Source organism: Malus sylvestris, chromosome 3 (assembly GCF_916048215.2).
Source record: "Malus sylvestris chromosome 3, drMalSylv7.2, whole genome shotgun sequence".
NCBI classification, from domain to species: Eukaryota; Viridiplantae; Streptophyta; class Magnoliopsida; order Rosales; family Rosaceae; genus Malus; species Malus sylvestris.
In genome coordinates, this window is record NC_062262.1 from 3,007,832 (window position 1) to 3,131,331 (window position 123,500).

Consider the following 123,500-nt stretch of genomic DNA (forward strand, 5'->3'; position numbering starts at 1 on the left):
AACATACTTTATAGAGCTTTTGAATTCGTAAGGCCTAAATTTGGACTCAAGTTGGAGAAAAAAATAAAGGAAGGGCAAGGATATCTTCTGTTAGAGCCATCGCTGACTAAAAGGTCTCTCACTTGTTCGTTGTATATTTCGATCATCTGAACTGCAACTTCATATCTTACTATGTCTTGCCTCGCCTTCGATATTTGAAATAAGTCACGAAGGGCTCTATAGTTTACACCCCATGTCTCTTCTGTTGTTAAATCAGGGCCACTCTGCATAAGATAAGCAAGAAGTGCATGTTGTGTGTATTAGTAGTTTTTCAAACAATCTAATATCTACATGTACGAATTCTCATATCTATTTGCAAAACTAGAGTAAATTGGCATTACCATTGTGTATGTCTTCCCCGAACCAGTCTGTCCATACGCGAAGATGCATGCATTATAACCGTCTAAAACCGACCTGATCAGTGGTTGAGTGTCACCATATATTTGCTCTGCACAGAACAGTGAAGAGAGATCATGAATAATTTCTTACGCAAAAATATTAAGGTGTACAAACTGTAAAAAGAAGGTTTCATTTTCGTTCATGGCTAATCGTAGTGTAGTAGCACATCTTCGTTTTATTTCAATAAACTGTTACTCAAATTTCGAATTCAATTTCTGATAGCGGTTTGAAAAACTTTGCGATGATAGAATACCTTGTGTGACATTTGTTCTGAAGACTTTGTTAAATGTAAAAACCCTTCTTGCATCTTTGCCCTGTTTAAGGGGATTGACAATCATGATGGTTCCATTCTCTCCGATATAATCCACAGTGGACTGGCCGTTCAATTGCCCCGGTAAAAAGGGTCTGATTCTGCAATAGACTCTAATTGATCCTGCAAGAATAAAATCTTCTAAATAAGCTCCATATCCTAACATGCTGGATAATACATTAAGCTGGGATGAAATAAACACCTTTGAGGTCTTGCACTTGATTGTAAAGAACTCGGTTCTCTTCGATAACTTGTTGATAGGAAGAGGATGCCACTTCAAGGCCTTTGATGTGATGTGCTGAGACCAAAAAAAATGAAAGTATGAGGTTAATGAATCCATTTTGTAGTTGCAGAAATATTCTCGAGGCAGATCAAATCTTTAGAATATTACCAAGCCTTCTAAGTTCTTCCTCCCAGTTTGAATGAATTTGTTTGACTTTGTATTTCGTCACTTGGAAAGATGATTGGAGCTCCTAAAGATATCCAAGACAGACCAAAGCAAACGGTTTCGTAAGAAGAAAATCTATGTCTTGCATTCTGCCGAAAAGGAAGAGGGAAGAAAACCTATGTGCTTGATCTATTAATGCTCCTGCTAAATTTTCGTAATTCTTGCAGGAAACGGAAGATAGGATACTCACCTCAAGCTGTTTCTGTTGAGTCCTAATTAGTTCTTCATGGACAGACGAATGACTGCTATCACACTGAACAGCCTCGCTACCTTTCCCACCACAAATGCAGAAGTTGGATAGATCATTTGACACCGAACCATTTCTTTGACCTAGATATTGTGTAATAGCTTCTACAAATTCCGATTTTGATAGACCACCCAAGTCTCCTCTCAGTAGTTTCTTTAGAAAGAGGCCAAGCTGCAGAAAATTTGTAAATAAGGGATATAAGATTATTTCCACGCGATGCCGAATGGCATCCTGCTTAAGTCGAAAAACTGATCCAGTAGAAGTACTTCTACACAATGCTAGTAGAAACACCGTGGGACGAAGACTTTTAACATACCTGAGTGCCTTGTGAAACAAGCAGCGCTGAGAAATCCTTAACTACCTTACTCAGTAAAGTATCGATTACCTGTACATATTTAGTCACTTAACTGAATCAGAACCCTTAAGACAATAGAATTGATTCGGCAAGTATAGTTATGAAAATAGAATCATATTTACATTAAGGATCTTACCTACCGTTGCATTCAAGGGCAAGTCTTCGACCATATTAGTCTCTCGAAGGTAAGCTTGTATAAGTCCAAGTCCAAAGCGATCGAAAAGGAAAGCGAGAGCATTGGCAGTTCTGGATTCTTCGGTTGAGACCTCACTAGAAAGATGAAGAAACTCCAGTAGTTGTTCAAACTGTGATGACTCCGACTCGTCTATTGACTCATCAGCACTTTCACTACCTAAGGAGGATAGTGACCCTTTTGGGAAGGATGTGATCCTCACAGTCCCTCCATATCTCCAAACTCCAATTCCACCGGCTTGCTTCCATTCGTAAAATCCTTTGAGACAAAGAATGCAGTCTACAACTTTACTCGACGAGCCTCCCTGCAAATCCAAATCCCTCAGAATGCAGTAACAAGATGCATGTTTTATTCCAAAATGCTACGTAACTATGATAGCATCCAACCCTTTTCCACTTTATCAAAAAGGAAACCAAACCTTTTCGAGATCAGACGCTTCGAATGTCAAGAGCTTCATGTCCTTAACAGCCTCAAGGAAATTCCTCATGTTCTCAAAATACTGAATTGCAGACTGTGCTGCCCCCTCCGTTGACTGAACCGCAATGATGGGATTTTCCACCACCTATAATTTGAAATCCAGCGAAGAATGTTACCCAATTAGAAACGCGAAAACTCAAACCAAACCCGCCACAAGTTTTTGAAAATAATCACAGCTTTGAATTATATATGATGACCATAGATGTAGCACATTTCCTTGTAAAGAAACTAACTGGTAAGTCATGCATATACCATAACACCTCGTTTGCACTGATTTCTCTCCCGCTAACAACTAATTATTTAACCCACTAATGCTATCACCCTACTAAAAAGAAGTGAATATAATATTTGTAATTATCACCTTAAGAACAGCACCAGGATTGACTTTGTTGAGGACGTTGCAGAGAATAAGGCCATTGCGGAGAGCAAGGCGGAACTCTTCTTCAGAGGGCTCTTTGGAAAGTGTTCCGGAAGCGCCATAGTCCATCTTCCTCAACCATTCTGCTGCTTGGTATCTCCTTGAAGCTAAAGTACACAAACACAATTAATCACCATTATTAGAATTTAAACCACAAATACACAATAACATTTCAAATTTAGATTAGGAAATTTTTTTTTCTTTCACTAGGTTAAGACTTTGAAGAATCAAATTTTATCCAAGTGAAATTTGGCTTTTATTTATTTTGTTTGGAATTATTTTTGGTAATTTGTAAGTTTCTAAACAAATTGCATGTGTAGTCAACTATGGTGCATGGACACAGTGGTATCCCTTTATATCTCCGTGTCATGCCGTAATTCCATGTCGTGTTGTATTCATTGTTGTCATACAACAATTTTTTTCGTTAATTTGACGTATTCTTGTGTCGTTTCGTATTCATTTGTCTGTGTCCATGCATCGTAGGTAGTCAGTAGAAATTTTTTGATTGTACCCATCACCCTCTTCCAACACACTCAAAAATTTCTCAACTAGGTCTATGTAGTCTACTATATTCTAATGTAGATTAATAGCAGTACATTACAGTATATCGTCACACTAAGAAATTTCTAGCAACTTTCCAACTTCGTTAAAGCCACCTCCAATTCACCTCAAACCAAAATTTTTGTCCAAGATTCATTGCCCATATGTTATTTTCTTGGTGCTAACTGCTAAGGAGGGTCTATGAGCCTTGTAAGCTCTAGCGATATTCTCCTCAGTCATTTTTCAATCCTGAATTTCAGATTTTTAACAAGTTGACACTATAGCTATCACTAGTTGCAGTTGTACTGTTATTTCCACCAACCCCGCCAAAAATAGTGATGCTTGTAGAGATGGCCTTAATCGTCACAATCAAAGAGTATTTTGTAAATTAATTTATGCTAATCTAAATCCTTCTTTCGGCAGATTATTATGTATATCATGCAAAGATGGGTAATTTGAACGCACCCAATATTTGGTAGGTCCAAATCATTCATCATAATTCATATGCGATCGATATGTGAAATCATTACCATCGAAATACTTTATATTTGCTCTTTCTTTTACTTTTTCTATTTTATCACATACTTTATATTTGTTCTCAGAGTTTACAAATAAATAAAATATATATATACGAAAACATTTATCACATGTAAAACTGACATCCTATATACCGATCAATCAAAGATCCAACGATTCAAACATTGTAACATATTTTTATAAACATCTTATTTTCTTATCTAATCTAGCTACCTACCCATGAGTCAATTATCAAACCCAAACCTCTCCACCCAAAACATAGATGTATTGAGACAAATTATTTATTTATTTTAATTAAAGAGCTAAGACAAATTTAAAACTAGAAAGATAAGAAGTTTATAAGAAAATAATAATAATAATAAATATTTAGAACTAAAGCTTTGGAAGAAAAGTCTTCTATTTTTTTTTGGCTAAAATGTAATTAAAGAACAATACCTGCTTCTTCAGCTTTCCTTTGAGCCAATTCATAGTCATTGATGAACTCCTCAGTGTTTGGAAATGGAGGAGCTTCATTGTTGGAGACTAAACCCTTCAGCCCTCTCATGTTCTTGCTAGGTGATGTGAAGATTATTGAATTAAAATTGCTTTCTTGTGGCATTTTTGAGTTCTCCAAGAAATTATATACTACTTATTCTTTATTCTGCAACCACTGCACAATTCAATAAAATAACAAAAATAAACATAGTTGAACCGGACAAAAATCTCATTCAGCTGCACAGTCTGCACAGCAATTTTTAGAGTTTAAACACTACTCTGCTGAATTTGATATTTAAAACCTTTTTTGTTAATAGACATTTGGGGAGGAGATTCAAACAGAGAACCTTGATTGCAGTCTAAGCGTTCTTAACCATTTCAACTACAAGCACATTATGTGATTATGAGAAGAGGAGTGCAAAAATCACTTTCTTTGAAAAAAAACGTACATTCTTGCAAACAACGACGGAGTGAAAGAGACAGTTTGATGGCATATATAGTTTAGTGAAAAGATTGTAACACATGCAGAAAAATGAAATTCAGAAACATTGATCATGATCTGAGTGGGTGCAATGTGTTTGTGAGGCTCTTACCTGTAAAGGGTCTTGAGCATCTGGAAGTTAAACCAACCCAAGAAATTAAAATGGTATTTAGTGAGTTAGATCAGTAGTTGAAGTTGAGCTCAGCTTTGCATTGAACTTTTCAGATCTGATCTGAGCCAGACATGGAAGGTGAAAGCTTGCTTCTCGTGTGCATTGTGAAATGAGCATTCAAAATTGAGGTGTAGCTCATTGAATGCTTTCCTATGTGAGAGGAGAGAGTGAGAGAGTCCAGTTAAGTGAAATATTAAAAGACTCTGCAAATTGAAACGTTGTTGTCTCATGGGGTTAGCTTAGCAAAAATATAAAAACAGGTCAAAGTTTGAGGGTGAGTTTGACTTGGATCTTGTCCCTCCACGTGGCTGGGGTGAACCCAAATCAGATTATGGGAAAGCGTAGTCCCATGCACTACTATCTGTTAGTAGTATTTATGGTCACTTAGACCATCTCCAACCCTGACCTAAAACCTAAAAATATTTAGCCCAAAAAATTTAGGTTTTAGCCCAGAAACAGCTTTTCTACTCCAACCCTTTTGGCCTAAAATTTGAGCCCCAGATTATCAAAAAATGAATTAAGGCTATTTTTTTTAAATTAACTTTTTTTTAAAAAAAAAATTATGTAGACTATCCTAAATTAATTTTATGAACATTTTAACCTAAAAATATTTAAATTCCGATAAATTTTGAAAAATCACTAAATCAATACATGAAAATCATGATAAACCACATAAACTTAAAAAAAAAAAAAGACAATTAATAAACCACATAAATTTTAAGATTATTCTAGCCATTGGATTTAAATTTGGACCGTTAGATCTTTTTTTTTACCGTTAGATTTGATTATATTCGATTTAAACCGTTGGATTCAATAAATATATAAATATAAAACAAAAAAAAATTGAATGTGGACCGTTGGATTAACCAACGGTCCAATTACCACCACCACCCGATGAAGAAAAGTAGTCGTTGGCTACAGGACAAGACCCACTTTTCACTCTCATCCGTGGGTCCCAGCAGCTTTTGTGGGCTAAATTTGTGACCTATATTTGCCTTCATTTTAAGTTTTAGGTTTTAGGTTTGGTTTAGGTTTTGGGTTGGAGTGGATTTGGGGGGAAAAAAAAGGGGAAAATTTAGGTTATAGGTCAGGGTTGAAGATGGTCTTATAAGTTAAATGGCTCAAATTTGTTTTTATGAAAAGTAATGCTAGATAGACCAAATCAGATTTTTTGTAAGCGACAATGTTAGTACTCAACTGGAGGAGAGATTTTTCAATGCCTCAAACACCAAGCAATACGTCATATGTTATTATATAAGTGGAGACAATTTTTTTTAAGCGTCAATCCACTTGTATAATAACATATAACGTATGTGTTCGTCTTCCGGACACACCGAAAATTCTCATCAACAAGTGCTTTCACTTATGGGGTTTAACCCAAATTCTCTTAATATTGTAGTATAAAAAAAATAGGCGGGACCATATGCCACAATAAAACTACTTTTATAAAAGCATTGTTTCTTGGTCGACTTTGGACGAGTACCATAATGTTGCATCTATGCATGGTTTGGCCTCTCTATTATCCTTCACGGTGTTGGCTAAATACATGACCGTTTTTCGTTTTGAATATGATACGGTCGGTCGCTAGTGGTAATCGGGATGCCAATTATATCTATCTTGATCACTCAGCTTGTTGGTTGATTAATCTTGATCTTGCCTCTAATCTGGCCGACTTATCAATATTGGCGTGACTCTCATGGTTTTGACTATGAAACATCCATAATTCGAGTCCTCAATGCCACATAGAGAGTATCCATTCGAAGAGAACTTTGATCTTGTTAATTAAGCAGTTTGACGAGTTATGTTGTCAAGTTTCCGATTTAGCTAGGATCATTGATCAAGTTTTTATTCGAACACTGGGTCCATATCAACAATTAGACAGTACAATATACTAAACTAATTAAGAAGAATGTTTTTCAGTGAGCCCCATTATCTTCTAATTAATCGCCGATAATTGTTCTAAAAGTTTTGAGCTGCAGGACCTGCCAAAGATGCCCATTACTTTCTTTTCACCAGCATCCGAGTGTTTGGTGAGAAAGTAAAGGATGGTTTGGTGAACAATCCCAGCAGATTGATCTGATTTAAATCAGAATAGGTCAATAATTATTTATTTAATTGTTAGTATACTTCTACTCATTTATTCACTTAGATTTAATTATTTTGGTGTATGAGTTTATTCAACGAAAATGTTGCTTTTTTGTGACCGAAAGTTCCCAATTTTGAGTCATGGAAATAGTCTCTTTGCAAAGCAAGAGTAAGATTGTATACGTTAGACGTCCCTTCCAGACCCTCGCAAAGCGGGGGGGGGGGTCTTATTGACTTGGGGTCGCCCTATGAGTTCAATAAGATAAAAACGACATGAAATTTTATCTTCACACTCAAAACTCACCCTCAGCAAATGCCTTCCCTAACAACTAACTATTTAACTTATTAACCTTGTTACGCTACTCAAAACGCATAAAGCATATTAACTGAATGACACATTTTCCCCCATTGATGTAGTTGGCGTCAATCAGGAAAAGCAAGTATCAGCTTTCAATAAATTTCCTCAGCTGGTGGTGGCTGGGTCACGTTCTTGATGGAATAAAGGCACAAATAAATGAAAGTATACGTTAGGGTTTCATTTTTTGAACTGAAGAAGAGGCAAAGTCCAATACATTAGGTCCACTTTCGAACGTTGGATCCCCCACTTTCAAATGATTGCAGAGGGAAAGCATTTCAAACTTTTTTTACATTTTGTACCCCATTTAATCGACCACTTAGTTGAGTGGAAGGGTTTTCTTCAACAAATTATTATGGTCTTAGATAATTACTTTACTTTACTAATTAACTTTTGTTTTAATTGGTTAAAGTTATGTGGGAGCTAGAATGCTTGTCTTATAAGTATGTACTGTGGTCGGTTGCCATTTACCATGTCTCCCTTCTTTCCCTGTTACACATTGCATTTGATGTAAAACTCTTCTAATAGTTCTCTGAGATTCATGGACGTACAACTCAATGCTCATGCATAGCTCGATTAGGACAGAATATTGTCTTATTGATGAAAACTTTGAGTAAAATTTGTGCTTACAAAATCGGCTTGCAATTAATTAAGAAAAGCACGCGGTAATCAATATATAACACTTTTAATAATATCGAAGCTGTGCAGAAACTTGTGAAGATATAATTAGTTGCTCACTATTTTTAAGTGGTGATAACGCTTAAGAACATACTTATTATCAGTGGATAAGTTTAAAATTTGATATTTGTGTATATCAACTATGCATATCTCTAAATTTAAACTCAACAAACGGTGATAAATGGGATAATGAACATCATCTCACTTGAGGGTGGTGAGCAAAAATATTCTCATTGCTTGTGGTTTTTTCGCAATGAGTTTTCTCCAACAGGGTTTTCACCAAGTCTCCTATTAACCCCCAACTAGTAACTCTGTTTCAATCAATTCAGTGAGTTTGATGTTTCTAAAAACAAAACAAAAAATATCGAGATCTTGCTTTCTCCATATTTTCAGAAACTAATGTTCAACTCACTCCTTTATTATATAAGCATGTATGACAAAAGCTTACTTGTCACAGGTTGGTAAAACCCTATTCGTTTACAACAATCCGATGTGTGAAAGTCTCTCTTATTTACATGCCTATTAGTCGCTTCCTCCTAATGGTAGCTAGTTCATCAATAATAGTAACTCATAGATTTCAACTTGCCCTTACAAAAATATAAAAGGGCAGGGCGGCCCGAGAGTTCTCATACTAATCTAATATGTTTATACTTTTTCAACGTTTGACATTGAGATGTATGGCATCACCCTTATGCCCAGGTCTTTTTTTTTTTTTTTTTTTTGGATCAACTTATGCCTGAGCTATAAAGAAAGGGAAATAGGCTGACACCAAGAAATGAGCACTCATTCCATGGACTAGGTTATCTAGCATGAGATTTTTTTTTTTTTTTTGGATCAACTTATGCCTGAGCTATAAAGAAAGGGAAATAGGCTGACACCAAGAAATGAGCACTCATTCCATGGACTAGGTTATCTAGCATGAGAGAAAATGATTATTTGGGTCACCCGTCATTATATCATTCAAGCATGCTACTCTTTTATGCTCGTGGTTTAGAGGCTAGGAAGCTCAACGAGTTTCAACAACACTAGGGAAATAAACGCAAAATAAGGAGTCCGTATAATAACTATTTCGTTTTTAATTTTTTGTGGGTTGAAATAAAGTATATAGGAAAAATAGGACTATGAAAGAAACATGAAAAAGAACGTGAATGGAATGATACACCAAATGGAAACTAAAAACAATTTTAAGCTGTTTTCACTTTCATGTTTTAGTTTTCGTATAATTTCCTTTATTTCTCTATCCTCTCTTCATCAATTCTTTATTTATTTTTTTTGGCCAAACGATAGATTTGTTAGATTAGGAAGTCAACATGTTTCAAACCCATATCGTGATATAAAGGCAACACTCATCTCCACTATGGTGGTAGAGGGCCACTTGCTTCATCATTCTTCATTTCCTCTTTTCCTTCATATGCTTTCTTCACTTCCGAAATACAAGAGTGAAAACTAAAATTTACAAACGAATTGATTATAAAATTGGCCCAAAAGATCTGGAAAAAAAATAAAAAATAAGAGAATTTCTTTCCTTAAAAACTCACTAGCATTTGCCTACACATTTTATGTGTATGAACATATTTTTTTTAGAAAATGAGAAGGAGAGAGGGAGAGAAAGAGAACGTGGGGGGAGTGAGAGGTTTTTGTTTTTTATTTTATTTTATAATATTGAGGATATTTTAACATCACCTGTAAGTGAGGCTTCAATAAAAAATAGTAAAATTTGGACCTGTAAAATTACATTATTGCCCATCATTTTTTTTTGTGTGATAGAAGACTAAGTAGTTTTTCCACCCTCTTTTGGTTGACAAATAAGATTTCATTAATTAATAGAGATTAGCATTTACCTACACACTTTGTGTGTGTATGAACACATTTTTTTAGAAAATGAGAAGGAGAGAGGGAGAGAGAGAGAACACGGGGGAGTGGGAGGTTTTTGTTTTCGGTTTTTTTTTTTTAATATTAGAGATATTTTAACATCACATGTAGATGAGGTTTCAATAAAAAACAGTAAATTTAGACTTGTGAAATTACGTTATTGCCCATCATTTTTTTTTTTGTGATAGAAGATTAATTTGTCTTTTCATCCTTTTTTGGTTGACAAAAAAAGTTTTATTAATTAGTAGAGATTAAGCAATTGCACGCCTGGTGGTGTTGTTGAAGAGAACAGTTTCTGTGAAGTAAAAAAGCACTAAAGTTCCTATAACATGCTAAATCAAAACCATAAGTTTCCATTGTCCATTTCCTTTCTCTTTCTTTACATCACATCAACTTCTTTTTATTTTGGAGGTGACGAAAGTATTCCTTCCTTTTGGGGCGTATGCATATGCATGATCAAATGTGGACTCGATTAGTTTCAGCCAAATCTATGGGCTGAATCGTTTCTCAAGTGGGGTGAATCTGTTGCACCCTAGAAGTTCATACTTGGGAGTTATATCAATGGAAGGATTTCGACTGTAAGCCCTTTTAGCAGCAGTTACACGTACTTGCCACCAGATCAGTTTGGGTCCTTGCTCTGATATAGCCCAAATCAAAAGCAATGGATATAGACACTTTCCTCAATGTATTTTGTATGAGAAAATGATTTTAATAACTCCCCTTATACTATTTGTATATGCATGAGATAAGAGCATCTCTACAGGAGGTATTAATTTTTCTTTAGAAGTGTCCTTTGTTAACTTATTTAACATTTTTATGCTACTTTGAAAATTTGTCACTCCAACCCATTCATCAACCAACTTTTCAAATTTTATCTTTCACGTTAAAATATTAACATCTTAACTTTATCTTAATCTTATCTTGTGGGCTCAACTTTCACTAGTAGTATGGGGAAGGAGTGGACTCTAGAAGTACTACTAATTGAGTTTAGGAACTGAACCATATCACTTTTTTATAGAACGTTTGGCAAAGTGTATTTTGTTTTCAAACTCCTTACCAAGCAATATTTTTGAATAAAATATATTACAGGACCAATTTGCTTACTTGAAGAAGTAGCAACTGACCTATCAACGAAAACACTTACATGAATTTTCAAGACCTTACGGTGTGGTGAAGGTGAAAGCATATAGATCTTATGACGATTTGTGCACTATTTTGCAAAACCGCTTAATAACCATGATAGTTAGCCCACGTTTTCTGAGAGAGAAATAGACAATTTTTTTTATTATTATTTTGAGAATTATTTTCCGTCACGATTAATAATAACTTTATAAGACATTTGAAAACGGTTTCACCATTTATCGAACCACAAATGTATTTTTAATATAATATTAGATCGAAAACTGAAAAATAAATGTGCAAAAATTAGTAGCAAGACCTAAAACATTGCCGAAACGGAACTCCATTTACAAGAATATCAACAAAAAATATTATATGAATTTTCAAAACCTCACAGTGTAGTGAGGGTGAAAGCATATAGATTTTGTACTATTTTGCAAAATTGCCTATAAACCATGCCACGTTTTATGAGAAAAAAAATTAAAATTTTTTATTTTTGCAAATTAATTTTCATCATGATTAAGAATAACTTTATAAGGCATTTGAAAGTAGGTTGCCGTTTATTGAGTTATAAATATATTTTCAATAGAATAATTAGACCAAAAACTGAAAAATAAATACAAAAACAATGTAGCGGGCTCGAAACATTGCCGAAACGTATGCGTCAATATAAATAAGGTAGGGGATGTTGGAAATTTTCGGTCACATCCTGACCGGGCCCCCACCACATCCCGGGCTCGACTCCGCCATAGCACGATATTGTCCGCTTTGGGCCTCGACCTCGCCCTCACAGTTTGTTTTTTGGAAACTCAAACGAGAACTTCCCAACGGGTCACCCATCATGGGATTGTTCTCGCACGAACTCACTTAACTTCGGAGTTCCGATGGAACCCGAAGTCAGTGAGCTCCCAAAAAGCCTCGTACTAGGTAGAGATGAGAATATACATATAAGGCTTACATGATCCTCACCCTTGGGTGATGTGGAATGTTATATTTTCAAATATATTAGAAACATTGTTTGGAATGGTTGTGTTTTAGTGAGCAGTTGTGAGTGAAAAAGGTATATCCATCACCGAATGGGTGTATATGATTCTTAAAGGTTGCAATTGGAGGGTTACAACTGTTGATGAAACATCATCTAGAGTTCTATAAATACAACACGAATTCAACAATCACTAGACATCTTTACTTCTTTCATTCTTGTCTCTAAATTTCAGATTATTTAATAAGTTGTGCAAATCTTAAGAAATAATATCAAGTGAGTTTGAGTCCATAGTATCCTGGAGACAATTTGTTTACAACTCTTTTTGTACTAAGAAAGAGCAACAAATTAGTCTTAAAAAAATACAAATTCAATTCGTGCTTTGGCTCAACGTTCTCATTTTTCTTCTTTGCTACCGCCATCATTAAATTCATATTATTTTTTCTAACAGGGGATCATGCATGCTTCAGTGTATTAAAAAACTTGGACATGCAATGACCAACAGAAACTCGAGTGGATAATTTTGAATTCCTCAGTTCAATTTCTTTGTGGTATGTGGCCTGCAAAATTGTTAAGTAGAATACTGATAAACAGAACTCTAAACGATCACATGAATCCTGAATGTTCAATTAAAAACATTAATTGAGAAAATACGAAGTCCATTCCTGAAGATGCCGATCGAACCCTCTCAGTCAATTTTTTCTTTAACCTGCAAAACCCCGCAATATTGAAAACTACAGAATATAAGCAAAGCATATAATGACATACTACAACATTGAACTTTGATAGAAAAAATCAAACGAATTAAAACATTGACATTGGTTTTGTCAAAAAAAATTGAGAAAACTCTTCCGTTTTACTCTGTATCACGTGGCTTATTGCATTTTTACGATATTGTCCTCATTATGTATTCTTTGTTTTTTCTAGTAGTTATAAATAAAGGCCATTTTGGAGTTTATTTGAATGTTTAACCATAAGGGCTTCTCCCTTAATAATATAGATAAAATAATAATTTTATTTATCTAAAATATTAAAACATTCTTCCACACTTTTCTCCCACTTCTGTCTCTCTTAGATTTTTCACTCACATATGTGCATGCATAGAGCTTGTAGTACATGCATAGCATGTGTGCAATTGCTAGTACACTTGAGGTAGTGTGTATTATTTGTACCCTATCAAGTGATCCGTGCGTGCTGAATTTTTTTCACGTTTAAATAGGTGATCACCGGTGCATGCATAAGTGATCACCGTTGTACACCGGAGGTGATCATCAATGTCCGGCCATCACCAAGCCAAAATAAGATCTGTACATGCAGTAGAATATATAAGATTTAGAAACTTACAACGAAGAAAATGTTTACTAGTCCTTTTCCTTCTTTAGAGTCAATACATTCCCTTCAAAGCAAAAGTTCAGAATCTAATTGCATTAGTGAGCTAAAAGTATATATAGAAGAGAACAAAACAGGTATTGAAAACTCCCTATCAATCTCTTTTTCCAGTGGCCAAAACTCTATCAAATTATGTACTTTATCTTCAAATGGATAGAGGTTAAATGAAAAATGACAAGAACTGTAAAGCTTTTTCTTATTCTCTAACTTTATTCAAGGAAAGCTAACTAATTCTTCTACAATATTTTTTTGGCAACTATTGTATAGGAGTAGGAAACTTCTGATTTTTCTTAGAGTTTGTTTATTTAACACGAAAATGATTTTTGTAGAGAAGTTTTGGAGAACTAAAACTAGGAGTTTCTCTATGAAGATTTCCCCACATAACATAACATTCTCTTTTCTATATTTATTTAAAAAAAATTAAAATGGAAATATCTTTTATGTCCGCAAAAGGTCATCATTTCGCTTATGCTTAAAAAAATATTGGGCCTCAATCTTTACTATTACCAATTAGTTTTACGTTTGATGTTCAACCAAAAGAATAAAAAAGAGAAATATATATCAACGTAAGAGGAAACTCTAACCGAAAGATCCATGAAATAATTAATTTTATTTAAGAGACACCATTTTATGACCTAGTCCGTACCATATTTGAATAATGTGTGAAGCAACACCTATATCTACTTATTAGGTTCGTGTCAAAGATCATTTTTGCATGAAAATCACTCTAGCTAATTCACCAAACGACATTTGTGTTATGATAGCGCGGTCGGTATACTGAACCAGTATTTCTAGTTATATTTCTCTTGAACAACATTAATAATAGGGAAAACTAAAGAAAAGAGTTTGAAAAATTTGAATTTTAACGAAAATGACAAAATAAAGGGTAAAGTGAATAGTATCAGGATTGATTTTTTAGTGTAAAAATGTGATTTTTCATTAAAGTGAATAGTACCAGGAGCTTTTCGTTAAAATTCCCATAATAATAAGGATGATGAAGGTAATGTTGATTGTTTATCATGTTATTTTTGTAAGAGGTAATTGAAAAACAACAAGTTACTAGGATCACAGATAAAACATAAATAATGACAATAAACCAATCAAACAATTAAGGGAAATAAACTTATCTTCCAAAGCAGAGGAAGAAGACGCCATGACTGCTAGGGTTTCAAAGGGTAGTCTTCTACTTCCAGTACTTCAATAATATCTTTCTGCTATATGAATAGAGTTTAGCGTATCTGAGAGATTAAGCGTATGGAAGCAAGGACTTAACCATAATATTTATATCATTAGGGTTTAATCACAGCCATCCTATTATTGGTTGTGAAAGTCAAACCCTATCACTTAAGTGTTTAAGTCCCACCATGATACTATATCTTTGTAGTGAAATCCATCAGATTTCTTTAGGTCAATTGCAAAGGATAAGACTCCATAGTCATTATTTCATTAGGACTATCAGATTATTAAGTTGTTAACAACTCGATAAACAAGTGGCCTATAACATAAGTAATCCAATACATCATTCATTGTCATTCACAACCTTACAATTTTGCTACTCGTTCATAATGAGTGGACTGCCCTACTAACTCAAGTAGCTTACATCATGCTTAAAGTGATTTCACAACACCATATAATTGTGAACATATTTCAAACATCATGCCTCACTTGAACCTAGACTTCACCAATCAATCATTTTAATACCTTACTTAGTTGAAAACCTATGCTAACAGACTCGACTTCATTGTTTATCATGTTATGACAATGATCTAGTCATCAAGATTAATGGTAATTGTTTCAGCTGTTGAACCAACCGTTTGAGTTATGATGGTGTGCATGTTCTATTGTAAAAATAAACCTCTTTGGACATATTATCCAATTTGCAATTTGATCAAATAATTAGGACATGTCACCAATCAAACAATCAACCGAATAACTTACACTTTTTAATAATGAGATTAATGATATACACGCTTTGAAATTATAGAAACAAAGCAATGAAGAGAAAATTGTCTCATAAAATTTGACCCAATCGAAATACATGTAGGGAATCCTTAAGCTTAATTTGTTGCGCACCGTAAAAAAGTGAGGTGAGATACATGCAAGAGCTTCTCTGACGTAATAGACAAAGTGTGGGTCCCGCTTCAGATTCGGTGCCACGATGGACCATTCAGGTCGCGACAGCTCATCTCGAGTTCAGAACTTCAGATCCAAGCGCGCGCACAGTAATGAACCCAAAAATATCAGAGGAAAAAAGGGCGAGGTTGATGGCACAACCGTAATACCCCACCAAACCCAGGACATTTCCGTAATCTAATGACCTCAACATTGTTGCGAGGTCTTGCTCTCAGGCACCCACTATTTAAACCCATTGGGATCGGTCTGGATCATTCTCTCACCCTCTGGAATTTCTTCAAGCAGCTTGCGTTCGTTGGAATCTCTCTTTCTCTGGCTAGAAATCTCGTGGGAGTTCATCAGGTATCGCATTGGCAGATTCCTCCGTTGATTTTCTGCTACTGAATCCAATTTTTTTTCGAATTTTTGTTTGTATTTTGGTTAAATTTTGATTGTTTGATTAGTAGGTTTTGTTTGGTGGATTAAAGTTTGAATCTTTTGATATGCACATTGGATTTCAGAATTCAAATTTCCGGTTAATTACTGTTTTCGATGCTTTCGGCGGGAGATGATTACTTCAATTTCATTTTTTGCATGAAAGGCTTTGTGTTTGTGTGTGTTGGAAGTGTGAAATGTGGAAATGCAATGATTAGGGATTAAAGATTGATTTTTTTTAGCTAGTTTTGTTGCTGTCATTATGATTTCATGCAATCGAATCCGCTTTTTCGATGCCATTGTGGTCCAGAATCCGTTGGTTTCGTGATTATTATTGTTTTGAAGATGAATGGTGCACGGAACCAAAAAGGAGTGTGTAGTCGGCACGATTGTGGTATTGTATTCGTATTCTTGTTATTTTCTTTGAGGTTTGATCAGTAATTGTTAGCTTATCTTATAGCTTTTTAAAGTGTCAGCTACTATGTAGTTGTGATTATATATGCACAATATACGACATTGATCCAATATTATTTAGTTCATAAGTATCTTATTTGTTTGGTGGTTGTAGTGTGTTAAAATTTACAACTTTACTGCATATTAGTATCATCGTCTTAAAGTTTACAACTTTACTTAATATTGCTATTAATCTAGAATGGATGCATTGTATAAACGGTTTAATTTGATACTCCGGGGAGATATAATTTCAGTTCAGAGTACTTAACCCTATACAAGAAAAATAATAGATCCGCTCTGTCGAAATAACTTACCAGCTACCTGTACCTGAATTTAACCCAAGCTTGGCTTAATCAATTTAAGTTTTAGTGCCAGAGTAGGGTTGAATGCTGCTTTGGACTAAGGATCTGATCGAAGTGCAGATATTAATAAGTTAAAGCTACATGTTTTTGATGTTTTATACGATCATGGACTTGGTTCAATCTTTTTATTTCATGACCTTGTAAACCTTTTCCTTACTTTGTTGTATGTAGGTCTATGAACATGGGCTCAAATTCAGTTGTGGATATGATAGAGGCCTCCTCAGGGGTTCATTTTTCTGGATTTCACATGGATGGCTTAGAGCAAAGACAGAAGGTGGAGCTACCGACAACATCAGCACATGAAAACATGCATAAACAGCCCTTTGTTATTGGTAAGTATAAATTTATGGTTTGGTTTTCGTTGTTGTTCCTAAGCAGGCATGGTAGCTACTTTCTTTAATTCTGCTTTCAAATGATCCATAATTTCATACATATTGTCACAGGTGTTGCTGGTGGGGCAGCTTCTGGTAAGACTACAGTTTGTGATATGATTATACAGCAGCTTCATGATCAGCGTGTTGTTCTTGTTAACCAGGTAATATTTCCTTGTTCAAGTGTAGAATTTTGTGATCCATTAGGCTAGTTGTTACTAATTTTTGCATGTTTTTTATTTTTTATTATTTGGTTCTCCTGTATTTCATGTCCGAGAATTTACCACTTTTCCAAGTTAGTATCTTATATATCATCGATGATATTATTACAGGATTCCTTTTATCATAATCTGACCGAGGAGGAACTTAACTGTGTACATGAATACAACTTTGACCATCCTGGTGAGGGCAATATTGCAACTTCAAAATTAAGGGAGTGTAAAATTGTACATAATCAAATATGTATATTAAATATCATGATTTTTAAATGAAACATGTGCAATGTTCAATCTATCAAAGAATTCCATGTTGCTACAGTTTGAGACACCTAAAATGGCAACCAGACAGTAGTAATGTTGTGCTCTTAGTTTTCTGCATAACTCAACAATTTGGTTTTCCGTAGTTTTTCTTTAGTGCTTTGTACATGGTTGGATTATAGAAATTTAAAATTAGATTGTGACCTTTATTATATTCAGTTCTTCCTAACTATTTATTCCAAGTATTTTATCACGCGTGCTGGCTGACTCAGTTTTATGCTGGCTGTCTTCAAATTTTAATTCATATTTTTTGGGTATCATCAGATGCATTTGACACTGAGAAACTATTATCTTCTATGGACAAGTTGAAGCATGGGCAAGCAGTAGATATTCCAAACTATGATTTCAGAAGTTACAAAAACAGCGTGTTTCCTGCTAGACGGGTAGGTTTTGAAATCTGCTGCATCTATTAGACATATTGTCCAACATCTAGTTACCTGTTGTTTTGAGGTCTTATTCTTGCGAAGGGATAGTTTTTGGAATTATGTCAAAACACATATGCACACATTCTTGTTTTCATGTATCTTATGTAATTCTCTTGTATGCACTGAAATTCTTATCTTATCTTATTAACCTTAACAGGTAAATCCTTCAGATGTCATTATCTTGGAAGGCATTCTTGCTTTCCATGATCCTCGTGTCCGAGAGTTGATGAATATGAAGATTTTTGTTGATACAGGTCATTTTTCTTTTTACCTACTTTTTCCTTGGGAATTGATAATTTTTCTTTGCCTTCCGATGATATAGTGCACTGTTGTAGCTTATGTCACCAAAAACAACTCTCATTGTGTGAAAAGTTTTTTTTTGTTTCAAGTTCGGTATATTCATCTAATTTATACGATTTGGCTTTCATGTTAAATTTTTTAACTTGATTGCATGGTTGTATTGCTTTTCATTTAAAATCTTCTCATCGTATGTTGAAATCAATTCTTTGTAATAGTTATAGTTTATGTTTTAGGCTACCGTCATAAGTGGAATGGTATATGTCACGTCATGTTGTTACTAAATTAGGCCACTTCACATTGTAAAGTTTTCAGTGCAGATGCTGATGTTCGGTTGGCTAGGAGGATAAGGCGTGATACGGTTGAGAAGGGAAGGGATATTGGTCAAGTTCTTGATCAGGTTTGCAACTTTCCATTTCATTTCTGTTAGACTTCATGTTGGTTTTTGTACATATAGGTTTTCTTTCATGCTGTGAATTCACAAAAGAGTGTACATGACAATTTTTTCTCAGTGACAATAATTGTGAGAATTAATTTTTTCTCAGTGACAATAATTTTGAGAATTCTCTTCTCATAGAGTGTTAGTACTCGGTACTTGTAGAAAAGAATTCAAGATAAGTGGTGTACTCTTGAATAAACTGGATAATTTTTTCTACCCTATTGTACTCAAATCATTCTTTGAACTATTTTACTCAGGGTGTTAAAGGGTTTCTTCTTTCGTCCCTATTTCCTCTCCTTAACCTTGTTGCCCATGATCACGTGATTTAGGCAACCAATTTAATGCTTACAACCTACTTCTTTTATGGTGCCTTTCTCTGATGGTGCTTATCATTTTATGCAGTACTCAAATTTTGTTAAGCCGGCTTTTGATGACTTTATTCTTCCAACAAAGAAGTATGCTGATATCATTATTCCTCGTGGCGGAGATAATCACATAGCTGTTGATTTGATTGTACAACATATTCGTACTAAGCTTGGTCAACATGACCTTTGTAAAATTTATCCCAATTTGTATGTCATACACTCAACCTTTCAGGTACCCTTCCTAGATATTTATATTCTTTGTATATTTAATTTTTTTTTTTTTTGGCTCACCAATTATTGTTGCTGGATTCATGCAGATACGGGGTATGCATACCCTCATACGTGATTCTCAAACAACAAAGCATGATTTTATTTTCTATTCAGACCGGTTGATTCGTTTGGTGGGTATTTGATTCTTCAAGTCAAGGGGATGATTTGATGGGTTTTAAGATCATTAGTGAAATAGGGCCAATTATTATCTGTTTAAACCACTCATCATAATTGCTGAATCTTGAATAGGTTGTTGAACATGGCCTGGGACATCTACCATTTACCGAAAAGCAGGTGATCACTCCAACTGGTAAGATGATGTTTATTTGCCCAAATTATCATATATAATGTTTCCCCATATTTTATTTTGGTTAATCCTTTGTTTTCTCTGGTCTGGATGCAGGTTCTGTGTATATTGGTGTGGATTTTTGTAAGAGGTTATGCGGTGTGTCTATCATCAGGAGGTACAGATCTGCTCCTTTAAGGCATTTGGTTTTTCTGGATAGAAAAAATATATTCTCCTATGATTCTTTCTAGTTTGGCTTTCTTTGCACATGAACAAACGCTTTCTCTCAAATGCATTCTTGTGAAAACAAATGATGATTATAATTTATAAGTAGAGATATTAAGTAGATCTGAATCGAAACCCAACCTCGTCTTTGTGAACCATATGGTCTTGTAACCATCAAATACAATGTTGTATCTCCTGTTGGGTTTGATTTTATTTAAAAAAAAAAGAATTGCTGTACGTTTTAATGGTGTGATTAACATTCTTCTATTACCAGTGGCGAGAGCATGGAGAATGCTTTGCGAGCATGTTGTAAAGGTATCAAGATTGGAAAGATTCTTATTCACAGAGAAGGAGACAATGGTCAGCAGGTTCACACCTCTTTCTCTCTCTTCTCACTCCCACCCCTCGTGTTGGTCCTACTGCATCCATTTTCATGCCTGCATTTCTGTTACCCCCAATTGTTTTTCTTATTGATTTATTGTCTGAACAGCTAATTTATGAAAAACTACCCAACGACATTTCAGAGAGGCATGTATTACTGTTGGATCCTATCCTAGGCACAGGTTCGTTTTCTTTTTTTTTATGATAATATATAGTTATTGTTTGGACTTGCCGATTCTTCAGAATCAAGTACGCTAACAAAGAAAAGAAATGACTGTCAAAAGTGGATCTTTTTAAAATCGTATTGAATTATTGGCTATTATAAAACTACATACCATTGTCTTCAGGGAACTCGGCTGCTCAAGCTATTTCTCTAATTTTAGAGAAGGGCGTGCCAGAGTCCAACATTATATTTCTCAATCTCATATCTGTAAGTTAACGTCTCTCTCACGTGCTTCAGGTTCCTCTGACTATTAGTTTGATTTTGGACTACCCTCTGACTGTCACTTGTAATTTGTAATGATGTTGCACATCAATTGGCCAGGCACCTCAAGGTGTGCACATGGTCTGCAAACGCTTCCCCAGAATAAAGATTGTGACCTCTGAGATTGAAAGTGGTCTGAACGAAGATTTTCGTGTTGTACCTGGCATGGGTGAGTTTGGGGACCGATATTTTGGAACTGATGATGATGATCAAGTGGTAGGTCCTTCATCAGTGTAGTTCCAATAAAAACTGCTAGTTGGTCCAACCCTTTGATCAACTCGAGTTATTTTCGGCAATGATGGAAATCAGCTCAACTTGGCTTGCCTAGTACTGTGCTGGGTTCTACATTCCAGTGTTGAAAAAGTTTTGACTTCATGAAACCGAATTATCATCCTTCGAATCTTTGATAATTTTATTTTCGAACTATTTGGCATATAGGGTTTTTCTTTCTCAGATGATGCTCTTCTATAAAGTGACGATACCGTTGAAAGGGTTGGACCGCTAGTTGTCGTAGCAGTCAGTGAATGTGTGCCTAGATATTCAAGTTCCCTTTTGAATTTTACTTTGCATTTGTATGGCTTAAAGGGGAAGCGATTTACGGGCAAATGAATGGCCCTCCCCATGATATGTATTATGAACCAGGACATTTACCGACAGTGATAATATATTTTTCGTTGCTTCACAATTTTCTTCTTGTCGTTCCTCATTTTCGTAAGCTCTTGCATACAGTGAGGGTATACCGCGCTCAAAATAACTAGTCACGCGATGAGAATTGTAAAGGTTGGATGTGAGGGAGATGCGGTATACACTCATTTATGTGATTAGTTGTCGGACAAAATTTCATTTCAACTACTGATTTTGAGTGGTTGTTAGCTGTTAATGCATGTGAAATCGATCAAGATGCATAGATTACCGCTGACAATCGGGCGACTGTCCTTCGCATTCCATCTATTAATAGCGAACTGAAAACAGAAAACAGAAATGGATGAGTCACACATGGTTGGTTAGGAGATCCAAATTTTTCCTTTGGTTTGTGTCTCTTCAACTTCTGAGTAATTTGGATGAGGATCGTTAGCCCTTCCACACAAACTTTTGCCTGAGGATATGACTTGCCACTTGGCAAGGAGAGTGATCACTCGTTGCTCTATCCTAGGTTGATAACTTTCCTTAGGCTAACCTTTTGACACGTGTCGGTGAACGCCCAGGTGGATTTCTGATGGCATATTCCGCCGGAGCTTTGTGTATATAGGTTGTTGGGTGTGTAAGTTAGATTTTGCACTTTCGTCCAGTGTTATCTGATACCTGTCCTAAATCCTCAACCATGTCAGCCTTTGTTGGCAAGTATGCTGGTAGTCTCTCTCTCCCCCACCCCTCTCTCTCTCTCTCTCTCTCTCTCTCACTAACGAACTTGTTTAAGACGCTTTTGGGTTGTAAAATACTTTATGAAGAAACACTTTCTAATGCTTTTTTTTTTTTCAGAAGTAGTTACATTTTTTTTTTTTTTTACATGTCTACAAGCTCTACTTAATGGAAAAAGACTTTGTTGTTATTGTTTGTCTATAATATAAGCACTTTTTAATAAAACGTTTGTAAGCATAAGTAGTTTTTACGAAAGCAGTTTCAAATGAGGGAGTTTAATGGACACGAGTCATGACACTAGTGGAAATCATTTGGGTCTTTGACTAAGAAAAATAAGCACTTTTCCAATAAAATGCTTGTGAGCATAAGTACTTCCGACGTAACCAGTTTCAAATAAGCAAGTCTTGTGGACGTGAGTCCTGATAAGCACTGCGTTGGAAACAATTTTGGTCATTCACCATGAAATTTTCGAAAAACCAAACAATTTCCTTAAGAGAACATGTAAGTATATATATAACTCATTGCTGTCATCCTTTAACCTGTAAAAAGTTCGAATGATAATCAACCCCTCTTGATTTTGTGCAGAGGAGCTTATAAAGAATGCCAAGTACATTGCCACCCCAGGCAAGGGCATATTGGCAGCAGATGAGAGCACAGGCACCATCGGCAAGCGTCTATCCAGCATCAATGTCGAGAACATCGAGTCCAACCGCCAAGCTCTCCGAGAACTTCTTTTCACTTCTCCCAACGCCCTCCCTTACCTTTCAGGTGTCATCCTTTTCGAGGAGACCTTGTACCAGAAGAGCTCTGATGGCAAACCCTTCGTCGAAATCCTCCAGGAAAACAATGTCATTCCAGGCATGGTCTAAAATTTCGATAAATAGATACAAATTTTTTTTTGACATCTGTTTTTGGACACACCACTTAAGTTTCCATGTTTTGGTATTTTCATTAACATCAACGTTTACCACTTTGATTCAGGGATCAAGGTTGACAAGGGCACCGTTGAGTTAGCTGGAACAAATGGAGAAACAACAACCCAAGGCTTTGACTCTCTGGGAGCCAGGTGCGCACAGTACTACAAGGCAGGCGCGCGCTTTGCCAAGTGGCGTGCCGTGCTCAAGATAGGCCTCACCGAGCCCTCGGAACTGTCCATCCAGCAGAATGCGCAGGGCTTGGCTCGCTATGCGATCATCTGCCAGGAGAACGGACTGGTACCAATCGTTGAGCCTGAAATTTTGACTGATGGAGATCACGACATTAAGAAATGTGCAGCTGCTACTGAAAAGGTTCTTGCAGCAGTTTACAAGGCACTCAACGAGCAACATGTTCTTCTTGAAGGCACACTCCTTAAGCCCAACATGGTTACTCCAGGCTCAGACAGCCCAAAGGTAAAAAAAGAAAATAATTGATTATTGCCTTTCTTGCGCTCTATCTCACAAAGAAATTCTTACATACAATCATTGTATATATGTCTCGATTATGTATAATGTCTCTCGCAAAGAACTTCCATATAACCGTTGTATATATAACTGTCCTAAAATTGGTAATATGACTGACATGAAAGATGTGGAATGTAAGAGTTTAATGTTTGTACATAATCAACCCAAATTACTGTATGTTAGGTTTAGAATTCACCATTGACTGTTATATTGAATATTGTAGGAATTGTGATTTAGATGGTTTTGTAATACTATATATATGTTAGGTTAAGAATTCACCATTGACTGTTATATTGAATATTTTAGGAATTGTGATTTAGATGGTTTTGTAATACTATATATGACAATTGGTCTATCACATACATGTTATAGTTATTGCTGAAGTAAGATAAAGGTTGTATTTGTAACAAAAACGTTCATTTCTCATACAGCTAGCGGAGCTCGTGCATGTTGGTCGCACCATATAAAAGTAGTTTCATGTAGACGTATTGAGAGAGGAAGATTATATATGACCGACACATACAACATTGTCAACATAGTTATTCTTCATACTGAAGGGGCTTCAATCTTTGCACAGGTTACGCCAGAGGTGATTGCTGAGTACACAGTGACTGCACTGCGCCGGACAGTCCCAGCAGCTGTGCCTGGGATTGTGTTTCTGTCCGGTGGACAAAGTGAGGAACAGGCAACACTCAACTTGGATGCAATGAACAGGTTGGATGTGTTGAAGCCATGGACTCTTTCATTCTCGTTCGGGCGAGCTTTGCAAGCAAGCACACTCAAGACTTGGGGTGGGAAGAAGGAGAATGTTGCAAAAGCTCAGGAGACGTTCTTGACAAGGTGCAAGGCAAACTCAGATGCCACACTTGGAAAGTACTCTGGAGGAAGTGCTGGTGGATTGGCTTCTGAGAGTTTGTTTGTCAAGGGATACAAGTACTAGGCCTTTAACTGGATGGGGTTTTTGGGGAATATATGGTTATCATATGTATAATTGCATGAAGCAACGTAAACTTGTATTTGATTTTGGTCCATGACTCCTGGTAGTTGGTACATATTCTACACTGATCATTCCCATTATAAATGTACTTAACTGACCAAATGTATTCTTGTTCACACTATTATAATATTTAAGCAAATCAAGCGCTCGTTTGAAGTGCTTTAATTTTAAAATGATTAAAAGCTCTTTCGGTGATATGAATCTTGGATTCCCAAAGTATATGAAGTGCTCTTTAAAGAAATATCAGATATGTAATTTTTGCAAAAAATACTTAAAAGTGTTTTTTCAGGATCCAATTAGATTTCTACTATGAAGTGGTTAAAAAAAATTATTTTCGCTAAAAACTTTTTCAATCATTTTAAAAGTACTTTCAAAATACTTTTAATAGAGAGATTATTTACAATCAAACAACATATTTACCTTTAAATTAGTCAATTGAAAATGTCAAAATGTAGTTAGTTTGATGAACGATTTCTTGGTAGCTTAGTATTCGAAAAACAACTTAGCCCGAATCCTAAACCACATTTGTTCATGAATTCAATAGTATCCAAAACAATGTGATGTCAAACTATGAGCAATACAATTGCATTATATTATTGACGAGGACGTTTTACATTCTATAACAGCCATCAGTAGCATCCCAACTAAAACACAGAACAATTTTTTACTTGCTCCTCACTTCTTGATTATTTGCTTGCTTATAAACACAAGGCACATCGCCTTATGTTTGTACATGAGCATAGCCGACTTACCAAGTCGGTTGAGTTGGACTCAGATTCATCCTTGACACAAGCTTGTTCTTGTTCTAGATTTTTCTACAACAGACAAAACAATTTTCTAAACCACCTTACCAACCTAGCCTAAGTGCAGGTTTGGGAGTGAGGTGTTTAAAAAAAAAGCACCTATGAAAAAAAGCTGTGAGGGTTTTAGGTGTTTGGTAAACTGAAAAAAAAGGGCTTATTTTGGAAGCTGCTGTGATAATAAGCTGAAATCAAAGGAAAAAGCTGAAGCTGCTATTTGTAGCTTTGGAAAACTGACTTTTTTTTCAAAGCACACAGAGCTACAGTGATCCTTTAATGAAAAGACCCACTATCAAACTGCTTTTTTTTTCAAAAGCACTTTTACAAAAAAATTTACCAAATACTCTGCTGATTTTTTTCACGTCGGTGGATTTGGCTTGTACTTTTCCAGCCAGTGTCCTTAAGTTTACTTGCTATATTTTGCTAGAGTTTTCTGGCTGAATCCATGCACCGAATTTGGGTCATTTGGGTCATTTGGGTTGCACCGAATTTGCCATGAAAACTCTAGCAAAATATAGCCGCAAGCTTGAAGACTGTGGCTGGAAAAGTACAAGCCAAGTGCACCGACTTAGGTTAGGTCGGTAAAGTAGTCTAGAAAATTGTTTTCTGTTTGTCGTAGAAAAATCTAGAACAACCACAAGCTTGTGACTAGGATGAATCTGAGTCCAACTCAACCGACTTGGTAAGTCGGCTATGCTCATGTACAAACATAAGGTGAAGTGCCTTGTTTTTGTAAGCAAGCAAATAATCAAGAAGTGAGAGCAAGTAGAAGAACAATAAGTGTCCTTAGGGTAACGTTGTGAGTGTTAGCTTCTAAAATTGTGAGTTTTTCTTTTGAGAGTTTGTGTGTTGTATGTTGAATTATACCCAAATGACAAAACAACTTTCGGCTAAATAAAATAAACAAAATGAGGTAGACAACATCATTATATTTGTTGAAAAGATAAAAATGGTCATGATGATGTTTGTAGAAAAGAAAAAAAAAAGGTAAAGGCTAGCAAGTAGCCTTATTATTGGTTTTGTTTTTGGATGCTTTCAAAAGGATGAAGCTTAGCATCCGAATGTGAAAGAGAAGAAGGAGACACCATTTGTTTTAGTAGCCTATCTTTGAGAGAGCAAGTGCAGCCACATAGTAGCAGAAAATAGAGAGCATAGATTGGTTTTTTCAGTAGCTCCATTTTGGAGAGAAGAAGAAAGTGTGCCCTCTCATTGTTTAGTTCTCACTCCATCAAAGTTTTATTGTTGTAATAGTTTTGAGCTTTGTATAGAGAATAAATTAATCACTATATTTTTTTCTCTATTTGTTTATTTGGTGTGTGTGAGCTATTGGTTGTATTGGGCTTTTGGGTTGTGAGCTTGCCAACACTTTGTAAACTCCCATTTGGTTGATAGTGGATTATTGGGTGAGCTCATACTGCTCCGAGGATGTACTCGAGTTAAACTGACTGTTGAGGAACCTCGTTAAAATCTCGGTGTCTTTATTTCTTGTATTTTATTATGTTCAACTATGGTCTGTATCTTGGTGAGGTAATCTGAATCTCGTTTCCGCACTAACGAATGGGCCAAGGCACAACAATTGGTATCAGAGCATCGTTGGAGGCTTTGGTTCGTTGGAGGTCTAGATTTATTCACCATGGAATTTTCAATTGAGCAGTTTAATGAGAGTGGTTGTTTTACTCTTGGCAGATGAGAGTAATGAAGAGTTTCCAGGTTGCAGACAATGAAAAAGAGGAAAACCTGTTGGAGGAGACAAGGGTGTGTCGAGATCCTATCTGAAGCTAAATGGTGAATTTTAGCTTGCACCAGCTGCACATGCATTGGCAGTGGCTGAATCAGAATAGGACCAACGAGGTTGATTCAGGGTGTGCATGTTGGTACGTAAGGCCAATGGACATTGATGATGGGTGCAATAATTTTTGCACTGTATATTCGCCAAGGTGGAGATCGTTGTGTTTGGCTTATATAATTATGAGTTGGCAACCATTTCCTCTCAACCATGTGGAGTGCTACAAAGGAAAAGCAAAAGTAGGTTTGCTTTTGGACTTTGGAAGCATGTTTTGTGGATGTTGGGAGCATGATCCGTAACTTTGGTTTGCTTTCATGCAACCTTTTTCTTTCTTTACATTAAATTACAAAGAAAGCAAGCACAATTACATGAAAGCAAACCAAAGGTTAGTGATCGTGCTCCCAACATCCACAAAACATGCTTCCAAAAGTCCAAAAGCAAACTTACTTTTGATTTTCCTTTGTAGTGTTAACAGAAATGAAGAGTTGCAGAAAGATAATGTACCGAAGAAGAAGAGAGAAAAGGGAATAAGAGAGAGAGAGACAGTAATTGGTTACATTGATACTGAATTGATTTTTACAACTCTGAGAATACAATTTATATAGACCTCATGACTAGCTTGCAGCCTAAGCTATTTAACTAACTAATTTGATAACAACCTAACTAACTATTGCTGAGCTGGAATGATATATTCAACGTCCCCCCTCAATCTCAACTGGGATGTCTAGTTTGAGATTGTACGAGTGCTTGAGAAATGCAGAATAATGAAATCCTTCTTGGTGTACAATCACAAAAATCAAGAACCACAACCCTCTTCGGCAATCGGCCTTCAATGAAGAAAGGGAACAAGAACGGCACTCCGGCAATCGGCCTTACTGGAGTTGCACACAATAACAACAAACAAAACTTTTCAAGAACGTTACTCCGGCTATCGGCCTTTAAGGAGTAACACACAATATCTGAGACAGAACTTTTCACTCCGGCTATCGGCCTTGTGGAGGAAACAAGCTTTATACTCCGGCAATCGGCCTTGAAGGAGCACAAGATACAATATCACAGAAAACCCAATAACAGACAACCTTTTAGACAACATAAAATCCCGGCAATCGGCCTTAGGAAAATACAATCAACAATTCTCAGGACCTCCTGTCCCTACAAGCCTTTCCAATTCCAGTGATTTAGTAAGACAATTCTTTCGAGATTTGACTTGATCTTCATTGTTAAAGATATCAGAATGTACAGTTAGGATAAGACTATAGCGAGTCATATCATAAAGGTTCATGCGTCTGCTGGTGCAGCACTGGGTGACGGTAGAGTAGTTTCTAAAGAAGAGAACTGGATGAAGAGGTACATACAATATTGTCGAACTGAATGTCACCCCCGCTTATCAGAAACTGCATCGAGAGAGCTGCAGAGTAATTACGTGAAAATCAGACAGAACATGAGACAGCTAGCGAATGAAACAGGGAAGGCCGCAACAGTGCCAATCACCGTAAGGCAGCTTGAAGCTATAGTGAGGTTGAGTGAGGCCCTTGCAAAAATGCAACTACGCCACGAAGCTACTGAGAAGCATGTTCGTGAAGCAATAAGACTATTCAATGCAGCCACAATGGACGCGACGGCTATCGGCCTTGACACTTCCGAAATTACCAAGAAAATTCTCACTGAGACATTATCACAAACAGTTGATATGCTGGAAAGAAAACCAGTAATCGAAAACAAAACCTAAGAACTTGAATCTTGAAAACCCAGAAAACGCATTCGAACATCCAAGCTTGTACGAAAACTCGCTTCTTCAAACCAGGAAGCTCCGGGAAACCCAGCTGTGGCTGTGCCGTTGGCGGAGGGCGGTGGGGATTAACACAATAAATCTTGATCTAACAATGGCTATCGGCCTTGAAAAAGTAAGTATACGGCTATCGGCCTTGATACTTACAAGAAAAATCTTCACTAAGACATTAACACAAACAGATGGTGTGCACTGCGAAAACAGAAACAAAGAACCTGATATGCACGAAACCCTCGACCCTTTGAGCAGAAAACACTGAGAATTTGCAACCATCATCAAGCTTCAACTGAACGAGAAGATTTGCACAACGGAAATGAGAACCAAGAATCGGTTGGCTCTTGATACCATGTTAACAGAAATGAAGAGTTGCAGAAAGATAATGTACCGAAGAAGAAGAGAGAAAAGGGAATAAGAGAGAGAGAGACAGTAATTGGTTACATTGATACTGAATTGATTTTTACAACTCTGAGAATACAATTTATATAGACCTCATGACTAGCTTGCAGCCTAAGCTATTTAACTAACTAATTTGATAACAACCTAACTAACTATTGCTGAGCTGGAATGATATATTCAACATGTAGCACTCCTCATGGTTGAGAGGAAATGGTTGCCAACACAACATTGTAATATTTGTGGGTGTAATACAAGTAATTTGCTTATTTGTTTTGTCTCTCCAACACTTAGAGTTGTGTACTCTAATTTTCTCAACAATTGGTATCATAGCTAACTTCAACTTTGGTGGAGCTTCCTTGAGTCGTGAGGAGTTCAATACTCTGCAAGTTTGATCTTATTCGGTGTACAGAAATTATGCCAGTGCAATGCGTGATCTTCAAGTAGTTGAAGGATCAAGAGGCCCAACAACAAAAATTACAACACATAGACAACATGAATGGAGTCTTATTGCAAAGACATCTCACTTACGTGTTGTAATTTTTGTTTTTGTGCCTCTTGACTCCTCCAACTACTTGAAGATCACCCATCATGTTGACAGAATTTTGATCCGCCGAACAAGATCAAACTTGCAAGTAAGACTCTATGCATATCGCCCATGTGTTGTAATTATGTTGTTGAGCTTCTTGATCCTCCAACTACTTGAAGATCACGCATCGTGTTGGCAGAATTTCTGTTCGCCGAATAAGATCAAACTTGCAGAGTACTGAACTCCTTACAACTCATGGAAGCTTCACCAAAGCCGAACTTGGCTCTGATACGAATTATTCAGTATTAGAATACAAATTATAATATTTGGATGTTGAAAGATAAAAACAAGTAAACAAATTACCTATATTACACTCACAAAATATTATAACAAATAAAAACTCAAGAAAAAGTGCACAATTTATAACGTAACACTCACTCACTTTTTAAAAACAAAATCTATAGCACTCATAGTCTTATTTGATTCTGACTCACTTCTGGGTTATTTGCTTCTCTGCTTGCTTCTTACAACAAGACATATCACATATTTATAGCCAATGTTTGCCGACTTTTCTACTGCTTACCGACTTAGCTTGGCATAATAGCCACATATTTTTGGTAATTTCTAGTCCTTCTAGAAAAGGCTACTATAACTTAGATGTTGCTGGACAAACCGACTGTTGGGCGTGAATACTCGACCTTTTCAGTTTATTCTGCATTTGTGCATGACTTTTAATGAGCTTGGTTGGTTTCTTTGACAGGTGAGTCTACTAAGTGCTTCTGGAACCCCTCGATCAGCAGCAGATTTGGATTGGTCCAGTTTGTGAACAGGGAGGACGCCGAGATAGCAGTCAAGAAACTGAATATCTCCGACTCTCGCAATCACTGCCGTACGGTTCAATTCGCCGCACACCGTAGGAAAGAGATATATGTACGCCGAGAGTTTGAGTAGAGTAAGTCGTGTGAAGATGTTGTCCTCATGAATGTAAATGTTTTTCCAGGATCTTGGTCGTCGTATAAAATTAGTTTGTTTAAATATATGACGTGAAGACCTTGTTGCTAATTTTGGTTATTCATAGTTGTTTTCCATTTTTCCATCAAACCTTTCAAAATTGTTTTGCTTGAACTTGATTTTGTTTTTTTTATTGTGCTGGAGTGGTTGAGTTCTTCGGTCATTAAATCGAATGATTTGAAAACAATTAATGAACAAAATATTAACAATGTGTTAAAGGTAAAAAAATTGAATATCACCACTTTTAAATAAACTCAAATCTTTAGAGTTTTACACATAGTTTTTTTTTTTTTGTCTCGTCTTAATGCTTAACGAGGTTCCGAAATAATGTAATAATATAAATGTTGTGATTGGACGTAACTACACCGAAGATGTTTAGATTGAACAAAAGAAATATGTTTAGAATTGTGCTTAGGAAAGAAGTTTAAATGTTGTTGCTCAAAAGTTTCGAGTTTTGATGGAAACATAGTGAAATTATTTCCTGCAGGATATGATGGAACCATATATTTTGAGGGCGAGCACAATATGGGGAAACTATTGCATGACCGTAACACCATGTTGCATACACTTATGATCTTATCATAAAAATAATATTTGACATATCTTATCTTTTGTTATCCATCGTGTTGATCTACGAACTTAGACACGTAACAAGAAGAAAAATCAAGATTAAATGAGGAGAATTTTTTTTTTTTATTACACTTGGTCCACTTAACAGAAAACAGATGTCATGTTATTGAACTAGAGACAAATATGTATGCAGTATTGTCAACTCTCTCACTCAATAAAGAACGAACGTTATGCACATAGAAATAATATCAAACCTCATGTTGTAATGGAGTTTTTTTTGGGTACTACTCAAGGCTGACAAAATGGGTTTATATGAGATAGAAATGAAGATTGGAGATAAGGAATTATTAAAGAGTGAATACTCTCGTTATCTTGGAATAACGAAGAATTAAATAGAAATCTCAACCCTAGGATACAAGCTGGAATGATGAAGTGAAAGAGTGCAACAAGTGTGTTGTGTAATCGTCATATGCTGGTAAAGTTGGGGTTGTCACAATTAAGGATAAAGAGAAAATTAGTTAAGATGGTTTGAACACGTGAATCGACGACCTGCAATGATTCTGGTTAGAAAAATCGATTATGAGACAGAAAGTCAATCTTCAAAAAAAAGATTCTACCCCGCTCAACTTAATAAGATAATACTTTATTGTTGTTTTTACGAGACCCAAGGCCCAGAAAACATAAAAACAGCCCCACTCATCAGCAAGGACAAAACGGCGAGTTTCAGTCCATCTGCTTCAAATCTTTTAACCTGCCACTGTGTCCATCTCTTCGCTCTCCTCCTCCAGAAATGTCGTCGTCTTCTTCAATCTCATCGTCGTTTCGATTATTCACCACCAAAATCCCTAGCTCAATTCTCAAACCTAAAACCCCAAAACCTCTATCCATCTCTTTCCCCAAAAGACCCATCACTTTCCAAGGAATCCCCACTATATCCTCCGCCTCCCCTCCGCCGCCGTTCGCATCCGCATCGAGCTCCACGTCCCTGCAGCCCGTCGAGGACCTCCCTCCGAAGCTCCAGGAAATCGTCAAGCTCTTCCAGTCTGTACAGCTCCCGAAGGCCAAGTACGAGCAGCTCCTGTTCTACGGCAAGAATTTGAAGCCGTTGGATGATCGATACAAGACGAGGCAGAACAAAGTGGAGGGATGCGTCTCGCAGGTGTGGGTCAGGGCGTATCTTGACTCAGAGAAGAATGTGTTTTTCGAGGCTGATTCCGACTCGGTCCTTACCAAGGGACTCGCTGCTTTGCTAGTTAGCGGGTTATCGGGCCGCCCGGTGGATGAGGTTTTGCGGGTTTCGCCTGATTTCGCGGTGCTTCTGGGGCTGCAGCAGAGCCTGACTCCGTCGAGGAATAATGGGTTTTTGAATATGTTGAGGTTGATGCAAAGGAAGGCGAAGGAGTTGCTTGTGGAGGAAGAAAATGGAGGGGAGAGTGAGCGTTTCACGGCGAAAATTGAAGATAGTGTCGAAAGTTTGGAACTTGGAGTGGATTCTGAAGTGGGCGGGGGAAAGAATTCGAATTCGGGTTTGACAGTTGATGGTGGGAATGAGGGTGAGGATATTGGATTGAGTTCTAGAGAAAATGTTAAGCAATTGGAACTGGTAGCGAGTGAAACGAGCGAAAATGTGGCAGATTCAGGTGACTTGGGAAGCAGAGGGAAGAGAATTCAGGAGAAATTGATGCGAGAGTTAAGTCCTGTGGAATTGGAAGTGGAAGACATATCTTATCAACATGCCGGGCACGCTGGGGTTAGAGGAAGTGGTGATGGGGAGACGCATTTCAATGTGAGAGTTGTGTCTAAGGAGTTTGAAGGGAAGAGTTTGGTTAAGAGGCATAGGCTTATATATGGTTTGTTGCAAGAAGAATTGCAAAGTGGATTACATGCATTGTCGATTGTGGCAAAAACACCATCTGAAGTGAGTGGAGGGTGAAGGCACGGCTCTGGGTTTCTCATGTGAAAGAGGTTCATATTTTTTAATTTTTGCTCTTATATACTGCTTCGATGATCTTATAATGATGTTGTTGGTCTGAATTTTCAGAACTGTTGTACACATAGTGCTCATAAGATTTGTTAGAATGTGAACATATGCTTTCTTGAATCTTTATAAGCATAATTGAATTACATATTGGTGAAAACCTTGTGGCGAACTAGCTATTTACGTTAGTTGTCCTTGCAATTCTTTCAAACATTGATTAACTTGGCATAAGACACTGGATATGCTTTTAAAGCAAATAATGAGACCTAACGATATAGCACTTAGGGGGATCAATAATTCTAATGGAAATTGTCGATTTGCAGACTGAATCTCTTTGTGGGTTCTTTACCATAAGGTAGTTTAGATATGTATTGTCGTCCAGTGGAAATTTTAGTACAAAGTATAGAGGTTGTGCTAGTTTTCATCTGCTGGCTACTCTCCAGCCACCAGCTGTCCATTACGTAACATCGTTGATTGTCTAGTACACAGTCGTATTGAACATCCGACAGTGATCTTGCGGCGTTTCTTTAAACTACAAATCAATCTCTTTATATCTAGAAAAGAGATAGTATATTAGGTGATTTCTGATTAGGACACTTTTGACATAGGAACTATATAGAAAAGTACCCCCAACAAATACAAACCTGTAGGTGGATTTTCCAGCTCTTGTCTTGAATCAATCTCTGGTTAACTTTCTGTAACAATTTGGACCGAACATTGCTTTTTGTATGAATTCTTTCTTTTAATTAAGTAAACATATGAAAGTGGTGGTGCAGTGCTGAAGCACCACACCGGACTAATGTGTCAGTATTAAAACAAGGGAGAAGTTATGCCCAAATCTTTGCAGGATCCTAGTTGAATCTCCATACATCTCTTGCTAGTGCTTCTGATTCCTCTGTTTAGTTCCAATTCAGCAGACCTTTTTTTTTTTTTTTTTTCCGTTCTGCAGACGAGGCTATCGTGTTTCCTCTGTTTTTCAGTCCCATTTCTTGTGTACCGTATTTGTTCTAGATGATAAGTTGTGTCCTGTAGGTTTTGTTACTAAGGGACTCGTGATACAGCCAACCGAATGTCCGAACGCAAAAACAGAAAAGAAAAAAACTATTTCGTAAGTTTGTAGAAAAGAATGCTTATGTATCATATTTATATAGCTGATATAACCTTTATACATTTAGGTTTCAATGTAGACATAATTAGACCATAAAAGGAAGATAGCAGGAAATAGTTCTCCTGATCTTCATCTTTTAGATTTGCAACTTCTTGCAACTAAAACACCGGTTGGCGGACCTGTCATCTGTAACTGGCATCTGCTGTGCAACCAGTAAGAAAAATGGATCATACCTAGACTGGCTCTCACTTTAAATGTTCCTCTCATATTATAGGTGACCCGATTGTTCTGCACCTGTGTCCGAAGTGCCACAGCGTGATTGACAGGCAGGTAAACCAAGCTCGATATTAAGCGAACTGATCCCAACCTTCCTTCTCCAGGTCTCTGTGTGAAAGGTGCAAGAGATTGAGTTGCTATGAGCCTGTCAGAAAAGTAAAGCTCCATATCCAGATACTCAAATCTTATATCGATTTTCCGATTAGGGTTGGAGAAATTTGCGAGGAAAGTGAAGTCGCCGTTGAAGTATTCCGGTGAGTCGAAGTAGATGGTGTTGAGGCTTGCATTGGGGATGTCAAATGATGGGGTTTTCGGTTTGACAACTAGGAAGAGTATCAAAGTTGCAATTCCAAAGAAAATAAGAATAAGGCTAAATATGAGACACGCAATAGCACAGCACCATATGAGCGGATTTGTCCGCTGAGGTTGCCGCAGTCTTGTTTGCTTTGTCGGTTTACTTGAGACTAGATTTACTTCATCAGGTGCTGGGGCTCCTCGATTCGCAGCGAACTTTGATATGATGATTTGGGAGATTGGTGTACTTTGCCTTGGGGACCGGGGCGGGCGTCTGGTATGCCGTTGGGGCGGGGGTTGAGGTAGCGGCGAAGGTGGAATTGGAGACGGCGGTGGAGGTGGGAGGGCTAACATCTCTGAAGAACAACCAGAAGCAAAACAGGTGAACTGAACCTAGTAATGAAGGGGGAAGATGAAGATAATTGTTTGTTTAAATAAATGAGGAAACTGATTAAAGCAAGTAAAGGAAAAGAAGGTTTTGGTTGAGGGGTAGGAGTGGTATTTGCAAAAGAGGGTTTTGGTGGAGCTAAAGGTGGGATGTTTGTGTTTGAATGGTTTTGCTTTTGAACTTGCTGATTGCAAGCACTGTTTGAAACAGAAGTGGCCCTGATCTGCAAAGTGCTTTGATTATAAGCACTTTTGATTGGTTTGACCAGTCGAAGTTGTGAATGGTTAGAGGTACTGCCAGCTTGCAGCTCTTATTGAACGCCTAAAAATGTTTTTATCGACAACTAAAAATGCTTCTAACTGTATTTAGTATAAATAGTTAAAGTGCCTTCTACGACATAAAAACATTTTGTGAAAGAGCATATATCAGATGATTTTTCATGACGTCGTTGGATTTTTGATAAAAACTTGTACCGTGTCTCTAATGAAAGCGCTTATAGCGTAAGAACTTGTGAGCACAAGTGTTGGCTACAAAAGCAATCCAAAAAGATGAACAAGATCAAGGGGTTTGGAGCCCGTGATGTAATAATCTTACCATGCTGCTGGTTTTAGCTTATACAAACTTGTAAGTGTTTTGACATGTTTAGCCACTAAGGAAGGCGGAAAGTTAGAACTTGCTATAAAGATAGTGCAGAAAAACACTAGACAAACAAAAAGGTTCAAAAGTAAGCGGGTCATGTGTAATCAGTTAGCTCTAAATCATTGGAACACTGAACTATTTGGGATTCATTTATCTTTTCCTTATTTTTCAAACGTTAGAAACGTTTGTTTTTTTATTTTATTTTATTATTATTATTATTATTTTAATTAGTGGCAGAGATTTCATTAAAGGCTCAAAAAAGTCAGAAAGTTAGAACAACTAGTTACAGAGTGATTCCTCAAACAAGAGATCAATAATAATATCCGGTAGTTCTTCAAACCAGTTACGAAAGTACGAATTACTTAGAGCACCTAATGTGAGAGCAGCTTGAGCAAGCTGGTGTGCGATTTCATTTTTTTTTTAACATTATTATGTGATGAGTGAGGTACATAATTTATCTTATAAGAAAAACAGATTTAGCACTTATTTTTAAAATTTTCTGCACTTCAAACTAAATATTTTCGGATGATAACAGGCTAAAGAAATGAGATGAAATCACTCACAAAAAATGTAGTGTCAAGTACTCAGGACTAGTGTTGCATAAAGATTCATATCCCCCAAAAGCCATGCCAATCATGGAATGCCTTAGGTCAGGCTGGCAGCTGGGTGGAGTGGTACAAAGGAACCCTAGTGCGATCTGCTACTGAAGGTAGGAGATGGGGCCATTCACGTTGTGAATAAGTTATGTAATGAATTTGTTGAATGGTAATGTTAGAGAGATTAAATTTTTAAAATCAAATTTGCAAATTAAAATAGTGTGATTGTTGATGATTGGATTATTATTTAAGTATTGATTAACGTACTTATTTCCTATTGGTGACACATCATTTAGTTTGTAAATTTTGGTCTTCCTAACACTATCATTTGTTGCCACTTAGTACTACGGTCTAGTCGTATTCCTCTTCACTTGTAAGTGAGAGGTCTTAGGTTTGATTTTCGTCAAAGGGGAATTTGAACCCTATTATTGCTAACTCATTGTTAGGCTAATCTTACCTCATTATTTTACTGTAGATAATATCGTTTGTTAACAAAAAAAATAAAAAATAAAAAAAATAAAAACCTACCCTTTGTTGAAAAACCCGAAGTGTCTCTTCAAATTAATGATGGATCAACACCACACCAGATTTCGTGGGTCGAATCGATTAGTACACCCACTAACGTACAACTCTAATCGCAATAATCTAGGAAATTATTTAGGAACATATTAAGAAAAGGAATTCTTAATACCATCAAGGGTAGTGTTATTCACATATTATTTTTTACTATTTTCACTCTTGTTAATTTTTTTTTATTGATCTTCCTCAATTCATTCAATTTGACAGTTGAAAATTAAGATGGGTACATGAGAAGTAAAAATGTGGGTGTATAAATATCATTACCCTACAATCAAATTACAATATTTACCTTACTCTTCTAGCAACAGAACATACATAGACAACTGTAAAGAAAATTTCCTTATCATACTCTTTTGGGGATTCTCTCCTCTCTAAATTCTTCTCTCTATTCCTTTTCTCTTACTTAAACGATCACGATTATATCACATTAACATTTTGTATTAACTTATGAAGAGAGAGAAAGATAAAAAATTTAAAAAATAAAAAAATAATAAAAAAAAAATGAGAAAAATGAGATTTGGAGGGGAGAAAATCTTGCTCCTCTCCTCTCGAGATATAGGATCTAATAATTGGTACTATGACTCGTTTGTGCATGCTACCGCACGTCATCCAAGTAGCAAAAGGTGAGTCCAAGCAGTAGATCAGGTCTGCCTCAACGACTTGGTGCATGCCCGAGGGCGCACACAGTATACAGCAACTCAACAACTGGTTGGGGTCATTATCCAACATTTCAACTAGAATTTGGCCGTACACATGTGAGAGATATTTTATATTGTGGAGGTTGCTTGGCTGTCAAGAAAAATAATCAATCATTCTTGACATGTCATATTGCCTTACGTAATGTGAATCATATATATGTTTATTTTCACAATTTGCAAATATTTAAGGAATATTCCATTTGACATAGTCACATAAGTAAAAAATATGTTCGAAAATTTGTCCCTGGAGACTGGGAATATGGACTTCCTTCACCCTTAAAATAAAAAATTTTAACCATCATGGGATGGTCTAGTGGTTGGGGATGGATTCCAGACCTGTATTCTATATGGCATGTCCTGAGTTCAATTCATGATGCTTGTGAATCGCACGATGGTGGCCAGAGAGAGGCTGAAATGCCTCTGTGAGTCTTCCTGGCGACCACCAACTGGTCCCTATTTTAAGAAGAGAAAATAAATTTTTTTCACTCAAATTTATGATAGTGCCATACTACTTTTATATGGAAACGAAAGACTTCGACTAATATTTGCTATGCTATATATCTATATATATTACTGCTTGTATGTAGAAGGTGGATTGCAGGGTGGGAATGATAAACTTGTAGTCATGCATGTACCAGGTGTGCCTTTTTTTTTTTTTATCCAAAAAAAGGAAACAATGGGATTTCACATTGTAAAAATTTTCTTTTACGAGTATTTTTGAATTATTAAAAGACTATAATGTAAATCGATGATCTCATCATTGAGTATTGTTAGACCCCGATCCAACCTTAACTCATACACACAAGAAAGTATTCATACAAGAATTAAAATCACGTACAATCAATTCCTTCCACAACTTGATGTGATAGGGTGATGCTATTTATGCATTCATTTTTACTTCTCATACATCACTTGTTAATTTATGTCATTTGATCTTCTTCAATTTATTCGATCCGACAACCGGAAATTGAGAGAAATATATAAAAGGTAAAAAGAAATATGTGGATAGCACCACTCTAAGTTTGCAAGCTGAACCGCCTACCAATCTCTCATCTAAAACATACCAGTAGCACCCGAGCTCTACAATTAATTTATTAACCTAAGCCAATGAATCAAAATAAAGTCTGAAAATTCTAGATTATTTTAATCCTCTAAGTTCTAACTAAGTAGTTTTTCTGTGTGGTCGATCGTTGCCTATAAGCTACAAAAAAAACCCTAGTAATTCAAACTGATTTACTCAGTCCTTGGGTGTACTACTCAATCACTGTTAAAAAAGACCCCAGTAAAACTGATTTAAATGCCAGAAAATGGAAAGAAAGAAAAAAAACTTAATTAAGACGATACAGAAACATTTTCTGGGTTGCCTATAATATTACGTAGAGAAAATTAACAAAAGAAGAGTATATATAGAGAGAATTAAGAAGTAAGAATGATAATCTATAATCTTTTATTTGCAAGTAGCTGAGAGACGCCAGCTGATCAGGACTATGCCTGCGAAACCGCGGTAATTGATCTGACTTTGCATTGTATATTTCTGAAAGAAAAAAAAAAACTAGTCTCTTAGATACTTCCATGTAATTGCTAGGACTGAATAGAGGATCCTCTTCGGATCCATTTGTGGGGATCCTAAGAATTCTCACATCATAGCCGTTCATCGTACATCGTACGGTCAATTTTTGTTAGATATACTATTTGTATTTAATTTTAAATAAAAGAAGTCAAATGATTTCTGACTGTATGATACACGATGAATGGCTAAAATGTGGAGATCCTTAGAATCCCCACAAAATGGATCCGGATGTGATCCAATTCCGTGGGGGATTAGTTGTGTGGTCCACACGACATCGAACTTTAACGACCCGAACCTTCTATTTTTCAAGTTGCACCTCATAGATCATCCTTACAAAATATTAGCCAAATCGGAAATGTTTAAGACATCTAATTGGGTTCAAAGAAATTAACGAATACTTTGTTATGTAAGAAACAATGAAATTTTATCTTGATAATTAAATAGGCAAATGGTTTCGGATTGAATTGAATTTTTGCAAAGATAATCTATGAATCGAGACTTACAAAATAGACTATTCGAATCGTTGAAATTCGAGTGGAGTGAGCCCCACACCTAATCCCTATTTTTTGAAAAAAAATTAGGATCCTTTCGCATAGAGGGCCTATATATATATATATATATATATGTTGCCCTATATAATACAAGTCCACAGGAAGGAAGTAATACTGTAGGACTTTTTTTTCTTTTTTTTTTCTTTGTCGAATACTGTAGGACTAATTCGGTCGTTATAAATATGCAGTTCTACTTTCACAGATAAATTCGTTCATAGATTCATAGAGTTTTCCATCCCAACAAGCTTAAAAGTTATTTCGTACTTGCCTTCAAGTCACCAACATGGAGGTAAGCGTTTTAATTTGTTCTAAAACATTCCATTAGTACTACTCTAGCATTTTATCGAAAGGAAATTTTGGAAAAAGTTATAGGGTCAGTTAAGTCCTTTCACACGCAAAATTATAGGGCCAATTGTTTCTGACTAGGTCTCAAGCAGTAATAACTAGACGAAGCGTTTGAATGCAAATAAAACTATGGGGTCAGTTAAATTTTATACACGTAGAACTGTAGAAGAGGCAAAAAGACTTTTTTCTAACTTTCCCAATTAAAACGTTCTCTATAAAAGATCTAAGATTTTAACAATATATGTTTGGCATTAATTTATACAATATGATGCAGCAAAAGATAATAGTGAAGGTGGAAATGCACTGTGACAAATGCAGAACCAAGGCCTTGAAGATTGCAGCAGCTGCATACGGTAATGCATCAATCATTTGAGTTTATTTTGTATCAATTCTTCATTCATATTTATTTAGGGTTGGAAAATTAAGATAATTAACTGATGATCGTTAAAATGAAAGCAGGTGTGAGCAAAGTGTCAATAGAAGGAACAGACAAAGATCATCTGGAGGTGAGAGGTGATGGAGTTGACTCCGTTCGCTTGACTGGGTTGTTAAGGAAGAAGGTTGGCTTCGCCACCATAGTCCAAATTGAACAAGTGAAAGGAGGTAATGCAGATGATGGTGAAAAACCAACTCATACTATTGAATGGACGCCATTAGCAAGCTATTATTGTACTCCGCAATGCCCTCCAATGTACTGTGAAGTGGTTCGTGAATATTCAGAACCAACTTGCTCTATTATGTAATTGTCCTTGATACACACACACACACACACACATATATATATATGTATATGTTAATGTTAAATATATATGTGTGACTGAGATTCAGATTAAGGAGAAAATTTAACTTCAAACATTTGCCGGTTCTATATACAAGTAAGGTTTGCTTTCTTTGAATTATGGCCCTAACTTCATCTCAATGACTCAAGGATTCGGATTAGGTTTATCGTTGGATGAACTGCATTGCTGATATTGACCCTAACTAAAAAATTTCACCAAATATTCTACAAATTATAGAACATTTAGTGATGACATAATTTCCATTATCCAAAGTTTTAGTTTTGAGTAAAAAAATTTCACTTCCTTATATAATGACAACATTCTTCGCCACGGATTGTTGTTGTATTAAAAAAAAAAAACAAATCCCGTGGCTTCTTGTTGTATGGAAAAAAAAAAAACTCAGGAAAACCTATATACGATGGCATGGATTTAGTTTTCCATTAGCTTTGGGACAAATATTTCATTGCAAACACACTATGCATGATATTTTAAGTCAGCCATTTTCACCCCATTTAGGGACCTTCCGGGTCCAGGGGCAGGGAAGGCTCCAAAAGTATTTCAGCCTCCATCTGGCCACCGTTGTTTGATTCAACCACGTCAGGAATTGAACTTAAGACGTGCCGTGTAGCATACGAGTCTGAATTAGTTCCTAACCACTGGGCTACCCATGATGGTTGTTAATTGAAAATGGTTAATAAAATACAGATCACATGCCAATTATATAATTGTGATTTAGAGTCCCTCTCTTTCTTTCTGTTATAGGTTAGACTGGGAGGTAACCCTACCAATTATATAAGGAACTGTCCCTACTTTCACAATGCTAAACCCTATAGTGCCATGTTAGTTCATTATGGTGGTTTGTTTGGCCATCAAGAAAGAATTCATTCAAAATTTGTGATAGTGCAACATTAGTTTATGTTAAAAAAAAAAAATAAGACTTAGACTTTGCTATGCAATCTATCACATTTTCTTTCACAATATATATAACAAAGACAGCTGTAGGTTGAAAATAACAAACTATTGCAGTCGTGCATAGGTGTATATATATATATATATATATATATATATATATATATACATACATACATACTTTTGACGATTAATTTGTTATGAATACTCAAAGACTTTGACTTCGCTTTGCCAATAGAAATGTACAAGACATTAATCATCAATTAAAAAGTATATACACGAGTTAAAACGTACACGTTAACACATGGATCTTTGAACGTTTGTGACAAAGTTTAGATTTGAATTTATCCGTTGCATTGTGATATTGTATTATTAATTTGCTTAATATATTATGAGTCAATTATAAATTTACGTAATGGCCACAACGGAAAATTACTCTACATACCTAAGGCAATGAACAAAGATGAATTGTGAGAATTAAATGTTGCTTTCATAAACATCCGTGAATTACTGTGTATAATTTTGACGATGTACGAATCCTATATCATATTAATGAATATCGTACTCTTTTTAAAAAAAAAAATTGACGATGTATTAATCTAAATAAATTTCTCAGTGTGTTTTCAGTTTAAAATTTACATATGTCTGCATGAATCTAATTAATCCTCTAACAATGTGCTTGTTGGCCAATAGAAATTATTATAAATTAGCTAATGCAGATTGGATGAAACGCTGTAAGTTGACTATATATTAGTATGCGTTCAAATTCTGGATATCAAAATATAATTGTCTCCAGTAATACTAAATTTCGTTATCGTTATGGTGTATAGATCAAATGGATTAATTATAGCTACGTGGGGTGCTTCAGAGTGTAAGGCATGTGGATAACTTTTCAGTGGTCGAATCGTGTTCTTCACAATGTTTTGATTAATTTTCTTGAAGTTCAGTTGCTAGCTAGTACTTTTTTTAAGGGAATTTTAACGAAAATATTCTGGTACTGTTCACTTTAATAAAAAATCACATTTTTACACTAAAAAGTCAAGCATGGTACTATTCATTTTACCATTTATTTTGTCATTATCGTTAAAACTCAAAGTTTTTAAGCATTTTTCATTAGTTTTCTTTTTTTTGAAGGGGTGATAGTGTTCTCATTCCCTTAATCTTATTAAAGTAAAAACAGAAATACAAACAAGGGCAATACAAAGCCAAACCTTCTTGAAGAAAAAACGTAAAACCAAAAATCAACCCCACGTAAATAGAAAACATATAATGAAAATAATCTGAAACAATAATTGGTAGAAGAAGAAAGATCATGAATATAAGCAGAAGTTTCACATGAAAGAACGCTGAACCATCACTACTAGAAAAATAACCATAGACCACCGATCTTATTGGTGCCTATTGGAAACAGTGGACACTGAAATTGGTGGCAAACATCAATTGCTACCATGCAATGACTGAATTAGGGTCCGTGTCCTATATAGAGGAATCTATTGTAACAAACACCACCATCGAAACATCGGTGGCCAAATGAACAGTAGAGATATGATATTTTCATCTCTTTGTTTATTTCTTTATTAAAAATATTATATATTTTGTCAGAGAGAAGGTGCCTTTTAGCATATTACAATCCCAGGAAGTTCCACAATCTTTGCATCCATCTAACAACTTGAACATAGTCATTTCAATTACATAATCAACAGATTTTTCCAGATTCACCTGCATAACGATAACACTAGGAGAGTTAAGAACTGGAAAACTTTTAATTCAACCAAAAATAGAAAACACAAACAATATTTCAACACTTGTGTTTGTTACTCACAAATTTTGACAAAATTTACAGATCCCGTTTCACAATTGACAGAGGGAAGCAATTTTATACCTTCTTAGCCTTGATCCGTGGCTGGCTGTTTAAAATCTCAACCGCCATCTCTGGTTGTCGATCGAGGTTCCCCTGCAAACACAGACATGTAGAGTTGATTGAATAAAAACCCCTAATTTGTCGATCAAGTGAATTTCACTCCTCTGCTTCACTAAATAAAAACCCCTAATATGTCTTTTCAAAGCTGCAAACCCCTAATGATATGTTACACACCTGACCCAGAAAGCGTTTGCAAACTTCCACAACAAAACCCCAAAATTGGAAGATAAACGTTTCCTGCAACCAAAAATGAAATCAAACAAAAGATCCACACGCAAATCAGCAAAAAGTATAGAAAGCATTTAGCAAGAATCGAATTTTACAACAATCAATTAAAATTTTTTATCACCAACCAAACACAAAACAACGTCTCACACTAACCAAAGCACCAAAACCGTTGCGATTCCTCCACAGAAAACAGCGGGAAAAAACAGGCTAACCACCCTTCTAAACGATCGGATCGTGATGAAAACACCAAGACACACACAGAGATACATAGAAATAGAAAGAGAGAAAAAACAGAGAGAAGAAAAAAAGAGGAGAGAGCGAAAACCCCGACAGCCACTCACGTGCGACACACATGACCAAGGGCAAAATTAGCACCAATGCACAAACTTCAACATTGAAAATTGCAAGTTGCCACCGAAAAGAAAAGTAAAAAAAAAATTCAGTTGAAAATCATAATGAATGAAGGGCTAATGAGATGGGAGGTGAGTGGATTGTGGTGTGGTCATGTCAATGAATAATTTTTTTTTCCTTTTATTATTTTTTTTCCTTTTATTATTAAAATAAAGGCTAGCCGACATTCACCTCTCCCAGACCCTGCGTAAAGCGGGAGCCTTGTGCACTGGGTACGATCTTTTTTTTATTATTAAAATAAAATAAATCATTATAAGAAAGTATTTTTATAGTAAAAATTAGCACCAATGCACAGACTTCAACACTGAAAATTGCAAGTTGCCACCGAAAAGAGAGGTAAGAAAAAAAATTCAGTTGAAAATCATAATTTGGTTAACCACACTGTTTTTTGGTGTCTGAGTTTCAATAGCCACGGATAATATATTTTGGTGTATATAAAGTTAGAAAGCCACTGACTTTCTTTAGTGTGTAAAAAAGAGTGTCCTATAGCTAGAATTCTTGTAGTGCATTAGTAATATGCATCATGATTTGCATGAAAGTTAGCTAAGGTATCAGCCAAAAGAGTGTCCTAAGCTATATTACCCATCTTTTATTTTATGTTTTTATTAACTTTTAGGTGTACCAACAGGTATATAAATTTGGAACATTTTTCAATGTTAAGACAGAGTATTTGGAGTTAATGAAGGATCTGATGTAAAACCAAATGCAGTGGTGTTCTAAGATTTATACAGCTAATAAGACTCTGTTGTTGTTGTTGTTTGTTATAAGAAAGAGTATTATTAAATCAAGTGCTTGTTTAATAGCAAAAATATTTGAGATTACTGAAAAAAACAAAAAGAGTATTTACACTTGTCACAGTCATATTCTTGTCGAGTTAATGTGCGATATTAATTTATAAGTACAACATTGGTTGTAACTAATTTCATCATAATGGAAAACCTGTTCAGTTCACTCTCTCTTCAGATCTTGACTTTTCTTATAAACAATAAATAAAATCTTGTCTGTAAGATATATACGATCTCATATTTTTCACTAAAAAAGAAAGAAGAAAGGTACGATCTCAATTAGTAATTGGTACAGGGTAGGCATATATGGACTTGTAATACAAGTCGAGAAAAATATTAAAGGGGATCCTATCTTCTATAAGTAGCATGGCACCTTCGCTGTTTCATAGGGTTTCCATCCCAAAAACTTAAACTTCTATATTTCACACAATATTCTCTCCAAAATGCCGCCGGTAAGCCTTTTCCTATATATATTCTACTAATCTTGCATCTTGTTGCAGTTATATACCTTTTTTCTTTTAATCCAACTGAAACTAATTAATAAGGCGAGAAGGTTTTCTTAAATTAGCTGACATTAATTAAATGTATAAATTGATCATATTGTTTATACATCTTTTGTACAAATTGACGGTGCAGCAAATGAAGATCGTTGTGAAGGTGCCAATGCACTGTGACAAATGCAGAACCAAGGCCTTGAAGATTGCAGCTGCTGCACACGGTATGTGCCTTTTGATATTATCATGATTCAAATTTTCTTTCAGCGATTTCATTGTTAATTATAGTTGGCATGGTTATTAAAGAGTATCATAATTAATGAAAGCAGGTGTTAGTAAAGTGTCGATAGAAGGAGCAAACAAAGATCATGTGGAGGTTATCGGGGATGATGTAGACTCGGTTTGCTTGACGAGGTCATTGAGGAAAAAGCTCGGCTGTTCCTGCACCATAGTCAAAGTTGAAGAAGTGAAGCCGGCAGTTAAAACTGAGGAAAAGCCAACTCCAGCTTGCACTCCCCAGTTTCGTCCAATGTACTGTGAACTGGTTCGTGAATATCCAGAACCAACCACTTGCTCCATAATGTAATTGCGTAAGACATGAATTAGTTGAACTTGAGTACGATCATTTTCATTTTCTCTTTTCCCTTGTAGATGCATGGATCTAAAGTTCATAAGAAATATTTTTATATCAATTGCTTCTCTCTTTGAAATTTTGTTTGTGTTTCTGCTTGTGCCTTTTCATGTGTTTCCTAACCCATATGGAATTGCTCAGGTACTAGGAAACACTTCTGATCATAAGTGCTTTTATCAGAAACACTTTTATCACAAACATAACAAGTTTGTAATCCAAAGAGACCATCATTTATATGAGTTGCCTTTAATTATGTACTTGTAATAATCCATACTAATTTTCGACCAATAAATGGGTGAAAGTACGATTATATAGCAGCATGTGTGGATGCATTGTTAATCAGGGTGTCAACACACTTAAACTATATCTATTTCTTGATTTCTCTACAAAATGGGTCCTGTCCACCTAAGCTTTCTCCGCGTGTGGCTGGCTGTTAACCACAAGGTCGAAGGTTCAACCAATCTTCTAGGGGTGCGTTTCTTTTATTTTTCCATAAAAAATGAGTTATTTCATTGATGAAACAGCAAAAATACAATCTAGCCAAGATCTGTTTTGGGTGTTGTCTAGCTTTACGAGTGATGTGGAGTCGCTCCTTGCGGTGACTTTTGTGGGCTTGAGTATAGATCAGTGGTGGCTGATCAGGCCATCTACTTTATTTAATGTATACGCAAGATTCTTTCCAAATTAACAAATATTGAACATTGGAGATGATGCACCCATATTATTGTTTTGTTTCATCATCAAACTAGGTCTAGGAAAAGAAAAAGGATAGGGAAGATCACAGAATTGACCTGACTAGGTACAATACTAAAGAAGAAGGCTCGAAAGTTTTGATCCCAACTCAATAACAAAATACGGTGTAATTTCACCACAAGAGTAGAAATGTGGTGATGACACAACTTTATTATATCCAGGGGATGATTTCGTTTTGCTTTTGATTTTGGGACTGAAGGTTTCATTGCGAAAAAACCATTGGAGGCAACTTAATTTTATGTACATTACACATACAAAAACTTATTACTTGCCACATCAGATAGTGAATCATTGTAGTCTAAAATTGTATAGGTGGTCCAGTGGTTGGAGACGAATTCTAGACACGTATTCTATACGACATATGTCCTAGGTTCGATTCCTGGAGCTGGGTGAATCATAAGATGGTGACCAGGAGAGACTAAAATGCTTATATAAGTCTTCTCAGCCCTCGAAAGAGTAGAATGTTGTGGCAAAACCACCGGCTGGTCATCTTTTAAAAAAATAAAATAAAACTATCGTTTCTCTAACATTTTTCTATTATAAAATAAAAAACTTTTTTTTTTTGAACCAGATAAAAGCTTAAACTTAATTTCAAATTCGACCTTCAATTTGAGTAACATTGTTCTCCCTCTACGTACTTTGAAGGGAATTCATTGAAAGATGGCCAAATTAATCTACACCACGTACTACTCTTGTCCCCCCCCCCCCCCCCCAAAGGTAAGAGTAGCAATAGTTCAATCATGGCCATGTACGGCTCTTATTATGCTATCTCCAATTAAACAACCAAATGTTAAACTAAATTATATGTAGGGATTTTATCACGGTTTGGTCTTTGAAACTGGACCCTTCTTATCTAGTGTTCTAAAAATCGGCCAGGCAGTGATCAGCCGCTGCGATTAACCTATAGTCGGGAGGAAAATCGATGATGGGATAAGGCGGGCGCCGAGGCGGTCTTTGCATTTCAATGCCTTTTTTTGTTTTCAAAAAGCGAAAGGAGGAATGCAAAGCACAACTACACAGTCAGTGGGTTTAGAATTCCAACGAGGAAGACGAGAGGAAAAAGAAGAAGAGAGAAAATTAAGGGTACATGCGTACAGCTAGCACAATGGTGCCCCACCTCCCTCCCTTCTATGCATCTTGGTTTCCCACCCTCCATTTTTTTATGTAATTATTTTAAATTGTTGATTAAATATTTTCTTTTTTTTGTCAAATACTTTGTTTTCAAAGATTAAATGATTTCTAAACATATATTTGGCACCTTTATTCTTCTTTAAATGCACTACAAATTCATATCATCTTTGAAATTTTTTCCTAAAGTACTACAAATTTGTATCATTTGAACTTGTATCTTATTCCATCAAATTCATCAAAGTACTAATGATATAATTTGTGTATTCTTCTACTTCTATTTTTGCATTTTATCATTCTTTTATTATTCATACAAGTATATTTTTTAGATGTAAATAGACACTTTTTACAAGATATATAATAAATTTACATAAATCCGCCTAGACACTCGCCTATGCCCTGCCTAGCCGCCTAGGCACTAGGCCTTTGCCCGCTACCCAACTAGCACCTAGCAATTTTTAGAAACTTGTTCCTATCAAAATGATTTTTGAAATTAAAAATCCATCAATTTGATCCCTAAAAATGGACCGCAAATCAATTCATTCATTTTGTAACATTTTCATTAAATTCTGTATTAATATGCTTATGTGGCAAACGAGTGAGTCACATGGATACAATCATATAATGCCACGTGAATTAATCATAAAACCAATTTTTGTACCTTCTAAGGTGAGGATCCTACTTTTAACTCTAAAGTTAATATGCGCAAGTCTTGAGCACCCTGCTTTTTAATGTTAGATAGAATTGTTTGTAACTATTGAGCCCAAAGCTAAACATGACTTTGCATTTGACTCCAAAGTACTGAACAACTCATATAAGCACTACCCTATAAAATAAAGAAACTTTTACTGATTCAATATTAATTTACCTCTATTTCATATAATAATATATGTAAATTATTTTCACATACATATAAATGGAAAACAATTCACCTACAAAATAAAGAAATGTAATTTGATTAAAAAATTATATATCTACTACTCATTGTCTATGAATTTTAATTTACCTATTGTTTAATTTTTTATAAAAAAAATAATGCATCTCCTGTACAAAAATAATGTACCTATAATATAATTTGTGCAAATATAACTTACCTATTGCTTAATTTTTATAAAAAAAATAATGTATCTACTGTACAAAAATAATGTACCTACTGTAACGACCCGTTCCCAATTTTATGGTTTTTTTATAATTTTAATAAGTGAATTTACGAAAATGCTCTTTAAGGCAAATGCGTTGACTTTTGTTGATTGCCATGTCGTGCCACGTAAGACTCGTTTTGTTGGTGTATTCTCATAATACTCATCGCTACGAACGCGTAGGCGCAAACGGAACGTAATTTGAAGTTATAACAAAGACTCTACGAACCTTTAAATAGCGAGGGTATTTTGGTAAATTGACAATTGAACATGTGAAATTGGTTGTGTGCCACATGGGACCCACAGATTGATCCCCATTTTTCTGGTTCTTGTTTTCCTCTTCTCTTTCTTTCTCCCGTTAGTCTCTTCTCAGCTCACATATCTCTCTCGCCCTCAACTTCCTCCCCGTGACACTTAAGCACCAATCCACCTTCTCGACGAATTAACGACGCACCATATTCTTACTCTCCTCGGACCTAGAAACCTGAATCAAATTTTGGTTTCTCGGAATACTGTGAACGGATGCCATTTCAAGAACCTTCATTGAAGCCGTGGGTTTCCCTTTAGTTTCAGACAATTTCCAACCATCTTTTGAACTCAAAACAGGTATAAATTGATTCCTCCCGTCGATTAGATGAATTTTCATGTTTGGATTGTTTAATTTAGTGAAGAAATGAGAAAGTTACAACGATTTAAAGTTTGCCCAGTTTTCGGCTATCTTCACCACTTTCGAGGCATTTTACGGTCAAACATGGCTAGTTATCGTCGTGAAAGGTACCAATCTCTTCATCTCGTTGAGAACTATGATTTCCATTTTTGAATTACTTGATTTTTTTTAGTATTTACAAAGTTATGGACGTTGAAATGTTGCCCATAAATTCTGGCGAATATCCCTGTTTCCCGCTGGCAGCCGTCTTTCAGGCCATTTTATGGCCATCTCCGGCGACCATATGGAATCCAAGAAGGTATAATTTTTTTCTACACTTCTCTAGCTTCGATTTGGTATATTATGAGTCGATTTTGGTTAAAAAACAAGTGAGATATGGAGTTCTAAAGATTGCCCTGGAAGGCTGCAAAATCTGCAGAATCCGGCGAAAATTCATTAAGGTCCGCCACTTAAATAGTATAGCAATCGATGATCCAACCGTTGGATCGTCACTAAACTTTAATACATTATAATATGTAATATTTGAGGACCATAGGAACTTACGGATCGGGAATCGACATACAAATCTTTCCGAATTAGATTTGTAAGTTCGTAAAATAAAACATTAACCGCCACATGAATTTGCAATTGGCGGAGATCCAACCATTGGATCGTAATGAAATTTTAGTATGTTATTCTAGACGCATAATGTGGATCTTTGGAAGTTACGGATCAAAAATTTGAGATTCGGATCTTCCGGATTGAGTTACGTAGGATTATGGACCCTATCGTCGACTTTTGACCGACAGTTGACTTTTGGTCAATGAGTCTCAAATCATTCTAGAATGTCCTTGAGGATGTATTTTATGTAACTTACATGTTCTATTGATAAGGATTCTAAGATGTGGGTTGATAATTGTTCTAGGTGCCGATCACTCGTGACACCTCGATGTTTGTGCAAGGGAGTTGTAGCGTGGACTCCGGGTGAGTGGGCTTTTGGTTTTCTATATATACGTATATATGTTTTACATTTTCCCAGAAACTGTTTTAATTTGCGTATATTTTAAGTGCCATATCATACTTGCATGTTATTTTAGTATATGCATTAGTATAGATATGCATATTATTGCATGACGCTGCGGACGCCCAGGTAAGCTTCAGGTGAGTACATATTGATGATAGTGATTGCAGTGTGTATGGTTATGTTTAGATGCATTTAGTGCTCATTATCCTGCACCCCGGTGTTAATGCTCTGCCCGAGGCCAGAGCCTAGCCTTCACGTGATCGTTCACCTCCCACACCACACACTTACCTTGGATCCAAGGCAGGTGCCAGCTTGTCGTACATACCACATTAGGTGGTTCCGACTCGTAGGTGACTTACGATACTTCGCACAATCTTCACGTGATTGTAGCACTTAAGCGTATCTATTTACACTCAGCATGTCGTACAGACCACATTAGGTGGTTATGACTCGTGTGCATGAATTGGTTATGAGTTATAGGTTCAGCTGTATATGTCACATTAGGTGACTCCGACTGACATATCATATTATATTGATTCAAATCACCTGGCTTACATATTTATTATTGAAATACTTGACATGGCACTCACTTTGGTTTTCATTACTCTCAAGCCTGATTTCTATATACTTATGTATTATTATTTTATGGGAAATTATACGGGTTTTACAGTGAGGGGTTATTATTTTTGGAAAGAGAAATGGTTTGAAAAAGCTTTGTTTTTGCCCACTCATGTTTTTTGTTTTTCGCCCCTCTAGGTTTTAGCTGCTGAAGTTCGTATCGATGAGGATTCTTGGCAAATCTCAATATAGGTGGCTACCTCTGAGGGTATGATCATTACCCACACTACTGTACTTTACTTATGCTCTCACGTCACGTGTGAAATTGGTCCATTCATGCTCACAACGCACTCTTGTCCTTAGGCACTTTTAAGTTTAAATTTATTCACATTTTCCACATCACTACACTTTGGCTTCGTCACATTCCAGGTGTCGGCCAGTACATCTCGATTCGGAGTCCTAGTAGACATACCGGGTCGGGGTGTGTCACCTACACTATAAAATGTAATTTACCTATTGTTTAATTTTTATAAAAATAATGTATCTACTATACAAAATAATGTACCTACAATATAATTTGCCTAATGATTAATTTTTATTAATATGGGTAAATTAATATATATATATATATATATATTTGTGTTAATAGTATTTATGATACAAGAAAGGTATATTTTCATATGGGTTTAATTGGTGATCATAATTAGGGTGAGTAATTCTATTCATTGACAAAATTAGAGTTTTGTGGTATAAGTTGTAAATATGTTGGAATAATTGGTTACATATTTGTCTACATGGTAGTCTATTCGAAATTTGAATGTTATTTGAATATTTATTATTAAATAGGATTTTGTTTGAAAAATAAGAGTTTCAAAGGTCTATCTCTAAAAAAGCCTAGAAATTATTATATTACTTTAGTCTAAAGTAGGAGGGAAATTGGCACCATTCATGTGAATAGTATTTTGGACTACATTTCAGTTTATTTACAATATTGCCACTCGAATGCTTTTACCCATCTTTCTCTTTATTTACAAAAAAACCCCTCAGGCTTCAGACCCGATTTGTAGCCTTTGGGCTGCATCTCTCGTTTGACTCGGGAAGAGAGAGAGGATGGGGGTACCGATTGGTACGTAGACAGGACGGGACGGGACGGAACAGGAAGGAACGGATGATGTAAATATTGAAAAAGATAAGGAGAAATTTTGTTATAAAATATTATAAATTTGTGTTTCACGGATGTGGAACGAGTCGTTCCCAGGTGAAACGAAAAATCAGCCAAATTTCGTTTTATGGGACAATCCATTTCACAGTTTTTAGACGTACCAAACACGGGACGAAACGACTCGTCCCGTCCCACGTATCAAACGGTACCTAAGGGCTGACAAATTGGAGAGAAGAGACAGTTGGGTGTGGGTGTGGCTGTGGCGAGAGGAGATGAGGGGCATAAGAGGGATTGACAGGTTGGAGAGAGATGGGAGCTACGGGTGATCTTGATGCCGCGTGTTGATAATCGTGGCAAGGTAGGGGTGCGATGGTCGCTTTAGTCTATAGGGTTTCGAACGGATTGGGTGGGTTAGGGAGACTTTCATTTTCCTTTCTTTCTGTGAGCTGCAGAGGGACTCGGTGAGACCATGCCGTCAGGAGAGAGAGCAGGAGGGAGAGAGAGGGATTTGGTGAGGGGAAGGCATGCGGCTTGCAGAGATGAGGATGAGAAAGGGGGAGGGACAAAGGAAGAGAGAGAGATAGGGATTGGGCGAGGGGAAGGCATACGGCTTGCAGGTAGACAGAGTCACAGGGGGTGTACGATTCAAGGGAGAGAGAGAGAGAGAGAGAGGAGATTGAGTGGTGGCATCACTCTCACTACCTGCACTCCTGAGGCCGGCTACCAGAGAGAAGGACACATGAGAGGAGAGAGAGAAAGAAAGAGAGAGCGTGCAGAGGCAGGAAGGCCTGAGATTGAGGACAAAGGCCATGGTTGCACAGAATGACTGAGATTTGAAGCCCATGACAGCCTCAGCTGATTGAAAATGTGAGGAATCGTTTTCAAATCTTTTGTGCTTTAGGATTAGGATTACAAACTCTATTCATATCATGCAGCTTCAGATTCGAAATTGTGATTTTGGTCAGCAAACCCAGCTCAAGTCCTCTACAAATCAAACCTCACAAAGTAAAGCACTCCGATTCCGATTCATGTCATGCTTCTGATGGATCTGGTTGTGGTCCCTGTGTATTTGCGCATCCATATAACTCTGATTTGTCCAACATGCTCATGGATTTTTCTGTATTATTTTGCAGGGCAAATTACTATATTGCCTATTTTCCTTTCAAATCCAACGGGTCGATGCAGGCTAGAGCTGGTATAGATTACAAATATTAGTTTTGCATAGCACTGTAATTTTGATTGGTGAGATCGGCCTAATTTAAAAAAAAAAAAGAACAGCCATTGCGCCATTGAATCCTAGAACAAAGCCTTTTCCCACTAAGTGGGGTCGGCTATATGAATCCTAGAACGCCATTGCGCTCGGTTTTATGTCATGTCCTCCGTTAGATCCAAGTACTCTAAGTCTTTTCTTAGAGTCTCTTCCAAAGTTTTCCTAGGTCTTCCTCTACCCCTTGAGCCCTGAACCTCTGTTCCGTAGTCTACTCCTACTTTACCTCGGATATCCTCATTCCCAATCTTATCCTTTCTCGTGTGCCCACACATCCCACGAAGCATCCTCATCTCCGCCACACTCATTTTGTGTACGTGTTGATGCTTCACCGCCCAACATTATGTGCCATACAACATCGCTGGCCTTATTGCCGTCCTATAAAATTTTCCCTTGAGCTTCAGTGGCCTACGACGGTCACACAACACGCCGGATGCACTCTTACACTTCATCCATCCATCTTGTATTCTATGGTTGAGATCTCCATCTAATTCTCCGTTCTCTTGCACGATAGATCCTAGGTAGCGAAAATGGTCGCTTTTTGTGATCTTCGCTAGATTGCTCCGGTCATTAGTGTGGATAAGTATATAAATGGATAGAGACAGGAAAGCAAACACAAGATGTACGTGGTTCACCCAGATTGGCTACGTCCACGAAATAGAGGAGTTCTCATTAATTGTGAAGGGTTTACACAAGTACATAGGTTCAAGCTCTCTTTTAGTGAGTACAAGTGAATGATTTAGTAAAAATGACATTAGGAAATATTGTGGGAGAATGATCTCGTAATCACGAAACTTCTAAGTATCGGAGTGCGGTATCGTCTTGACTTGCCTTATCTGTCTCATAGGTAGATGTTGCATCTTCTCTGGAAGTACTCTTCCTCCATCCAGGGGTGGTATCTTTAACTGGTGGAGATGCACAAGGTAATGTATCAATTTCACTTGAAGCTTACTTGTAGTTTCAGACTTGGTCAAGCGCGATACAAACCATGTAGTAGGAGTCCCCCAAGTCGCCGAGCTAGAGGATCTGCTGAAAGAGGTGACAGATAAGGTAAGCAATCAGAGCTCCGGCTGATTGTTCACATTCTCCCTATCTTGCAGGCAGCATGAAGGATAAAGAGAAGAAAATGAGAAGAGATGATATGGGATACTTTTGCTTTTGAAGAAGTAACTTTCCACAGGCTTATTCTTGAACTGAGCTGGAGGGTTTTCTGGTTTCCTCCAAAGTATAAGGCCGACTGAAGAATTTGAGCGTCAAAACAAGTCCATTAAATCTAGAGTACGTTCGACCCTGCTGATATGGGATACTTTTGCTTTGACAGAGTAATGGATGTATCGGCACGTGTGCTGTTTCGCTTGTCTCCACATGCTTCCTTGCATCGTTCTCCCTTACCCTATCTGTTCCTCAGGCAGATGCGGTATCTTCCCTGGAAGCATAAGATGTTGAAGATGAGTACTCGAGAGCAATGGTAGGTAAGTAATCAGGTAAGGGGTTCCAGGCAGTCAGTTCCTGGCTGGAAGCTTGATTCCAAGTGCTGACTGATTGCTCTCTTTCTCCTTGTCTTGCAGATAAGAACAAGGCCAAAGGAAAAGACAGGGAAAAAGCATGATATGGGATACTCTTGCTTTTAACCCTGATGATATGAGATATTCTTGCTCTAGTATAACTTGTTTGCAGAGATATTATCGGGGGGAAAGAAAGCTGAATATTTCGAAAGGCTTCGTTGGGAGTGCCCTCTCAGATATGAGGAAGGGTTGAGCATTTTTGCAGGTCTGCCTGTCCGTTGGGGATGGAGGTCGACATATATAGGAGTCTCCTTAACAACAAGTAGTAATGCTATTCCTTTACCCTACTTAGACGCACAACAAATCTGTGTATTATACACATACCTGAGATATAATGCTAGATATCTTTTTATGGTTCTCATATTATATAAAAAAAATGTGAGCATGAATTTGAAACTTTTTATAATTTCTAGAAAGAGAGACAATGCAATTGTGTTTTATTGTTAGAGAAAAAGATGTGTCAACTTGGGTTTGACTGATTAATGGGATTTCACTCGATTAGACCAAATTGATTTGATGTTTTTCTATTTGAAGTTGAGGAGTTAGATTGGTGGGAAGCAATGCAGAGGCACGTCATCTTCTAACTGGGTCGTGGTCTTCTTTCTTCTCTTATGAGTTTTTCTAGTTGAAGGAGTCATCTGCTTCTTCTGGGATTTTTGGGTCCATATTTGCGCCTTCTTCCGGCGTCGTTTATTGGTAAGTTGTAAAACCTGTGTAGACCACCTCATGTTCATTTCAGATTTTTGTATCAATCTTGTTTTATAATGGAATTGCAAATCAAGTATATTTTAGATTCTTACTTACATACTCACTTTTCCACAACTATTATATTGTCTCTTGACTGGATGAATTTTCATAATTTCCTGGATTTACAGTTACAATGCTTTTTATAATTTCCTAAATCTATCCTTTTTGTCTGTGCATGATTATGTTGATTTTTTTTTTAAGGTTAAATGTGTCTTATTCATGTAGTTAAGGTTGGTGCATTCAAGTTCCGCAGCAACGCGCGGACATTTTTTCTAGTATTAGCTGTGCAGATTGGATGAAACTCTGTAAGTTGACTATATATTAGTATGCATTCAAATTCTGGATGTCAAAATATAATTGTCTCCAGTAATAGTAAATTTCGTTATCGTTATGGTGTATAGATCAAGTGGATTAATTATAGCTACGTGGGGTGCTTCAGGGTGTAAGGCATGTGGATAACTTTTCAGTGGTCGAATGGTGTTCTTCAAAATGTTTTGATTAATTTTCTTGAAGTTCAGTTGCTAGCTAGTTTTTTTTTTTTTTTTTTATTTTTTTTTTTTTTTAAAGGGATGATAGTGTTCTCATTCCCTTAATCTTATTAAAATAAAAACAAAAATACAAACAAGGGTGTGGATGTAAATTTCTGTCTTCTTCTTGGACGAAAATACACCTGCAAAACAATTAACACCTTAGGTTAAGGCCAAGAGCGTCACTTGACCATGATGAATGGGGGGGCATTTGGCCGAAGAATTTCCGATGCTAAAGTTAGAATTTGAGGGAGAAAGTATTTGGAGAAATTTAGAGAATTTCAGAAGAGGTGTGGTCGGCCCTATTAGGAAATTTGGGACCGGACACATGGTTGATTTGTGGGATTGATAACAAGATATTATGTGAAATAATATCTTGCAATTAATTTGGTAATTAATCAATTAATCTCAATTTGAAAAGAATAATTGGGAGTTACTTTGTGGGTGAGGATTTAATGAGAAGTGATGAGAGTGTATTAAAAGAATACCATTTTGATCACATTTGAGCTCGATTGAGTTGTTATTGTCTGTTACATATGTGGGAATCCTAGTGTGCCTTAAGGGTAAATTTGTTTTTTTAACTCGAAAGTCCATGAGTCACTTCCATATTTTTCTTGATTATTTTTGGTTCCACAAAGGGCAATACAAAGGCAAACCTTCTTGAGGAAAAAAAACGTAAAACAAAAAATCAACCCCACAAACAAAGAAAACATATAATGAAAATCATTTGAAACGATGGTTGGTAGAAGCAGAAAGATCATGAATATAAGCAGAAATTTCACAAGAAAGAACGTTCACCATCAGTAATATGCATCGTGATTTACATGGAAGTTAGCTAAGGCATCAGGCACACATGCAGTTGCTAGCTAGTACAGTAGTAGCTATATTACTCGACTTTTATTTTATGTTTTTATTAATTATTAGGTGTACCAACAGTTATATGAATTTGGAACATTTGTCAACATTAAGACAGAGTATTTGGAGCTAATGAAGAATTTGGTGCAAAACCGAGTGCAGTGGTGTTCTAGGATTTATACAGTTAATAAGACTTTGTTGTTGTTTGTTGTAAGAAAAAGAGTATTATTAAATCAAGTGCTTGTTTAATAGCAAAAATAATAGAGACTACTGAAAAAGCAAAAAGAGTATATGCACTTGCCACTGTCATATTCTTGTCGAGTTCATGTGCGATATTAATTTGTAAGTACAACGTTGGTTGTAAAGATCTGACTTTTCTTATAAATAATAAATAAAAAGAAAAACTAATGAAAAAAAGCTTGAAAATTATGAGTTTTAACGATAAGGACCAAATAAAGAGTAAAGTGAATAGTATCAGGATTGACTTTTTAATGTAAAAATGTGGTTTTTCGTTAAAGTAAACAGTACCGGGAGTTTTTCACTAAAAAGAAAAGAAGAAGAAAGGTACGATCTCATGTAATTGGTACAGGGTGGGCATGCATGGACTTGTAATACAAGTCAAGAAAAATATTAAAGGGGATCCTATCTCCTATAAGTAGCATGGTAACCGATATACAGTTCCACTTTCGCTGTTTCATAGGTTTTCCATCCCAAAAACTTAACTTCTATATTTCACACAATACTCTCTCCAAAATGCCGCCGGTAAGCCTTTTCATATATATATATATATATATATATATATATATATATATTCTAATACTCTTGCATCTTGTTGCAGTTGTATACCTTTTTTCTTTTAATCCAACTGAAACTAATTAATAAGGCGAGAAGGTTTTCTTAAATTAGCTGACATTAATTAAATGTATAAATTGATCATATTGTTTATACATCTTTTGTACAAATTGATGGTGCAGCAAATGAAGATCGTTGTGAAGGTGCCATTTCACTGTGACAAATGCAGAAGCAAGGCCTTGAAGATTGCAGTTAATGCACGCGGTATGTGCCTTTTGATATTATCATGATTCAAATTTTCTTTCAACGATTTCATTGTTAATTATAGTTGGCATGGTTATTAAAGAGTATCATAATTAATGAAAGCAGGTGTTAGTAAAGTGTCGATAGAAGGAGCAAACAAAGATCTTGTGGAGGTGATCGGGGATGATGTAGACCCGTTCTGCTTGATGAAGTCATTGAGGAAAAGGTTCGGCTGTTGCTGCGCCCTAGTCAAAGTTGAAGAAGTGAAGCCGCTGCCTGTGGTGAAGCCGCCTGAGCCGCCAGTGAAGCCGCCTGTGGTCAAGCCTCCAGCTCCTCCAGCAAGCTGTGTTCAAAACTGTTGCACTTGCACTCCCCATTGTCGTTCAATGTACTGTGTTCAATACTGTTGCACTCCTCAGTTTCGTCCAATGTACTGTGAACTGGTTCGTGAATATCCAGAACCAACCACTTGCTCCATAATGTAATTGCGTATGATGTGAATTAGTTGAACTTGATTATGATCATTTTCATTATCTCTTTTCCCTTGTAGATGCATGGATATAAAGTTCATAAGAAATATTTTTATATCAATTGCTTCCCTCTTTGAAATTTTGTTTGTGTTTCTGCTTGTGCCTTTTTCATGTGTTTCCTAACCCATATGGAATTGCTTAGGTACTAGGAAATACTTTTGATCATAACAAGTTTGTCAGGAACACTTTTTCATGTGCCCTTTTCATAAGTGCTTTTATCAGAAACACTTTTATCACAAACATAACAAGTTTGTAATCCGAAGAGACCATCATTTATATGAGTTGCCTTTATTTAATGTATACGCTGTTTGGATTAAACCTTGATTTTTGGCCCAAGGATGGAGATGATGCACCCATATTATTGTTTTGTTTCATCATCAAACTAGGAAAAGAAAAAGGATAGGGAAGATCACAGAATTGAACTGACTAGGTACAATACTAAAGAAGAAGGCTTGAAAGTTATGACCCCAACTCAATAACAAAATAGGTGTAATTTCACCACAAGAGTAGAAATGTGGTGATGACACAACTTTATTATATCCAAGGGATGATTTCGTTTTGCTTTTGATTTTGGGACTGAAGGTTTCATTGCGAAAAAACCATTGGAGGCAACTTAATTTTTATGTACATTACACATACAAAAACTTTTTACTTGCCACATCAAATAGTGAATCATTGTAGTCTAAAATTGTCTAGGTGGTCCAGTGGTTGGAGACGAATTCTAGACACGTATTCTACACGGCATGTCCTGAGTCTGATTCCTGGAGCTGGGTGAATCACAAGATGGTGGCCAGGGGAGACTAAAATGCCTATGTAAAGTCTTCTCGGCCCTCGAAAGAGTAGAATGTTGTGACAAAGACTTCGGCTGGTCATCTTTTTAAAAAATGAAATAAAATTGTCGTTTCTCTAACATTTTTCTATTATAAAATAATAAACTTTTTTTTTTGAACCGGGTAAAAGCTTAAATTTTTTTTCAAATTCGATTTTCAATTTGCGTAACATTATTCTCCCTCTACGTACTTTGAAGGGAATTCATCGAAAGATGGCCAAATTAATCTACACCATGTACTACTCTTGTGGCAATAGTTCAATCATGGCGGCCTCCCGGCCCCCCCCCCCCCCCCCACCCCACACGACCACGACGTACAACTCTTGTGGCCTCCTAGGTAGAATAGTTCAATCATAGCCATGTAGTGGCCTCAAATGAGGACACAATCTAGGTAGAATAGTTCAATCATAGGCACCCGATCCACGTGTCAAGTAAGCTACTGTTTAATTGATCTTATCTCTTTATATATTGGTTAATGACAAATCCAACATTGAGGTATATATTATAGGAAAATTCTTATTATGATTAGGGGTGGGCACGGTTTGGTTCGGTGCGGTTTTGAGTGAAACCAAAATCGAAACCAAATTTTTTTGCGGTTCGGTTCGGTGCGATTTTGAAGCCAAAACCGAAATGAAACCAAACCATTTGGTTCGGTTCGGTGCGGTTTCAAACGGTTTCGGTTTGGTTTTTAAGAAAAAATGTACAATTTGCAATTTAACATATTAATAAGCATTTTCCAGTAGCAATAGGAAAAATGCATTTGTTATATAAACAATTAGCATGTTGCATGCAGTTGTGATGTTAAAACATGTTTGTGTAACAAAAGAGTGTCCCGTACAACGTATAACATAATACAAGTTGAATAACTTTGAATTCATTATAAGTGAGCGAAACTTTCATACTAGAATATGTGATATCATGCTTCAAATGAGTGTACTTCATTAGATCATTGTTCGACTCTTGATAACAAGATTAGTCCACCCTTGTACATATATGTGTGTGTGTGTGTGTGTGTGTGTGTGATGGTATAAAATAACAAAGGTCCTTCAAGTTAATGAACGAAAGAAAGTGATGAGTGATGATATTTTAGTGTGGTTGAGTCCATACTAAGTGCATGGATTCTAACAAACAACCAATTAAAACATGAAATTTAATATGGACATTTAATTAGATGTTTATTAATATTTGCGGTGCGGTTTTCAAAAGCCAAAACCGAAACCAAACCATTTTCTATGTTGCGGTTTGGTTTCAAAACCAAAACCGTTCCAAAACCGCAAAACCAAACAATTTGGTGCGGTTCGATTTGGTTCGTGTTTCGGTTTCGATTTTCGATTCTAAGTGCCCACCCCTAATTATGATGTCTCCAATTAAACAACCAAATGTTAAACTAAATTATATGTAGGGTTTTTTTATCACGGTTTGGTCTTTGAAATTGGACCTTCCTATCCAGTGTTCTAAAAATTGATCTAGGCGGTGGTCAGCCGTTGCGATTAACCTATAGTCGGGAGGAAAATCGGGGAAGGGATTAGGCGGGCGCCAAGGCGGTCCAGGCGGCGCTTGGGCGGCCTAGGCGGGCGATTGGATGGCCTAGGCGGTCTTGGCGTTTCACTGCCTTTTTTTGTTTTCAAAATGCGAGGAATGCAGAGCACAGCTGCACAATCAGTGGGTTTTGAATTCCAGCGAGGAAGACGAGAGGAAGAAGAAGAAGAGAGAAAATTGAGGGTACATGCATCCAGCTAGCACAATGGTGCCCCACCTGCCTCCCTTCTATGCATCTTTGGTTTCCCACCCTCCATTTTTTTTACGTAATTATTTTAAATTGTTGATTAAATACTTTTTTTTTTTGTCAAATACTTTGTTTGCAAAGATTAAATGATTTATAACCATATATTTGACACCTTTATTCTTCTTTAAATGCACTATAAATTCATATCATATTTGAAAAAATTTCCTAAAGTACTACAGATTTGTATCATTTGAACTTGTATCTTATTCCATCAAATTCATCAAAGTACTAATGATATAATTTGTGTATTCTTCTACTTCTATTTTTGCATTTTATCATTCTTTTATTATTCATACAAGTATATTTTTTTAGGTGTAAATAGACACTTATTTACAAGATATATAATAAATTTACATAAATCCACCTAGGCCGCCTAGGCGTCCGCCTATGCCTTGCCTAACCGCCTAGGCACTAGGCCCCTGCCCGCCGTCCGACTAGCGTCTATCGATTTTTAGAACCTTGTTCCTATCAAAATGATTTTTGAAATTAAAAATCCATCAATTTGATCTCTAAAAATGGACCGCAAATCAATTCAATCATTTTGTTACATTTTCATTAAATTCTCTGTTAATATGCTTATGTGGCAAACGAGTGAGTCACATGGATACAATCATATGATGCCACGTGGATTAATCATAAAACCAAATTTTGTACCTTCTAAGGTGGGGATCCTACTTTTAACTCTAAAGCTAATATGCGCAAGTCAAAATAGAATTGTCTGTAACTATTGAGCCCAAAGCTAAACATGACTTTGCATTTGACTCCAAAGTACTGAACAGCTCATATAAGCACTAAGTCTCGAATATCCCTAATCATGAGATGTATAATATTTGTCACAATAAATTAAGCGAGACCTATTTAAGATTAATATTTTGTTAGTGAATGCAAAGCCTGTTATAAATCTTAATTAAGTGATCTCTCTTTTTTTCGGTAGATTAATATAAAATATCGTTTGTAATACTTTGTGTAATAATCAATAAAAAAAATGGCGTAATTTAAAGGCTTGCACATATATATGGTGGACTTGGATTGTCTGCCTTCCCCCATCTCATCCCCTCCTATTTTTATGGTTACGGTTAAGCCACGTCAACATTTTATATTGATTTTTTTTATAGAATTAATAAGACAAAAAACAATGAATAGGAGAGGATGAGGAGGGTATGGGATGGGGATGGCAGACAATCCAAGTCCCTTTTTATTGACCCCTAAAGCAGTGTTCTAAAAATCGGCCTAGGCGCTGGGCGGTGGCCGGCCGAGGGGATTAATGCAAAATCGTGAGCAAAATCGGGATAGGGATTAGGCAGAGCAACTGCATTTTTCTGGGTTTCTTCTGGTTTTCGTTCGGTTTGGCGGAAGAGGAAGACGAAGACGAATACGTTCTCTCTCTTCCTTTCACACCACGTGACCACACACTCTTCTTATTTAATTTTTTTTCTTAGTTTCTCTCCAATCAAATTTGTACAGCTAGCATCAAATTGCTTGCTTTGTGTAAAAAGTCATAGGCTGTCAGTTCGGTTCGTGTGTCAGGTTGAAGATGTCACCATTAAGTCTTGGTGCAAATTGCAAAGTTCCCATGTGTCCACATCCACATATTTGACATAAATTAATGGTAATGATGTGTGTGCCCTTTCCACATCCACATATTTAACAACTTTATTTCTCTTTATATTCAACATAAATTAATATGATCTCTAAAAAATATTATTATGAACCACCATATTGACATCAGAATTTTATGTTTATCATGAACCATCCAACCCAATATTATTACTTTTATTTTTAAAAAATTAGATATAATCATTCAAAATGTTTTAAGTTATATGGCATATATGCTTAATGTGTTTTTTAATTTTGAATTTGTTAGATACTTTTTTTGTATTTTATCATTCTTTTATTATCTTATCCATGAATTTCATACAAGTATAATTTTTTGGAAATTTTAATATGCACTTATTTACAAGATATACAAGAAATTTACCTAAATCCGCTTAGGCCGCCTAGTCGCTAGGCGCTAGCCCGCCGCCCGACTAGCGCCTAGCGTTTTTTAGAACCTTGCTCTAAAATGCTCAAGTACAAGAATTAAAAATACCCGACAAAAATTCATTGATTCGTAGAATATAGAGCTTCCGTACGGAAAACAATCTAGCCTTTTGTACAACGGTGCGGCAAAAGAAAGTTACGAAGGTGCACTTGAGCTCTGAAAAACCCAGAACCAAGGCCTTGAAGATTGCTGCAGTCGCTAAAGGTATGCAAAATATATGCACCGATCTTTAAACTTTAAGGCCATCCTAATCCACCATCTAAAGGGATCTTTTAGTCCATAAAATATCTAAAGGCCATCTCCAGCAAGCAGGTTATAAGTAGGTGCACTTGAGCTCTGAAAAAACATGTGTTGTTCTTGTTTCAGCACCTAATCCTTCAAGCATATAACATCTGAAATCCTATTTGATTTTTATTGACTGAATCATGTACCTAATTCATATCACACATCCATAGGTACTTGAGAACGTTTATTCCTACCACTATTGCGTTGTCACTTTCGTATGTTTTTTCACTGATAAGAAAAGGAAAGAGCATCACGAAAAACACTAACAATTTTAACTCTCAAACGTCACCTTATTCCTATAACCCACCTCAATCAACAACAAAAGAAGAAAAATAATTGATCCCTTCAAAGATGCTTTCATGAATGCTAAAAGATGTCCTACCCATCCAAACGAAAGCAGGATGTTATTTTCAGTCCCATGTAATGTTATTTTCAGTCCCATGTGATATCGGCACAGTGGAGGGCGAAAAGAATAAATATATGTTAGAAAGACAACTACATCACAACCCAAAGATTAATTAAAGAAAAAAATATCCAAAATGTATGTCAGATATTTTGAAATTATAAATACAAATCCAAAAACAAAAAAATAAAAAAAGAAAAAGTCTTGAACAATTGGCTATATGGGATAAATTTAACATGTTACTCACTATAATTCGGACAAAGATTGTTTGCCCTCCCACTTCCGGTACCCTCCTGTTTTGTGTGGTCACGGTTAAGCCACATTAACATATTATATTGTTTTTTTTAAAAGATAATAAGACAAAAATAAATATTAATATAAAATGTTGATGTGGATTAACCGTGACCACACAAACAAGAGAGCACGAGAAGGCACCGGAAGTGGGAGGACAGACAATCCTTGTCCCTGTAATTCTCATCCTCTTGTGAATATCATCAGCAAACTCATATTTTTCACTCTTACGTAGAGTACCATAAGCCTCCTTTAGCACGCCTTCAGGGTCCTCTATCTTTATGGGTATCTTAGAATCAGAGTCTTCCAGCACAGCAAAGACCTAGGAAAGAAATTATAATTTGAACACTAACAAGTTAAGCACGTTTACAATTGTTGTGTTTGGCTCATATAATTATGAGCTGGCAACTATCTCCTCTCAACTTTGTGGACTTTGGAAGCATGTTTTGTGGACTTTGGAAACATGACCCCGTAAACTTTGTTTTTTAGTGGTTGACATAATTGATGGTGCATGTCTATAAGTGAAGGCATTTTTCATACACAAAGAGAAGTGAGCTTGCCGATTGTGAAGAAAGTGGGTGTGCATCCGGAAAACACAAAGAAGAGAAAAATATAGAGTGAGAGTGAGAAACTCTTGGGGAGAGTGAGTCTCTTAGTAAAATTCTGTGAGGGTACAAGGGGTTGGGGTTTGGGTTATGTTGATTTAACTCAAGTGTATCTTGTACTAGTTATTCTCATAGTGAAGAGCAATATCTCTTGGAGGACGTAGGCAGGTTTTTGCCGAACCTCGTAAATCTCTCAGTGTCTTTATTTCTTGTATTTTATTCTGTTCAACTGAGTGTGAATATGGTGAGGTTGTAATCTGAATCTCGTTTCTGAACTAACGAACGGGCCAAGGCACAACAATTGGTATCAGAGCTTTGTTGGAAGCTTTGGTTCATTGACGGTTCAGATTTTTTATTCACCATGATGACTACAAACATGTCATTTTCAGTTGAGAAGTTTAATGGGAAAGACAGTTTTACTCTTTGGCAGATGAGAGTAAAGGATGTCTTGACTCAACAAGGCTTGGCTAGAGCTTTGAAGGGAAAAGATGGGAAGCCTCAATAAATGACAGATGACCAGTGGGAGGAGCTGGAGGCGTGTTGTGTTAGCACGATTCGACACTGTATAGCTGATAACATTATCAATAATGTTATGGATGAAGATTTTGCGCCTGCACTTTGGGAGAAGTTGGAAAAACTCTATATTGCTAAGAGTTTGACCAACAAGTTGCATTTGAAGCGGAAACTGTACAAGTTGAAGATGGATGAAGGTGGGAATCTCATGGACCACATGAATGAGTTCAACGGATACTTGGATCAATTGCGGAAAGTTGATGTTAAGGTTGAGGAAGAAGACAAAGCCTTCTTACTTCTTACCTCACTTCCAGATTCGTATGAAAATCTTATGACAACCTTACTGCATGGAAAAGATACAGTAAGTTTGGAGCAGGTGCAAGCTTCTTTGGTGTCTTATGATACACAAAAGAAGAAGACCATTGTTGATGGTGGGCACGAGACTGCTTTAGCTGTTCAAGGTTGGAATCGTGGAAGAAAATTGGGAGAAGGATCTGAGAGAGACAACAGGTTCAAATCCGGTTCCGGAGGCAAAGGTCTACAATGCTACAACTGCAAAGAATTCGGGCATAAAAAGAAAAATTGTCCTTTGAGAAAAAGAAAGGATGATCTTGGTCCAGGTTGTAGCAATTTTGTGGCGGAAGACTTCGAGTATGCCCTCTAGGTACTCGAAGCAACACTTCTCCTGGTGATGTTTAGTCTCAAGTGTTGCAGGGGTTTTGCAACAGGTGGAGCTATGGGATTCACAGGTGATGAGATAATCATGAGGTAGGAGGAAGTGTGGGAATTTTGTCTGGCTCGATGGGTTGTTACTGAAAATGGGCGCGCTGATGAGTTTCCAGGTTGCAGACAATGAAGAGGAGGAAAACCTGCTGGAGGAGACGAGGATGTGTCGAGATCCTGTCTGAAGCTAAATGGTGATTTTTAGCTTGCAGCAGCTGCACATGCATTGGCAGTGACTGAATCAGGAACAGGACCAACAAGGTTGATTCAGGGTGTGTATGCTGGTACGTAAGGCCAATGGACATTGGTGATGGGTGCAAGGATTTTTGCACAGTATATTCGCCAAGGTGGAGATTGTTGTGTTTGGCTCATATAATTATGAGTTGGCAACTATTTCCTCTCAACTTTGTGGACTTTGGAAGCATGTTTTGTGGAAGCATGTTTTGTGGACTTTGGAAACATGACCCCGTAAACTTTGTTTTTTGGTGGTTGACATAATTGATGGTGCATGTCTATAAGTGAAGGCATTTTTCATACACAAAGAGAAGTGAGCTTGCCGATTGTGAAGAAAGTGGGTATGCATCCGGAAAACACAAAGAAGAGAAAAATATAGAGTGAGAGTGAGAAACTCTTGGGGAGAGTGAGTCTCTTAGTAAAATTCTGTGAGGGTACAAAGGGTTGGGGTTTGGGTTATGTTGATTTAACTCAAGTGTATCTTGTACTAGTTATTCTCATAGTGAAGAGCAATATCTCTTGGAGGACGTAGGCAGGTTTTTGCCGAACCTCGTAAATCTCTCAGTGTCTTTATTTCTTGTATTTTATTCTGTTCAACTGAGTGTGAATATGGTGAGATTGTAATCTGAATCTCGTTTCCGCACTAACGAATGGGCCAAGGCACAACAACAATCATACAGGTCAGATTTCTTTTTTAAAATAATCATTTCAAAATGCCAAGGAGAGACAATTACAAAGAGAGAATAATACCTGTTTTTTATTAAGATGGTAGCAAAATTCGTTATAGAGTCGTCCTCCAAGCTTTTCATCTTTTATATCAACAAACACTAAAACTGGGCAGCTTGGTACATCAACAGAAGGTTTACCATCCAAATCATGTTTAAGCAATTCATCAGGTATATACATCTCCTTCAAGAGACGTTTGGGCCTACAATTTGATCCGCAATATTCTTATTGCATGTAAAACTAATTTTGGGGAACCAAATCTTGGCAAATATAAGAATCACCCTATTTAGTTCACTTCTTCATAAGGGGTAATCTTATATAAAAGAACTTGAAACAAATTCAGGGGGCGTTTGTTGTGCCGGACTGTCTCGGACTGGACTAGCTGCAGGGACTAAGCTGGACTGGCTTAGACTAAACTAAGCTGGACTAATTTAGTGAAGCGTTTGGTGCAGTGTCGGACTAAGAAGCAGGATTATAAAAACAGTAATGTTCATCAGATTTGTGTTTGCTTACACTAGGACTACAAATTTTTGTCATTGTGTAATAAAGTAATGCTACAAATGTCATGAGAAGATACTTGTGTAATAGAGTAATCCTAAACTTTATGCAATAAAATCGAACATTAACTAATGATAGTTTTCTTGGATTATAGAGTTTAAGAAAACGGAACTCATATTAGATATTTGTCTGAAGCAAGTAAAATTGCCATGGAAAATGTCACTTAAGTTCTTCACATGCATGATATATGGTGTTCTGGTTCTCTGTTGGGTGAAGATGACTAGGATCCAATGGTGGTAGGGTTTTGAAGGAAGAGGAAACGTGAGTACTAATACTTTGGTTTCAAGAATCCTCCAAGTGTACCCAACAAACCTTGCTCAAAAGAAAAGAAGATAGAAAAGCATGGTAATTAAACATGCTATAAGGGCCACCTCTTTTTCCATGTGGCATAATTCATAGCTAACTAGCTTAACAAGCAAGAGCAAGTACATAAGAAGATACTTGTGACAAGTCAATCTTTGCCATTGATTGACTCTTAAAACATCATTCACTAAACTTTCATCCAGGATATTTTACAAAACACCAGTGAACTATAGTATACCATTCAAAAGTAGATCTCCATAATTTACAAACTCCTAGTTAACATTAGCCAAAATACTTCATAGTGGAAAGCTAAGTTATAAGTCATAACCTAAGATTGTACGATTAATAAAATACATCCATATCAAAAGGCACCACATAATATACTCATCCGCTTGCTTTGTCGCTTAAAAGCCTTTGGACAAACACTTTCTTGAGTTCCGGTTTGATTGCCCTGAACACTTCCACATTTTTTGGTTTATCCAAAATAAGAGACAATGCATCAATTTGATCCATAGGAGAAAGACCAATTTCTTCAAGTTCGTTAGCTATGTCACTATGATCTGCAGTACCTTGAACTAAAGCTTCAGTTACCATTTGCATCCTTTTCCCACTTTCAACATAAAATTCTTTCAGTCCACTGATATTGCCTCGGTTCCATCACTTGAACTTCTCACACCTCTTTTCCTCTTTCGTTGGCTATTTTCAGATGGGATGCTTTGTTGGCTTTGTTCGTTCATTGAAGAAACAACATTTTCACCTCCAATATCACTTGCACCAACCTGATCATGACTTTGTTCCTCCACTATTTCAGCAGGGGTTTCGGCTACATTACCCGTAGCCCGATCTTTTCCAAATATATATGCAAATCTATCATACAGTGGAAAAGGTTTGCTTCTCCATCCATCGGCTTCTTTATTTTTCTAAGATTATATCAACATAGCAAAACTAAAATTGAGCATGCGTAACAAATATAGCAACAAGAACAAAACTAATGTATAAATAAAATAGGATATGAACCTGCACATAAGTTTGCCATGCATCATCACTGTCAACTTCAACGCACTTTTTGACATTATTCCATGCAAATCCACTTGCATTTATCATGTCAACGACCATACTATATGTTTTTTTTCCATTTCTTCAACTTTGACTCAATATGTGGAGTTGCTTTTATATTGGAATGAGGACATAAAACATTGACAGCTTTCGCTATTTCAATCAAAGTACCTTGTTTGAAAGCACCGGTGTCACACCGTTGCTTCCGAGCAACAAAATCCTCAAGAACGGATAGTAATACTTCTTCCTCAAATGCTTCCCATTTACGCCTTCTTCCTTTTGGCTCTTGAGTAGCATTCAAAATATTGTCTTTATCCATACCTAAACAAAAAATATTTGAATGTACTAAAATACAATACAAATAATCAATTTGCATAATATCCAAATAATTTGCATACCATCCAATCAATAAAAAAGTTTTAACATTCACTGATGAGCAATCTAACAATTATGCTAATATCCAACAAATGCATGATAAAAAGGAATACTAAAATAAAATGTTATCATTAACACATATAGCTAGTTCGGTTGCTGGTTCCTAATTGCTCTCCACTCATCATACATTTCCTGAGCCATGGCATTCCTCTTTGCAGTCCACTGGTCAGATGTTTCAACACTACCAACATATTCACCTTCTTCTGTATTTTGTCCATCTTGTATTATTGGCAAATTTTCCAGTGGATCTACAGCCATCTCTTGCCTAATAAGATTGTGTAGTAGGCAACAAGCGGTAATTATTCGATCTTGTGTCCTTATTGGATAGAAATATGGACTTCTTAGCATCGACCACCTTCCTTTTAGCAAGCCAAAACAACGTTCAATTACATTCCTTGCCTTAGAATGCTTCATGTTAAAATACTCTTTCTTATTAGAAGGCGTTCGTCCCTCCCATTCAGATAAATGATAAGGTATTCCTCTATAGGGTGCAAGGAATCCTTCACCATTTGTATAACCACCATCTACAAGGTAATAATAACCTAATAATAAAAAAAAACTTTATTAGTGTTTTGTAGTTGACAAACAAAACTAGACCTAACTTACAAAGTTGAGACTAACTAATACTCTTACCTGTTGGTACCTTAAAACCATTAGGCCTAGTAATTGCATCATGTATCACTCTAGAGTCTGATGTGGAACCCTCCCACCCCGGAAACACATATATGAACTGCATATCTCCTGAACACACACCTAACACATTAGTTGCGACTCGACCATTTCTTGTTCGGTATCTTGGTTTGTCAATTTCATGTACATGCACATCAATGTGTGTTCCATCTATTGCTCCCAAGCAATTCTAAAAAAAATAAAATAAGCTTTTGTTAATTTATACAAAGGGAATGAAGAGTTAAAGCTTAGGGAAAATGAAAAAAAATTATCATACCTTAAAACATCGCCACCTAGGATATGTATAATCAATAGACACAGGCTGAGAGACTTTTAGTAGGATACCTTGTAATCGCAAAATTCCTTGCAATACGCTATTGAAATACCTACTTATAGTCTCTCCCGACCTATAAAATCTACCGCCAACACTACGATTCTTAGTATGATGTGCTAGTATTTGTAAAGTCATACACACCTGCTCCTCTACAGATACCAAACCATCAGTTTTTACCCTCCCATCTTGACGAAGTAAGTCACATAATATGGCAAAAGTCCTTCTATCCATTCTTAATTCGTTGACACATTCAATATCAGTATTCCCTATTATACCATTCAGATAACACAAACTAATCTCTCGTCTAACAAGTGAACGGTTAGTCAAAGTGGGCCGTTCAACATGTCTCTGTTTGGCCCTTACCATCATCAACACAAGAATCGTACAAATGCAAATTGTCTCTAAATGAGACATCTCTAACAATAAGATCAATAAAAGCTTCATTCGATCCATATCTATCCAAACACAAAAAAAAAGGAAAATTAAATAAGGACATTATATATGTAATATTTACTGTTATTAAGGGTGATGGAAATGAAGTGATTATGATACGAAATGAACTAGATCAAAATAAACGGTATACAAAGAATTCTGAAACAAGTAACTGCATTAACAGCCCAAAAAATAACCAGCCAAGTCACAATTAATGTTGGATCAACAAAAAAAAAAAAAAAAACAGTCAAGTCACAATTGCTAGGCATTGCATGTCAAGAGGGAAATTAAAGGACACCTGTAATGCAGTAGCCTTAGCCTTATCCTTTCGTTTATGCTCCTCTTCTCTGCAACCAACAACCACAGAATATTGCAGTTCAGCATACAAAACATTCACATTGTAATATCATGGTTATAAACTAAATACACACACACGCAGACACACACACTTACAGTGCAGAATACACACACACACACACACACACTTACAGACACACACACAGAATATTGCAGTTCAGCATACAAAACATTCACATTGTAATATCATGGTTATAAACTAAATACACACACACGCAGACACACACACTTACAGAGCGCACACACACACACTTACAGTGCAAAATACACACATACACACACACTTACAGAGCGTGCGCGCGCGCGCACACACACACACATTCACACACACACTCACAGACCAACTAAAGACACACACACACATAAACACACCAACTAAACTCACAGACCACAAAAAAAACATCCATTCTAGTTCAAGATCAAAAGATGAGCAATTAAGTAAGGACAAAAATAGTTCAAACCGAACACTAATCTTTTGAATGAAACTCAACCGCAACATGAGGAGAAAAGCAGAGAGATTGTTGCAGGGAGGACTTCCAGTTGGAACAAAAATTCTAGACCAACCCTACCTCCTTCCCTGCCTCACCCTCTCTCGCTCCCCCCCCCACGTTAATGAGTACACACAAACACACACACGCACACACAGAAATTACACACACACACACATAGAGTACACAAACACACACACACAATACACAAACACACACACACACACCCCCCCACGTTAATGAGTACACACAAACACACACACACACACACACACACAGAGTACACAAACACACACACACACACACACACACACACCCGGTTAATGAGTACGCACAAACACACACACACACACACACACACACACACACACACACACAGAGAGAAATTACACACACACACACACAGTACACAAACACACACACACACACACACACCCCCCCACGTTAATGAGTACACATAAACACACACACACACATAAATTACACACACACACAGACAGTACACAAACACACACACACAGAAATTACACACACCCCCCCCCCACGTTAATGAGTACACACAAACACACACACACACAGAGAAATTAATCACACACACACAGTACACAAACACACACACACACACACCCCATCCACGTTAATGAGTACACACACACACACACACACAGAAAGTTATAAAGAAACAAAATGAAACAAGAATTAAAAAAATGAAAACAAAAACTTAAGAGAAAAGAGAAATGCACAATCAAGTTATCCATGCTCAGTGACATTAGAATATGCAAACAGAATAATTGACCTCATCATCCAGAAAAGTTAAGCTAAAGAAACGCAAATGTTTCGATATGAGCTAAAGCATACCAAAACAACTATGCCCAGTTATGTTCGATTAACCTAATTTGGCAGTGAAAGACGTTCTAGTGAATGACATGACTTTAACACTAAATCGAGAAGAGGAAACTCTTCTGCACTAACTCATCAATTCATCCTAATTTGGCAGATAGAAACATACAGTGAAAGAGGTGCTTGGAGACGAGGATTTTTGGTAATGACATACACATAAATTACACACACACAGACACACACACACACACACACACACACACACACACACACACGCACAGAGTACTCCCATTGTTGAAACCCCAATTTTTAAAAATCGAAAACAACATGTGGGTAGGACTTCCAAGTTTTACAACTTTGACATCCTAAATTCCCAAGTTCCATCTCATCTTATGAAAAGCCCAAATTCTAATTTCAATTTCACCTAAATATCAAAACCCTAATTTATTCAAGTGCAGATCTCTATGATTCAAAAAGTATCAAACCCAAAACAATCAAATCAAATAAAGATCAGTAAAATTACCATCTGCAACACAAATACATGAAATTAATAGAATAATCGAAGTTTACCATACAACTCAGATGAGGGCGAGCAGATGCAGAGATCGGAAGACGCTCAGATGAGGGTGAGGAGGACGAAGATGAGGGAGCACGGCAAGGACGGCGTTGAGGGAAAGTAGAGATGAGGACGAAGGGAAGACAGGACAAAGGGAAAATGCAGAAAATCTCTCGGTTTGCTATGGCTTACGAATCCGCCCAATTTTGGGGTTGCTCGTTAAGAACGGCTAAAGAGGTCCTTAGTCCAAGCGAGTCCGGGTTAAGCTCATTAAAGCTAATCCGGATGCACACCAAACGTCGGACTATAGTCTAGTCCAGTCCAAGCCCTCTTAATCCTGTCAAACAAACGTGCCCTCAAGGTACAGCAGCATCAAATACTCAGCATTAGTCTACTCCACGAAATTCAATATTATATGTATGTAACACTATCACAATAAAGGAGTTAAAACTGAAGAATGAAATACAAAAATTCACCCATATATATACAAAACCCATCAACGAAAAAGAGGGGTTTAGAAGAATACTCAATCTCACGAATCTGCTCCTCAGCTTCACAGACCCGTAGATGCCTTCAAAATAGAGACCCAAATCCTATACTCAGACAGAGAGAGAGAGAGAAATATTTAGAAATTTTTATACAACAACTCTCACAGAAAGACAACAACGATTTGGGACGACGACCCTCACAAAAAGAGAACATCGTTTGACGGCGAGAGAGCACGAAGCAAAACGAAAACGAAAGTTAAAACGAAGGAAGATGCAGTCAAACGAAGCGGGAAGCAACAGAGCAAATTTCCGAGAGAACACGAACCCATCACGGATATTAAAATTATTTTTGGGTAAATTGGGTATGAGTGAGGGTACTGACCTTCTCCGGGCATCTCGTGTTCGAAATTGGAAGAGTTTAAGATGTGATTTTGGTGGAAAATGGGCAGCGCTGCAGAGAGAACAAAGCAAGTCCATGTTTCTATGGTATCGAAATTGCGGAAATCAAACGATGTAGATGAGGATTTTGAAGATTCTGAATCTAAGAGAAGAGAAATTTACCTTTGGGGAAGAGTGGTGGCCGCTGCTGCTGAAACTGAAAAGATTTTGGCAAATAAGTCGAGAAGGAAGACAGTGGGAATCGGCAACTCAGAATTTCAGCCAAACATAAAGAGAATATGAAGAAAGAAATAGTTTTGTAAGATGCTGAGAAGAAAAACAGGGAACAATAGGGTTTTACCTGAGGACTCGAGCTGGGCTCTAAGACGTAGACCTCCCTCTCCCTTCTTCTTCCTGACATTCCACACCCTCCCCTCTTCTCTGTCTGTAACTAATCCAGCCCAAACAAAATGTAACGTTTACATGTATATCACTAATTGTAACGTTTAAATAAATACACAATCAAATGTTTAAATAAATGGTTGCAAATGATCCGACTGTTAAAGAGTAATTCATAAGAACTTACCATGCACTTGAGCATTTTTCAACATTCCATTAAGCACGGACAAAATGTAATCTACACGTAGATGAAACAAGACATGTTTAGGTGTTAAGCCAAATGCTATAAGTCAGATAAGTGAAGAAATAAGAACCTTGACAGCTCATCATTTCTTATACTTTTGACTCAGCGTTGGAAATTTGTCTACCAGGCATAACATCTGAAACATTATTTATTCATATGAATGTGAGAATGATTACTTTCAATGGCATTCCATCTAGAAATGTAAAGGGGTAATTGAATTCATCTATACTTCACCGTGTTCATGACTTGCAAATTTTCTAAACAACACAATAAATAACAGAGATTAGGGAGAGTTGAATCAAAGGAATCAGTAGTGTAAAACTAACAACATGCTTACAAATTCAACTCCAATTGTGCTGATGTAGCTATCCAAGTATGAATCATCCGGTTCAACGATTCCGAAGCTCAGAAAAAAATTGCATGAGAAAATTGAGATTATATGCAATTGTAAGTCAAATAACCTGAAATATAACATATATCAAATATTAAGTGCATACACCTACAAACTAATCTTTATATATACTTTAAAATAATACAGATCAATGTAATCTAAAACATTGGAAACATTATCATACAATTAAAGAATCACGATGCATAAAATTTTATTTGCATTATTTTCAGATAACTTTTCACCCCACAACACTGAGACAGAAAGCATACCCAAACCAATAGTGGCGTTCCAACCACGGCGATTTCACAAACTTCTCAATGGAGGAAGAAAAACACAAAATACACTACTTGATCACTTGTGGCTGAGCTTTTATCGCTCAACCTGTCTTTATCTTTGTGTAGCACTCTAACTGAAACATTATTCATATAAAATTTCATTACAGTATAAAGTATACTTATATATATAACATAATAACCTTCTAAAAGCAATATCTTTTAAAAACATTCCATCAATTGAACATTACCTCCCTATCTAAGAAAATTGATGACAATCGCAAGCTAAACTATGAAATACCAAATTAAATACAGAATAATCACAACCCCAAACCAAACAAAACCCCAAATCAATTAAAAAAAAACAATCAGAGTTGGAAAATCCTTTATGCAAAAACGTGAAAAAGAACAAATCAAAGATGCACTTACACCACAATTCATGATCATTATCCAAAATTTGCAAAGCAAACATACAATCAAACAGATACCTCTCTATTTTTCATCTCTCTCTCCCTGTTATTTGTATTGTGATAAAGTTTATGATAAACAATGATTTTACCAAAATTTAATAATAAAAAACATCACAGTAGAAGTTTAACATGAGAGAAAGAGTCAATCTCTACCTTTGATGTGTTGATCCTACCATCCCCTTGCATGTTTGATCTTTACATAAAAATAGAGTTTGGTTGGTGAGAAAATGCAGAGAAAACGAACAAAATTTAATGTAATTCATAATTTACCAGTATTAATAGAACCAATAACTTAATAACAGTTTTACATCATTAATTAGTAGAAAACAATACATAAATACAATCCAACAAAATAAACATATTGCATTCATTGCTGAAGCAGGGAGCCAACCTCCATGCTGCTGTTGTGCAAAATCCAGCAGAGGAATCACTGCAGACTGTTTGTAGTTGGATGGATAATGGGATAGTATCTCTTTCACCTAAAACTGAAAAAAATGACACCTTTTAGAACTCAAAAAACATAAAAATAATCTTGCAAGTGGCAAATAATGGATATAATCAATGCTCGTGGTTTGATAGCTCAATTCAAGAACTTATATAACATCATCATCATATGAATCAGTAGGATCACTTTCTAAAATGCAATAAATAACTTGGGGAAATTTAAACCTTATAGGACAATCCAATTCTAGTAACTCAACTTAGCAACGTGGTTGGAACGTTCAGCACCCCTTACACTCTAGTTATGTATAAATTCAAAACTGAGCATGTTTGAATTAAGGGTGCTAAGAAAATCCTAAACCTTTTATACACATCTTTGCTTAAATATCGGGGCTTGTAATGTTTGACATAAATAGTTCAGCCTAAAGCACACATTGACAACCAAATTACACAATCTTTCTCCTTTTTTCATCTGTTCACAGCCACACGTCTTTCCCCAAAGTTACTGCATTGCATTGCCATTGAATAATATGCTACAAACTAATTAGGTAAATGGGTCGCTGAAATTCACTACAAAAATGCTCCGCAGAATTATTAATTCCAACAAAATTGATGGAACCGAGTGGAAGTTTGTAAGACCCATTTGCAGGAAGGAAATGGGTGCTTTGTAGAAATTGAAAAGATGGAAAATCGATAGTTCATGATTTTGGTAGTCCAGATTAGATTAGCTTTAGACTCTACCAGTTTATTGCATGCCTGCCTTTTATCCATAATTCATGTCCTAATTTATCTGTTTAGGTTTTAGTTCTTGCCTTTGGGAAAACCCAAAATCTCTACCTGAAACGCCTATCTGCAACCACACTCCTTACACCCCCCGTCTCTTTCCCCAACCCCTGCTTCACCAAATGACACACCCAAAACTCTATCCCCACAGCCAAGGAGCAACCAAATTCAACTCCAATATAATAAAACTTAACAAAATACCCACTTTCACTCACTCCAATCCTCTAAGAACCCATAATTTTTTTCAATAAGAAAAAGTAAAAATTAAGCATTAACTTAAATCCTGATAAAATGAGTAAGTAATCAGCAACACCTGGTTCAAAATTTTACAAATTCACCAACAGTACACTTCAACACATCCCCAAGCAGCTCATAAATAGTGAAATTTGATTCGATTCAATTCAATTCAACTCGATTCGATTCAATTCAATTAGTTCAATTCAACAATTATAATCATTATTATTATATTGGAACTAAATTGATTGATAGGATACCTTTAAAATCATAAATCTGATAAGCAATCTCACAATTAACGCAGATTATGTTCATATCAAAATCCATATAGAGATACAAATTTGGAAACAGAGTGTAAATTCCATCAAACACGAAGATAGAGAGAGAGAGATAGAGAGTACCTGCTATTGCTTGGCAACCTGATCTCTTAGCTTCTTGATTGCCTCCATTGCAGCTCAGCTGTAGGTAGTCTCGATTTTTCAAAGTTGTGCTTCAAGCCTTAATCTAGACTCTAGAGGCTGAGTGGGTTTATCAAAAATAATAATTTAATAAGAAATTAACACTGAAAATAAATCAAGAACCCAAAAAAATAAATGAAAATTTCATACCTCTAAGTTTCTGGGTTTTACTGTGGAATCCAATTGAGAACCACTAAAAAAAGGGAAAACTGACCATAACACGTTAGACAATGCAAGCAAAAAAGGGATTTCAGTGGAATTGAAAAGGCAGAAATTAACAACCAAACCCATTTAATCATACAACCAAAACCCAATACCCATTTAATCATACACCAACGAAAAATCTAAACACAGAGTCACAAATTAACGAACTGAAAACCCACAAAAAGAACCAAAAAAAAAAAAAAGGAAACTGACCTTAAAACAAAGAACAAAACACAAAACAGAGAGATGCATCCCCAACAGTAGAGAATCGAATTAAAAATTGAAGTTAGCTAAAAAACACTTACCCTTCAACGTTTGGAGCCTCAGAAAAATTTATGAAGTTCACGCAAATTTTTTTAGGTCTCAATGCACCTATCATGCAAACCAACGAAAATGAAAATGCATTAACACAAATGCCAAAACCGATTTCTAAGATTTTAGTATTCTCTTTACCCTTGCAACCAAAAAAAAAATCGCAGAAAAATGAGCAAGAAGCTTAAGCAAAAAAAATCATATTTTCAACTACCAAAACCCAATACCCATTTAACATGAGATTTCAGTGTTCTCTTTACCCTTGCAACTCAAAACAAAAAATCCCAGGAAAATGAGCAAGAAGCATAAGCGGAAAAAAAAAACATATTTTCAACCACCATAACCTAATACCCATTTAATCATACACGAACGAAAATAAGAGAAAATAACATAAAATGAAATAAATAAAGGAACCCCAAAAACCTAACCCAACAGTGCAACAAATATGGAAATAATTCACAGTAAAAAGGTTGAAATGATGACAATCTATACTAACAGTAAAGAATCCAATAAGAAAATGAACTTATCTTTCAAAATCCAGCCACTCATCAGACACGCAAAAAGGAACAGACGATCTAGAGTGATTCATGGACTGAGGGGCCTTACTCGGCTCTGTTCACCATCCCAACCCCTCCCTCTCTGTTTCTTTCCCTATTATCTGGACAACCACTCTCTTTTTTTCTCTTTCTCTCGCGCGCTACTTGCTTAACTTCGGAGTTCCGACGGAACCGAAGCCAGTGAGCTCCCAAAAGCCCTCATGCTAGCTAGGGATGAGCATATACATATAAGGATCACTCCCGTGAGCGATGTGGGATCTTACAGCCTAGCCATCACGTGATCGTTCACCTCCCGCACCACACGCTTACCTTGGATCCAAGGCAGGTGCCAGCCTGTCGTACAGACTACATTAGGTGGTTCTAACTCGTAGGTGACTTGCGATACTTCGCACAACCTTCACGTGATCGTAGCACTCGAGCGTATCTATTTACACCCAGCCTGTCGTACAGACCACATTAGTTGGTTCTGACTCGTGTGCATGAATTGGTTATGAGCTATAGGTTCAGCCGTATATGTCACATTAGGTGACTCCGACTGACATTTCATATTATATTGATTCACATCACCTGGCTTCCATATTTATTACTGAAATAATTGACATGGCACTCACTTTGGTTTTCATTACTCTCAAGCCTGATTTCTATATATTTATGTATTATTATTTTCTGGAAAATTATACGGATTTTATGGTGAGGGGTTATTATTTTGGAAAAGAGAAATGGTTTCAAAAAGCTTTGTTTTTGCCCACTCACGTTTTCTGTTTTTCGCCCCTCTAGGTTTTAGCTGCTGAAGTTCGTATCGACGAGGATTATTGGCTAATCTCAGTATAGGTGGCTACCTCTGAGGGTATGATCATTACCCACACTACTGTACTTTACTTATACTTTGACGTCGCGTGTGAAATGAATCCATTCCCGCTTACATCGCACTCTTGTCTTTAGCTACTCTTAGGTTTAAATTTATTCACATTTTCCACATCACTATATTTTATGGCTTCGTCACCTTCCAGGTGTCGGCCAGCACAGCTCGATTCGGAGTCTTAGTGGACATACCAGGTCGGGGTGTGTCACCTACACTATAAAATTTAATTTACCTATTGTTTAATTTTTATAAAATAATGTATCTACTATACAAAATAATGTACCTACAATATAATTTGCCTAATGATTAATTTTTATTAATATGGGTAAATTAATATATATATATATATATATATATATATATATATTTGTGTTAATAGTATTTATGATACAAGAAAGGTATATTTTCATATGGGTTTAATTGGTGATCATAATTAGGGTGAGTAATTATATTCATTGACAAGATTAGAGCTTTGTGACATAAGTTGTAAATATGTTGGAATAATTGGCTACATATTTGTCTACATGGTAGTCTATTCGAAATTTAGGTATTATTTGAATATTTAATATTAGATAGGATTTTGTTTGGAAAATAAAAGTTTCAAAAGCCTATCTCTAAAAAACCCTAGAAATTATTATATTACTTTAGTCTAAAGTAGGAGGGAAATTGGCACTATTCATGTGAATAGTGTTTTGGACCACATTTCAGTTTATTTACAATATTGCCACTCGAATGCTTTTACCCACTCTCTTTATTTACAAAAAATAGCCCTCAGGCTTCAGGCCCGATTTGTAGCCTTTGGGCTGCATCTCAGGTTTGACTCGGGGAGAAAGAGGGGATGGGGACATAAGGGCTGACAAATTGGAGAGAGGAGACAGCTGGGTGTGGCTGTGGCTGTGGCGAAAGGAGAGGAGGGGCACGGAGGGACTGACAGATTGGAGAGAGATGCGAGCTACGGGTGATCTTGATGCCGCGTGTTGATAATCGTGGCAAGGTAGGGGTGCGATGGTCGCTTTAGTCTGTAGGGTTTCGAACGGATTGGGTGGGTTAGGGAGACTTTCATTTTCCTTTCTTTTCTTTCTGTGAGCTGCAGAGGGACTCGGTGAGACCATGCCGTCAGGAGAGAGAGCAGGAGGGAGAGAGAGGGATTTGGTGACAGCCTCAGCTGATTGAAAGGGTGATGAGTCGTTTTCAAATCTTTTGTGCTTTAGGATTAGGATTACAAACTCTATTCATATCATGCAGCTTCAGATTCGAAATTGTGATTTTGGTCAGCAAACCCAGCTCAAGTCCTCTACAAATCAAACCTCACAAAGTAAAGCACTCCGATTCCCATTCATATCATGCTTCTGATGGATCTGGTTGTGGTCCCTGTGTATTTGCGCATCCATATAACTCTGATTTGTCCAACATGCTCATGGATTTTTCTGTATGATTTTGCAGGGCAAATTACTATATTGCCTATTTTCCTTTCAAATCCAACGGGTCGATGCAGGCTAGAGCTGGTATAGATTACAAATATTAGTTTTGCATACCACTGTAATTTTGATTGGTGAGATCGGCCTAATTTAAAAAAGAAAAAAAAAGAACAGCCATCTTTCATCTTTCAATTCAATAGTAAAGGCCCTCATTCAAATATGAGTTTTGCATAGCACTATAAACATTATATGTAGTTACAGAATTGCTGTTTTGATTGGTAGCTCTATTGATCTTTGTTAAGTTGATTTGAATTTATACTGAATTTACTTAATTTTTAGTACAATTATTTGCTTTCTGGTTTTTAATTTAAAGACTAGGAGTTTGAATGGTGTAGTGGAGGTTGAAGTTGTTTCCCACATTTTTGTTATGAATTCTCAATGTTTGATGAATTCGGGAAATCAATTTTGTTATCTCTTATGCAGTTATGATCGTATGAGTTGGAATTTAGATTTTCAAACACATGTAAACTGAAAAAATAAAATAGATTTCGGAATTCGAAGTTAGCCGACCGCACATGATGGGAAAAGGCTTAAGAAGAAGAAGAAGTTAGCTCTAAACTATAGAAGCATGGAAGTTTGTGTGGACCTTAGATTGTTTTGAAAAATAATTGATTGATTCAAGAAAGCAAAGACCTTGGAACCTTAACTGTCTCATTGTAATCCTTCACCAAGTTCTGGTAAATTATGTTCTATTTATTCCGTCATCTGAAACTGAATTGCATTTGGGTGTTTGTCTTTGATGCTATTTTTTGGATGTAGGTAACTAGATTCTTATTCTCTGGGAATTGTATTCGTTTGTTCAATCTCAATATTTTACCAATATTCTCACGATGTCCTTTGTTTTTAATCTATAATTTATTTTGTCCAATTCATGAAATTTCCTTCCTTTTTTTTGACGATTTAAATAAATAGGAGCAATTTAATTATCCGGTTTGGAGGGTTTTGATCTAATTGCAGTATTTATCTGTTATCTGTAGGTTTGTGAAGGTCTGTGAATAACAGTTGAAGAAAAAGTTGCAGTTTCGGAAATGACTGTCAGCAGTCAAGATGTGAAAAAGAAGGTTCCTTTTTCTTATTTTTGTTTCCAAGTTCTTCTTTTCTATTTTGTGGATAAAAAAAAGATCTTTCGGCAAACAGAATGGTGTTTTTTTTTATCAGATTTTGTTAATTAATTGGATTTTGTGTTTACCCTTTCGTTTCAGTCTTTTATTCATAAAATCTTCACCACAAAGGAGAAAGAAGGAAGCAGCTCTTCGGATTGCTCAGGTGAGTCTCTAATGGCTGACTGCAACTGAATATCCTTCTTCCTTTCTTCTTTATTTGAAACAGTGATAACGCAGTCAACTATGAGTAGATGTATAGCGGCCTGCTTCAGTGCTCACTTGGTAAAGTTTTTTTGTCACATAAAGGTGCTGGAGTTGGGGACTTTTTGGATCTTAAATCATTGGTTGCCTAACATTCTCTATATCGAAAGGCATCATTTTTGTTAGAACATTTTATATATTTTAGACAATGAATTTGAGTGCTGTGGACTATGTGTCAGTGAACAGGGAGTTACTAATTTTGTTATATGAGATTTGGTTAAATGTCTAATACACATAGTTGCTGAGGTTTGTTTACATTGGTGGTAAATTCTTGCTTTCTTCTCAATTTTGTTTTATTGTAATTCATCTTGGTTTATGGATCTTGCATTGCTTACGTGAAATGGTTATATTTCAATGTTTGTGAGATGTCGAATTGTGTGTTTGTGGCTTAGTGAGAGTTAGATTTAGATTGTGTAGAAAATGTGGGCTTCGGAGTGTAACCCAATTAGCAATTTGAAGTGATTTGAGGAGAAGTATTCTGAGCTGCAGTAGGACTCGATGAGACCATGCCGTCAGGAGAGAGAGCGAGCGAGCAGAGAGAGAAGAGGGAGGGAGGGAGAGAGATAGGGATTTGGTGAGAGGAAGAGAAAGGAGGGCTGTGACTTTTGACTCGGGGAGAGATGACTGTGCCTCTTGCTTCGGTAAGAGCATCGTTGGGGGAGGAGAGGGACTGACAGATTGGAGAGAGATGGGAGCTAGGGGTTTCGACTCAGTGAGATTGTGAGGGAGAGGGGGTTGGCAGAGACAGATGAGAGGGAGTTGGGCGTGGGAATTGCAGAGAGAGAAAGAGAACTCAGAAGATATTTGTTTTGTTGAGAGCTGACAAGAAAAGGGGAGAAACAATGACAAAGTGACAGAATCTGAGAATCTGAAGTATGATTAATGGGGTTTTTGTTAGGAATGTCGGTACTACATGATAGAGAATGCTCAAGGTAAAGTAGAAAATGGACACCAAGAATTTATGTGGTTCGGCAATTTATGCCTACGTCCACGAAACAAGGATCAATCTTCACTATATGAAAAAGATGAATACAACAAGAGTAGTCTTACCAAGCCAAAGACAAGACTTGATGGATACAAGAAAGTATAACACACACTTTCTATCACTCTAAACTTCACTCACACAATATGTAGTGGAACACTCACTCTCACTCTCACTCTTGGAATGGAACTAAACTTCACTCACACAATGTGTAGTGGAACACTCTCACTCTCACTCTTGGAGTGGAACTCTAGCTTTGGACTTGATCCTTTGCTACTCACTACTCTCTTGATTGGTTGGTTGATCCAAATGGTGTGGATGCCTTCTCCTTTTATAGGCATGAATGGAACCTTGAAGAAGCATGGAAACATCATGCTAGAGATATCTAGATAATTCCACTACCTTCCTAAGCTAGAATTATCTACACTAATCTTGTATGTTGGTGGAATCTTCACCATTCTTCTAGACTCTTCCACCAACTTGAACTTTGCTAGAATTCTCTAGCATGTGCATGGATCTTTCCATTTGCAACCAAGGAAGCTAGTACTCTCTAGCTTCTTCCATCAACTTGATAACATGCTAGAATTGTCTAGCATGCTCCGGCCACCTCACTTGCTTACTAGAATAATCTAGAACATTCATCATGGGCTGGACCATATACCAACAGTTTTAGCTTCTGGCACTTTCTTCCCTGCTTTCTAAACCCATTTTTCTCAGCACCCCTTCAAGCTCTGGAAGTGTTTGCACAAATTGGAGCTCAAAAGCGTCAGATTTTATGGAACAAATGGTCTCAGAGAAGCAGATTACACTGCGCAGTAGCAGCACAGGACCCGGTGGGCCTGGGTTTGGTATTGTTCATACCTCTGTTTCTTCAATTTTTTTAATTTCTTTTATATGCAATTTCTGTGCTTGCTGTTGAAATGAATATGGTGGTGGAAACTGTTGTTTTATATGAATTGGGTTTTTCACTATATTAATAAAGATCAAATCTTTGTGGTTCTTTGTTGTTTATCTCAACCTTGCTTCGCCTGCAGCCGCTTGAAGATGACGTGGTCCTGATAGTCGGTCACTTCCGCGACAGTTCCGAACAAAGGATTCGGTTCCCAAGCTCCAACGATTGTGTCTGTGGCAAAGAGAATTCAGGAAGAGTGGAAGATCCAAGAAGGATTTGCCAGGCGAGTTCTTTTGTTTTTTATTTTGAATTTCCTTTTAAATAACTGTTTTGAATTAATGGTAGTGAAGTTTTCCCATACTTAGCCTATTCATTTTTATCAAATATTTTGCATTATCAAATATTTTGCACCGACTATTTCATGATGCTGACTACACAACAACAACAACAACAAAGCCTTTTCCCACTAAGTGGGGTCGGCTATATGAATCCTAGAACGCCATTGTGCTCGGTTTTGTGTCATGTCCTCTGTTAGATCCAAAATCAAGTCTTTTCTTAGGGTCTCTTCCAAAGTTTTCCTAGGTCTACCTCTACCCCTTCGGCCCTGAACCTCTGTCCCGTAGTCACATTTTCGAACCGGAGCGTCAGTAGGCCTTTTTTGCACATGTCCAAACCTCGGATATCCTCATTCCCAATCTTATCCTTTCTCGTGTGCCCATACATCCCACGAAGCATCCTCATCTCCGCTACACTCATTTTGTGTACGTGTTGATGCTTCACCGCCCAACATTCTGTGCCATACAACATCGCTGGCCTTATTGCCGTCCTATAAAATTTTCCCTTGAGCTTCAGTGGCATTTCATGATGCTGACTGATGTAATTAATTTGGTTTTGTACTGAAAGTTGGAGTTGAGAATATATGGAATATAGTTGTTGGATTGGTGTTTGTACTATAGAAACTTAGGTGTGCTTACCCCCTTTTCATGGACATCCATGGTTACAATATTTGTTAGAGCTTATGAGACGCTGTTCAAGTCGGACCACTGGTGAATGCCACAACTTTTGTGCTTAAATGGATTCATCAAATCAATTTTGTCGTTAATTTTTGTTTTGAGTCCATTTTCCCTGCTGCTATTCTATTAGTATTTTAAGCTCAGTCGTTTAGGCATGACACATTTTCAGTGGGAAGTCATAAGCATAATTCAAATTTTTTTTAAATTAGACTCAAGATTTTTATGTGCATTATTCTTCCGTTTTACGAATTTAATTGGCTGCCTTAATGATGTTGTTGATGAATCTTCACAAAAGTCCATTTCTCTTTTAATCATTGACTTTTTTTTTTTTTTCTTCGTTGGCAGTCGAGGCAAAAGGTTCTTGCGATTTCAATCAAATGCAAACTGTGCAAGTATATATGTTGTATGCACATATGCATATAAATCAATATAATATATATACATGATTTCATGTGTTAAAGATTGTACTTGTTCTTAAATAAAGGATCTGCTGACAAATGTGTTTAACAATATGATCTTACAACTCATCTTTAAACTTTGTATAACTGAAATATTATTCATCAACTGTAACTTCCCCTGTTGCTATATGCTAATGACAGGCTATGAAGATTGTACTTATTCTGTTCGTAGATGCAAGGCTAGAAATTAAGTTTGTATGGGGTTAAATCAATTGATGAAAATTGTAAGATTTGGCGGTTTGGTAAATTGATTATAGTAATGTTGTTTGTGGTTTGGGTTCTCCTTTTGTTTTAGATAGATGGTGCTTGATTGTGGTTTAAGTTTTTTTTTTATTATTATATTCCCTGCACATTGCAAAATTCTGGTACTATTTGAGGATTTTGGTGTTGAAAGTCTAGGGTTTAGTGGAATGAAAAGAAGGGATGTCTGCGTTTCGGAAATGTGTTTTTAAGGAACCTTTAACTCCTAACTGCCATTTGGCATTCAATATATACTCTAATGCTTGCTGGGGTTTACCCCTTTGAGCATTTTATTACGTTTCTTCTTGCTCTCTGATTGAAAATTTTAAATGCTATAGGTGAATGCAAACGCTGCAAAATGGACGAAAGCCAGCATTTCGACTAGCTGCTGCAATACACAGGTGTGTTGAAAACTTTCCCAAATCCTCTGTGCTTACACAATTATACATGTGTGTATGTACAGCTTTATACATGCATCTGTGGAAATACATATGTTAGAGCCTGGTTTTTGTTTTAGATTTATATGCTGGTTGTTAGGTTCTAGCTATGTGAAGTTTATGTCTTTAATTTTAATTTTTTATGAAAGCAGCTCATGTTTGCTTACCCGGCGGTGGTTATTCTGATTTAGTGGTTAAAAATGGAAATTTCACTCGCAGTAAGGGATTAATTGAGGTTCATGCATACATCCGTGGTGTAAATTTGAGAGATGGAATAATATATGTGTGTAAAGTCCCTTCTTTTGGTTTTTTATTGCACTGTTTAGGTGGTGAATTGCACGGAAAGTGGGGGAAGAGAGGGGTACAATTTATTTAATTTGAGCAAAACAAAGGCATTTAAGCTTAAGTTGGTTAGTGATGATTAGAGTCAATAAGTCGCCATCTGTCTTTAACTGAAATCTGAATTCATTGAATGATGAATGAGGTTGTAGTGTGAGAGAAATTGAGAAAGTAAAGAAAAGATGGAAGATGAAGCTACAAATACATGACAAACAATAATGATAGATCAATTCATCTATGTTGGTTTATTAAACTTGGTCAAGCAAGCCTTTTGTTTTAATTGGGATATAGTTTGGTACTTTCATACTAATTTCCATAGTTTATAACAGTTAACCAACCAAAGGTGCTTTCTTTTCATTATTTTCCAATATATTTTAGCCAGTTGACAATCTTAAAAGATTTACTTAGACGCACAACAAATCTGTGTATTATACACATACCTGAGATATAATGCTATATATCTTTTTATAGTTGTCTCATATTATATAAAAAAAATTTAAGTGCATGAATTTGAAACTTTTTATTATTTCTAGAAAGAGAGACAATGCAATTGTGTTTTATTGTTAGAGAAAAAGATGTGTCAGCTTGGGTTTGACTGATTAATGGGATTTCACTCGATTAGACCAAATTGATTTGATGTTTTTCTATTTGAAGTTGAGGAGTCAGATTGGTGGGAAGCAATTCAGAGGCACGTCATCTTCTAACTGGGTCATTGTCTTCTTTCTTCACTTATGAGTTTTTCGGGTCGAAGGAGTCATCTGCTTCTTCTGGGATTTTTGGGTCCCTATTTGCGCCTTCTTCCAGCATCGTTTATTGGTAAGTTGTAAAACCTTTTGTAGACCTCATGTTCATTTCAGATTTTTGTATCAATCTTGGTATTATAATGGAATTGCAAATCAAGTATATCTTAGATTCTTACTTGCATACTCACTTTTCCACAACTATTATATTGTCTCTTGATTGGATGAATTTTCATAATTTCCTGGATCTACGGTTACAATGCTTTTTACAATTTCCTAGATCTATCCTTTTTGTCTGTGCATGACTATGTTGATTTCTTTTAAGGTTAAATGTGTCTTATTCAAGTCCCGCAGCAACGCGCGGACATTTTTTCTGGTATTAGCTAATGCAGATTGGATGAAACTTTGGAAGTTGACTATATATTAGTATGCGTTCAAATTCTGGATATCAAAATATAATTGTCTCCAGTAATACTAAATTTCGTTATCGTTATGGTGTATAGATCAAGTGGATTAATTAGCTACGTGGGGTGCTTCAGAGTGTAAGGCATGTGGATAACTTTTCAGTGGTCGAATAGTGTTCTTCAAAATGTTTTGATTAATTTTCTTGATTTTCTTGAAGTTCAGTTGCTAACTAGTATTTCTTTTTTTAAGGGATGATAGTGTTCTCATTCCCTTAATCTTATTAAAATAAAAACAGAAATACAAACAAGGGTGTGGTTGCAAATTTCTGCCTTCTTCTTGGATGAAAATGCATCTGCAAAACAATTAACACCTTAGGTTAAGGTCAAGAGGGTCACGCGCCCATGATGAATGGGGGGCCTTTGGTCGAAGAACTTCCGATGCTAAAGTTAGAATTTGAGGAAGAAAGTATATGGAGAAATTTAGAGAATTTCATAAGAGAATTAGATTTAGGTTGTTTGAGAAAATGAGGGGCTATATATAGGGGTGTGGCCGGCCCTATTAGGAAATTTGGGACCGGACACACATGGTTGATGTGTGGGATTGATTGCAAGATATTATGTGAAATAATATCTTGCAATTAATTTGGTAATTAATCAATTAATCCCAATTTGAAAAGAATAATTGGAAGTTACCTTGTGGGTGAGGATTTGATGAGGAGTGATGAGAGTTTTAAAAGAATACCATTTTGATCAACTTTGACCTCGAATGAGTTGTTATTGTTTGTTACATGTGTGGGAATCTTGATGTGCTTTAAGGTTAATTTTGTCTTTTTAACTCAAAAGTCCATGTGTCGTCTTCATATTTTTCTTGATTATTTTTTGTTCCACAAAGGGCAATACAAAGCCAAACCTTCTTGAGGAAAAAAAAGGTAAAACCAAAAATCAACCCCACATACAAAGAAAACATATAATGAAAATCATTTGAAACGATGGTTGGTAGAAGCAGAAAGATCACGAATATAAGCAGAAATTTCACATGAAAGAACGTTCACCATCAATATTATGCATCATAATTTGCATGAAAGTTACCTAAGGCATCAGCCACACATGCAATTGCTAGCTAGTACAGTAGTAGCTATATTACTCAAACTTTTATTTTATGTTTTTATTAATTATTAGGTGTACCAACAGTTATATGAATTTGGAACATTTGTCAACATTAAGACAGAGTATTTGGAGCTAATGAAGAATTTGGTGCAAAACCGAGTGCAGTAGTGTTCTAGGATTTATACAGTTAATAAGACTTTGTCGTTGTTGTTTGTTGTAAGAAAAAGAGTTTTATTAAATCAAGTGCTTGTTTAATAGCAAAAATATTAGAGACTACTGAAAAAACAAAAAGAGTATATACACTTGGCAGTCATATTCTTGTCGAGTTAATGTGCGATATTAATTTATAAGTACAACATCGGTTGTAAACTAATTTCATCATAATGGAAAACCTAACCTATTCAGTTCACTCTCTCTTCAGATCCGACTTTTCTTATAAATAATAAATAAAAAGGAAAACTGATGAAAATGACTTCAAAATTTTGAGGTTTAACGATAAGGACAAAATAAAGGGTAAAATGAACAGTACAATGATTGATTTTTTAATGTAAAATTGTGGTTTTTCGTTAAAATGAACAGTACCGGGAGTTTTCCGCTAAAAAGAAAAGAAGAAGAAAGGTACGATCTCATGAAATTGGTACAGGGTAGGCATGCATGGACTTGTAATACAAGTCAAGAAAAATATTAAAGGGGATCCTATCTTCTATAAGTAGCATGGTTATCGATAAGTAGTTCTACCTTCGCTGTTTCATTGGGTTTCCATCCCAAAAACTTAAAACTTCTATATTTCACACAATATTCTCTCCAAAATGCCGCCGGTAAGCCTTTTCATATATATATATATATGTTCTACTACTCTTGCATCTTGTTGCAGTTGTATACATTTTTTCTTTTAATCCAACTGAAACTAAAGGCGAGAAGGTTTTCTTAAATTAGCTGACATTAATTAAATGTATAAATTGATCATATTGTTTATACATCTTTTGTACAAATTGATGGTGCAGCAGATGAAGATCGTTGTGAAGGTGCCAATGCACTGTGACAAATGCAGAAGAAAGGCCATGAAGATTGCAGCTCGTGCACAGGGTATGTGCCTTTTGATATTGTCATGATTCAAATTTTCTTTCAACGATTTCATTGTTAATTATAGTTGGCATGGTTATTAAAGAGTATCATAATTAATGAAAGCAGGTGCTAGTAAAGTGTCGATAGAAGGAGCAAACAAAGATCTTGTGGAGGTGATCGGGGATGATGTAGACTCGGTTTGCTTGACAAGGTCATTGAGGAAAAAGTTCGGCTGTTCCTGCGACCTAGTCAAAGTTGAAGAAGTGAAGCCGGCAGTTAAAACTGTGGAAAAGCCAACTCCAGCTCCTTCAGCTCCTTCAGCAAGCTGTGCTCAAAACTGTTGCACTCCCCAGTTTCGTCCAATGTACTGTGAACTGGTTTGTGAATATCCAGAACCAACCACTTGCTCCATAATGTAATTGCGTAAGACATGAATTAGTTGAACTTGATTATGATCATTTTCATTTTCTCTTTTCCCTTGTAGATGCATGGATCTAAAGTTCATAAGAAATATTTTTATATCAATTGCTTCTCTCTTTGAAATTTTGTTTGTGTTTCTGCTTGTGCCTTTTTCATGTGTTTCCTAACCCATATGGAATTGCTCAGGTGCTACGAAACACTTCTGATCATAAGTGCTTTTATCAGAAACACTTTTATCACAAACATAACAAGTTTGTAATCCAAAGAGACCATCATTTATATGAGTTGCCTTTAATTATGTACTTGTACTGATCCATACTAATTTTCGACCAAGAAATGGGTGAAAGTAGGATTATATAGCAGCATGTGTGGATGCATGGTTAATCAGGGTGTCAACACACTTAAACTATCTCTATTTCTTGATTTCTCTGCAAAATGGGTCCTGTCCACCTAAGCTTTCTCCGCGTGTGGCTGGCTGTTAACCACAAGGTCGAAGTTTCAACCAATCTTCTAGGGGTGCGTTGCTTTTATTTTTCCATAAAAAATGAGTTATTCCATTGATGAAGCATCAAAAATACAATCTAGTCTGTTGTGGGTGTTGTCTAACTTTACGAGTGATATGGACTCGCTTGTTGCGGTGACTTTTGTGGGCTTGAGTATAGATCAGTGGTGGCTGAGCAGGCCATCCACTTTATTTAATGAATACGCAAGATTCTTTTTAAATTAAGAAATTGATCATTGGAGATGATGCACCCATATTATTGTTTTGTTTCATCATCAAACTAGGAAAAGAAAAAGGATAGGGAAGATCACAGAATTGAACTTTTTACTTGCCACATCAAATAGTGAATCATTGTAGTCTAAAACTGTCTAAGTGGTCTAGTGGTTGGAGACGAATTTTAGACACATATTCTACACGGCATATGTCCTGGGTTCGATTCTTGGAGCTGGGTGAATCACAAGATGGTGGCCAGGGGAGACTAAAATGCTTATATAAGTCTTCTTGGCCCCCGAAAGAGTAGAATATTGTGACAAAGCCACCGGCTAGTCATCTTTTTAAAAAATGAAATAAAACTATCGTTTCTCTAACATTTTTCTATTATAAAATAATAAACTTTTTTTTTTGAACCGGGTAAAAGTTTAAACTTAATTTCAAATTCGACTTTCAATTTGCGTAACATTGTTCTCCCTCTACGTACTTTGAAGGGAATTTATCGAAAGATGACCAAATTAATCTACACCATGTACTACTCTTGTAGCAATAGTTCAATCATGGCCATGTACTACTCCCCGGCAATTGTTCAATCATGCCCCCCCCCCCCCCCCCCCGGCGCGGAAATAGTTCAATCATGGCCATGCACTACTCTTGTGGTCTTCAATCATGGCCATGCACTAGTCTTGTGGTCTCCCCCCCTCCCTATGACCCCAACTCAATAACAAAATAGGGTGTAATTTCACCACAAGAGTAGAAATTATCCAGGGGATGATTTCGTTTTGCTTTTGATTTTGGGACTGAAGGTTTCATTGCGAAAAAACCATTGGAGGCAACTTAATTTTTATGTACATTACACATACGAAAACTTTTTACTTGCCACATCAAATAGTAAATCATTGTAGTCTAAAACTGTCTAGGTGGTTCAGTGGTTGGAGACGAATTCTAGACACGTATTCTACACGGCATATGTCCTGGGTTCGATTCCTGGAGCTAGATGAATCACAAGATGGTGGCCAGGGGAGACTAAAATGCTTATGTAAGTCTTCTCAGCCCCTGAAAGAGTAGAATGTTGTGGCAAAGCCACCGGCTGGTCATCTTTTAAAAAAATGAAATAAAACTATCATTTATCTAACATTTTTCTATTATAAAATAATTAACTTTTTTTTGAACCGGGTAAAAGCTTAAACTTAATTTCAAATTCGACTTTCAATTTGCGTGACATTGTTCTCCCTCTACATACTTTGAAAGGAATTCATCGAAAGATGGCCAAATTAATCTACACCATGTACTAGTTCAATTATAGCCATGTACTACTCTTGTGGCAATAGTTCAATCATGGCCATGTGCTACTCTTGTGGCCCCCCTCGGGCAATAGTTCAATCATGTCCCCCCCCTCCCAGGCAATTGAGGGTACAGGCGTACAGCTAGCACAATGGTGTCCCACCTCCCTCCCTTATATTTCCCACCCTCCATTTTTTTTATGTAATTATTTTAAATTGTTGATTAAATACTTTCTTTTTTTTGTCAAATACTTTGTTTTCAAAGATTAATTGATTTCTAAACATATATTTGGCACCTTTATTTTTCTTTAAATGCACTACAAATTCATATCATCTTTGAAAAATTTTCCTAAAGTACTACAGATTTGTATCATTTGAACTTGTATCTTATACCATCAAATTCATCAAAGTACTAACGATATAATTTGTGTATTCTTCTACTTCTATTTTTGCATTTTATCATTCTTTTATTATTCATACAATTATATTTTTTTAGGTGTAAATAGACATTTATTTACAAGATATATAATAAATTTACATAAATCCGCTTGGGCCCCGCCTAGCCGCCTAGGCACTAGACCCCTACCCGCCGCCCGACTAGTGTCTAACGATTTTTAGAACCTTGTTCTTATCAAAATGATTTTTGAAATTAAAAATCCATCAATTTGATCCCTAAAAATGGACCGCAAATCAATTCAATCATTTTGTTACATTTTCATTAAATTCTCTGTTAATATGCTTATGTGGCAAATGAGTGAGTCACATGGATACAATCATATGGTGCCACGTGGATTAATCATAAAACCAATTTTTGTACCTTATAAGGTGGGGATCCTACTTTTAACTCTAAAGTTAATATGTGCAAGTCATGAGCACCCTGCTTTTTAATGTTATATAGAATTGTCTGTAACTATTGAGCCCAAAGCTAAACATGACTTTGCATTTGACTCCAAACTACTGAACAACTCATATAAGCACTAAGTCTCGAATATCCCTAATCATGAGATGTATAATATTTGTCACAATAAATTGAGTGAGACCTATTTAAGATTAATATTTTGTTAGTGAATGCAAAGCCTGTTATAAATCTTAATTAAGTGATCTCTCTTTTTTTTTCGGTAGATTAATATAAAATATCGTTTGTAATACTTTGTGTAATAATCAATAAAAAAAATGGCGTAATTTAAAGGCTTGCACATATATATGATGGACTTGGATTGTCTGCCTTCCCCCATCTCATCCCCTCCTATTTTTATGGTTACGGTTAAGCCACGTCAACATTTTATATTGATTTTTTTATATAGAATTAATAAGACAAAAAGCAATAGAAATATAAAATGTTGACGTGGCTTAACCGTGACCACATAAATAGGAGGGTATGGGATGGGGAGGGCAGACAATCCATGTCCCTTTTTATTGACCTCTAAAGTACTCAAGTACAAGAAACAAAAATACCCAACAAAAATATAGAGTTTCCGTAGGGAAAACAATCTAGCCTTCTGTACAATGGTGCAGCAAAAGATAGTTATGAAGGTGCACTTGAGCTCTGAAAAACTCAGAACCAAGGCCTTGAAGATTGCTGCAGTCGCTAAAGGTATGCAAAATATATGCACCGATCTTTAAACTTATGGCCATCCTCATCCACCATCTAAAGGGATCTTTTAGTCCATAAAATATCTAAAAGCCATCTCCAGCAAGCAGGTTATAAGTAGGTGCACTTGAGCTCTGAAAAAACATGTGTTGTTCTTGTTTCAGCAGCTAATCTTTCAAGCACTAATGTATGGATTAATGTATAATATTTGAGATCCTATTTGTTTTTTATTGACTGATGCTTCAACATCATCCACCTAATTCATATCACACATCCATAAATACCTGAGAACGCTTATTCCTACCACCATTACGTTGTCACTTTCGTATGTTTTTTCATTGAGAAGAAAATGAAAGAGCATCACGAAAAACACTAACAATTTCAACTCTAAAACGTCACCTTATTCCTATAACCCACCTCAATCAACAACAAAGGAAGAAAAATAATTGATCCCTTCAAAGATGCTTTCGTGAAAGCTAAAAGATGTCCTACCCATCCAAATGAAAACGGGATGTTATTTTCAGTCCCATGTGATATCGGCACAGTGGAGGGCAAAAAGAAGAAATAAATGTTAGAAAGACAGCTACATCACAACCCAAAGATTAATTAAAGAAAAAATATCCAAAATGTATGTCAGATATTTTGAAATTATAAATACAAATCCAAAAACAAAAAAATAACAAACAAGAAAAAGTCTTGAACAATTGGCTATATGGGATAAATTTAATATGTTACTATAATTCTCATCCTCTTATGAATATCATCAGCAAACTCATATTTTTCACTCTTACGTAGAATACCATAAACCTCCTTTAGCACGCCCTCAGGGTCCTCTATCTTTATGGGTCTCTTAGAATCAGAGTCTTCCAGCACAGCAAAGACCTAGGAAAGAAATTATAATTTGAACACTATCAAGTTAAGCACGTTTGCAATCATACAGGTCAGATTTCTTTTTTAAAATAATCATTTCAAAATGCCTTTCTTCAAGGAGAGACAATTACAAAGAGAGAAAGAATAATACCTGTTTTTTATTAAGACGGTAGCAAAATTCGTTATAGAGTCGTCCTCCAAGCTTTTCATCTTTTATATCAACAAACACTAAAACTGGGCAGCTTGGTACATCAACAGAAGGTTTACCATCCAAATCATGTTTGAGCAATTCATCATGTATATACATCTCCTTCAAGAGAGGGACCTACAATTTGATCCGCAGTATTCGTATTGCATGTAAAACTAATTTTGGGGAACCAAATCTTGGCAAATATAAGAATCACCCTATTTAGTTCACTTCTTCATAAGGGGTAATCTTATATAAAAGAACTTGAAACAAATTCAAGGTACAGCAGCATCAAATACTCAGCATTAGTCTACTCCACGAAATTCAATATTATATGTATATATACAAAACCCATCAACGAAAAAGAGGGGTTTAGAAGAATACTCAATCTCACGAATCTGCTCCTCAGCTTCACAGACGCGTAGATGCCTTCAAAATAGAGACCCAAATCCTAGACTCAGAGAGAGAGAGAGAGAGAGAGAGAGAGAGAAATATTTAGAAATTTTTAGACAACAACTCTCACAGAAAGACAACAATGTTTTGGGACGACGACCCTCACAAAAAGAGAACATCGTTTGACGGCGAGAGAGCACAAAGCAAAACGAAAACGAAAGTTAAAACAAAGGAAGATGCAGTCAAACGAAGCGGGAAGCAACAGAGCAAATTTCTGAGAGAACACGAACCCATCACTGATATTAAAATTATTTTTGGGTAAATTGGGTACGAGTGAGGGTACTGACCTTCTCCGGGCATCTCGTGTTTGAAATTGGAAGAGTTTAAGATGCGATTTTGGTGGAAAATGGGCAGCGCTCACTAGAAGAAAAAAAGCTCATCCATCACGGTGAATGCTCGTAATAAATTGTAATCCACCACGGGTACTGTGCCCGTTAGTAATCTGGATGTGATAAAAAGTCTTAGTTTCTACCACAGGTTATGCCCGTTGTCAAACATAATGTAACCACGGATTGTGCCCGTGATAGATTGGAATTTAACATCACGTGTTACGACCGTTGTGAATTATTTATTGACCACGGTTAATGACCGTTATAAAAAAATTTCCACAAATAAAAAAAATATCTATTTAATAAATATATATTTAAATATTTATATACTAAATAACCAACAAAATTTCATATTTATTACAATATAATAAATTACAGAATAACCAAAACCGAAAAGGAAATCAATATGATAATTAGGAAAATTTATACTATTTATTAACATAAGGTTCTTTGTCAACCAAAATTGCAGAAAATTGTGGTAAGAATCACTTCACTTCAATTCAAATAGATTATGATTAAGAATAAATATGTAAAACACAAAATAAAATAAATGAAATGTAAAAGGAGGGAAACCGCACGTCTCCCTTCTTCTCCCCCTTTTCTCTCTGCCTTTATCTCCAAATACATAACTGCTCCACGTTTTCCTCGTCACAATAATGTCTCTTTTCCTGAACTCACGTATTTTGCAACCCAAACTGCTTCCATACTTTATAATGTTTAATTCCTTTTCGAACTCTACTGAAGTAAGAATTAATCTGCAAGTTTCAGTTTGTAAGACATAAAAAGTCCACCCATTGATGCACTTAAGTGGCTAACATTTCATGTAAAATTTAGATAACCCTATATTTGTTATTTGGTATAACTTATGATATATTGGATCGATGCATGCATACCGCCATGGTGATCCTTGATTGCAGCACAAGGAAGACACATACCCAGCACAAAGGAGGAGGCAAGCATGCCGCCATGGCGACCTCTGATTGCAGGTCGGCTTCTCCAGTCAATAGAGCCTTCCCATTTAGTGATGAGATTCTGTTCTTGCCCCTACAGTAACCATTACCAAAACTCATGAGGTTTAGGAAAAACCAGGCATGAGAGGAAATAAAGTGTAAGGGATGAAAGAAAAAAAAAGGATAAAGAAAGAAAGAGGAAACCACCATTTTCTATCTTGTGAGCCTTTTTTTTTCCCATTTGGCGATTCAATTTAATTTGGATCGGATCCCTGGTGCCATAGGATTTTGATTAGAAATAAAAAGGAGCGACTGGAGATTTAAAGAGTTTGTGAAATTTTCAAATCTCAAAGATGTTTGAAATTTCCCAAAAATTCGGTGTCTCGCCTTTTCTAAATATTTTTCATTATGTGTATGATTATACCACACATTATGTCCGTGGTTGATAACAAAAATGCGCTGTAGAACTAACAATATTGACCACGAGCATTGTCCGTGGTGGCTTAGTATATTTACAACGTGCAACTTTGCGTGTGGTCATTCACCGTTATTTTACAACGGGCTAAGATTTGTCTGTGATGAAAAATTAATTTTTATAACGTGCTTATTATGCCCGTGGTAAAATTTTATTTTTACAACGAGCTCATAAAGTCCGTGGTAAAATTGTCGTGATAGATGTGTTGTTTTCTTGTAGTGGCTGCAGAGAGAACAAAGCAAGTCCATGTTTCTATGGTATCAAAATTGCAGAAATCAAACAATGTAGATGAGGATTTTGAAGATTCTGAATCTAAGAGAAGAGAAATTTACCTTTGGGGAAGAGTGGTGGCCGCTGCTGCTGAAACTGAAAAGATTTTGGCAAATAAGTCGAGAAGGAAGACAGTGGGAGTCGGCAACTCAGAATTTCAGCCAAACATAAAGAGAATATGAAGAAAGAAATAGTTTTGTAAGATGCTGAGAAGAAAAACAGGGAACAATAGGGTTTTACCTGAGGACTCGAGCTGGGCTCTAAGACGTAGACCTCCCTCTCCCTTCTTCTCCCTGACATTCCACACCCTCCCCCCTTCTCTGTCTGTAACTAATACAGCCCAAACAAAATGTAATGTTTACATGTATATCGCTATTTGTAACGTTTAAATAAATACACAATCAAACGTTTAAATAAATGGTTGCAAATGATCCGACTGTTAAAGAGTAAATTCATAAGAACTTACCATGCACTTGAGCATTTTTCAACATTCCATTAAGCACAGACAAAATGTAATCTACACGTAGATGAGACAAGACATGTTTAGGTGTTAAGCCAAATGCAAGAAGTCAGACAAGTGAAGAAATAAGAACCTTGACAGCTCATCATTTCTTATACTTTGGACTCAGCGTTGGAAATTTGTCTACCAGGCATAACATCTGAAACATTATTTATTCATATGAATGTGAGAATGATTACTTTCAATGGCATTCCATCTAGAAATGTAAAGGGGTAATTTAATTCATCTATACTTCACCGTGTTCATGACTTGCAAATTTTCTAAACAACACAATAAATAACAGAGATTAGGGAGAGTTGAATCAAAGGAATCAGTAGTGTAAAACTGACAACATGCTTACAAATTCAACTCCAGTTGTGCTGATGTAGCTATCCAAGTATGAATCATCCTGTTCAACGATTCCGAAGCACAGAAAAAAATTGCATGAGAAAATTGAGATCATATGCAATTGTATGTCAAATAACCTGAAATATAACATATATCCAATATTAAGTGCATACACGTACAAACTAATCTTTATATATACTTTAAAATAATACAAATCAAGGGAATCTAAAACATTGGAAACATTATCATACAATTAAATAATCACGATGCAGAAAATTTTATTTGCATTATTTTCAGATAACTTTTCACCCCACAACACTAAGACAGAAAGCATACCCAAACCAATAGTGGCGTTCCAACCACTGCGATTTCACAAACTTCTCAATGGAGGAAGAAAAACACAAAATACACTACTTGATCACTTGTGGTTGAGCTTTTATCGCTCAACCTGTCTTTATCTTTGTGTAGCTCTCTGACTGAAACATTATTCATATAAAATTTCATTACAGTATAAAGTATACTTATATATATATATATATATATATATATATATATATATATATATATATATATATATAACATAATAACCTTCTAAAAGCAATATCTTTTAAAAAACATTCCATCAATTGAACATTACCTCCCTGACACACCCCGTCCCGAAGGAGGGCGTGTTGGCCGTCACGTGAGAGTGACGTAACCATTTACACAGTTCGGAAGCTCTTAAAATACAATTACTAAATGGAAACCCTCGAGGGTGAGTCCTACTTTTGTGAATTCTGTCATAACGTCGTTGGGTTCCTCGTGGCCACCAAAGCTCTGCTAACTTAAACTTGGAGGGGCGAAAAACAAAATTGAGTGGGTCAGTAAAACAAAGTTTTTCAAAAATCTTTCGCCAAAAACAATTCTAACCCCTCACCGTAAAACCTGTATACTTTCCCAAAAAAATAGTATATAAACATATATATATACGCAACATCAAGACTCGGCTCATGTCCATCATCATAACATCTCAGAAATGATATGCCATGCCCAAATATAATCAGAATGCATCAATGACAATAAGGTGAAATAATAAATCAACCAGAGACTCTACAATGGTCATGTACGGCTGATTCTAAGGCTCAACATCCAATCTAACCGGAGTCACCTCGGTGACCTGTACGGTTCAACTCTGCACGTCACTCGGAACTACATATAGTAGTCTGTACGATGACAGGTGTATGAATACGCTCTAATGCTTCTCTCATCAATCATTGCCGCGCATAACTAAGGTCACCTACTAGTTGGAATCACATCTAGTGATCTGTACAACTAGCATGTCGGAACCCTCACATGGTCTGTACGACATCCACCTACTTGGATCCAAGACGAGCGTGCGGTGTGGTGAATAACAATATAAGCACTATCACCTAGGTGCAGGTTATGAACTTTCAATGCAATTCATATAAATAACTCAGCTGAATAATAAATAAACTCACATGAGCGTCCACCGCGTCAATTCACATATATATGCATCAATAATCAAACTAAATATCTCAATAATTTTATGCATGGCAAATAAATTCATAACTTTCATAAAAACGTATTTTCTGGGAAAAATAACTGTATATAGGTAATACGAAATCAAAATTGCCCACTCACCTGGAGTTCGTCCAACAACTCCCTAGCACCACACATCAAGGCGTCATAACGATCGCCGCCTAGAACAGTAATCAAATCCAACCTCAGAATTCATATCGAGAGAATATATAACTTGTATAAAATACGTCACTACGTAGTTCGATCCGGGAGATCTGCAATTCCGATTTTAAATCCATAACTTCCAGAGGTCCACAATATACCTCTAGGACAACATCCTAAAATTTCATTACCATCCAACGGTCGGATCTCCGTCAATTTCCAAAACCAAGTGACGGTTAACATTCTATATTATGGACTTACAACTCCAATTCCGGAAGATCCGCAAATCGGATTCCCAATCCGTAAATTCCTATAATCCTCAAATATTACGTATTACAACGCATCAAAGTTTGGTGACGATCCAACGGTCGGATCGTCAATTTACCTTTTCACCTAAATGCGAAACTATAAAACGTTATTTAAAGCACCTAACCAACAATCCTTAATAACTTCTCATATGGTGCTCAATTTGGGTATATGAATATACCACATTGACCTACTCGACGTCACGGACGTCGACAAATTTTTAAAATAATTTTTTGATGTGGCACGCGCCCCCACGCGCTATGGAAAGCACGGGTCCACGTGCGCCCACGCGCACCTTCTTCCTCGCGAGCTTGCCGAACTGGTTTTTCCGGTGGCCGGAAAATTGGGGAATTTTCAAATGCTTCGTTCTCCTTCGTTTCTCAACCATTTTCTTCGTATAATATATCAATTTGAAGCCCTTAACATGTAGAATCACAATAGACTAGTTTCAAGGTCCAAAATCCACTAGATTTTACCTGAGGAAGCACGATAATCCGACGTCCAATTTTGAAAAACTCCTATCTCGATCCTCCGACGTCCAAATTCTACCAACAAAGTACTACTAGACTCGTGTGGACTCCCTTAAGCTTCCTACAAGCTTGAAATTTCCAAAAACACAAGTTTTAACGTTTGCATGAATAGTACCCCCAAATCGGGTTTACTGTTTCAACGTGAATACGAAGCTATCCTTACCTGAAAATGGTATGGTTGAGTTCGTGGAGTCCTCACAAGCACGATGGTGCCTTCAAAACCCTCGATCCATGAAGTTTCAGGGTTATATGGTGGTGGTCCGTACATTCGAGAGTGAGGGAGAGAAAGGAAGAATTGAGAAGGAGAGAGAGATAGAGGGCACGTGGAAAGTGACAGGGTGTCCCGTGTGTGTGTGGTCCCTCAAAACCATTCCATCCCTATTTCCTAACGATATAAAAATACATACCAAATTTTAAATCAACCTTTAATCCAATTTAATTAATTTTCCAAAAACTTAGGAACCATGAAATGTTCAAACATATCACACACACGTACCTTAATACTCGCTAAGGGTAAATCCGTCATTTCACATTCCCGTCAAATGTATCTCCGGGACGGGCTGTGACATCCTGTCTAAGAAAACTGATGACAATCGCAAGCTAAACTATGAAATACCAAATTAAATACAGAATAATCACAACCCCAAACCAAACAAAACCCCAATCAATTAAAAAAAACAATCAGAGTTGGAAAATCCTTTATGCAGAAACGTGAAAAAGAACAAATCAGAGATGCACTTACACCACAATTCATGATCATTATCCAAAATTTGCAAAGCAAACATACAATCAAACAGATACCTCTCTATTTTTCATCTCTCTCTCCCTGTTATTTGTATTGTGATAAGGTTTATGATAAACAATGATTTTACCAAAATTTAATAATAAAAAACATCACAGTAGAAGTTTAACATGAGAGAAAGAATCAATCTCTACCTTTGATGTGTTGATCCTACCATCCCCTTGCATGCTTGATCTCTACATAAAAATAGAGTTTGGTTGGTGAGAAAATGCAGAGAAAACGAACAAAATTTAATGTAATTCATAATTTACCAGTATTAATAGAACCAATAACTTAATAACAGTTTTACATCATTAATTAGTAGAAAACAATACATAAATACAACCCAACAAAATAAACATACTGCATTCATTGCTGAAGCAGGGAGCCAACCTCCATGCTGCTATTGTGCAAAATCCAGCAGAGGAATCACTGCAGACTGTTTGTAGTTGGATGGATAATGGGATAGTATCTCTTTCACCTAAAACTTAAAAAAATGACACTTTTTAGAACTCAAAAAACATAAAAATAATTTTGCAAGTGGCAAATAATGGATATAATCAATGCTCGTGGTTTGATAGCTCAATTCAAGAACTTATATAACATCATCATCATATGAATTAGTAGGATCACTTTCTAAAATTCAATAAATAACTTGGGGAAATTTAAACCTTATAGGACAATCCAATTCTAGTAACTCAACTTAGCAACGTGGTTGGAACGTTCAGCACCCCTTACACTCTAGTTATGTATAAATTCAAAATTGAGCATGTTTGAATTAAGGGTGCTAAGAAAATCCTAAACCTTTTATACACATCTTTGCTTAAATATCGAGGCTTGTAATGTTTGACATAAATAGTTCAGCCTAAAGCACACATTGACAACCAAATTACACAATCTTTCTCCTTTTTTCATCTTTTCACAACGACATGTCTTTCGCCAAAGTTACTGCATTGCATTGCCATTGAATAATATCCTACAAACTAATTAGGCAAATGGGTCGCTGAAATTCACTACAAAAATGCTCTGCAAAATTATTAATTCCAACAAAATTGATAGAACCGAGTGGAAGTTTGTAAGACCCATTTGCAGGAAGGAAATGGGTGCTTTGTAGAAATTGAAAAGATGGAAAATCGATAGTTCATGATTTTGGTAGTCCAGATTAGATTAGCTTTAGACTCTACCAGTTTATTGCATGCCTGCCTTTTATCCATAATTCATGTCCTAATTTATCTGTTTAGGTTTTAGTTCTTGCCTTTGGGAAAACCCAAAATCTCTACCTCAAACGCCCATCTGCAACCACACTCCTTACACCCCCCCCCCCCGTCTCTTTCCCCAACCCCTGCTTCACCAAATGACACACCCATAACTCTCTCCCCACAGCCAAGGAGCAACCAAATTCAACTCCAATATAATAAAACTTAACAAAATACCCATTTTCACTCACTCCAATCCTCTAAGAACCCATAATTTTTTTCAATCAGAAAAAGTAAAAATTAAGCATTGACTTAAATCCTGATAAAATGAGTAAGTAATCAGCAACACTTGGTTCAAAATTTTACAAATTCACCAACAATACACTTCAACACATCCCCAAACAGCTCAGAAATAGTGAAATTTGATTCGATTCAATTCAATTCAACTCGATTCGATTCAATTCAATTAATTTCAATTCAATTAGTTCAATTCAACAATTATAATCATTAATATTATATTGGAACTAAATTGATTGATAAGACACCTTTAAAATCATAAATCTGATAAGCAATCTCACAATTAACGCAGATTATGTTCATATCAAAATCCATACAGAGATACAAATTTGGAAATAGAGTGTAAATTCCATCAAACACGAAGATAGAGAGAGAGATAGAGACTACCTGCTATTGCTTGGCAACCTGATCTCTTAGCTTCTTGATTGCCTCCATTGCAGCTCAGCTGTAGGTAGTCTCGATTTTTCAAAGTTGTGCTTCAAGCCTTAATCTAGACTCTAGAGGCTGAGTGAGTTTATAAAAAATAATAATTTAATAAGAAATTAACATTGAAAATAAATCAAGAACCCAAAAAAAAATGAAAATTTCATACCTCTAAGTTTATGGGTTTAACTGTGGAATCCAATTGAGAACCACTAAAAAAAGGGAAAACTGACCATAACACGTTAGACAATGCAAGCAAAAAAGGGATTTCAGTGGAATTGAAAAGGCAGAAATTAACAACCAAACCCATTTAATCATACAACCAAAACCCAATACCCATTTAATCATACACCAATGAAAAATCTAAACACAGAGTCACAAATTAACGAACTGAAAACCCACAAAAAGAACCAAAAAAAAAAAGAAAAAGGAAATTGACCTTAAAACAAAGAACAAAACACAAAACAGAGAGATGCATCCCCAACAGTATAGAATCGAATTAAAAATTGAACTTAGCTCAAAAACACTTACCCTTCAACGTTTGGAGCCTCAGAAAAATTTATGAAGTTCACGCAAATATTTTTAGGTCTCAATGCACCTATCCTGCAAACCAACAAAAATGAAAAGGCATTAACACAAATGCCAAAACCGATTTCTAAGATTTTAGTATTCTCTTTACCCTTGCAACCGAAAAAAAAAAAACGCAGAAAAATGAGCAAGAAGCTTAAGCAAAAAAAAAATCATATTTTCAACCACCAAAACCCAATACCCATTTAACCTGAGATTTCAGTGTTCTCTTTACCCTTGCAACTCAAAACAAAAAATCCCAGGAAAATGAGCAAGAAGCATAAGCAGGAAAAAAAAACATATTTTCAACCACCAAAACCTAATACCCATTTAATCATACACGAACGAAAATCTAAACACAGAGTCATAGATCAACGAACTGAAAACCCACCAAAAAAAAACCAAAAAAAAAAAAAAAAACTGACCTTAAAACAAAGAACAATACACATAACAGATAGATGCATCCCCAAAATGAGAGAAAATAACAGAAAACGAAATAAATAAGGGAACCCCCAAAACCTGACCCAACAGTGCAACAAATCCAGAAATAATTCACAGTAAAAAGGCTGAAATGATGACAGTCTATACTAACAGTAAAGAATCCAATAACAAAAGGAACTTAGCTTTCTAAATCCAGCCACTCATCCGACACGCAAAAAGGAACAGACGATCTAGAGTGATTCATGGACTGAGGGGCCTTACTCGGCTCTGTTCACCATCCCAACCCCTCCCTCTCTGTTTCTCTCCCTATTATCCGGACAACCACTCTCTCTTTTTCTCTTTCTCTCGCGCGCTACTCGCTTAACTTCGGAATTCCAACGGAACTGAAGCCAGTGAGCTCCCAAAAGCCCTCATGCTAGCTAGGGATGAGAATATACATATAAGGATCAATCCCCTGAGCGATGTGGGATCTTACAGCCTAGCCTTCACGTGATCGTTCACCTCCCGCACCACACGCTTACCTTGGATCCAAGGCAGGTGCCAGCCTGTCGTACAGACTACATTAGGTGGTTCTGACTCGTAGGTGACTTGCGATACTTCGCACAACCTTCACGTGATCGTAGCACTTGAGCGTATCTATTTACATCTAGCCTGTCGTACAGACCACATTAGTTGGTTCTGACTCGTGTGCATGAATTGGTTATGAGCTATAGGTTCAGCCGTACAGGTCGCATTAGGTGACTCCGACTGACATTTCATATTATATGATTCACATCACCTGGCTTACATATTTATTACTGAAATACTTGACATGGCACTCACTTTGGTTTTCATTACTCTCAAGCCTGATTTCTATATACTTATGTATTATTATTTTCTGGAAAATTATACGGGTTTTACGGTGAGGGATTATTATTTTTGAAAAGAGAAATAGTTTCAAAAAGCTTTGTTTTTGCCCACTCACGTTTTTTGTTTTTCGCCCCTCTAGGTTTTAGCTGCTGAAGTTCGTATCGACGAGGATTCTTGGCGAATCTCAGTATAGGTGGCTACCTCTGAGGGTATGATCATTACCCACACTACTGTACTTTACTTATACTTTGACGTCACGTGTGAAATGAATCCATTCCCGCTCACATCTCACTCTTGTATTTAGCTACTTTTAGGTTTAAATTTATTCACATTTTTCACATCACTACATTTTATGGCTTCGTCACCTTCCAGGTGTCGGCCAGCACAACTCGATTCGGAGTCCTAGTGGACATACCGGGTCGGGGTGTGTCACCTACACTATAAAATTTAATTTACCTATTGTTTAATTTTTATAAAATAATGTATCTACTATACAAAATAATGTACCTACAATATAATTTGCCTAATGATTAATTTTTATTAATATAGGTAAATTAATATATATATATATATATATATTTGTGTTTATAGTATTTATGATACAAGAAAGGTATATTTTCATATGGGTTTAATTGGTGATCATAATTAGGGTGAGTAATTATATTCATTGACAAGATTAGAGCTTTGTGACATAAGTTGTAAATATGTTGGAATAATTGGCTACATATTTGTCTACATGGTAGTCTATTCGAAATTTGGGTGTTATTTGAATATTTAATATTAGATAGGATTTTGTTTGGAAAATAAAAGTTTCAAAGGTCTATCTCTAAAAAACCCTAGAAATTATTATATTACTTTAGTCTAAAGTAGGAGGGAAATTGGCACTATTCATGTGAATAGTGTTTTGGACCACATTTCAGTTTATTTACAATATTGCCACTCGAATGCTTTTACCCATCTTTATCTTTATTTACAAAAAAAACCCCTCAGGCTTCAAGCCCGATTTGTAGCCTTTGGGCTGCATCTCAGGTTTGACTCGGGGAGAAAGAGGGGATGGGGACATAAGGGCTGACAAATTGGAGAGAGGAGACAGCTGGTTGTGGCTGTGGCTGTGGCTGTGGCTGTGGCTGTGGCTGTGGCGAGAGGAGAGGAGGGGCACAGAGGGACGGACAGATTGGAGAGAGATGGGAGCTACGGGTGATCTTGATGCCGCGTGTTGATAATCGTGGAAAGGTCGGGGTGCGATGGTCGCTTTAGTCTGTAGGGTTTCGAACGGATTGGGTGGGTTAGGGAGACTTTCATTTCCTTTCTTTCTGTGATCTGCAGAGGGACTCGGTGAGACCATGCCGTCAGGAGAGAGAGCAGGAGGGAGAGAGAGGGATTTGGTGAGGGGAAGGCATGCGGCTTGCAGAGATGAGGATGAGAAAGGGGGAGGGACAAAGGAAGAGAGAGAGATAGGGATTGGGTGAGGGGAAGGCATACGGCTTGCAGGTAGACAGAGTCACAGGGGTGTACGATTCAAGGGAGAGAGAGAGAGAGAGAGAGAGGAGATTGAGTGGTGGCATCACTCTTACTACCTGCACTCCTGAGGCCGGCTACCAGAGAGAAGGACACATGAGAGGAGAGAAAGAAAGAAAGAGAGAGCGCGCAGAGGCAGGAAGGCCTGAGATTGAGGACAAAGGCCATGGTTGCACAGAATGACTGAGATTTGAAGCCCATGACAGCCTCAGCTGATTGAAAAGGTGAGGAGTCGTTTTCAAATCTTTTGTGCTTTAGGATTAGGTTTACAAACTCTATTCATATCATGCAGCTTCAGATTCGAAATTGTGATTTTGGTCAGCAAACCCAGCTCCAATCATCTACAAATCAAACCTCACGAAGTAAAGCACTCCGATTCCGATTCATATCATGCTTCTGATGGATCTGGTTGTGGTCTCTGTGTATTTGCGCATCCATATAACTCTGATTTGTCCAACATGCTCATGGATTTTTTTGTATGATTTTGCAGGGCAAATTACTATATTGCCTATTTTCCTTTCAAATCCAACGGGTCGAGGCAGGCTAGAGCTGGTATAGATTACAAATATTAGTTTTGCATAGCACTGTAATTTTGATTGGTGAGATCGGCCTCATTAAAAAAAAAAAAAAAAAAAAGAACAGCCATCTTTCAATTCAATAGTAAAGGCCTTCATTCAAATATGAGTTTTGCATAGCACTATAAACATTATATGTAGTTACAGAATTGCTGTTTTGATTGGTAGCTCTATTGATTTTTGTTTAGTTGATTTGAATTTATACCGAATTTACTTAATTTTTAGTACAATTATTTGCTTTCTGGTTTTTAATTTAAAGACTAGGAGTTTGAATGGTGTAGTGGAGGTTGATGTTGTTTCCCACATTTTTGTTATGAATTCTCAATGTTTGATGAATTCGGGAAATCAATTTTGTTATCTCTTATGCAGTTATGATCGTATGAGTTGGAATTTAGATTTTCACACACATGTAAACTGAAAAAATAAAATAGATTTCGTAATTCGAAGTTAGCCGACCCCACATGATGGGAAAAGGCTTAAGAAGAAGAAGTTAGCTCTAAACTATAGAAGCATGGAAGTTTATGTGGACCTTAGATTGTTTTGAAAAATAATTGATTGATTCAAGAAAGCAAAGACCTTGGAACCTTAACTGTCTCATTGTAATCCATCACCAAGTTCTGGTAATTTATGTTCTATTTTTTCAGTCATCTGAAACTGAATTGCATTTGGGTGTTTGTCTTTGATGCTATTTTTTGGATGTAGGTAACTAGATTCTTATTCTCTGGGAATTGTATTCGTTTGTTCAATCTCAGTATTTTACCAATATTCTCACGATGTCCTTTGTTTTTAATCTATAATTTATTTTGTCCAATTCATGAAAAAGTTGATGAAAAAGTTGCAGTTTCGGAAATGACTGTCAGCAATCAAGATGTGAAAAAGAAGGTTCCTTTTTCTTATTTTTGTTTCCAAGTTCTTCTTCTGGTCTATTTTGTGGATAAAAAAAAAGGATCTTTCGGCAAACAGAATGGTGTTTTTTTTATCAGATTTTGTTAATTAATTGGATTTTGTGTTTACCCTTTCATTTCAGTCTTTTATTCATAAAATCTTCACCTCAAAGGAGAAAGAAGGAAGCGGCTCTTTGGATTTCTCAGGTGAGTCTCTAATGGTTGACTGCAACTGAATATCCTTCTTCCTTTCTTCTTTGTTTGAAACAGTGATAACTCAGTCAACTATGAGTAGATGTATAGTGGCCTGCTTCAGTGCTCACTTGGTAAAGTTTTTTGGTCACATAAAGGTGCTAGAGTTGGGAACTTTTTGGATCTTATATCATTGGTTGCCTAACATTCTCTATATTGAAAGGCATCATTTTTGTTACCACATTTTATATATTTTAGACAATGAATATGAGTGCAGTGGACTCTGAGTCAGTGAACAGGGAGTTACTAATTTTGTTATATGAGATTTGGTTAAATGTCTAATACACATGGTTGCTGAGGTTTGTTTACATTGGTGGTAAATTCTTGCTTTCTTTTCAATTTTGTTTTATTGTAATTCGTCTTGGTTTATGGATCTTGCATTGCTGACGTGAAATGGTTATATTTCAATGTTTGTGAGATGTCGAATTGTGTGTTTGTGGCTTAGTGAGAGTTAGATTTAGATTGTGTAGAAAATGTGGGCTTCGGAGTGTAACCCAATTAGCAATTTGGAGTGATTGAGGAGAAGTATTCTGAGCTGCAGTAGGACTTGGTGAGACCATGCCGTCAGGAGAGAGAGCGAGCGAGCAGAGAGAGAAGAGGGAGGGAGGGAGAGAGATAGGGATTTGGTGAGAGGAAGAGAAAGGAGGGATGTGACTTTTGACTCGGGGAGAGATAACTGTGCCTGTTGCTTCGGTCAGAGCATTGTTGGGGGAGGAGGACAGAGGGACTGACAGATTGGAGAGAGATGGGAGCTAGGGGTTTTGACTCGGTGAGATTGTGAGGGAGAGGGGGATGGCAGAGACAGATGAGAGGGAGCTGGGCGTGGGAATTGCAGAGAGAGAAAGAGAACTCAGAAGATATTTGTTTTGTTGAGAGCTGACAAGAAAAGGGGAGAAACAACGGCAAAGTGACAGAATTTGAGAATCTGAAGAAAAAAATGATTAGTGGGGTTTTAGCTTGTGGCACTTTCTTCCCTGCTTTCTAAACACATTTTTCTCAACACACCCCTTCAAGCTCTGGAAGTGTTTGCTCAAATTGGAGCTCAAAAGCGTCAAATTTTATGGAACAAATGGTCTCAAAGAAGCAGATTACACTGCGCAGTAGCAGCGCAGGACGCGGTGGGCCTGGGTTTGGTATTGTTCATACCTCTGTTTCTTCAATTTTTTTAATTTCTTTTATATGCAATTTCTGTGCATGCTGCTGAAATGAATATGGTGGTGGAAACTGTTGTTTTATATGAATTGGGTTTTTCACTACATTAATAAAGATCAAATCTTTGTGGTTCTTTGTTGTTTATCTCAACCTTGCTTTGCCCACAGCCGCTTGAAGATGACGTGTTCCTGATAGTCGGTCACTTCCGTGACAGTTCCGAACGAAGGATTCGGCTCCCAAGCTCCGATGATTGTGTCTGGCAAAGAGAATTCAGGAAGAGTGGAAGATCCAAGAAGGATTTGCCAGGCGAGTTCTTTTGTTTTTTATTTTGAATTTCCTTTTAAATAACTGTTTTGAATTAATGGTAGTGAAGTTTTCTCATACTTAGCCTATTCATTTTTATCAAATATTTTGCACTGACTATTTCATGATGCTGACTGATGTAATTAATTTGGTTTTGTACTGAAAGTTGGGGTTGAGAATATATGGAATATAGTTGTTGGATTGGTGTTTGTACTATAGAAACTTAGGTGTGCTCACCCCCTTTTCATGGACATCCATAGCTTATGAGACGCTGTTCAAGTCGGACCACTGGTGAATGCCTAAACTGTTGTGCTTAAATAGATTCATCAACTCAATATTGTCGTTAATTTTTGTTTTGAGTCCATTTTCCCTGCTGCTGTTCTATTAGGATTATAAGCTCAGTCGTTCAGGCATGACACATTTTCAGTGGGAAGTCATAAGCATAATTCATTTTTTTTTAGATTAGACTCAAGATTTTTATTTGCATTATTCTTCCGTTTTACAAATATAATTGGCTGCCTTAATGATTGTTGATGAATCATCACGAAAGTCCATTTCTCTTTTAATCATTGACTATTTTTTTTCTTCTTCATTGGCAGTCGAGGCAAAAGGTTCTTGCGATTTCAATCAAATGCAAACTGTGCAAGTATATATGTTGTATGCACACATGCATATAAACTAATATAATATATATACATGATTTCATGTGTTAAAGAGTGTACTTGTTCTTAAATAAAGGTTCTGCTGACAAATGTGTTTAACAATATGATCTTACAACTCATCTTTAAACTTTGTATAACTGAAATATTATTCATCAATTGTAACTTCCCCTGTTGCTATTTGCTAATGACACAAGCTATGAAGATTGTACTCATTCTGTTCGTAGATGCAAGGCTAGAAATTAGGTTTGTATGGGGTTAAATCAATTGATGCTATAGTATTTGTTAAAATTGTAAGATTTGGTGGTTTGGTAAATTGATTATAGTAATGTTGTTTGTGGTTTGGGTTCTCCTTTTGTTTTGGATAGATGATGCTTGATTGTGGTTTAAGTTTTTATTATTATTATATTCCCTGCACATTGCAAAATTCTGGTACTATTTGAGGATTTTGGTGTTGAAAGTCTAGGGTTTAGTGGAATGAAAAGAAGGGATGTATGCGTTTCGGAAATGTGTTTTTAAGGTACCTTTAACTCCTAACTGCCATTTAGCATTCAATATATACTCTATTGCTGGCTGGGGTTTACCCTTTTGAGCATTTTATTACGTTTCTTCTTGCTCTCTGACTGAAAATTTTAAATGCTATAGGTGAATGCAAACAGTGCAAAACGCGGTCTGAAAAATGGACGAAAGCGAGCATTTCGACTTGCTGCTGCAATACACAGGTGTGTTGAAAACTTTCCCAAATCCTTTGTGCTTACACAATTATACATGTGTGTATGTACAGCTTTATACATGCATCTGTGGAAATACATACGTTAGAGCCTGGTTTTTGTTTTAGATTTATATGCTAGTTGTTAGGTTCTAGCTATGTGAAGTTTATGTCTTTAATTTATTTTTTTATGGAAGTAGCTCATGTTTGCTTACCCGGCGGTGGTTATTCTGATTTAGTGGTTAAAAATGGAAATTTCACTCGCAGTAAGGGATTAATTGAGGTTCATGCATGCATCCGTGGTGTAAATTTGAGAGATGGAATAATATATGTGTGTAAAGTCCCTTCTTTTGGTTTTTTATTGCACTGTTTAGGTGGTGAATTGCACGGAAAATGGGGGAAGAGAGGGGTACAATTGATTTAATTTGAGCAAAACAATGGCATTTAAGCTTAGTTAGTTAGTGATTATTAGAGTCAATAAGGCGCCATTTGTCTTTAACTGAAATATGAATTTATTGAATGATGAATGAGGTTGTAGTGTGAGAGAAATTGAGAAAGTAAAGAAAAGATGGAAGATGAAGCTACAAATATGTGACAAACAATAATGATAGATCAATTCATCTATGTTGGTTTATTAAACTTGGTCAAGCAAGCGTTTTGTTTTAATTGGGATATAGTTTGGTACTTTCATACTAATTTCCATAGTTTATAATAGTTAACCAACCAAAGGTGCTTTCTTTTCATTATTTTCCAATATATTTTAGCCAGCTGACAATCTTAAAAGATTTACTTAGACGCAAAACAAATCCGTGTATTATACACATACCTGAGATTTATGGGGCCATATTTGCGCCTTCTTCCGGCATCGTTTATTGGTAAGTTGTAAAACCTTTGTAGATCTCATGTTCATTTCAGATTTTTGTATCAATTTTTGTATCATAATGGAATTGCAAATCAAGTATATCTTGGATTCTTACTTGCATACTCACTTTTCCACAACTATTATATTGTCTCTTGACTGGATGAATTTTCATAATTTTCTGGATCTACGGTTACAATGCTTTTTATAATTTCCTAGCTCTATCCTTTTTGTTTGTGCATGATTATGTTGATTTTTTTTAAGGTTAAATGTGTCTTATTCATGTAGTTAAGGTTTGTGCATTCAAGTTCCGCAGCAATGCGCGGGCATTTTTTCTAGTATTAGCTAATGCAGATTGGATGAAACTCTGGAAGTTGACTATATATTAGTATGCGTTCAAATTCTGGATATCAAAATATAATTGTCTCCAGTAATACTAAATTTCGTTATCGTTATGGTGTATAGATCAAGTGGATTAATTATAGCTACGTGGGGTGCTTCAGAGTGTACGGCATGTGGATAACTTTTCAGTGGTCGAATAGTGTTCTTCAAAATGTTTTGATTAATTTTCTTGAAGTTCAGTTGCTAGCTAGTATATGTATATTTTTTTAAGGGATGATAGTGTTCTCATTCCCTTAATCTTATTAAAATAAAAACAGAAATACAAACAAGGGTGTGGATCCAAATTTCTGCCTTTTTTTTCTTGGACGAAAATGCACCTGCAAAACAATTAACACTTTAGGTTAAGGTCAAGAGCGTCACGCGCCCATGATGAATGGGGGACCTTTGGCCGAAGAACTTCCGATGTCAAAGTTAGAATTTGAGGGAGAAAGTATTTGGAGAAATCTGGAGAATTTCAAAAGAGAATTAGATTCAGGTTGTTTGAGAAAATGAGGGGCTATATATGGAGGTGTGGCCGACCCTATTAGGAAATTTGGGACCGGTCACATATGGTTGATGTGTGGGATTGATTGTAAGATATTATGTGAGATAATATCTTACAATTAATTTGGTAATTAATCAATTAATCCCAATTTGAAAAGAATAATTGGGAGTTATCTTGTGGGTGAGAATTTGATGAGGAGTGATGAGAGAGTTTTAAAAGAATACCATTTTGATCACCTTTGACCTTGATTGAGTTATTGTTTGTTACATGTGTGGGAATCTTGATGTGTTTTAAGGGTAATTTTGTCTTTTTAACTCAAAAGTCTATGTGTCGCCTTTATATTTTTCTTGATTATTTTTTGTTCCAAGGCAATACAAAGCCAAACCTCCTTGAGGAAAAAAAAGGTAAAACCAAAAATCAACCCCACATACAAAGAAAACATATAATGAAATCATTTGAAACGATGGTTGGTAAAAGTAGAAAGAGCAAAAGTTTCACATGAAAGAACGTTCACCATCAGTAATGTGCATCATGATTTGCACGAAAGTTAGTTAAGGCATCAGCCATACATGCAGTTGCTAGCTAGTACAGTAGTAGCTATACCACTCAACTTTTATTTTATGTTTTTATTAATTATTAGGTGTACCAACAGTTATATGAATTTGAAACATTTGTCAACTTTAAGACAAAGTATTTGAAGTTAATGAAGAATTTGGTATAAAACCGAGTACAGTGATGTTCTAAGATTTATACAGTTAATAAAATTTTATTGTTGTTTGTAGTAAGAAAAAGAGTATTATTAAATCAAGTGCTTGTTTAATAGTAAAAATATTAGAGACTACTGAAAAAACAAAAGGAGTATATACACTTGTCTTGTCACTGTCATATTCACTTATCTTGTCACTGTCGTATTCTTGTCGAGTTCATGTGCGATATTAATTTATAAGTACTACATTGTTGTAACTAATTTCACCATAGTGGAAAACCTAACCTACTCAGTTCACTCTTGTTGGGCTTTTTGGCTCAAAATTAAGATGATGTAATAAATTAGGTTTGTGTTACCTATTTGGTTTTGGTGTCCTATTTGGGTTTGGATTTTGACTTCTTAGTTGGTTTCCTTGATGGAGAGATTTTGTTAATTACCTATTTGATTAGGATTTGGATTTACTTCCTATTAGGATTCTTATTGTAACCTAAGTCCTATGCACTATAAAAAGGACATTAGGGTTAATGTATTTTGTGTGGCTCATTCGTGTGGCAATTTGGTGAGAGTCAATTTGTGAATTTGTGAGTTAGAGAGCAATTTGGGAGAATCTTCTCTGTTAGGTTTGGGTTCTCTACTTGTTTGGTTTAGGGTTTCTAATTTGTGGGATTTGGGTTGTGAGAGTTCAAACACTCTTTTGTAATCTCCGTTTGTTTAGTGAAATTCCTCGCCGTGATTCGTCCGTGGAGTAGGCTTTATGTCGAACCACGTAAATCTCTTGTGTCAGTTTGAGATTGTTTGTTTTAGCTTTCACCTACGACATTGATATTTGGTACTTTGTTATAATTCGCTTCCTTTTGCCCATAAAAGTACAACAACTCTCTCTTCAGATCTGACTTTTCTTATAAATAATAAATAAAAAAGAAAACTAATAAAAAAAAAGCTTGAAAATTTTGAGTTTTAACGATAAAGACAAAATAAAGGATAAAATGAATAGTACTAGGATTAACTTGTTAATGTAAAAAATATGGTTTTTCGTTAAAATGAACGGGAACTTTTTGTTAAAAAAAAAAGAGAAGAAAGGTACGATCTCATGTAATTGGTACAGGGTAGGCATGCATGGACCTGTAATACAAGTCAAGAAAAATATTAAAGGGGATCCTATCCTCTATAAGAGCATGGTGCTGTTTCATTGGGTTTCTATCCCAAAAACTTAAAACTTCTATATTTCACACAATATTCTCTCCAAAATGCCGCCGGTAAGCCTTTTCATATATATATATATATATATATGTATGTTCTACTACTCTTGCATCTTGTAGCAGTTGTATACATTTTTCTTTTAATCCAACTGAAACTAATTATTAAGGCGAGAAGGTTTTCTTAAATTAGCTGACATTAATTAAATGTATAAATTGATCATATTGTGTATACATCTTTTGTACAAATTGATGGTGCAGCAAATGAAGATCGTTGTGAAGGTGCCAATGCACTGTGACAAATGCAGAACCAAGGCCTTGAAGATTGCAGCTGCTGCACACGGTATGTGCCTTTTGATATTATCATGATTCAAATTTTCTTTCAACGATTTCATTGTTAATTATAGTTGGCATGGTTATTAAAGAGTATCATAATTAATGAAAGCATGTGTTAGTAAAGTGTCGATAGACAAAGATCTTGTGGAGGTGATCGGGGATGATGTAGACCCGTTCTGCTTGATGAAGTCATTGAGGAAAAGGTTCGGCTGTTGCTGCGCCCTAGTCAAAGTTGAAGAAGTAAAGCCGCCACCTCGTCCACCTCCTCCACCTCCTCCACCTCCTCCAGCAAGCTGTGTTCAAAACTGTTGCACTTGCACTCCCCATTGTCGTTCAATGTACTGTGTTCAATACTGTTGCACTCCTCAGTTTCGTCCAATGTACTGTGAACTGGTTCATGAATATCCAGAACCACCAACTTGCTCCATAATGTAATTGCGTGTGACATGAATTAGTTGAACTTGATTATGATCATTTTCATTTTCTCTTTTCCCTTGTAGATGCATGGATCTAAAGTTCATAAGAAATATTTTTATATCAATTGCTTCCCTCTTTGAAATTTTGTTTGTGTTTCTGCTTGTGCCTTTTTCATGTGTTTCCTAACCCATATGGAATTGCTCAGGTACTACGAAACACTTTTGATCATAAGTGCTTCTATAAGAAACACTTTTATCACAAACATAACAAGTTTGTAATCCAAAGAGACCATCATTTATATGAGTTGCCTTTAATTATGTACCTGTACTGATCCATACTAATTTTCGACCAATAAATGGGTGAAAGTATGATTATATAGCAGCATGTGTGGATGCATGGTTAATCAGGGTGTCAACACACTTAAACTATCTCTATTTCTTGATTTCAGCATGTGTGGATCCATACAAAAACTTATTACTTGCCACATCAGATAGTGAATCATTGTAGTCTAAAACTGTATAGGTGGTCTAGTGGTTGGAGATGAATTATAGACACGTATTCTATACGGCATATGTCCTAGGTTGGATTCCTGGAGTTGGGTGAATCATAAGATGGTGGCCAGGAGAGGCTAAAATGCTTATGTAACTCTTCTCGGCCCTCGAAAGAGTAAAATGTTGTGACAAAACCACCGGCTGGTCATCTTTTAAAAAGCGAAAGGAGGAATGCAGAGCACAGCTACACAGTCAATGGGTTTAGAATTCCAGCGAGGAAGACGAGAGGAAGAAGAAGAAGAGAGAAAACAAAGTATTTGACAAAAAAAAAAAGTATGATATGAATTTGTAGTGCATTCAAAGATGATATGAATTTGTAGTGCATTCAAAGATGATATGAATTTGTAGTGCATTTAAAGAAGAATAAAGGTGCCAAATATATGTTTATAAATCATTTAATCTTTGAAAACAAAGTTGTAAACACGAAAATTCCTGAAACGAAAGAGACAAGAACACGTGTACAAAATAATATTTGTACTTGATGATTTTGGGTTACAATATCTCTCTAATTTGATCCTCTGATTCGATCTCCGTAAGGTGTTGATTTGTGGATGTGCGATTGATCCAAAGGGTCGTTGGGCTTGATCTAAGGATGAACGTTCTTCAAGGGCCGTGGGCTTGATCTTGAAGGTGGATTTGAGCGGATCTTCAAGGAGCCGTTGGGGCTTGATCTTGAGGATGAGCGTTTCTTCAAGGGCCGTTGAGGCTTGATCTTGAATAACGGTGATGAACGGATCTTCAAGGGCTTTTGGGCTTGATCTTGAAGAACAATGATTGACGGATCTTCTAGGGCTTTTGGGCTTGATTTTGAATAACGGTAATGAACAGACCTTCAAGGGCTTTTGGGCTTGATCTTGAAGAATGATTGTGCGGATTTGTTGATGTTGTTTATCCAAAGGGCCATTGGGGCTTGATCTTAGGATGAACGGATGATGAACGATGAATACTTTCTTCAAGGGCCGTCGGGGCTTGATCTTGAATTCGTGGAAGTTCTTCAAGGGCCTTTGGGGCTTGATCTTGAATTAGTGGAAGTTCTTCAAAGGGTCGTCGGGGCTTGATCTTGAAGGTGGATGATTGTTGATCCAAGGGCCGTCGGGGCTTGATCTTGGAAGAACGAAGAACGAAGAACGAAGAGGGCTTTCTTGATTCTTCGGGAACCTGGATGCTTGAGAGCTTTGGAGTTTCAGAGCTTCAGAGCTTCAACGTTTTGGTGTAATATGAATTGGTTAGGAATTGGTTATGAATTGGTTCTCAATTTGTTCTGAATTTTTTCTAAAATGAATGAAATGACTTCTATTTATAGAATTTTTCAAAGCCTAATTTTGAATATATTATTCAGATGAAATAAATCGTTTTTGCCAGGTGTTGACATGTGTCCTGTTTGATGACTTTTCTGATGATTCTCGATTTTTCGTTGAGTCACCTGCTATGTGTAAAATTTATGTGACACGTGAACGTCGAAATTTTAATTATTGATCAACATTTATTTCACCGAAATTTCGATGTCTACAAAAGTATTTGACAAAAAAAAAAAGGAAAGTATTTAATCAACAATTTAAAATAATTACATAAAAAAATGGAGGGTGGGAAACCAAGATGCATAAAAGGGAGGAATGCAGAGCATAACTACACAGTTAGTGGGTTTATAATTTGTGCAAATATAACTTACCTATTGCTTAATTTTTATAAAAAAAATAATGTATCTACTGTAAAAAATAATGTACCTACTGTAATGACCCGTTCCCAATTTTACGGTTTTTTTATAATTTTAATAAGTGAATTTACGAAAATGCCCTTTAAGGCAAATGCGTTGACTTTTGTTGATTGCCATGTCGTGCCACGTAAGACTTGTTTTCTTGGTGTATCCTCATAATACTCATCGCTATGAACGCGTAGGCGAAACAGAACGTAATTTGGAGTTATAACGAAGACTCTACGAACCTTTAAATAGTGAGGGTATTTTGGTAAATTGACAATTGAACATGTGAAATTGGTTGTGTGCCACATGGGACCCACAGATTGATCCCCATTTTTCTGGATTCTTCTTTTCCTCTTCTCCTTCTTTCTCCCGTTAGTCTCTTCTCAGTTCACATATCTCTCTCTCGCCTTCAACTTCCTCCCCGTGACACTTAAGCACCAATCCACCTTCCCGACGAATTAACGACTTGAAAATCACCATATTCTTACTCTCCTCAAACCTAGAAACCTGAATCAAACTTTGGTTTCTTGGAATACTGTGAACGGATGCCATTTCAAGAACCTTCATTGAAGCGGTGGGTTTCCCTTCAGTTTCAGACAATTTCCAACCATCTTTTGAACTCAAAACATATATAAATCGATTCCTCCCGTCGATTAGATGAATTTTCATGTTTGGATCGTTTAATTTAGTGAAGAAATTATAAAGTTACAATGATTTAAAGTTTGCCCAGTTTCCGGCTATCTCCACCACTTTCAAGGCATTTTATGGTCAAACCATGGCTAGTTATCCATCGTGAAAGGTACCAATCTCTTCATCTCGTTGAGAACTATGATTTCCATTTTTGAATTACTTGATTTTGTTGAGTATTGACAAAGTTATGGACGTTGAAATGTTGCCCAGAAATTTTGGCGAATATCTGTGTTTCCCACTGGCAGTCGTCTTTCAGGCCATTTTATGGCCATCTCCGGAGACCATATGGACTCCAAGCGATATAATTTTGCTCTACACTTCTCTAGCTTCGATTTGGTATATTATGAGTCGATTTTGGTTAAAAAACAAGTGAGATATGGAGTTCTAAAGATTGCCCTGGAAGTCTGCAAAATCTGCAGAATCCGGCGAAAATTCATTAAGGTATGCCACTTAAATAGTATAGCAATCGATGATCCAACCGTTGGATCGTTACTAAACTTTAATACATTATAGTACGTAATATTTGAGGACCATAGGAACTTACGGATCGGGAATTCGACGTACATATCTTTCCGAATTAGATTTGTAAGTTTGTAAAATAAAACATTAACCGCCACATGAATTTGCAATTGGCGGAGATCCAACCATTGGATCGTAATGAAATTTTAGTATGTTATTCTAGAAGCATAATGTGGATCTTTGGAAGTTACGGATCAAAAATCTGAGTTCGGATCTTCCGGATCGAGTTACGTAGGATTATGGACCCTACCGTCGACCTTTGACCGACAATTGACTTTTGGTCAATGAGTCTCAAATCATTCTAGAATGTCCTTGAGGATGTGTTTTATGTAAGTTATGTGTTCTATTGATAAGGATTCTGAGATGTGAGTTGATAATTGTTCTAGGCGCCGATCACTCGTGACACCTCGATGTTTGTGCTAGGGAGTTGTAGCGTGGACTCCGGGTGAGTGGGCTTTTGGTTTTCTATATATACATATATATGTTTTACATTTTCTCAGAAACTGTTTTAATTTGCGTATATTTTAAGTGCCATGTCATACTTGCATGTTATTTTAGTATATGCATTAGTATAGATATGCATATTATTGCATGATGCTGCGAACACCCAGGTAAGCTTCAGGTGAGTACATATTGATGATCGTGATTGCAGTGTGTATGGTTATGTTTAGATGCATTTAATGCTCATTATTCTGCACCCCGGTGTTAGTGCTCTGCCCGAGGCCAAGGCATAGCCTTCACGTGATCGTTCACCTCCCGCACCACACGCTTACCTTGGATCCAAGGCAGGTGCCAGCTTGTCGTACATACCACATTAGGTGGTTCCGACTCGTAGGTGACTTACGATACTTCGCACAGCCTTCACGTGATCGTAGCAATTGAGCGTATCTATTTACACCCAGCATGTTGTACATACCACATTAGGTGGTTCTGACTCGTGTGCATGAATTGGTTATGAGTTATAGGTTCAGCTGTATATGTTACGTTAGGTGACTCCGACTGACATATCATATTATATTGATTCAAATCACCTGGCTTACATATTTATTATTGAAATACTTGACATGGCACTCACTTTGGCTTTCATTACTCTCAAGCCTGATTTCAATATACTTATGTATTATTATTTTATGGGAAATTATACGGGTTTTATGGTGAGGGGTTATTATTTTTGGAAAGAGAAATGGTTTCAAAAAGCTTTGTTTTTGCCCACTCATGTTTTTTGTTTTTCGCCTCTCTAGGTTTTAGCTGCTGAAGTTCGTATCGACAAGGATTATTGGCGAATCTCAGTATAAGTGGCTACCTCTGAGGGTATGATCATTACCAAGGATGAAAATATCGATATTATCTACGATACTTCGTCGATAATATCGTTTTTTTTGAAATAACGATATGTTTACATATATCCACTTAATTATCGTCCAAATATCGCGATATTATCGATAATATCGATAATATCGCGATATTTTCGATATTTTCAAGATATTTTCGATATTTTCGCGAGGAGGATGCTTCGACGAGGAAGAAGAAGGAGCAGAGCTGGAAGAGGCGGAGGAGGGCTTACTGAACGGTGGAAAGGGAGTGGAGCCGCCGGAATCCGCCGAGCTCGAGGACTCTGAAGGAATTATTTTGAAAAACATGTTCATTTGAGCAACATCATATAGCATGCAATTTAACAATTAAAGGCGGAATCATGCTTGTATGTACTCAAAAACAAAACATGACCATGAAATTCAAAGCCTAGTAGATTGGTGAACCAATAATCAACTCAAAAACAAAGTGAGTTGATAAATTTACCTTTGTAGATTCCTCTTTGCATAAGCAAAGGCTAATCACCCAAAGAGATAGGGGCCTTCATTCCTTGCTTCTTAGATCCATGGATTTGGATGGAAGAATAGGTTCTCCAAGTTCCCAAAATTGAGAACCTCTAATTCTCGACACCAAGGTTCGATTGTAGAAGAAATGAGTGACCTTGGAGTAGTAGGATTGCTAGATGTACCCTCCAAGGTGTTGGCCTATTTAGAGAGAAAATAGAGAGACAATTCTCACCAATTTTCCCCCAAAATAAACCCTTAATATTTCCTTAATGAATTTTAGTTATAAAGTCATTTATATAGTCACTTCTTTAAGTGACCTAAACAACCAAAACCCTAATTCATTTCATCATGGCTGGCCATTTAGGGATGTTTGGGCTTTTGGGCTTTAATGAATCTTTATTCATTAAATTGTCATACAACTTAAGTTAATGGGCTTGACGTTCGAAGCCCATTGGGCCTTAAGGTCCAAAACTATCCCGAAGTCTTTAACGAACTTTTTCGTTTGATTAATTAACATATTAATTAATCCTTGCCATAAATAAATGATTAAACCATTTAATCATTCTTACTCATCTCCGTTTAATCTCCAATCTCCACCTTACACGGTGTGCGATCCTTTAGGTTCCTTTTAGCGAGGTAGTGGGCGATTAAAACCATTTTACATCGATTGTGAATTGAAACTATTTTCAATTCTCCCTTTAGTGATTACACACGTTTAGGGCTTCCACAAACCATGGTTGACGCCTAGCAGCATGTCATGGTTACCCAAGCTAATCAGAAGAGGTTAGAGAACCTATTCAGTTCGGGATTACAAATGCAATACGGTCTTTCTCTAATCTAATACTCTTGACCACATTGTTTGGTTTGATAGTTTATTTTCTCATGTCTACTATCCAATGTGTGTCTTGTGCTTATATGATTACCATGAATGTGATTCGGAACGCATTCCCTAATCTCATTCATACTCTGATCAGAGATTTAAATCATATCATAGAGTATTCTCCCTCAAACGGTTTGAAGGTTAGAGATCCCTTGT

At 36.4% G+C, this 123,500-nt stretch overlaps 10 protein-coding genes and 3 long non-coding RNA genes across 35 annotated transcripts in view; 8 read left to right on the plus strand and 5 right to left on the minus strand.

The window, feature by feature from the left end:
* LOC126614977 (kinesin-like protein KIN-14F) overlaps positions 1–5,310 on the minus strand; it is a 7,755-nt gene extending 2,445 nt beyond the window's left edge. Inside the window, exons 1-12 of one of the 2 annotated variants that reach the window (XM_050282688.1) lie at positions 5,031–5,310; positions 4,399–4,612; positions 2,830–2,993; positions 2,410–2,553; positions 1,939–2,295; positions 1,760–1,828; positions 1,387–1,614; positions 1,140–1,221; positions 951–1,046; positions 692–871; positions 381–487; positions 83–263 (exon numbers count right to left, since the gene is read on the minus strand). In XM_050282688.1, the coding sequence (XP_050138645.1) occupies positions 83–263; positions 381–487; positions 692–871; positions 951–1,046; positions 1,140–1,221; positions 1,387–1,614; positions 1,760–1,828; positions 1,939–2,295; positions 2,410–2,553; positions 2,830–2,993; positions 4,399–4,561 (1,771 nt within the window). In that variant the 5' untranslated portion in view covers positions 4,562–4,612; positions 5,031–5,310. Of the gene's footprint in view, positions 1–73; positions 264–380; positions 488–691; positions 872–950; positions 1,047–1,139; positions 1,222–1,386; positions 1,615–1,759; positions 1,829–1,938; positions 2,296–2,409; positions 2,554–2,829; positions 2,994–4,398; positions 4,613–5,030 lie in introns of both variants that reach the window. The other variant, XM_050282689.1, reaches the window with a different exon arrangement.
* A 10,577-nt stretch (positions 5,311–15,887) lies between these two features.
* On the plus strand, positions 15,888–21,696 carry LOC126614980 (uridine kinase-like protein 3). 2 transcript variants are annotated; one of them, XM_050282692.1, is made up of 15 exons: positions 15,888–16,045; positions 17,104–17,264; positions 17,376–17,467; positions 17,636–17,705; positions 18,104–18,222; positions 18,422–18,518; positions 18,870–18,961; positions 19,403–19,597; positions 19,683–19,766; positions 19,885–19,945; positions 20,039–20,099; positions 20,421–20,514; positions 20,637–20,709; positions 20,875–20,957; positions 21,072–21,696. In XM_050282692.1, the coding sequence occupies exons 2-15, from the start codon at positions 17,108–17,110 to the stop codon at positions 21,246–21,248; spliced, it is 1,455 nt and encodes a 484-aa protein (XP_050138649.1). In that variant the 5' UTR covers positions 15,888–16,045; positions 17,104–17,107; the 3' UTR covers positions 21,249–21,696. The 2 variants fall into 2 exon arrangements, with proteins under 2 accessions (XP_050138649.1, XP_050138650.1); XM_050282693.1 differs by having other exon boundaries at positions 18,882–18,961.
* Positions 21,697–22,194: 498 nt separating this feature from the next.
* On the plus strand, positions 22,195–24,991 carry LOC126614985 (fructose-bisphosphate aldolase, cytoplasmic isozyme 1). Its single transcript, XM_050282699.1, has 4 exons — positions 22,195–22,360; positions 22,956–23,228; positions 23,352–23,761; positions 24,390–24,991. Exons 1-4 carry the CDS (start codon positions 22,333–22,335, stop codon positions 24,750–24,752), a joined length of 1,074 nt encoding a protein of 357 aa, XP_050138656.1. The 5' UTR covers positions 22,195–22,332; the 3' UTR covers positions 24,753–24,991.
* Positions 24,992–32,376: 7,385 nt separating this feature from the next.
* On the plus strand, positions 32,377–35,289 carry LOC126614984 (sufE-like protein 1, chloroplastic/mitochondrial). Of its 2 annotated transcripts, none has more exons than XM_050282697.1 (2): positions 32,377–33,652; positions 35,154–35,289. In XM_050282697.1, the coding sequence occupies exon 1, from the start codon at positions 32,478–32,480 to the stop codon at positions 33,618–33,620; it is 1,143 nt and encodes a 380-aa protein (XP_050138654.1). In that variant the 5' UTR covers positions 32,377–32,477; the 3' UTR covers positions 33,621–33,652; positions 35,154–35,289. The 2 variants fall into 2 exon arrangements, with proteins under 2 accessions (XP_050138654.1, XP_050138655.1); XM_050282698.1 differs by having other exon boundaries at positions 35,048–35,163.
* LOC126614991 (uncharacterized protein At1g08160) lies at positions 34,779–35,754 on the minus strand. The gene has a single exon (XM_050282706.1). The coding sequence runs from the start codon at positions 35,695–35,697 to the stop codon at positions 34,903–34,905; it is 795 nt and encodes a 264-aa protein (XP_050138663.1). The 5' UTR covers positions 35,698–35,754; the 3' UTR covers positions 34,779–34,902.
* Positions 35,755–40,969: 5,215 nt separating this feature from the next.
* LOC126615000 (heavy metal-associated isoprenylated plant protein 47-like) lies at positions 40,970–41,452 on the plus strand. The gene is made up of 2 exons (XM_050282722.1): positions 40,970–41,062; positions 41,169–41,452. The coding sequence occupies exons 1-2, from the start codon at positions 40,975–40,977 to the stop codon at positions 41,450–41,452; spliced, it is 372 nt and encodes a 123-aa protein (XP_050138679.1). The 5' UTR covers positions 40,970–40,974.
* Positions 41,453–43,957: 2,505 nt separating this feature from the next.
* LOC126615009 (uncharacterized) lies at positions 43,958–44,875 on the minus strand. The gene is made up of 4 exons (XR_007620612.1): positions 44,700–44,875; positions 44,493–44,555; positions 44,280–44,351; positions 43,958–44,116 (listed from the first exon to the last, which is right to left on the minus strand). It is a non-coding gene; the product is annotated as an uncharacterized LOC126615009 (long non-coding RNA).
* Positions 44,876–46,075: 1,200 nt separating this feature from the next.
* LOC126614994 (heavy metal-associated isoprenylated plant protein 47-like) lies at positions 46,076–59,882 on the plus strand. Of its 4 annotated transcripts, XM_050282710.1 has the most exons (4): positions 46,171–46,194; positions 59,077–59,121; positions 59,213–59,294; positions 59,400–59,882. In XM_050282710.1, the coding sequence occupies exons 1-4, from the start codon at positions 46,186–46,188 to the stop codon at positions 59,756–59,758; spliced, it is 495 nt and encodes a 164-aa protein (XP_050138667.1). In that variant the 5' UTR covers positions 46,171–46,185; the 3' UTR covers positions 59,759–59,882. The 4 variants fall into 4 exon arrangements, with proteins under 4 accessions (XP_050138670.1, XP_050138668.1, XP_050138667.1 ...); XM_050282713.1 differs by lacking the exons at positions 59,077–59,121; positions 59,213–59,294; positions 59,400–59,882 and adding exons at positions 46,379–46,460; positions 46,566–46,928 and having other exon boundaries at positions 46,076–46,194; XM_050282711.1 differs by lacking the exon at positions 59,077–59,121 and having other exon boundaries at positions 46,163–46,194.
* LOC126614996 (heavy metal-associated isoprenylated plant protein 47-like) lies at positions 58,977–91,822 on the plus strand. Of its 5 annotated transcripts, none has more exons than XM_050282714.1 (3): positions 58,977–59,000; positions 91,219–91,300; positions 91,406–91,822. In XM_050282714.1, the coding sequence occupies exons 1-3, from the start codon at positions 58,992–58,994 to the stop codon at positions 91,696–91,698; spliced, it is 384 nt and encodes a 127-aa protein (XP_050138671.1). In that variant the 5' UTR covers positions 58,977–58,991; the 3' UTR covers positions 91,699–91,822. The 5 variants fall into 5 exon arrangements, with proteins under 5 accessions (XP_050138671.1, XP_050138675.1, XP_050138674.1 ...); XM_050282718.1 differs by lacking the exon at positions 58,977–59,000 and adding an exon at positions 88,618–88,779; XM_050282717.1 differs by lacking the exon at positions 58,977–59,000 and adding an exon at positions 88,618–88,779 and having other exon boundaries at positions 91,222–91,300.
* Positions 65,263–103,227, minus strand: LOC126614990 (uncharacterized). Of its 8 annotated transcripts, XM_050282704.1 has the most exons (10): positions 103,119–103,227; positions 100,003–100,142; positions 99,413–99,727; positions 99,286–99,336; positions 99,060–99,149; positions 98,882–98,915; positions 75,138–75,236; positions 74,794–74,838; positions 68,242–68,441; positions 65,263–65,741 (listed from the first exon to the last, which is right to left on the minus strand). In XM_050282704.1, the coding sequence occupies exons 3-10, from the start codon at positions 99,426–99,428 to the stop codon at positions 65,470–65,472; spliced, it is 807 nt and encodes a 268-aa protein (XP_050138661.1). In that variant the 5' UTR covers positions 99,429–99,727; positions 100,003–100,142; positions 103,119–103,227; the 3' UTR covers positions 65,263–65,469. The 8 variants fall into 8 exon arrangements, 1 of the variants encoding a protein (XP_050138661.1); XR_007620592.1 differs by lacking the exons at positions 68,242–68,441; positions 74,794–74,838; positions 75,138–75,236; positions 100,003–100,142; positions 103,119–103,227 and adding exons at positions 96,093–96,167; positions 96,307–96,480; positions 96,727–96,793; positions 97,083–97,151 and having other exon boundaries at positions 65,263–65,685; positions 99,060–99,547; XR_007620591.1 differs by lacking the exons at positions 65,263–65,741; positions 68,242–68,441; positions 74,794–74,838; ... (1 more) ...; positions 100,003–100,142; positions 103,119–103,227 and adding exons at positions 95,870–96,167; positions 96,307–96,480; positions 96,727–96,793; positions 97,083–97,151 and having other exon boundaries at positions 98,882–99,149; positions 99,286–99,599.
* LOC126614988 (uncharacterized) lies at positions 81,560–117,312 on the plus strand. The gene is made up of 9 exons (XM_050282703.1): positions 81,560–82,075; positions 82,204–82,265; positions 83,216–83,299; positions 83,441–83,504; positions 85,302–85,432; positions 85,619–85,759; positions 87,526–87,588; positions 116,697–116,778; positions 116,884–117,312. The coding sequence occupies exons 3-9, from the start codon at positions 83,267–83,269 to the stop codon at positions 117,204–117,206; spliced, it is 837 nt and encodes a 278-aa protein (XP_050138660.1). The 5' UTR covers positions 81,560–82,075; positions 82,204–82,265; positions 83,216–83,266; the 3' UTR covers positions 117,207–117,312.
* Positions 97,459–98,368, minus strand: LOC126615008 (uncharacterized). Its single transcript, XR_007620611.1, has 3 exons — positions 98,282–98,368; positions 98,060–98,168; positions 97,459–97,879 (listed from the first exon to the last, which is right to left on the minus strand). It is a non-coding gene; the product is annotated as an uncharacterized LOC126615008 (long non-coding RNA).
* Positions 107,724–116,390, plus strand: LOC126615004 (uncharacterized). Of its 6 annotated transcripts, none has more exons than XR_007620601.1 (9): positions 107,724–108,478; positions 108,547–108,662; positions 108,745–108,806; positions 109,653–109,711; positions 109,857–111,098; positions 111,285–112,599; positions 112,725–112,801; positions 113,553–113,663; positions 114,113–116,390. It is a non-coding gene; the product is annotated as an uncharacterized LOC126615004 (long non-coding RNA). The 6 variants fall into 6 exon arrangements; XR_007620598.1 differs by having other exon boundaries at positions 108,547–108,616; XR_007620599.1 differs by having other exon boundaries at positions 108,547–108,616; positions 113,583–113,663.
* Positions 117,313–123,500: the final 6,188 nt, after the last annotated feature.

Coding starts and splice junctions, on each gene's coding strand:
- LOC126614980 (XM_050282692.1), top strand. CDS start 17,108: ATGAACATGGGCTCAAATTCAGTTGTGGATATGATAGAGGCCTCCTCA. Junction 17,468..17,635: donor GTGTTGTTCTTGTTAACCAG/GTAATATTTCCT, acceptor ATATTATTACAG/GATTCCTTTTATCATAATCT. Junction 17,706..18,103: donor ATACAACTTTGACCATCCTG/GTGAGGGCAATA, acceptor GGGTATCATCAG/ATGCATTTGACACTGAGAAA.
- LOC126614985 (XM_050282699.1), top strand. CDS start 22,333: ATGTCAGCCTTTGTTGGCAAGTATGCTG. Junction 23,229..23,351: donor GGAAAACAATGTCATTCCAG/GCATGGTCTAAA, acceptor ACTTTGATTCAG/GGATCAAGGTTGACAAGGGC. Junction 23,762..24,389: donor CAGGCTCAGACAGCCCAAAG/GTAAAAAAAGAA, acceptor ATCTTTGCACAG/GTTACGCCAGAGGTGATTGC.
- LOC126614984 (XM_050282697.1), top strand. CDS start 32,478: ATGTCGTCGTCTTCTTCAATCTCATCGTCGTTTCGATTATTCACCACC.
- LOC126614991 (XM_050282706.1), bottom strand. CDS start 35,697: ATGTTAGCCCTCCCACCTCCACCGCCGTCTCCAATTCCACCTTCGCCG.
- LOC126615000 (XM_050282722.1), top strand. CDS start 40,975: ATGATGCAGCAAAAGATAATAGTGAAGGTGGAAATGCACTGTGACAAA. Junction 41,063..41,168: donor GATTGCAGCAGCTGCATACG/GTAATGCATCAA, acceptor AAATGAAAGCAG/GTGTGAGCAAAGTGTCAATA.
- LOC126614994 (XM_050282710.1), top strand. Junction 59,122..59,212: donor AACTGAAACTAATTAATAAG/GCGAGAAGGTTT, acceptor TTGATGGTGCAG/CAAATGAAGATCGTTGTGAA. Junction 59,295..59,399: donor GATTGCAGTTAATGCACGCG/GTATGTGCCTTT, acceptor TAATGAAAGCAG/GTGTTAGTAAAGTGTCGATA.
- LOC126614996 (XM_050282714.1), top strand. Junction 91,301..91,405: donor GATTGCAGCTCGTGCACAGG/GTATGTGCCTTT, acceptor TAATGAAAGCAG/GTGCTAGTAAAGTGTCGATA.
- LOC126614988 (XM_050282703.1), top strand. CDS start 83,267: ATGACTGTCAGCAGTCAAGATGTGAAAAAGAAG. Junction 85,433..85,618: donor ACCCGGTGGGCCTGGGTTTG/GTATTGTTCATA, acceptor CTTCGCCTGCAG/CCGCTTGAAGATGACGTGGT. Junction 85,760..87,525: donor ATCCAAGAAGGATTTGCCAG/GCGAGTTCTTTT, acceptor TAAATGCTATAG/GTGAATGCAAACGCTGCAAA.
- LOC126614990 (XM_050282704.1), bottom strand. Junction 99,150..99,285: donor GAAAAATGCTCAAGTGCATG/GTAAGTTCTTAT, acceptor GGGCTGTATTAG/TTACAGACAGAGAAGGGGGG. Junction 98,916..99,059: donor AGCCCAGCTCGAGTCCTCAG/GTAAAACCCTAT, acceptor AAATCTTTTCAG/TTTCAGCAGCAGCGGCCACC.